This window comes from Ochlerotatus camptorhynchus, unplaced genomic scaffold, assembly GCF_037179485.1.
Source record: "Ochlerotatus camptorhynchus isolate MF236.1 unplaced genomic scaffold, CSIRO-AGI_Acam_v1.1 ptg000176l, whole genome shotgun sequence".
Classification (NCBI taxonomy): domain Eukaryota; kingdom Metazoa; phylum Arthropoda; class Insecta; order Diptera; family Culicidae; genus Ochlerotatus; species Ochlerotatus camptorhynchus.
In genome coordinates, this window is record NW_027040666.1 from 4,560,955 (window position 1) to 4,705,133 (window position 144,179).

Genomic DNA, 144,179 nt, shown 5'->3' on the forward strand with positions numbered 1-144,179 from the left:
GCATTGCCGTTGGAATCCACCAGGCTGCCAGTACCTGGTCCACGTTCGAACCGATGGACCCCCGTCCAAAATTGATCGTTCGATCCCCAAGGTAAAGATCGAGAAGGAAGACAGCCACGATGTCAACATCATCGCTATTAGCCTCGAAAACGACTAATAATTATAATTTATTATATATTTTGGAAACAAAAGAAATATATGTGTGACCTTTCAATCAAATTATAAAAACTTTAAATGTAATATTTATTTTAATTTAAAATAAAAAAAAAGTTATTATGTTGAAAATGCTTGGTTTTAAATTGAAAATATATTTTTCAGCTTAAAATGGCACATGTTATTTTAACTATGCAGAATTTTCTCGTAAAACCTATGTTTTTAATTAAACATAATCCACTTTTAATTTCTGCACTACCAAACTTTTTATTTGACAGTACTACAATTCTTTTTAAAAGAAAGTAGCAGGAAACTTTTGAATTGACAGTTGGATTACTTTCATTTTGAAAGCCAAGCGCTTTCTACCAAAAAGAACCAATGCAAACCAACAATCAATACGAAACTAACGATTTTAAATTGGCTCACCACTTTAGTAGCCTATTGGTCCCAAGCAAACGATTAACGTACCCTATTCTAGTTGAAATTCTATTACTACACTATGTTTGTTTTGATTCGCTATGAAAGTTTGACAGATAACATCAGGGGTGTGTGGATTCATGCAGAACATGCAGGGGTGAGTGAAATAGCTTGGGACTGCTTGGGACCGTTGTTCTGGTACTGAGTGAGCCAAAAATAATAATGATTTTCTTCAGGACCCAGTGGTCTTAGAGTTACCTCTATGTGCAAACTTTTAATTCCACGAATGGTTTTTTTTAATTTTATTAGCGATTATTTTTTGTGTGTACTTATTATCCCACAAGATAAGCGATTCTGGATGTATTGAAAAAAAAAAATGATTATACTGCGATATTTACTTTTAAGCTAAGTAAATACGTTAAGTAGACGGACAACTCACAAAGTTTTATTGAAATCTGAGAGGGTGCTGCCAACCACTGGTCGAGCTGGCGTGAAATTCGTCAACTGTAAAAAAGCGGTTAAGGAGCTATCACCATAATGATTTTCACGTCCGCTACTACCATAGAGGTAACTCTAAGACTAGAAGGTCCCGAAATAACGTGCTCAACTTTTTGGCTCAGCTCTGGTACTATCTTCGGTCCCAAGCTAATCGATTAACCCCTCGAAACATAGGAAAAACCAATAACCCCTCATTTTATCTGTCAAACTTTCATAGCGAATCAAAACAAACATTGCGTAGTACTAGAATTTCGAATAGAATGGGGTACGTTAATCGTCTGCTTGGGACCAATAGGCTAGTCAAGTAGTGAGCCAATTTAAAATCGTTAGTTTCGTATTGATTGTTGCTACTACCATAGAGGTAACTCTAAAGGCCGGCGCACAATAGATACGTTTTCAGGTTTTTTGACAGCTAGCCCATGCATTATCTGTCAAAAAACCTGAAAACGCATGCATTGTGCGCCGGCCTTAAGACTAGTAGGTCCCGAAGAAACGTGCTCAACTTTTTAGCTCAGCTCTGGTACTATCTTCGGTCCCAAGCTAATCGATTCACCCCTACTACTGGATTGTACAAGCATTTTCACCAAATGTACTAGAATGTTTTATCAATATCGCAACATTCAGGTAGCTAACTGCGCGTTCGCATTAGTTGCGGTGCTGAAGATGTGCCGAGAAAATGTGATCCGTGATGCCGTCACTGAATACGCAGCTGCCTACACGTCGTCATCATCTTCCAAAGGCTTTAAGTCTGTACTACCATCGGTCCTTTTCAGGGCCACCAACATTTTGCAAAAGAGTTAATTTTCTGAACATGTCCCAACTAAAATTCATAGCAAAAGGTTCTTTTCAGGGCAATCATAGTCATACTAAAGAGTTTAAACAGAGAAAACCCCGCTAAAATTCCTATTCCTACACAAAACACAAGCTCCTGTTGCAGTTAACAAAAATATTTATTATATTGTCGTTCAAGTTGGACATCGGAAAATCCCACACGCGACATTCGATTTTACCCTCGTTCTATACGTTAAACATAACGTCGGACATAGTGCGCTGAATAGCGCATCATTGTGTGAATACAGCGCACTATGTCCGACGTTATGTTTAACGTACAGAACGAGAGTAAATTCAATTGGCGCGTGTGGGATTTTCCGGTTTTCTACTGAAACGATAATATCATACCACGTAGTCCTACGTCATCATTGCGTACAACCCCATTGGGCTGTCCCTTGCGAGGTCTCTTGTAGTTTTTTTGGGTTGTTCGTGGCAAAATGGCCTTACAAGGTTTGTTTACAAAATGAAGTTGAGGCATTTTCAATTGTTGCTCTTGAGTTGTTCGATGAAAGAAGAGCCATGGAGAATTCCAGCATTGTGAATGCTCTATCCAGAGAGCCGCCGCTTGTAAAAGTTTCTCGAAGAATATGTTGTGCTGCTTTTTAGCGAAATCGAATAATCGAATGTTGCGGTGTTGAGGTTTCTCATGAGAGTCCTTCGACGAAATTGCGCCAGTAACCGCGTTTTATTGCTTTGACTAATTGTTTAAACTTTGTCTCAAGCTATTCCTCGAAGTATGTGGAGGTTTCGTGTCTACGAAAAGTTTTGAAAGCAGCCGATTTTTACATACAATCTTGTGTATTCTTCGTTCCATCATGATCTCCTTTTGAAGGGTGCACTTGGAACTTTTCTTTGTTGTGCTTCCAGTTTCCAATTGTGCATTGGGATCATTGATAAGCTTCCACACACTGGGGAAATTAGAATAACGATTTTCATAATATGTTTCGTATGAAGAAACATTTTGAGCTCAAGAAATAGTTTCATACCTACGACACGTATGGTATTCATAGCATGCTTATGAAAATTACATGACTCAAAAATGATTCCCATACATACAAAATGCGTCTAAATTTCATACGAGGCTGCAATGAACTTTATGAGTTGATCTTGTGTGAAATGCTCGTACGATTTGTTCAAAACAAAACAATATGGCGTACGAGCCGAAATTACTAGCGTATGTCAAAGTTTCGGTGGAAAATTTGGCTGTATTGGGAGGTAAAAACGCTGAATTCTATATAATATTCCGGATCCTCCCTACAGTTTTAAAACTATAGAGTGTATGGCTATAATAACAAGCAATATCGCGTACTGGTAGATCCGGAAGAGCTATTTGATTTAGACGTGAATTACGGAATAGCTAGAACAAAACGTAAGAAGGTAATAGGGGAAATGTCTCTAATGTTGGCCTATGGATCTAATATTGGACCCATCGTTACAAATGTTAAAATCGTGAAAGTTGAGTTCTTTATTGGAAGAAAGCCATGTTTCACAGAGAGCAAATGTATTACAATCAGAATTGTGAAGTAAAAATTTGAACGAGTCTAGTTTAGCCATATCATATCATACTATATCTTCGACCTAGTTTGATGAATTATCGATCGAACGATATGAGGCCATGACACAGTCAATTGCTTAAGATATGATTCAAATGTTAGAAGCAAGGTAGTCCAGCATCAAAATGACAGCAAATTGAAATCAAGTTTTGATATCAACACCAAACTGAAATCATAATTTGATTTCAGTTTACGCAATTGAAAAATTTGATATCTAATTTTGTTTTCATGTTGCTGTACATTTGCTCTTCAAAAATATGTTGTTGCGGGTTTGTTTTCATTGACTTAGCATAACATCAAATTGATTACGTGTTTTGTTATCAACAGGAAAAATTGATATCAAATTGAGTTTTCAGTTTGCTCTTACTGATAGCAGAAATAGTTTTCAATGTTATGTCACAGGAAGATTTTTTTGCTCTCAATTTTGATATTTAACAACCAAAACGACAGGAACCTGAGTAATCATTATCTGTGAAATCACAACATCAAATTTAGATTTCAATTTGTTCTCACACTTTGCTCGGGAAGCAACACACATTTTTCACATACGACACCAAAACTGAACGTCTGTTCAAGGTTGTCTTGAAAGATCTACCCAATGGCGAATCTCAGGATCAGATCAAAGATGAATTGACAAAGTTACTTGGAGTTGAGCCAGTCCAAGTAATCAAAATCAAATCCCTTCCTGGCGATTCGCGCAACGGGATTTCTAATGATTTTTATTTAGTTCACTTCAAGTCTAGTGAACTAAACAACCTTAAGGCCTTAGAAAAAGCTAGCCTTATGATCCATGTCCGAGTGAGTTGAAACACTCAATTTCTAGACACACTGGTGGTGTTACTATTTATTTTTTTATGTCAAAGAATCGGTTCTATTCAACCTTTGTACCAACGTACCAACGAATTTATTGATGGCAACTGGTTCTTGGGCATTACAGTTGTGCGTGGCATGAAGATGGGTAATTATGGTGTTTGGTGTCATTCTTCCAGTTCTAGTAACCAACGTTTTGTTGAAATTGTAGAGAACTGGCTCGAGAAATTCCTTGATTCTAGTAAATTAAATATATTGGCTGGTGTGACAATATAATTCTAATCATTTCAAGAGTTTAGTTGATTTTTTTTTCAATTTGGAACAAACGGCAGATGAATATACGCATATTTCCAGGCACAGTAGAGTAGAGTAGAGTTACCTCTATGGTAGAACTTTAATAGGCTATGTTTATTCCAATTTTGATTCCATTTGTTCAGTTACGGATACTGATTTGAAAATAACTAATCTTGAGATCTTAGTGATTAATGATGATGATGATGGTCCCACCTCTTACCCCTACAAAGGTTTGAGCTGGACGATGTATCTTTAAGATAATTAAATATAACAATTTAACCAGGTTTGCAAACAAAATCGAACTGGTTACAGTTACAGAAATAAATTCTCTGAGACCCTGGAAGAAGTGGAAATGCTGACGGCCGAAATTATAGATACGATTGGTAACTGGATGCAAGGAGCGAAGCGGCAGATAGCCCACCACAACACAGAAGTGATGTTGGTCAGTAACTGTAAAGCAGTGCAGAACGGTGTCGATGGCAGCAGGAGTGGGATGCAGCAGAGAACGGTAGATGAACACACAGACTATTCCCAATTCTTTCAACCTGGGTGAACAGGAAACATGGATAAGTCAACTTCCACTTGACGCAGTTCTTGTCTGGTTATAGCTGCTTCAGGAAGTACCTGCATCGGTTCGGACACACAACGTCACCCTTCTGACCGGAGTGTGGGAATGTGGAAGAATCACCAGAGCACGTGGTCTTCGAATGTCCTGGATTTGATGCTGTGCGAGAGGAGATGCTCTCCCTTAGCGCGGAGAATGTCGTCAAAGAAATGTGTCGAGAGTAGGGCACCTTTAACGCCGTCAGCAGAACAGTAGCGCAGATCATGTCAGCGCTTCAGTGAAAACAGCGAGAATACCAGCTAGAAAGTAGTAACAACCGGTGGAAACTAACGATTTTAAATTGGCTCATTGCTTGAATAGCCTATTGGTCCCAAGCAGATCACCCAAGTGCGAAGTGAAAGACGAAGCCGGGAGAACTCTCCGTCGGAGTAAACTGAATCCACCGCCGGGAGTTAGCCGAGTAGAACGCGACACTGGGAGCTAAATGGCTCACAAATTGAAGCGACGATCAGCGAAGTGGAAGCGCCAGTAAGCTGAGGTAAAGTGAAGTGCGTAATGCGCAGCCCCCTCCGAAGTAATACAAGTGGTTCCGGTGGAAAAGGGCAAGGCGTCCAAGGAGGTTTTAGTGCGGTAATAATCCCACACACCGTGTCACCATGTCACCGTGATCGTGACAAACGCCAGGAGAGGAAGAGGAGTTGAAAAAAGTCAAGAACGACAAGGAAGACAACAAGGAGGAAGGATGGCGTACCGTCGAGAAGCCGAAGGAAAAAACGGAAGGAAAAAGAAGTGAAGAATAAAGAAGAACAGAAGAAGGAGAAACCCAGGCCTCGTCGAGAGCGAAGTAAGGGCGATGCTCTGATCGTCGAAGCAAAAGACAAAACGTCGTATACAGCACTCCTCCAGAAGCTTCGAGAGGATTCAAGCAACTAGGGGAGAACGTGGTGAAAACCAGGCGAACCCAGAAAGGCGAGATGCTCTTTGAGCTGAAGAAAGATCCTGCGATCAAGAGCTCAGCCTTCAAGGAGCTAGTCGAAAAGTCTCTAGGAGAAGGGGCGAGCGTAAGAGCTCTATCCCAGGAGTCAGTGGTCGAGTGCAGAGATCTGGACAAGATCACGACAGAAGAGGAGCTGATAAGTGCGTTGAGAGTGCACTGCGATCTGGGAGATGTTGCGATGTCAATCCGGATGAAGAAGGCGTACAGCGGCATGCAAACGGCGGTGATACGGCTTTCGAAAGTTGAAGCGAATAAGCTGTTGGAGACTTGCAAGTTCAAGATTGGATGGTCAGTGTGCTACCCCCTTAGAGCGTGACATAATATATGCATCAACCCTTATCAGGCGAGGAACTGCAATGGTCCTGGTAGATCTGATCTGTGCAGGAAATGCGGGGAGAAAGGTCATATTGCAAGAGGCTGCACGAAGCAACCGAGGTTTATGCTCTGCAAACCTGGCGATACAATGACGCAACTCCACCCTTTACCCCACATTGCTTAGATAAACGAAATTCAACGAACCGATAGGCGGTTATTTCGGTTCGATTATGCAAAAATGCATATCTCTCCAATGCACTATACCAATAGCTTCTTTTGCCTCTGTACTCAGACTGGAATAATTGGATACAAATATACGAGCACAAATGTCTGTTATTTATGACATTATTCTAAACGTAGGAGCATGAAACATGGATGGATTCTAGTTGGATTGCCGATACCCAACATACTTACACATAATTCTTTCATTTGTGCTTGCTAGTCCAGTAGGATTCACCTGTGTATGATATCATTGTTGTCCGTCACGCTTACACCATCCATTCTTCAAACACGTTCTCGGTATATATGTACGTGTAGTACAGGTTGTTATATCTTTGTTTCTTTTCTCCAGCGGACTTAGCTGTATATTGTATATGTGTATAGGTATGTAGTTTGATTCATAAAAATGTTCATTCCATTCTCTGTCTAGGAGAGTTTCTGCTCTCGTCGTGATGAGTTTTTATGCTCGGTTTATTCCGCAAGTAAGTGTCAGATATCAAACAGGTATGCGACTCTCCACGTATACAAATTAAATCCAATTAACATTCAAAACTAATTTCCAACTCGTCGCAGGTGGACAGACAGACGTGAAGAAAACTTAAGTGCCTTGCAAATCCGATACGCTGGATTTAAATGAGAAATCTACATTCCGCCTGATACTTCAGTACGTTCGGATAAGCGTTTGAGTTTAAAGTGATGAGTTCGAATAGGGGCACAGATGAAACTGACCGCAGTGCGGTGACTAATGGTGACCAACAGCAAAACAATGCCGCAATACCATCGATGGAATCCGAAAATAAGCCAGCCTCCATTCAAGAGACTTCACTGTCTGTGACGAACAACTTAAGCGGGACAGCAGATAAGGAAACACCTAAAACAACCAATTGGGTTAAGTTTGAAGATGAAGATAATGGCGGTAAAAAGGTAAACATTATTTACTTTTTCTCGGGAGTGTTTTACGGTAATATTTGTGCAAATCAGTATAGACTTTGTGTGAAAAAAAGAAAATTATCAATCGTAGATTGATCTAAATAACTCTAGTTGTCGATCGATCTATAATGTTTGAACTCCGGTCTAACACAACGCTGTACGTGTTCAAAATAAATACGAAAACATACATCCAAAATCCGAGGCCAATGGAATTTTTATAGCTGTATTTGTTGTTGCACCTAATCGCCTATACAGCACGGTTAGAGATTGAGGTGCATTTGCATACACTGATGACTGACTAACGACGAGCAAATTGTTTTGTCGTCACGTGTTACTATTTTTCCGGTTCATTTAGTTTCATCAATGAATCAAATGGACAGCAGCCGCCTTAGCATGTTAGCGTTTGCTGTAACTAACCACGGTTGCTTAAGTTTTACAAGGCGTGCACTTATAGTGATAGTTGCGAAAAATCGGTAGGACTACAATATGCAAATATAGGTCAATTGGAGACATGTTTAACAATGTCAAATGACATCAGAGACTAACCAGTCTTTGGGCCAAAATCTCTGCAACAATAATAAAAAGCTTAGCGAAAAACATTTATTGACTATGCAGAAATTCGAAGTGATGAGTTTGATTCATATGAACTAAATTTGATATCAGACTTTGATACAGATCTTTGAATTTGATTCCAATACCTAATCCTTCAATTTATTTGTGCAAATTTTTATATTTATTATTTTAGATCGTTTTTAAACATTGTTATGTATTATGGTTGAAAGCCACTTAAAAGTATTTTTTTTTTTTTTTCAATTTAATGGGTGGCAACATTTAGTTTACCATTGACTAATATTTTTATCATTTTAAGCTAAGCTAATTTTAACATAAGATCGAGAAAATGTAGCATACATACTGCGTTGTTAAGGATGCTATTTTTTGGGACAACTGCAGATGTTGTCTTATGGCATCTGCAGATGTAGATGTTCAAATTTATATTGATAAAATAGTGTTGTCAAAATATATGATTACGAGAGTTTCGATGTTGACTGGCGAGCTTAAATGGTAACTTTTAACAACAGAAAAGATCAGAAACTATCATTTGAACTCACCAAAATCACTGCATAGGGGCCATGCATTAATTATGTCACGCTAAATTGAGGAAAAATGTAACCCATCCAGCCTTTCGTCACGTTTTTCCTATACCTAATTCGTAACTTGTCACAAAATCTTACACCCCCCGTCTTCCCTTAGAGCGTGACATAACATCACCAGCTAAAACGTTCACCGGTCGCAAACAATCAATCAATAATCAAAACCTTATCAATAGATATATTGAAGGGCTCAAAAGCATATATTTCTAAACAAATTCAATGGCGTTAGTTGATCAGTGAAAGGCAAAGCGAAAGAGATTTTGCCCGTATGACAATTAATTTATGTAAAAGTCCCTACGTGCAAACCCACGGAGACAAATTTGCGATCACGACGACACACAGCCCGAGCAAAGTCTGAGATCAAATTGAAATCTAAATTTGATGTTGTGGTTTCGCTGATAATGATTACTCAGGTTGTTGTCGTTTTGGTCGTTTTAACGGTTAAAATATCAAAATTGAGAGCAAACATATCTTCCTGTGACATCACATTGAAAACTATTTCTGCTATCAGTGAGAGCAAACTGAAAACCAAATTTGCTATCAATTTTTTCTGTTGATAACAAAACAAGTATTCAATTTGATGTTATGCTAAGGCAATTAAAACAAACCCGTAACAACATATTTTTAAAGAGCAAATGTACAGGAAAATGAAAACAAAATTTGGTATCAAATTTGTCAATGTGTAAACTGTGTTGATATCAAAACTTGATTTCAATTTGCTGTCATTTTGATGCTGGACTTTGCTCGGGTGGCTAACGAAACTTGAATAAAATTGCATTATTTTGACCAGAAAATAATTCTTCCCATAATCTGAAAGAAGCTTCAAGGGTTGGTCTATAATGCTATGCTTGAAGAACAATTATACAACATTGGTAAATCTCGAAAAAAGTTCAAAAGATAACTTCAAATTATCTGGAAATTATTTCTACTCAAAGGGCAAGATGCCCGAGCAAAATGACAGCAAATCGAAATCAAATTTTGATAGCAATATCAAACTGAAATCATAACTTGATTTCAGTCTACATGATTGACAAATTTGATAACAAATTTCGTTTTAATTTTGCTATACATTTGCTCTTCAAAACTATGTTGCTACAGATTGGTTTTCATTGCTTTAGCAGAATATCAAATTTAATAGGCGTTTTGTTATCAACAAGAAAAAGGTACATCAAATTGAGCTTCAAATTGCTCTCATTGATAGCAGAAATAGTTTTCAATGTGATGTCACAGGAACATTTTTTTGCTCTCAATTTTGATATTTTAACCGTTAAAACGACCAAAATGACAGCAACGTGAGTAATCATTGTCAGCAACATTAAATTTAGTTTTCAATTTGATCTCAGACTTTGCTTGGGTGGTTAGTCCTATGAGGCAAACACTTTTGGAGACATAAATATTTTTACTGTCGAAAGTTCGTTAACTATGGTACAGTATAATCCCGATTGGAACAGTTATTTTTTTTTTCAAGATACACTTCGTTTTTTTTTAATTGACACCTATGCTGCCCATAATCGCATATCAGTCCCATATGGATAGGAAATCAAGCAAAGATGGGACTGATATGTGATTATGGGTAGTATGGGTGAATATCGTGTGGTCCTGGCGACATACAAGGTTGCTGCCTTGGGCAAAGTTATTCAGGGGGTAAAGACCATTCAGTAGGTGGACATATTAGTTCAGAATTAAATCTCACTACTAGGTGCTAATGTGCATGTGAACTTCCCCTATACTATGCATCTTGAACTCATCGAGAATGTTGGCGTCTATAGCAAAGTTCTTCAGGAGGTCAATATTGGTAAATGCATGTAGATACCGGAAATCAATTCCTGGAATTCACAATGATTTTCGGTTTCCGAAAATGATGTATTGAGGTCAAAAATCGTATACTCAATTACATTTTCTAATCGCAAAACTCAGTCATGACATGGCTATGATCAGGCTTGCAATTGCTCATTACAGCTAAAATGCTATTTTTCGTTATTATGAAACAATGGGATACTATAATGATAATTTGTATTTGTAAGATGCAAGAAGAGGTGGTAAAGGTTGTATATGACATATAAAATTTGTCAATTTTGCTTTCAGAAATTATCGCCGACTTCGGTAATTTTTACCGAAATCTGAACAGCTGAACTTTTCGGTAAAATTAATGCAATTCAATTCAATTGCTTTTAAGCTACTTTGAAAGTGAAGATTTACACTGAAAATGACAAGATTTGGTCATTTAAACAAGGTTGAACATGTTTTAATATTATTTTCAAATTCAATAGCCTTTAAAATGAAGGTCAAAGTTTTACCGAACGGAAACAAAATCTTAGTGTGTATGCCTCACTCCAGCCGAATGTGATATATGTATTTCACCAACACAGTAGGCCGGGTGATTGCAGTACTTAGATAGGGTTTTTTTTTATCTAATTTCCGTCCTACTAAGCACAACCCGCGCTTTAGCTCTCTTTTCTGAACGAGTTAAAACAAAGAATGGAACATTTCTGTCAAAAATTACTTCTAAATTTATTCACCTTTCCATACGTACCGTTAGATTTGCAAAAGAGTCTTGTGACTTGTGTAGAGATATTGTTTAAAATGTAATACTGCTTCTTGATTCTAATTTCGTTCTACGAGTTTCAATTCCGTCCTAATGCATTGAAACGCCATTAGATTTTCTTCGTCCTACGAATAAACGTAGAAAAAAGGGATTCCCTAGGAGCGCTTCTTTTGTTTTCAAAACAATGAGCGTAAATATTCATACAATGCGCTCTAACAGGATTTATGTTACATCTAATGAACTAACGCATCGGAATAAACTTATTATTGATTTGTGCACGCAGGGTTACTTCCACTCACTTGCTATAAAAAAATGTTTTTCAGAATTATGAAATCATGAGATGGTACAGTGATAATTAGAACTTGTAAGTTACAAGATGAGGACGTAAAGCATGTGTTTGACACATAAAATCTGTCAATATTGCTTTCAGTGCGTCACAATCAGCGATTTTACGACTCGTGAGTGCTCACTCTGAGTGAACGCTCACGAATCATAAGATCGCTTATTGTGACGCTCTGAAAGCAAAATTGACAGGTTTTATGAGTCAAACACATTCTTTAAACTCTCTTCTCGTTACTTACAAGTACAACATAATCATTTTATCATCTAATGATTGCATAATTCCGAAAAATATGTTTTTATAGCAAGTGAGTGGAAGCAACCCTGTGAGCACGGCAATGTGCAATCATTGATATAATTGATGATTTCTGATCGATAGAACGGAAATAGGCGATTACGACGAAGTAGTGCTCTACCCTACGAATGTTTTTTTAATCGTTATCAGCCCAAAACTTGTTACACTAACAACCTATGATGTAACTAGTCCCGGACTGATTCTTTATAAACTGTTGGTACCCTCTTCTTTCAGTTGCAATTATATTAACATACCCTATAAGCCTATCATCACTCCCAACTATGGTCGTGATATCTTGAAAAGGTGAACGGCAAGGTGAGGAGAGATGAATTTGATATGTCCTTTACCAGCTGTCATGTTGTGGTAGTTGTACCCAGTTGTAGTCATGTTCTGGTAGTTTCTAAATCATGGCACCATGGTTTTCGGATCTACACACTTAATTTTTTTCCCCGAAATTCCAACAGCCGAATAGTTCTGAAATTTATTTTGCTGAGATTCAGTATAACAATTGCCGAGACTCAGCTAACAAATAACATTTTACTGAAGTATCACTCTAACAAACAGATATTTTGCAAAGATATAAGCAAAAGTAAATGCCGAGGTAATCGGCTGTTGGAGATTTTACCGAGCTAGAATAAGTGTGCGGTTCTTGGGGTTATGTCCTACACACGCTATTTTAAAACTACCCAAATTTGGGTAGAATCCACCCAGATCAGTCAACATTGAACCTACCCAAAAATGGGTAAACTATGTCGGTAAGGTTCATAGATGTATTTATAACATCCATCAACTTTATGTGGAATATATAGCGAATTGGTTGCCTGTTAATTACTGATTACCAATTCGCGATATATTCTACGTAAAGTTGAACGATAATACAAAACCATTAATTACCTCTCTGGCTACCATAACCCTTTCCATTAAAGTTCTCAAACCATAAGTAAAAAGGTTCTAATATAGTCTTCTTTCCGAAAATGTATGGAGAAAACAACTATTTTGAATGGTATACCCCGAGTTAGCCGGCGTCGGTGGTGTAGTGGTAAGCGTGACTGCTTTCTCACACCCCGATGGGTCTGGGTTCAACCCCAGCCGAGGTCGGTGGGATTTTTCTGAGGCATAAAAATCTCTGGTCACGTCTTCCTTCGGAAGGGAAGTAAAGCCGTTGGTCCCGGCCCATGTGTGTTGAATAGGTGCGATATCTTACGCAGGTGTGGAAGCTGCCTTCCTGCACATTCGATTGCTGTCAATGGATGGCGATCGATATCCGTCGGTGATTGGCACTAGATTGCGGAACAGAGACCGATGTTAAATAAAGGAAAAAATGGTACCCTGAGCAAAGTCCAGCATCAAAATGACAGCAAATTGAAATCAAGTTTTGATATCAACATCAAACTGAAAACCAAATTTTGTTTTCATTTTGCTGTACATTTGCTCTTCAAAAATATGTTGTTGCGGATTTGTTTTCATTGCCATTACCATCAACAACTATGCACAAACTATACAAGTGTGATCTTGGATGTGCTGATAATTTATTATAAAAATAATACTCATGCTGATAGCTTGTCATCTAAGTGAATCCGCGGCATAACTTCTGTTTTTCCGTCATCACCCCAATGTTTTTTTGGTGTTTTGTGTGTATAACCTTAAGTTCGAAAAAGATGTTCCAACTACAACTAGTTCAAGACCAACAATTGAAATGGCCTTAACTCCATTTTGTAAACAAACCTTGTAAGGCCATTTTCTCGCGAACCGAAGTCCGCACAGGCAAACCAACAAACCAACATAAGGTAGGGGAAATTCTTCTCTACCCGGTTGTGGTTTAGGTTTGCGAATGAAGGTTTCGGTTCGCGAGAAAATGGCCTTACAAGGTTTGTTTACAAAATGGAGTTAAGGTCATTTCAATTGTTGGTCTTGAGTTAGTAGATAGGAAATCCACAGGACGTAAGACTGGTATGCAAATACCGGTAGTATATAGGTAGCTTTAATCTTATTTTCTTATTTATATTTCAACAGAGTCCCAATCCATTGGCACCACCCCGAACCTCTAAATCAACAGGTCCTGTGGCACCGACGCCGTCGCAGAAAGACATAACACCTGCGGTACTGACGACAGAGACTGTTCACGTCAATGTAGATTCAAGGTTACCGAGCATACCAAAACAAGGCAGTCAAGCTAATAATGCTGGCGCTTTGTCCCAATCATCTATCTCAGCAGGCAACGTTAACAAGACATCACAACCTGCGGTGATCGACATTCCAAAGCAATCCGTCAATGTTGTTCAACCGATTCAGTCAATGCGCACAATTGAACTTTCAACCGGTCGTGTTCGTGAGGGCTTTGGTAAGCATTTTTTCAGCAAAGTGTAATTATAAATAGAATAATTTTAAATATTTTGATCCCAGCAAACGGTGATGTGATTGTTACACTATTGCCAACAAATACACGTTGGCCCTGGATAACTCCTGCTGTATTCCGCCCAGAACTTGTTCCAGAAGAATTAATGGCACAAGGATTAACGGTGAGCTCAGTAATCAAAACTTGTCATAAAACATAAAACCATAAATAGACAAACATACACACTTAGATTTGTTTTTGCCGAGATGGGCACCACCGAGCAGCTTGTATCACGGCAAGTTTTTCACTGAGATCCAGCAAAATAAAATGCCAAGCTGCTCGGTGGTCCCCACTTCGCCAAAAAATCTTAGTGTGTAGCTTTTCGATTAAAAAATCACCATGGAAGGCATAAACGATATCTCACGCAGTAGCCGAAGTGGCGAATTAAACAACTTTCATGCACCTCGTTTTTTTAGGGTGCTTGCACACCAATTTCGGGACCTCCTTTTGTCTTTAGCACTTCTTAAAAAAATAAGAATAGTTTTTAAGAATTGCATAGAATTTCGAATTGTTTATAAAACATCACGGAACAGTAAATAAACGAAATTCTTAAAAGTTCGAAAAGCTTCATAGAAGAGGAGTTAATTTATGGTAGTTCAGCAATCTTGTAAAAGTTGAGCGAATTCAATAAAAAAACGAGAAACTTCGTAAATCTTCTTTGAAGAGCAAGGAATTATGTAGAAGTTAAGGGAACTTCATAGAAGCTCGGCCAGGTTTTCGAGAATTTCGTGTAATTCAGGGAGTTTTGTTGATGGGAATATTGTAGAAATCCATCATGATGTTCTGAGATCCTGAACCTCCGGGAACAGTGAATGATACATTGGAAATATATACAAGTAAGCTTGGTAAAAAATTAGTTGTAGTTTTGTCAACCTATACACCTATCGTATAAGTTCAGAAAACTTCGTAGAAGTGGACGCAACTTTCCAACAATTTGCAGAGCTTTCCACAAATTTAGGGAACGTCATAAATAGAGGCTCAGGGATAAGTTGAAAGGATTGGGAAGAAGTTTAGGAAGCGTTATTCGTATTATTATTATTATTATTATTATTATTATTATTATTCTGAAGATCAGAAACACTTCTTTTTTTTCCCTGATTTGTTTTCCGTCGATCTTGTTTTCCATACCAATGTTACCGACGGCAGGGAGGCAGCTCTCACACCTGGACCCTACCTCTCGACCCATCAACTCAATGACCGGGGACCAACGTATTTAACCTCTTTCCGAAGAAAGGCGTGATCAGAGATATTATGCCTCAGAAAATCCCAACAGCGCCAACTGGGATTGAACCCAGGCCTTTTGGAGTGAGTGGCAGTCACGCTTACCATTACACCACCGGCGCTGGAAACACTTCTTCACAGAATTTCAAATGTTCTTAAAATTAAGACATCTTCAAATCTAATGAGACATTCAACCTTTAAATGAGACGTTTGCGTGTAGCAACAAAGTGAATAGAAGATGAAGGTTTAATTTAACATAACATTTGCAATGCAAAATTATACGAGTTATCTATTATACGAGAGAAACGTGATTTCATGCATCACTGGGTAATACACACTAAGATTATTTCATCGAAATCTGTGAAATTTTACCGAAATCTCAACAACTGAACGCTCGGTAAACAGTTCGGTGATTTTTCACAGATTTCCTGTAATTTTTCACCGAATATCTGTGAAAAATTACAGGACATCTGTGAAAAATCACCGAACTGTTTACCGAGCGTTCAGTTGTTGAGATTTCGGTAAAATTTCACAGATTTCGGTAACATAATCTAAGTGTGTAAGATTACCCATGGAAACTTAACTGTCAAACAGTGAAAAAAATTTTTAATATTATATCCAAGAGGATGCACTTCAGTAATGTCGAAAATCTCATGTAATTTTAATGGCCACAAAAATAAACAAATGCAGAAAAAGCAGCGTAATGTCAGTTCATGTACTGTATTAATAATAATTTTGCCCAGCTTGGCTAGTAATATTACACCATATTTTTGACACGATTGAAGTGCATCCACTTTGATGTGATATCAAAATTAATTTTTTGCTGTGCATAATACCGAGCCTGCAAAATGCGTGTCGATGCTGTGACACAACACGCTTGTATGGAGGCGAACCAGCTCCAGGCTGAAAGCCTCCTTAATAAAGAAAACTTAACTTAACACGCTTGTTCCGTTGTCCAGCAGGGAGTTTGTTCTCAGTACACTGAAGTCTTTTTTCACACGGTTTTTTTACGCGGTTTTTTTACAGTGTTTTTTTTTTACACGGTTTTTCGCGATTTACACGGTACGTATTTAACGATTTCTCGATAACGATACAACCTATCGACTTGATTCCAATCACATTATCCGTTTCAAGCTAAAGGTAATCGAATGGCATATTTAAAAAAAACACAATTTTTGGTGTAAATACAGAAATTTTTAAAATATGTCTATATGGACCATAGCATGCTATAATTACAAATGGCATCAAAATCCGATTTTTTAAAACATTTTAACATGAGAAAAATCAAAATCTCGTAGGGTTTTTTTTACGCATGAGTTAAGATATAATTTAGTAGCTAAACTAGCTAGCCGTATATGGGGCCAAACAGAAAAATACACTTTTCCCATGCGTATGATTGAAAAACTGTGAACAGCAAAGTTTGAGGAAATTAATTGGGCTTTTTGTTAAAAATACTTTCAAGATTGAACACTCACGAATAACATCTCAAAAGAGTGAAAATTGCTCAAATTATGCGACAAGTGAACTTTAACCTACGAGTATCTCGAAAATAACAACTTTGGGCAATTTAAGCATTATGAGCTTTTTTGTTGTAAATTTAATGTGTTTTAATATTAACACTATTTTAAAGATATTCGATAACTGTAGGTGGTATTTTGGAAAATACTAATTTCTTCAATTATTCATAACTTTTTTGTTTATGATTTTCGCAGCAAATGCACAGTGTCAGTAGGTATTACTTTATCTGAACTACAAAATAAATATAAAAAATAATTTAAAAAAAATGCAATTTGAGTAATTTTTTTTTTTTTTTTTGATAATTTTGATTTTTTTTTTGTAAAAAAAATTATATTTTTTTTACAGTGTATATTTTTTCTTGAAAGGCACAATACTTGTCCGCAACTTCTTCGAAGACACCATCTCGATCAAACAAATTGTTCACGAGATATATATTTTTCTATTGATGCGTATCATTTTTGCATAAGCCCTTTTCAAGTGTTAATCGTGTGCAAAACTAGGGAACCATATATGTAAAATTGCATGTTGGGCAATAACAAACAACTGTGCAAAGTTTCAACATAATCGTAGAAGGTCGATCAAAAAATTTAAAAAAAATTCGTCATGTGAAATGGAACTGCTGTGAACAAAAATTGCATTTAAATTCGAACAGCAATGTACCAGAAGTCGCGAGATTAGTTTGAAGGACACAAATAGTAAATATCCACCGCCGGAGTTCTCAATATTGAAACCCGACTGTCGACATCAATTTGAGGCCCTGTTTTTGCGAAATCAACATTTGCTAATAAGGTTTGGCACCGTCGGGATTAACCACTATCGGATGAAGGTTCAGTTTACGTGGACTTAGTTTTTTTCTTTTGGGTAAATTTTCTCAATCTCGATGAAAATCACACTTTTGTAATGTCCATGAGCAAAATCCTATCACCACGCATTTTCTCAGCATTTTTCAAATTAAAATTAGGAATTTTTAAAATTATTTTCTTTTGAAAAAATTCTATGTGCTTGTAAACAGTACCACTGAACTGTCCAAAAATTGATCAATCGTGACGTCAGGTTACAGAACCTTATTGCGAATTCGCATTTGATGGAACCACAATCATAAAATAAATCACATAACCAGTGAAGAATATCCATGTGAATTTCACATAACTTTCATGTGATCCCATAATTGGACATTGCACCACTAAATCACATAAACGTTATGTTTTCAATGAAATTTATATGATTACTCACATAGAATTTCTTATGTTATGTGATATTCAGATAAAAATCATTATTTTTATTATTGGAAAAAATATTATGTGAGTTCCAAATAGAAATTAAGTGTAAACTTTTTCCATTGCAGTTCACAGTGCGAAACCGAACTTTTTGTCAGTGCGAACCTCAACCTGAGGTACAGTTGTGTTCGATAAAATAGCAGCGCAAGCCGATTTTCATACAAAATGATCAACTTTGACATGATGTAACTTTGTTAACTTATGATAAATTGAGCTGAAACGTTTGCCAAAGAACTTCCCTCCCTTTGGCTAGTTTTTGCACCTTGCTGTTGGTGGGCGAGCTTAATTTCATGCTTTATAGTGGAGTGTTGGAGACGGTAGGTTTATGACCGGCGTTGCTGGCTCATGCCGCGATAGAATGGCGGCATGGGCAGGCAATGGGGATTACTAGGCTTCCCCTCTCTGATAAACCACTGCATGAGAGAACCAAAGATCTAGTCTAGCAGTGATAGTATCACACTTGTTACTCCTTTAATTGAGAGCCGCGTCGTAGTACGCTTACATATAGGCACTGACGTTGGGTGTGATACTGGCGGGTTTTGCCGCAAATCACTCTTATTTTATTTATTTTTACGCAGATAGATTTATTTGGGTTTGCAAGGGAATTATACTATTGAAATATTTCAGAAAGTGCTCCTTCTATTTGCGTGACAAGCTTTCATTGTTGTTTTCATTGAAGTATTACTCAGGAAACAATGTTAAACATCATTTTTGTACATGGTATTGTAACTAATCTTATATGTGCTTCATTTTGATTTGGGATAAGTGTTTGAACTATGGCTCGAGATTTCCACTGTGGTGTGCTTCTATTGTAACATACCCATATGTATTTTTGTGGTGCGACATAGTGGAAACGTGAGAGCGTAATTGGAGCATATACCCTATATAATTTAAAAATCAGCTAGGAAACTAACTTCAAAATGAAGCATTTTAGTCACATGAAGGTGTTACCTGGGTTAAACTAAGATATAATAAATAAGTATAGGTCAAAATCAAAAGTACTTGAAACACGTTTAATTTTAGATTACAAGAACAAGTGCAGGTACTTAATAAAGCATGGGTTATGCTTGATTAGGTGAATTAGAGCTTTTAATAATTTATTAAATTAGACTAATGAGATATCATAATCATCAAATGAACTTAAATAAGAAACTTCAGAAAGTCTAATGACATTAAGTAGATAAACAAAAGAATTAGGATGTGGGGGGTCCGCTTAGGGAGGCAACTAACCTTTAAAGTTGTAGAATAAATCTTCTTATTTAGTCTTGAACTTTAAAAAGAAAACGCAGGCAGACCAATAGCATTTAGCAGATTAACAAGGAGAGGAATAGTTTAGGAAATAAGTTAAAGTAGAGGTATGTGACAATTAATAGCTTTTAAACTTTTGGAGGTATTGTATTCCCCTGAGTTTGTTGTACTCGATTACTATATAATTCTCTCAATACGCGAAATCTCTTATATATGCGGTTAAAGCATTTGAGTTAACTTATTTCTTAGTGTTCAAGTACTTACATTTGTAAACAGCAGTCAATGTTAATCTATGAACTAAACCATACGTAAAATCGATCTTTCCTTATGTGGTATTGATGCATGTTTAACTTTTGAGCTTCTGTATTTGTTCGGTACGGTCGCGAAATCTTGAAATGATTGATACGTGCGGTAAAATAAGTAAATTGAAACAAAGCTCAACAGTAAAATAAGTAGAATATTTAGGGAGGAAACCAAAATTAATCAACTTGCCAACATAGGCTATCACATTTATTTTGGTGGCACTCTTTTAACGATAATAAGCCTTTTTTCTTGCTTCGGTTCTCGCACGGCTTTCAGAATTCGCGCGGTTTTCGTAACTTACATAATTTAGATATTTCGTTCGAAACGGATTTACTTATTCAATCGGTTTACTACGCGGATGTATCTACGCGCACACGTCACAGCATTTTTTCTATAACTATCTTGAAACAATACATACGGAATCCAGTGTTCAAGCGGCCAACATAGTCTAGTCCTGATGCTGTATTGTCAAAGATAGAAGCAAAATTGGGTCAAGTCTTGAAAATTAAGCTGCTCTAGCTTAATACCAAAAAAAAAAAAAAAAGAAGCGTTTGCCAAAGAACTACAATTATGTTCAATTTTACGATTACAATGTTTGGAAGTACCTGCCGGAAAGTGAGACACCAGGTAAAATTGTTCAAAATAATAGCAGAGTAAACAATGTAAACAAACCACTACAAGATGCCAATAAAAGTTAGGTTAACTTGACGATGCAGTTCCCTATAAGGTTTTGTACCGGCGGGGTTAACCTCAATCGGATGACAGTTTAGTGGTACTGTTTACGTGGACTTCGTCGATTTTTTCTTGGGTAGATTTTCTCGATAATTTTTTAGACTGCAGTGAGATGTAAACCACACTTCTGCAATGTCCACTAACAACATCCTTTAACGCGCATTTTCTCAATAATTTTCAAATTAAAATTCAAATAGGGTAGAGCGCTACTTTGTCGTATTCGCCTATTTCCGTTCTATCGATCAGAAAAGTTCAATAATATCAATGATTTCACGGTGCACAAATCGTTGGTTCATTGGTCGATGCGTTGGTTCATTAGCTACAACAAAAACTCTATTAGAACGCATTGTATGAATATTAACGCTCATTGTTCTCATAACAAAAGATGCGCTCCTAGCGATTCCCCTTTTTCTACGTTTATCTGTAGGACGAAGCAAATCTAATGGCGTTTCAATGCGTTAGGGCGAATTTCGAATCAAGAAGCAGTATTAGATTTTGAACAATGTCTCAACAATTTGTGACTATTTATCAAATCCAACGGTACTTATGGAAAGGTGAATAAATTCAGAAGTCATCTTTGACACAAATGTTTAATTTTTTGTTCAGACCCGTCAAAAAAAAAATTAGATCAAAAATCCTTGCCAAATTGCTTTTTTTTCAAAAAAAAATTAACTGCTTGTAAACAGTACCACTGAACTATCAAAAAGTTCATCCGATTAACACTGAGTTCATTCGAGACGTTACGCTGCAAAACCTAATACTGCTGTGAGAAATATTTAGTACGGTTAAGGATCCCACACCATTCATCAAATGAACGAATCCAACATTAATTTGGATTATTCATTATTTTGAACACTCCGTTCTATTGGCCAGACGCTGGCTATAAACCAAGACTTAAAAAAAATAATCATTAATTTTTTTATGCTTTTCAGCTAACCGTTGAAGAGTATGTTCACGCCATGGAAACTCTTGTTAATGACTACCGATTCACCATGTATAACATATGCTACAAACGCGTATTGGTCGTGTGGATTCTGTTTGCGTTCGTAGTGCTATTAGGTCTGCTGTTTTCAGGCCTATATGGAATCACGCTATTTTCGCTTGGCGTTGGTTGGCTTTTCCTTAACGCAGCAGCGATCTTCTTATGCATGTGGGTGAAGTTGCGGCTTGCCCGTGGACTCGAACGCTGCATGGCTCGCGTAAATAAGCAGTTGATACGTCATAAAATCTTGCTGGCGTTAGATGACCGAGGGCACATTTCGTGTCACAAGGTAAATCTTTGCTTCATGTACTTTGAACCATCGCAATGCATTAGCTACTTGAATGAGTTTATCGAACGAAGTGAACAAAATGGGAACACTATTGAGCCTGGTTGGGAGAGTCGGCTGGATGTCACTACCAATGATATTGTCATTCAAGGAGCCAACACTACTCGACTATCAAGAAAGCAGGTAGGTGGCAGTAGCTTTTTTACATACCAAATTTATGTGATAAGGGTTTTAAAAATTTTTTGTGATTGAATCTAATGCCTAAATTCCACGTAATGTAATATAAACTCTAGGGTAGAGCAGAAGAAATTTTCCTACGCTATCTACAGCGTTGGGGTAAGGATTACCTCCGGAGGCGACTGGACTGGACCATTGAAGAAAATGGAATCGTTTCCTCACCAAGGCATATTCCTACTGCATATTGCCCTTGCCAGTACGCAGAGGAAGTTCTTTTGCATAAAAAACCAAAAGATGACCCACGAGTTTGTTGTGCATCACTTCGGCAGCGAATACAAAGATTAGGATTTCAAATCTGATCATTACTACAAAAGAAATAACAGTCAATAAGCGCCAAACAGATCGAACGTTAAAAGTGATAAACTAGAGTGAAGCATACTGTATCATTAGAAAACTCTACTAACAATTAGTACAAAAGTGTTAACATATTGTGCCTCTGACGAATATTTTAGTACTTTAAGAATATCGGAATTTGGTGGCGGGTGACACATATGTGTATATCACAAGATAACTGACCAAAATCTACTTAAAGTAGAATTACCTTAATTTATCATCACAAAATTTACATACTGAAACCCTCAATAAATAAATGATTTTACGGAAAAAAGACATTAACGTGCTTTGTTACAGGAACGAGGACTGCTTCTGTTGCTGCGATACGCCTCTAGATGGGGTAATGAATCGATGCGTGGATTGCTTGATGTGTCCTCTGTTGAACCCGCTCGCCACTGTCGCCAGTTTCAGTGTCCTTGTCAGTATATTGAATACCACCTCAAATGCAAACCTCAAGGCAAGTTGAACTGTGCTAGTGTTTTCGCTGGGTGATGGTTGTGTTGTAGTTAGTTTGAAGTTGTATGTTTTGTGGTTGAGGGTTTATTGTGATTAATACGTAATCATGCACACAGGGTTCATGGTGAAAAGTGCCTTGATGACGGTTTCCTAAGAATACTGTTGTTATCTGCCAAAATCTTAACCTATTGTTTTAGTGAACTGAAATTACTTATATTTGGAACAATTGGAAATAACTCGATCGATTACCCTGAAGCTTGGTTCTTCAAAGTGCATACGATGCCCATCATTATTTTAAATTTAGAATAACATTAACAAGTAAGACTTTCTTTCTACTAAAACACCTACGGATATGAAACATCACGCCTTTAACAAAATTTGAATGTACTTAAAAAGAGACGTTTGTACCTTAACTGAATAGTAATTTAAGAACAGTACGCTTCACTATCACTCACGACGGTGTACTTAAAATTTGTTGACTAATGCTTTGAAACGAACTACTTGTTTCAGTAATGTTATCCGATCTGCGATTTTAAATTACCAACTAGTGTATCTTCTTGAAGTACTTAGTAAGAAATAATTCCGTCCACGATAAGCTACTTTTAAATATCTTTTCCATATGTATTTGCTCATTTTAAAGTTAATATGTTATTTTGTGAAATGTACTCGGATTAGAAGGGTTTGATAATGTGAATAGTTAGTATACAGTATTAGCAGTTGCATCGGAAAAATTTGTTAAAACGTCATACCCAATAAAAAGTAGATAAAAAAGGCAAAAACGGTGGCTAATAAAACCTTCATGTTCAATATAAAATCACGTGTACAATTAATTCCGAAATCGCACATCCTTCTATCATCAGCACCATCTAAAGCAAATAATGATCAATTTTTCTAGGCTTAGTCGGTCAACTTTTCTTCGTTTAACCAATCTATCGCTAGAATGTGTTTGTTTTGTCTTTAATTAACCTTATTTTCAACGCAAGACACCGTGTATTTATTTGGTTCAACTAACATCAACTGTAGCTGTACAAAGCACCACTATCGCTTTTTTTTATTATTATTTAGTCACGTTAGTACTTCTGGGCAGGAGTTAACGTCTACAATGTAAATTTCTAATGAAGACGTTAAGGGAAAGCTCTGTAACAAATAATTACGTTTTGATTTTTCAAAAAATATTGGGAAAATATGTAAAAAATAAAAATAAACCAGTTTTTATTTTTATTTTTCTAAAGACAACTAAAAACCCAGTAAAATTTTACCGATTTCGGTAATCTAAACTCTGTGTGTAGACAGAACACGAAATAAAAAAAGATAAAAAATCATTGCTCAATCAAGCTCCCGCGATAGGCCTTTTTAAATACATGAATTGAAAAAAATGTAGTATAATGTAATGTAGACATAAAACTAGTGATGCACCAAATATTCGGCCGTTATCAAGTTCAGTCAATGGCTCCTTTAGCTATAAGTCGGTAAAGGCGCACTACAAAACAAGACCATGCTGGAGGTGGCTGGGTTCGCTTCCCGGTCCAATATAGGAATTTTTCGGGTTGGAAAATTTCTCGACTTCCCTGAACATAGAGTATGATTTTACTTGCCACACAATTCAAGAGCCACATGTGAAAAGAGCATACAAGCTTTTTCTAAACAAACCTTTGTAGGCCCTCTTCTCAACAACCGAGGGTCGCCCACGCAAACTAACAACATCATTGAGAAGGGGAAAGCTTCCCCTATCAGGTGATGTTAATGGTTTGCGTTGGTGTCATATGGGTGGCGAGAAAAGGTCATAAGAAGGTTTGTTTACAAAAAGCTTGTATGCCCTTTTCACATGTTGTTCTTGAATTGTTCTAATGCAAAAATAGTACAGGCATCGAAAGCTCTCAATTAATAACTGTGGAAGTGCATCTAGAACACTAAGTTGCGAGCACGCAATAAGTTAATATGTGATAAGTAATAAGCTTGAAATGCGAAGAAGAAGAAGAAAAGGAATATAAAGCTTTTCAATTTCTAAATTTCGCTCAAACACCTTGTCGGCCACTTGTTAGGTAGTAAAAGGCCGAAAATCAGGAAACATTTTGGTGTGAACCCCGAATACCTGATCGAATACCACATATACTACGAAAAAGACATGTAAATGTCGGTTCCCTGAGACCGACACATGCAAGCGGCAAGGTTGCAAATACTCATTTCAGCTAAAATAATGTTTTTCGGAATAATAAAACCAAAAGATGGTATGATGGCATGTTTTACTTGTAACTTACAAGAAAAGGTTACAAAGTATGCGTTTGAAACATAAAACCTGTAAATTTTGCTTTCTATGAGTCACAATCAGCGATTTGCTGATCGCTGAGTGAGTGAGTGAGTGAGTGAGTGAGTGAGTGAGTGAGTGTGTGAAAAATCGCTGATTGTGACCCTCATAAAGTGAAATAAACAGGTTTAATATGTCAAACACATTCTTTGCAACCTCTTCTTGTATCCTACCAATTCAAAATATGATCATGGCATCTAATTATTTCATAATTAAAAAAAAAACATTGTTTTAGCTGAAATGAGTATTTGCAACCTTGGCAAGCAGCTCTAATGACATAAGAATCAGAAGAGAGGAGAAAATCAATTTAATACCTTGTACAGACATACATTCAATGTTGTACCATAGAGGTAACTCTAAGACAAGTATATCCCGAAGAAACGTGCTCAACTTTTTGGCTCACCTCTGGTACTATCTTCGGTCCCAAGCTTGTCGAATCACCCCTCGAAACATAGGAAAAACCAATAACCCCTCATTTTATCTGTCAAACTTTCATAGCGAATCAAAACAAACATTGCGTAGTACTAGAATTTCAACTAGAATAGGGTACGTTAATTGTTTGCTTGGGACCAATAGCACAAACGAAGTGACAGACGACTTACTGGCGAAGAAATCAATTAAAATAATGTGGTTCACTGTAATAGAATTTTCTTGGAAGCTTGTGCCATCATCCACCAGATGGGTTAGTTTTTTTGTTTTGATTTGAACAAAGTTGATTTTGTGTACAATGATTCTTTGACAGTGTGCAAAGAGTGCGTATCATTTTGTCATTTTTTTATGCATTTCAGTTTTGAGTAGAGTGAAAGAGATAGAACCAAAACATTCTAGTACATTCGGTTAAAATGCTAGTTCATGCTAGAACATGCAGGGGTGAGTGAAATAGCTTGGGACTGCTTGGGACCGTTGTTCTGGTACTGAGTGAGCCAAAAATAATAATGATTTTCTTCGGGACCCAGTGGTCTTAGAGTTACCTCTATGGTTGTACTGCTTTAATCTAGTACCACAAATTGTACTTTTTGATGTACTAGATTAAAGGAGTACAGCGGTACTAATTTGTTTGTCTGTCTGTGGTATAATCAAACACACTTTTCGTCGTTTTGCGTATGCTTCGGTTTAGGAACACTTAATTTTACATGAAATCTGTGTTTACGTTCTATGATTTACATCAAAGATGAATTACGCCACGTGTAAAAATATTTATTTCTATATGTGTGAAATCCGAGCACGGAAGTGGAAGTGGAGAGTCGGACATATACTACACAGAAAAAAAAATCTGAATTTTAACTGTCGCGTAAAATCTCCTCTCGATTATTTTGAGCTATGCTAGCATAAACAACGAAATTGCTTACAAGCTTGTATACTATACTGCTTATTTTTGCGATATTGCGCTTAAATTTACATGAAATGTTGTGTAAAATTACGCCAAATCTAGCGTTTATAACGTGTGCGCTTTATATCACAGAAATGTACATGAATTTTTCATAAGGTATACGAAGGGATGTACACGATACCTGTAAGCACAAACTTCGTTTGTGCTGTAAGCGTATGCAGCCGCAGCCGAAACAGACCCAGGGACGGTGGAGTCTTATCAAGGAAATCAAGAAAGTCGTCTGGAATTTAACAAGGGCTCACACAGCAAAAAAATCTGAATTATAATTGTGATGTAAACATTCATTCACGTAAACTTGTGTTTCATTTCACGCAAACGAGCAACTTGTAAGCAATGTTGTTTACAAATATGGGCTTTCGTATACAATATTTGCAACATTTCATCAAATGTCTCAGAACTTAACACGATTTATAATGTAAACTTAGATGAGATGTGACGCTCCTTTTATGTGCATCATATTGAACAGAAATTTACACTACTTTTTCGAACCGTGCAAGTTAATGTGAATCTGAAAGGGGGTTTTCAGGTGTAGTTACCACCCTGCAAATTAAAAAAGAAAGTTTCCAACTAATAACTGTCAAGGACAGGCGTCCCAGACAATCAGAAGTCGTATGTACAATTCTGTTTGTAATATATTTGTACAGATTTAGTACAAATTGCATATAAGAATGAATTTCATCACATGATGTTTATGATTCATGGTGTATGATGCAAACTTTTGACCTTTATACGATTTATCATTTCTATTAGTACAAGAGTAGAAAATTCTACTAGAAATTAAATCACGTAAGACTTGCCAAACTGAATTGTTTATAACAGATTAAGTTGTATATGATGATGAATCGCTTACAAAGTAGGTTTATATTTGCACGTGTATGATCTCCTTTTTGTGTAGACACAAGCAATATTTTGGCTGGCATTCGATTTGTTTGCGGATATATACAGATATAAAAAACAACTTTGAAATACAAAAAAAAAACAACTTTGAAATGCAGTCTGGTTGACAGGGGTACATTTTCAGTTGGGCTGTAACTGCGAAGAATATTTTGGGGATTGTAATATTTTTGTTATTATTAAACCTATCAAAAATAGTCAAACCATTTGTTGCCAAGCAAATAAATTTGAGGATCATAACAATTAATTTGGCAAATCAAAGTTGGCACTCGTGGAGAATAGAAGAAGTATGAGTGTGATCTTAAAAAATGCTTATTTTGCAAATGAAGCATTTTATTTTAATCTGGTTAATGCTACGTTAGTAGAAAACTAAAAGCATACTCAATAGACATATAATATATAAAAAATAATATATTTTCAGATTTGTAGGTGTATTCATAGATTTCAGCTTTTCTACCACTGTAGCAGCAACCCTCCCTTAGCTCAGTTGGTAAAGGCGCAGCTACAAAGCAAGACCATGTCTAGGAATTTTTCGGGTTGGAAAATTTCTCGACTTCCCTGGGCATAGAAGTATGATTGGACTTGCCACACAATTATACCAATGCAAAAATGGTACAGGCATCGAAAGCTCTCAATTAATAACTGTGGAAGTGCATCTAGAACACTAAGTTGAGAGCACGCAATAAGCTAATATGCGATATGCAATAAGCTTGAAATGCGAAGAAGAAGAGAAGCAGCAACCAGAATTAAATAAAATGCACCATTTGCAAAATAAAATCATTTTAAGATTGCATTCGTATACCTCCCCGTGAAAAATTTTGAAACAATCATCACTGTCATAGTTCTTATATTCTCCACGAGTGCCAACTTTGATTTGCCAATATGGTAGTAAAAATCTTTGTTTTTTTTTTTCTTGAAAAATAAAGTATTTAGTAACATTAGCATTGAGCCTTGTGTAGCAAGCCTAAAACTTCCGCTTATGATGCAAACGATGCTGCGTGCAGTGGAATTGATTCCTGATCAGTAGATATTTTCTGTTGAAATTCTCTCGATTTCCTTTAGTAGCTATTATTGAGCAATAATAGCTCAATAAATATTATAGCATTATTATTGAGCTTGCCATACAATGGTAGGTTAAGAAAACTTTCATTCAATTATGAATTTGTTTAAAGGCGTTAAAAATATCCATAGTAGATGTGGTGTTTTATTTTGCACAAACATGAACCTTTCTAACTATAACTAAATCAAAAATTAACAATTAATCTTTTAAAATTATGATACTAAGATGTTACTGGAAGACACGTAAGGGCTTAAAGAGCGAGTATTATCAATTTAATTCTACGTTATTAATTTTGTATTAACCCAAGAGTAGTCACTTCAAATCACCAAAAAATAAGCGGTGTTTTTGCAAGCGAATAAAAAAGAAATCTTAACTCTAATTGATTCGGGATTCAATTGTATTTCAGGATGAATTCTTACTCGTTCTAGTGATGTATATATATTATTTTAATATCCAATAATTTTTTTGTTAAAAATCATTTTTTAATAGTGTGTTTTTTACGCGTGCACTCAATGCGCTGGTGCACGATTGCTGGCAGGTTAATGACAGATATTGCCACTATTTGCAAACAGGATTAACACGACAAACAGACATAACTCTCGAACGTTGTTCATTGAACAGAGTCGATGCTCTAATAAGAGTCCCGCCACAAATGAAGTGACAGACGACTAACTGGCGAAGAAATCCATTAAAATAATGTGGTTCACTGTAATAAAATTTTTTAAAAGCTTGTGCCATCATCCACCAGATGGGCTAGTATTTTTGTATTGATTTGAACAAAGTTGATTTTGTGTGCAATGAAAATTCAGTGTGCAAAGAGTGTATCATTTTGTCATTTTTTATGCATTTCAGTTTTGAGTAGAGTGAAAAAGATATAACCAAAACATTCTAGTACATTTAGTGTTGCCATGTGGTACAATCGTAGAGGTAACTCTAAGACTAGAAGGTCCCGAAATAACGTGCTCAACTTTTTGGCTTAGCTCTGGTACTCTCATCGGACCAAAGCTAATCGATTCACCCCTCGAAACATAGGAAAAACCAATAACCCCTCATTTTATCTGTCAAACTTTCATAGCGAATCAAAACAAACATTGCGTAGTACTAGAATTTCGACTAGAATGGGGTACGTTAATCGTTTGCTTGGGACCAATAGGCTAGTCAAGTAGTGAACCAATTTAAAATCGTTAGTTTCGTATTGATTGTTGGTACAATCCAGTAGCAGTGTTGCCATGTGGTACACTGAAAAATTGCAAAAGCAGGTTCGTTACCAAAGTTTTCGAGCCACTCCGTCTGTCACTTCGTTTGTGGTCCCGCCAAGATAAAATGTTGCGAACAAGCAGCACTGTTTGTGATTTATTTTTCGTCAGAGTAAACGGCAACCAGATTTTTTGCGTTAGCATCGGATGACTTTCATTCAGAAGTGAAAAATTTCATGTCGGTAACGGAGCTTCTGGGAGACAAAAACAATTATAGAACCTGAAAAATGTTCAAACAAGTACTTGGTATAACTTATAAATACCACAATGTACTAAATAAAGCGAAGAAAAGTTTTTCATCTAAAATTACTAAAATATTGTCAGTAATGAATGCAATACTTGTAGTTCACTGGCTGTGGGAACAATAATGTTTATTTACTTTGCTTGTTTGGTCCCCGCTTGTCAGTTCGATTGGTACTTCTGGCTTCACTCTTGGCGGGACTCTTATTACCGTGGATCCCCGCTAATCTGAACGACACCTCATTCATATTAACGGGGTCCATTTTTAATTTGAACTTCTAGTAACCCTATCAGCGTGTTTCTGGTTGCCTTATTTGCTGTTTTGTTTTGATTCTGCGTTCCGTTTTGCAATGTTCCATTTCGCTTTACTCCGTTCCATGTGCAAAATTACGTTTAGGCAATTTTTAGTTTGCACGCCGTGCAGATAAGCGGGGTTCAAATTAAAAAGTGTTCAGATTAAAACCGGTCATATTACCGGGGGTCCACGGTATAACCACAAACGAAGTGACAGACGGAGTGGCTCGAAAACTAAACTAACCACATGGCAACACCACTACTACTGGATTGTACCACATGGCAACACTACTAATAGATTGTACCATAGAGGTAACTCTAAGACTAGAAGGTCCCGAAATAACGTGCTCAACTTTTTGGCTCAGCTCTGGTACTCTCTTCGGTCCCAAGCTAATCGATTCACCCCTCGAAACATAGGAAAAACCAATAACCCCTTATTTTATCTGTCAAACTTTCATAGCGAATCAAAACAAACATTGCGTAGTACTAGAATTTCGACTAGAATGGGATACGTTAACCGTTTGCTTGGGACCAATAGGCTAGTCAAGTAGTGAGCCAATTTAAAATCGTTAGTTTCGTATTGATTGTTGATTGTACCACATGGCAACACTAAATGTACTAGAATGTTTTGGTTCTATCTCTTTCACTCTACTCTAAACTGATATGCATAAAAAAAATGACAAAATGATACACTCTTTGCACACTGTCAAAGATCATATTGCACACAAAATCAACTATGTTCAAATCAAAACAAAAATACTAGCCCATCTGGTGGCTGATGGCACAAGCTTCTAAGAAAATTCTATTACAGCGAACCACATTATTTTAATTGATTTCTTCGACAGTTAGTCGTCTGTCACTTCGTTTGTGGTATAACATTGACTTTGGTTGGTAGTACCGCCAACTGTGGCGCGCATAATCAATTCCCTTGCGTTTGATGTTTTCACACTACCGCCATCTGTTGAGCGTACTACCCGTCATAGTGTACTCAACAGATGGCATTAGTGTTTTAGCTAAGATGTTTTACAGTGTGAAATATTTCATGTGTTATGTATGTATGTCTGTGGGATTAAAAATTTTACAGGACATGGGGCTGTTATGTGAATAGCGGTTGACGGAATTAAATATGAAATACTCGTTCTGTTAATTAATCTCTGTTATACCCCGTTCACATTACAGCGTATATCACGTGATGTAGGCTGTCTTGCAATAAGCACACAAACATCTAGTTTTCACTGTAAATCCTATGTATAAGTGCTCATTGCAAGACAGCCTATATTACGTGATATAGGCTGTAATGTGAACGGGGTATTAAACATCATCCTCTAAAAGTATTGTAACATGTTTTTGTAGGATTTCAACGCAGCAAAACATTTGGAGGTTCCACTCCCGGACTACATTCCTCTTATTGAATGCTAAATAAAAATGTTGATTCAGATGTACACCCCTTTTCTCAGAGAATCTTAAACTGAAATTCCTTTACATTTATGTTGCCGATACGATCCACTTGTAAATACCAGCATTATATAAGTAGGATACTTTTGAGCAAAGATATAAAATCACACATAATCCGAACGTGTAAACACAAAATCATTCCAAAATTTTAAATCAACAATCAGGTTCAATGAGTCATTTTCATATGAATATGAACTGCCATCTGCTTCATTATTCACTGCCTTGTGAGAGTCTGAATTATCACGAATTATCAGTCAGCACGTTTTTCTTCCGTGATGGCACCCAATCCTTGTTTTGAATGACTGAGTGTATATTCTCTATGGAAAAATGCCTGAATTAAATGCTGTGTGAGCGATGGCAAGCGGTGCGTTTCGCCTGTTCGTGAGTGACTGAATGTTTTTGTTGGCTCTTTCAAGGCTCACTCATGAAAATTAATGACACCAACAGGCAGAGTAATGTTTCATCTAAAAACTAGCATTGTTGATGAATTGAATAGTGCAGTGCTTTCACACTCAGCCTAAGAAGTCAATAATTGTACGCTCTGGTTCCCATAAAAATTATATTAGAAGTCATGGTTTAAATTTGTTACTTTTGACCTAATGAAAATTTTCTCGAGAATTGTTTGCATTAAATTGGTCTCATAATCATTAATCATTTAAAAAATATATATTGAAAAATTGTGTCCTGTGATCTTCAGTAAATTTTCAGTTTTCACTCGGCTGTCGACAAAAGCAGGCCACTCTCGATGTGTGCCACGCGATCGTCTTTTTTCTCAGCAGCAACCATTGTGTGGTCCTCCTCATTGTTCTTCATCAGAAGTTCTTTCCAGTGCTGTTAATTTTCATACCATTCGATTGAAGATGAACCAATACAACCATTCCATCAATTCTGTGAAAACGAATTCTCACATGACCATAATTTGAAGCACAAACGAAGTGACAGACGGAGCGGCTCGAAAACTTTGGTGACGCACCTGCTATTGCAATTTTTCAGTGTACCACATGGCAACACCACTACTACTGGATTGTACCAACAATCAATACGAAACTAACGATTTTAAATTGGCTCACTACTTGACTAGCCTATTGGTCCCAAGCAAACGATTAACGTGCACCATTCCAGTCGAAATTCTACTACTACACAATGTTTGTTTTGATTCGCTATGAAAGTTTGACAGATAAAATGAGGGGTTAGTGAATTTTCCAATATTTCGAGGGGTGAATCGATTAGCTTGGGACCGAAGAGAGTACCAGAGCTGAGCCAAAAAGTTGAGCACGATATTTCGGGACTTTCTAGTCTCTATGATTGTACCACATGGCAACACTAAATGTACTAGAATGTTTTGGTTCTATCTCTTTCACTCTACTCTAAACTGAAATGCATAAAAAAAAATGACAAAATGATACACTCTTTGCACACTGTCAAAGATCATATTGCACACAAAATCAACTATGTTCAAATCAAAACAAAAATACTAGCCCATCTGGTGGCTGATGGCACAAGCTTCTAAGAAAATTCTATTACAGCGAACCACATTATTTTAATTGATTTCTTCGCTAGTTAGTCGTCTGTCACTTCGTTTGTGATTTGAAGAGCCCCTTTCTCATTCGAAGCTCATTTTCATTGTTAATTGAGTCACTCGTTATCATTTGATATACGACAGTGGAGTAGGGAAGAAACCCAGGATTTATCCATCGATTTTCGCGAAAAAAAGGCACATTCATGAAAATTAATGACACCAACAGGCAGAGTAATGTTTCATCTAAAAACTAGCATTGTTGATTTTATTTATTTATTTATTTGTTTCGCATTTATTTGCGAGATATCGACGGCTAAAGCCATTGTTTACATAAGCAATTACGCCTCTTTGAAATGTTGACACTGAAATGTCACTTTTGCTGAGATCTCAGTGAAACTTATTCAAGCTGCTGGTAAACCTTACCGGCTGATTATATCCAGAGTCTGGCCATTGAAATAGCATCCTAAATAGCCATTTTTCCACTCTTCTTCAGTTGAGCTTTGATGATACCCCAATACATTTCGATTGGGCGGAAACCCGGGCAGTTTGGGGGGTTCATCATTTTCTCAATGACATCTACTCCATTATCGCCCCTTATAAACGGGTACCATACACAAACGATAGCATAGATGGTGCGACCATACCACATATAGTTGGGATGATATTCTGAATTGGTGGTTAGGTGCTTCTTATGGTTATCGTTTATGCAGGGCGAAACCACTGTTGCGTATTCTTACTGTAGTGGCAACTCGCCGATTCTTGACGGGGCCGATGGGGCCGTAATGAACAGCAATATACGTTTTTTCAGGCATTCGTTGATGTATATCTGTCCGTTCATATTGTTGGCTGTGATAAAAATCGGAGTCTTCTGGCCACAGCTGCAGGTTCTCTGCCAGATCATCAGCTTACCGGCAAACATGTCCGCAAAAACAAATTTATATTTCTTGGAAACATCTCCGCAACCCCTGTCAACACAAAAGTTCTATTCCGGAAGTATCTTCCACAAGGATGCTTCCGTTGAATTTGGTCAGCACCTGGTCATACAGCTTTTGGGCCCGCGTTTTGGTCGTAATGTTTTGCTTGGTTTGGTTGCTTAGTACCCCGATTCTTGAAGAAACCTTCCCGAATGCGTATATTCCGAACTGTACTGCCAACAGCACCGAGTGTGTTGGCTACATCCACGTCCGAAAGTCCTGGATTCGCTTTGAAAGCCGTCATGACATTCTGACGCAGTTTCCGGTCCACTGTACCGCTTCGACGCCTTGGTTGCACCTTCCGGGAAACAGACAAACGTTTCAGCACTGCAAAGACGATGGTTTTGGCCATTTTCAACTCATTTGCGATCCTAGTACCCGACCATGTCGGGTTTTCATATCTAGGGTGCATAATTAAGTCTCTTCTTTTTTGTTCCATCACGTAGCAATTCAAGAAAACATAAACTTTCTTTTTTTTAATTTTTGCACAGGATTGTAAACAAAAAGAAGCGTACTGATTCTAAATTGGCAGGGCTTTAGATCATATTTCCGATGGGCAGTTCACCTAAAAGTTTTTTTTTTATACTTAGATTCTTTATAAAATCATGGGTGGGACATTGTTTTTACCATCTAAAAATAAAAATATTGTTCAACATTGGCTGAACCAAAACTGATTGACGAAAAATAGTAAAAGTATTCATTTGAACGAATTTACCATATCATCGTGAAAATGTACCGCTTTTCATAAAGTTTTACGTTCTACAACTTTGACAGTAAACCCAACCGGTGGAAACTAACGATTTTAAATTGGCTCCCTTTTTGACTAGCCTATTGGTTCCAAGCAAATCGATTAACGTACCCCATTCTAGTCGAAATTCTAGTACTGCACTATGTTTGTTTTGATTCGCTATGAAAGTTTGACAGATAAAATGAGGGGTTAGTGGATTTTCCTATGTTTCGAGGGGTGCATCGATTAGCTTGGGACTGAAGATAGTACCAGAGCTGAGCCAAAAAGTTGAGCACGTTTCTTCAGGACCTTCTTGTCTTAGAGTTACCTCTATGGTAAACCTCTAGCATGCGGCATAAAAAAGTTGGTATTGCTGCGCCATCTTTTTGCAAAAACATGAACTATTTTTATCCACCAAAACATAGTCCTAACTAACGCAAGACAATTTGCAGAAGACGTTAACTCAATTGGATGTAATCCCTGAGCGTTATGATTTGTTCCTGCTAGATTTAATTTCTGGTCCACTGTGCACTGACCGGACTTGGAAAAATAACTAATTTAAAGAGTTCCAAGAGCACACTGAGTCAACCACGGGTCAGGAGGAAATGCTGACTATGAAAAACAAACTATACTTTTTTTTCGATTTTTTCACATATTTTATTGAAAATTTATGTGTCTTGTCTAAATTAAACGAAAACAATAAATGGACATTGAGCGGTTAACGGGCACATTGAATATTGAAATGAGATTATACGGTTGATTGGTAAGTACGTGAAGGTAGGTGAAGGTGGATAACGAATGCAGGTTTTGTTCATTATTGCTTGGGGCTGTTCATAAACTACGTAGACAGATTAGGGGGGGGGGGGGGAGGGTGTTTGGCAATCATCTACGGCCTATACAAATTTAATTTTTTTTGTATGGACAATTGTCTACGCAGGCCCCCCCCCCTTTGTCCCCCCATTCAACAATCTAAAAAAATTGTCTACTTAGTTAATGAACAGCCCCTTGTGTTTTTATCCTATCTAGTTCATTCTTGTATCTCAAATTCTATTCTAAAAGCATAATCATGTAAAGACCATAAACACTTGTTTTCTGTTGGCTTATTTTATAGGCTATCCATGCAGTTGTTGTGCGACTTTAACCGATCCACACTTTCAATACGCGTACTGACAAGGCTTTTGGATGCATCCATTCTTCAAAGTGTATGATAACATCAAAAACAGTGTGCTTTAAAAAATTACGTGTGATGTCTAATAAAAATAGAAAAAGGCAAAGTTATTAGCTTTCAACCAAGACATTGAAGTACTTATAAGAGAAAATGTATCTAAGTAATGACTATGATACTATGAAACTTCCCAAATACTCAGGAAATAAGAAATGTTCATTTAATGATTTTAACTATTTCCAAAGAAGTTGGAACAAGAAACCTAAAAACTATACAATACTATAATGCGTTTCCGTAAACAAAAATAATATGTTGTGATATATGTTTACTATCGGACAACAAAATCGGACATTTCACGCTACCGTGAGATGATACAATGACGTAAACCATGGTAAATTTTCACTATTCACCCTAAATACAAACACTTCTATCTTGAAAATAATAATAAAAAAAATGTTTTGCAAACATGGTTGTGGACACATTTTTTCGGAGGGAAACTGAAAAAATTTCAATATTTTTCCGCAAAAGTGACATCCGTCATATAATAGTGTTCGACAAATAAAAGCTATGATCATGTTAAACACGTTAGCAAATTTCCTTAATGATTGCGCTGCTGGTGGATCTATAACTGTCCTATGTGCAGGCTCCAAGGACCTCGCGCGATACATTTCGTCACGGTTCACAGAAATTAATATTTTATTCATGAATCCGATGTTTAATCAACCATATAAGTTTAAGAACTAATTTGCCGTAGAAATTAGAACTATTTACACGAACTATGCCTAAAAACTGTGGTGTGCCGAAAATACGGCGCGGGTTCACCAAGTTTTTTTAAAACACGATGTAAGTTAAATGTTGTAATTTCTTCCCCATGCTGGTTCTTGAACATTTATCAGTCGAATAAACATCGGATTTATGAAAAAATCACACATTTAACTGAACCGCGATGAAAACTGTCCGGTGAAACCTCGGTTCTCTACCCAAGTCATCCAATATGTATAGTCCATAAACTACGTCGACATTGTAGGGGGGGTTGGGAATTATCCACGACGTATACAAATTAAAAAAAAAATGTATGGAAATTGTCTACGCAGGGGGAGGGGGGGGGGGGTCAAGAATCCCAAAAAACTGTCTACGTAGTTAATGAACATAGCACATGGGACAATTATGCGTCCACCGGGTTACGCAAAAATGTCTTTTTCTGATCAATTCACTTTGTCATCTCGCGGCAGCACGATCCAGTGGACATAACGGTAGACGCGATTTTCTCTATATCACGATATATTATTGAGTTCAGCTTTTTTAAATCCCGTAACTGCAACTTAATTGCTCGAAACAAAGATATTTCTAGAAAAAGTTACCCACATCGAACTTGGTTACTGCTGACTTTTTCGGAGATGCACAAACAAAACATTAGTCATAGTTATGTACTAATCTTCAGGTGAACGGAAAAGAATCACGATACATCGTAGATTTGAACTTTCATTACTAAAAAATACAAACACGTCTGCCTGCACTGATGCTTTTATATCAATAATTTAGTTTGATATTGTGTGTTATTATTTACGTTTCCAAAAAAGTTCAAAATTATTTAAATTTTGCAGGCTACCCGTTTAAATGGCTAGCGCCAATCGTAGGTCATGTTTATCCTTATAATTAGCAATGAAACCAACATGTTTTCGAGGAGCATCAAATATATTTACAAAGTATCTATGTTACCATTACCATTACATTTTAAACAATATGAGAAAGAATATAAAACCTGTAACAATAAACACTGAGGGAAAATTAAACATTATGTACAATAAACAATTAAATCCGAAATATGGTCCTTATAATGATTCTCAGCTTTTTATGGTAAGTTTTATTTTCTCCAAATCTTCATCGATCTGTCTCTGAATGCTGTCTCTGGCTGCTTGAAGTTCGTTTTGAGTAGCAAGTAGTTTCTTCTTGAGATTTTCAATGTCAATCTTCATGTTGTGAAACTGTTCATGATCTTCCAGGTAGGTTTCAAATACTTTCCACCAATCTTCGATATCGGGTTCTTCGGCGTTGCTGGTGTCAAATGAACGTATTTTCTCAAGTGGTTTATGCTCCACGCAGAACGTTTCCAAATCTTCCATTATCTGCTCAACCGATGGGGGCACAGGCTGCGGCGAAAGCTTGTTGGATTTTTTGAACATATTTCTGTTTAAAATTGAGATTATGAATATTATTTATGGGAAGAAAATGATATTACTGCCTAATGTTTTGCAAAAGCAGAATGACAATTGAAAACTGCAAATGCACTGCGTGATGATGCCATTAAAACGTCATGTGAGTTGTGACAAAAACTACCCATTGAAATATCGAAAATTTCACCCCCACAAACCAGGGTGACGGTTCTATAATGGCGGTATGCTGTAAGCAGAATTTAATTTTATTATCGATTCAACATATAGAAGATTTTACGAACCCTTAACTAAAACCACAAACGAAGTGACAGACGACTAACTGGCGAAGAAATCAATTAAAATAATGTGGTTCGCTGTAATAGAATTTTCTTAGAAGCTTGTGCCATCAGCCACCAGATGGGCTAGTATTTTGGTTTTGATTTGAACATAGTTGATTTTGTGTGCAATATGATCTTTGACAGTGTGCAAAGAGTGTATCATTTTGACAATTTTTTTTATGCATATCAGTTTAGAGTAGAGTGAAAGAGATAGAACCAAAACATTCTAGTACATTTAGTGTTGCCATGTGGTACAATCACAAACGAAGTGACAGACGGAGCGGCTCGAAAACTTTGGTGACTAACCTTCTATTGCAATTTTTCAGTGTACTACATGGCAACACCACTACTACTGGATTGTACCACATGGCAACACTACTATTGGATTGAACTAGCATTTTCCCCAAATGTACTAGAATGTTTTGGTTCTATCTCTTTCACTCTACTCAAAACTGAAATGCATAAAAAAATGACAAAATGATACGCACTCTTTGCACACTGTCAAAGAATCATTGTACACAAAATCAACTTTGTTCAAATCAAAACAAAAAAACTAACCCATCTGGTGGATGATGGCACAAGCTTCCAAGAAAAATCTATTACAGTGAACCACATTATTTAAATGGATTTCTTCGCCAGTTAGTCGTCTGTCACTTCGTTTGTGACATTATTTTAATTGATTTCTTCGCCAGTTAGTCGTCTGTCACTTCGTTTGTGCTTTTAGCATCTGAAAAATTATTCATGAAATGGTGACGATCGCTATCGATTTTTCTTCTGAATGGCGATCTTCAACGATGTATATATATTCTATAGAAAATTAAAGAGGGGGATATTCTCAAATTTGAGTCAAACATGGGAGATGAGTGAAAAGAACTTAATTTTGGGTAATTTTTCGGTTCCGTGAACATTTTGGGTACTTTTTTCTTACCGTGCACGGAGATGAAAAACTACCCAAAATTAAGTACTTTTCCCTTGAATAACCACTTCATTCGAGCAGATAAAATGACGTTTACTACCACTCGAACTTTGAAATGAAACATTATTTTGAGATTTTTTCTTCTAGAACCTCGAGAAAAGTAGCCAACATTTGTGCGTTTCATAAAAAAACAGAAATTGGTTGGTCCAGTTTTGTGAAATCGCTGGTAGAAAGTCACGCCAAAACTGCTTGACAAAGTGGTCAATTCCGGGGTTCAGCCCAATAACTCAAATTTGAGTAAATCGCATATAGTAGTTTCCATTTAACACCAGCAAAAAAATTACCTACTCTTATGTATATTTTACCCAAAATTAAGTTTAATTCACGTAAATTTGAGAATATGCAATTTACTCAAAAGTAACTTATTGAGATTTTCACGTCCGGTTGTATTGGTGCGAATGTGAGAGCGTGTTAGTGAATATCCGAGGAAAATGCATAGCAAATCGATGTCAAACTCATTTTGACAGGTCTACTTTCATACATTTTTTATGTTAGCCAGAGGAAAATAATAAACAACTTTACACGGCGTTGCAACGATGCCAGATATACAGACTTTTGTACACGATAAAGGTGGACACTATCTTTTTTGAACCCTTGTAACTTTAATTATATTAACGATTTTTCTAATCCCATTACATACACAGCAAAAAAAAATGTAATATCGATCAACGTAATTCAAGCTGATGTATGAAATAATGATGTAATAGCAAAAAGCAGATACAATATTACATCAATGGATGTAATTTTGTTCGCAAAATCGATGTACATCGTACAATGTGATATTACACAACCGATGGATTGACCTGGTTGCAGCAGTTTCGATGTAATATTCAACAACTTTTTTTGCTGTGTAGATATAAAAATAGTTACATATATTAACTAGTAATTGCATTAACTGTAGCTTCACAAAATACTTCATTTGATATTTTTTGGATAAAATTAAAAAGCGGTGACCACTTTTTTCGTGTACAGAAGTCTGTATATATGGCATCGTTGCGGCGTTACTTCCGCTGTGTGCGTGCGTTAAACGTCACTAATCTCTATTGGGCTGAACTATATCGTTGGGTCGAATCTCTCGTTCCTTTTTTGACAACAATAAAGCCTGGTACGCAGCTGAAAAGTAATGACGTTTTTACGTGCTACGGGATAGGACACGGAACCCTAATAAAAATTGTATGGTTAATTTGCTTAACGACGTGTTCTGGGTATCATCCAAACCATTTATGGAATAGTTCAATGATTTGGGTTATCGTTCGTTTATGGTTATTTTTTATTAGGGAATGCAAAAGAAATTACTTTTCCTCAGCATTTCTTGACCCAGTAACCATAACCATGTTCTCAAACCATAAGTAGAAACGTTCTAATATAGTTCTCTTTCCGAAAATGTATGGAGAAAACAAGAATTTGGAATGGTAATGGTTCTTAACAACCCATTATTTGTAAGGTCCGCTTCCAAAAAACTATAATACATAAGGTTAAAACTTTATCACACAAACGTTCATGTAAAGTTCCATAACCATTTCAGTTGAAGTTTAGCAGAGATTATAAACAATTTATAACCATTATCGGTAAGGTCATGTGATGGTTCGCGTTTATGCGGGTACGCAGTTCAAAAGAAATCGGTAAAGGAAAGATCGATAACATTAGTATCGTGATCGACATGAAGGTGGCGCATTCTGAATGCTATTTCACTTTCCTTGCGGAATAATGGTCTGATCAATTATTCCGTTAGGTAATGTTGGCGTTTATTGCAAAACTGATGTTTTGGATGCATTTAAACAACATAAACACTAATAAGTGTTGATTTAACAATTTGACGACATCTCCCTATAATCTCAAAATTTAGCAGCCTATTGGCAAATCAAAGTTGGCACTCGTGGAGAATAGAAGAACTATGAAAGTGATGATGGTTTCAAAATTTTGCACGGGGAAGTATACGAGTGCAATCTTAAAATGCTTTTATTTTGAAAATGGAGCATTTTTTTTAATCTGGTTACTGCTACAGTGGTAGAAAAGCGGAAGTCTATGTTTACACCTAAAAATCTGAAAAGAAATTAAGTTTTCTGTATTATATGTCTATTGAGTAGTCCTGAAGTTTTCTACTAACGTAGCACTAACCAGATTTAAATAAAATGCTCCATTCACAAAATAAAAGCATTTTAAGATTGCACTCGTATACTTCCCCGTGGAAAATTTTGAAACCATCATCACTTTCATAGTTCTTCTATTCTCCACGCGTGCCAACTTTGATTTGCCAATAGCTGTCAAATTTTCTTTTGGGAAAAATCCTCAAAAATTACTTTTCCGTTTTCTTTTCAGCTGCGTACCAGGCTTAGAGCAACCGTAACGGTCGTTGTCATTTGCGCGACTATTTTAACAGCGCACAGCGTTCTCATTTTAGTTTAGTCACTCTTCTCCACACCGGTCGCTGCTATCGCGGTTATCAATTTACTCACTGTAGTCCGTACCGGTAGTGAGTATTTTGACATTTCTGTGAATAGCAACCTTTCTCCCGCGCTGCTATCGCGCTGCTATCAACAATCAATACTAAACTAACGATTTTAAATTGGCTCACCACTTTAGTAGCCTATTGGTCCCAAGCAAACGATTAACGTACCCTATTCTAGTTGAAATTCTATTACTACACTATGTTTGTTTTGATTCGCTATGAAAGTTTGACAGATAACATCAGGGGTGTGTGGATTCATGCAGAACATGCAGGGGTGAGTGAAATAGCTTGGGACTGCTTGGGACCGTTGTTCTGGTACTGAGTGAGCCAAAAATAATAATGATTTTCTTCGGGACCCAGTGGTCTTAGAGTTACCTCTATGCTGCTATCGCGCTGCTAAATTTGGTAACGCGCTTCTCACCGAGAAGCCGACTGCTATTTTAGTTACTCGTATGGCAACCCCCGATACGGTAGCTGCGCTATGATGAAGGCTGCTAAAATGAGTTTAGCAGCGTACCGTTACGGTTGCTCTTAACGAGTGGAAGTGAGAGGCTGAAGTCAATATTAAGTAAAAAGAACTCAAATTTCGGGTAGTATTTTTTCTCCGTGTAACATATCACGTGGTCTAAAATGAAATGTCATCATATTGGAAAGTGACAGATCGAAGCTGTTCTTCACCCAATGCAAGAGCACAAATCGATAAAAGTTAAGTTAACTTATTAATCCATTGCAGAATCGTAAAATTGTTTAAAATAACTATATCAAGTTTAAGTATTCATCAACGGTATAATTTCTAGTGGCTGTTGTTGAGTAAAACCCTCGAGGTAACGTACAATATCGCGTTAAGCACTTCTAACCTTCAGAGCACATTTATATCACTAATCAGTCCCAAATAAGGGCCAATTCGAATTTGAATTATAATACTTTTACCATATTTACAGGGTTTTACAGCACCGAAAAAATGCGGCTGCATATTGCATTCTTAGTAGCGGCATCATTGTGCCTGCTACAGAAACCATTTGCAGCAGCTGAAAACTTTGAAGAAAATGATTTTGCTGAGTTCGAAGATTTCGATGAAGATGAGTTTATCGTGGGAAACACAGCCAGTGACGGTCAACAACCAGGTAGTGTTGATTCGAATTCTAATTCAGGGAAAGCCAACATCAATGCCAACACAGCTCAGGACAATGATAATGATTTTGCCGAAATTGATGATAACGATGAAGATGAAGCCGTAGTTGAAGATGAAGAGAACGAGTTCGAACACTTCCAAGATGAAGAGGAATTTGAAGGTTTCCCTGCTACGATGGGTGATCAGGATGAAGTTAAATTGGCAGATACAAAGAAATCAGAGCCCAAGTTGACGATGGCCAAGGTACCAATGCACTTTAGGACCCATTGGGATTCTTACTGGTTGGAAATGTTGATGCTTGCCGGTTTGTTGGCATATTTTGCAAATTACTTGTACGGCAACAAGAAAAATTCAACTATCGCCAGCTTGTGGCTTTCAACCCATAAAAGCTTACTGGAGGATAACTTTGTGCTCGTCGGCGACGATGGTAAGAAAGAAACCGAAGCCTCTACATTCAGCTTCATCAAGGAAAGCGAAAGCATTTATACACTATGGTGCAGTGGACGCACTTGCTGTGAAGGTATGTTGGTAGAGCTAAAAATGATTAAACGACAAGACCTCGTTTCATTGATTGCCGGAATAATGAAGCCCGTTCACGATCAGTTACATATCAAAGTTGAAATGTCGCCCGATTCAATGGATAATTTTGTATTTTGCGTCGCTAATAAGAAGCAGGCTACAAAAATGTTCAAAGAAATGAATGATTTGGTAAGTTGTTGAATTGCAAATATACTTTTAAAAGCAGTTGATCTGTTTTTTTTAATTTATTTATTTATTTTTTTCAGAGCAAATTTTGCACGCTAGTCAACAAAGCTGATGAAAAGTACAACATGCCTGGTTACTCATTGTTATCGGAAGTTGCCGAAGCATCTTCTAGTTTGTTAGATAGTAGACTGATAGCAGCTTTGAATAAGTATTCACACCTAATTGAGTATATTCACGTTTCGGATCAGTTTAGTGGACCAGTTCAACAAGACGATCCCAACACCCTGAAACAACCCGAAGTCAAACGCATCTTGCATTGCGGTTTCAACATGCCCGCTAAAATTGATATGGAAGAGATGAAGCCACTGCTGATTCTTGTGCTTTATCTCATGGAACGTATCAAGCGCTTTCGTTTATCCAAAGAGGTAGAAATAATTAGTTACTAATATTCAAAACTGTTTATTATACGTAGTTTCTATTTTTATTTCATCCGCTATCAGGGTAAATCAAAGTCTGACAAAAACCGCGCCCGAGTAGAGGAGGAATTTATGAAAAATACCCATGCAGCCCGTGCCGAAGCTGCAGCCCAACGTCGCGAGGAGAAGCGTAAAGCCGAAAAGGAAAAGGTATTGGCCATTGATGATCCGGACAAGCAAAGACGCTGGGAAGAGAAGGAAAGAAAACGTCTCGAGAAGAAGCGTCCTAAAATGAAGCAACTCTCGATTAAGGCACTTTAAGACGATCAAATGTAGAGAAACTGTTCACAGTTTTCTGTGGACATTTCACAACCTCATGGTTAAGATAGTAGGTAAAATCATTCATATTAGATAAATCCACTGTCATTTTCTTGTGGTTAGTAGCGAACTGTGTAGTAACGGTAATATAAAATAAAGAATTATTGATTGCCACGTTCATCAGTTGTTTTCATTTAGTAATCGGTGTGTTATGGCGCTTTCTTATCGGATACACGTACTGTAAAATGTCTTAAACCAAATAGTTTTAGACAAATAGCATTCGTCGATAATAAGGCCGACAGTCCAGCTACACTTGTAAGTGCCGCCCTAATAAACAAATACCATAAACGAATGATAATCCAAATTGTAGAACTATTCCACAAATGGTTTGGATGATACCCCCGGACAACAACCATCGACTTCTCATTGTTTCAAAGTTTGCTGAAAAGGTTCACAACATGAGTTTGTCTAACCGACTATTACGCTCATTTAATATTCCTGCTGATCATATTTAACCATCTACATTATTATTTCTCTGATTATTGATGAAAAAGATGGTGTTCTTTGTTTGGTGGGTGAATCTCGATCGAGGGTTTAATTTACTGCTTAGACTAAAATAAGCAAAGGGAAGTTCAACACAAAACAAATCTGGCACGTTTTGATTATTATAAAAATTTTGGAAAAAAATATTTAAAAACTTTATAAAAATTCCTGAGAAAACATAGGGAAGAGCGCTACTTCGTCGTAACCGCCCATTTCCGTTCTATCGAGCTGAAATCATCAATAATATCAATACACCATGCACATAACAATAATACGTTTGTTTTGATCCGTTAGTTTATAAGCCACACCATGAAGCCTACTACAACGCATTGTATGAATATTTACACTCATTGTTCTTAAAACAAAAGAAGCGCTCCTACAGAATCCACTTTTTCTACCATCATCCGTAGGACGAAGAAAATTTAATGTCGTTTCAATGCGTTAGGACGGAACCCGTAGGACGAATTTAAAATCAAGAAGCAGTGTTAGATTTAAATCCAACGATACATACGTAAGGAAAGGTGAATCAATTTAGAAGTTATCTTTGATGAAAACATTCCATGTTTTGTTCAAACCCTTTCAAAAACTAGAGGTAAAGTGCGGGATGTACTTAGTAGGACGGAAATTAGATCAAAAACCCTACATGAACTATATTTTTCTATCTCATCATTAAAAAAAAAGTTGAACTCTAAACAAAACCGAAAGGTTTTTTTTTTATTATTATAGTCACTTTAACGCTCTTGGGTCATTCGTGACTTGTCCGGGAGTGAGATTTGAACTCGTGACTTTGGCGTGAGAGGTATGGATGCGTATGAATCAGATCGTATTTTTTTTCGGGGCTTCCCATTGAAATATACATTAGATTGCAACCAACCAATTAAAGAATGCGCTCACACCAAAAATGTATCATGGGAAAAATCGTTTAAAAAAAAGCACATTTAAATTTGTATTGCTATCTCTTATACTCTCAAGGAAATATTACTCAGCTATCATAGAAACTGGGGTTACTCATAGCTCTGAGTAACCTCAGTTTTTATGAAAACTGATTATTGCTGATTGCATCTGAAACTGGACTGTCCCAAAAATGCAAAAAGTGTGATAAAAGTGCACGTTTCCGTCAAATCGTTTTTATGTCTTCGGAGCACTTATTGCTTGCATCATAAGGAATAAGTGCATCGAAGACACCAAGACGATTAGACGTAAACTTGCAGTTTTATCACACTTTTTAATAAGTGAAAACGCGTTTATTAGTCCAATTTGGTGTGAAACGCGCAATAATATTTCCGTGAGCAAAACAGAGATAGCAACACAAATTTACTCAAACACTGGGTAAGATTGAAGGCCCGTGCAGCAGGTTCATACAAAAAAAGGTGTACCTGCTAATATATCGATGGATATCATGTTGACAACATATTCCCAGTGGTGCTTGGACTTTAATCTGGATCTATCCGTAATCCGGATATCCGACGGTATCCGGATACACCCAACCATTTTTTGCGCGGGTACATTTTTCCAATATTTTTTTTTCTGGTGAAGTCAGAAAATTTCTGTAGGTAGGGGAAATGGATGTAATGTCGGCCTAAATACACCTAATTTGGCCACATACATAAATTCAGCAATCGACTAAATTTTCAATAGCGACCAAACATATCCTTTGGTACCGTCCCAATGACGCATTCATCTAGATGAAATTGATAAAAAGCATATTTTTAGCGATGAGCCCAATCTTAGATCCATTAGAGCCATTTTTCCTGCCATATTTTTTCTATGATTTTATTTTTATTTTTGATGCATCAAAAATGTAGTGGTAAGCGTGATTGCATCTCACACCAAAGGGTCTGGGTTTGATCTCAGTCGACGCCGCCGGGATTTTCTGAGGCATAAAATCTCGGAACACGCCTTCTTTCGGAAGTGAAGTAAAGCCGTTCGTCCCGGTCCATGAGTTGATGGGTCGATAGGTAGGGTCCAGATTTGGGAGCTGCCTCCCTGGCGTCGGTAGCATTGGTACTCAGTACGGAAAACAAATCAAGGAAAAAAAAACATTTTCTATCACATTGGTGTTAGGCTTTGAATGATTTGGAACCGACTTATTTCCTCTCGGAGGATGTTCGATACCATAGGAACCAGTTTAACGATACCGATACAAAAATGTTCGAGAGGCCGAATACGTTCCACTGTAGCAGTTGATCGCACAGTTCTCCCGTTTAGTCGAGTTCGAGTCAAACATCTTCGAAAAGGTTGAAAAATCAGTGGCGTTTAAATCTCTACCAATAGCTACGAAGTCTTTGAGCTCCATCAAAGCCTTAAGAAAATCGTACGATAAGTTAGTTTTGAGTACTTCGACTTTTTGGCATCCACCATGGGATAGCTCATGGCTTGGGAGAGCTTGTTAATTTGGAGATAATATTGTTAAAAAATCTCTCCTCTTTGTTGACAAGATCTGAATGTTTGAACTCTTGGTGTACCAGCCAACACTGTGCCCTCAAAGAGGTGGATTGCCGAATCGAATAAATCAGCGTCGGTAGCATGTTCTGGCATGGGACACAAAATCATTGAGCCCCAACCCCTGATCCGTGCCGGAATACTTTCTAATTTTCAATTGCGACACTGGCGTCAATTTACGCTGTGGTACGATAGGTGGCAATACCGGTAAAACAGGCTGTTGATGTGGAACATTGGGAGCATTATTGTTGGGATTTGGACATTGGTTGTCGTCCATTGAACTAATGGAACTCAAAATTCCCGTTGAAACTGGGTCTTGGAACCGGAGAGACTGTGGGAGGTTTTCTAATACTCGCCTTAAAGCATTGACCTGAGTAGCCAGCGATTTTATAAGACTACCGACGTCAGTAACCGCTTTGCTGAAAACAGCTTTCGTCACAAATTGATATATATTTGGTTGTTTAGGCCGAGTGTGGGGCGACGCGGTTACTGGAATATCTTCTGCCACTTCGTCTAATAATCTACCCGATTCTGAATCAGTTTCACCGGCTGTGGAAAAGAAGTTATCTTCTGACCAAAAGTATTCCGAAAATAACCGTAGGGTTTTACAAAATTCTTCGTTGCTCTGGGTTTTCAGCTCAACATTTTTAATAACCGCCAGTCGGTGACCTAGATACAATAAACGCGCTTTGCAAAAATCTGTTTCTTCTTCTTCTTCTTCTTTCCTTTATTTAACGTCGGTCTCTGTTCCGCAATCTAGTGACGGACATCGATTGCCATCCATTGACGGCAATCGAATGTGCAGGAAGGCAGCTTCCACACCTGCGTAGGATATCGCACCCATTCACAACACACATGGGCCGGGACCAACGGCTTTACTTCCCTTCCGAAGGAAGACGTGACCAGAGATTTTTATGCCTCAGAAAAATCCCACCGACCTCGGCTGGGATTGAACCCAGACCCATTGGGGTGTTAGAAAGCAGTCACCCTTACCACAACACCACCGGCGCCGGCAAAAATCTGTTTGACCTCGAGGTGTGAAAGTGATGATTTGCCGGAGTTCTACGAAAATCTCTCTGCACATTCCTAAATCCATTTTCGGGTCTAAGTGAATCATAAACTCATGGCCCTCCTCTCGTTCGTCTTTCAGGATCTGTTTCAACCTGCGTCGACGTTAACACCGTCACTCATCGTCATCGTTCGAAATCATAAATAATTAATTATATGATTTGAGTAGTAGCTTTACTGAAGATCCGAGAGATGTCGCCCCTTCAGTGGTAGGAAAATCATTTTTGCAGTATGGAGAATATCAGAGAATCCACGATGTGTGACTAAACATGCTTTCACAGAAGGAAACAAATAAACAAGTGTTTACCTTGTCACTATACTAATGTACTTGTCCATTTTTGTGTATCTAAAACTGCCCATAAAGACGACAATGAATAAAAACTGAAAAAAATTTCCTACCATTCCCATACATTCGAAGTGACTGGCCCTCTGGATGTGGATAATGTCAAAAACAACAAAACATGATTAATTGCTGTTTTGGCTCGAGTGACACTTGCCTTTGAATAAAAGAACACGTCTGCTGGGCCGATCGCAATGCTGTTGTATTTTATAAGGACTGTTTCAATTTGAAACTAGAACAGAAACGCACCTCTCGCAATGCTGAGTTGCAGTTTCATTATTCGAGCACTATTTTGCACCAGATTTGCAACTCGACTATTGATGAATCTACGCGAAACTGCACCAGTGCATACGACACCTAGGTTTGAAATCCAAAACCACAAAAGTGAGGATGTACTAAAAAATATTCCATACGATTTGACAGCTAGCAAAACGTCATTATCATTTTCACATCATTTCCATCTGCTGGCCGACCGTAAAGGGCCACCCACAATAGTCCGTCACCGTCACCGTCACCGTCAGCGTCAACGCATCCGTCATGTACTAAAATTCTCACGGACGCATTGACGCAGCGCTTGCGTACAATCATGCGTCACGCGTTGCGTTTTGACAGTAGCATAATCTCGTTTTAATCATTTGTTTTGGTAGAAGATTTAGTATTTAAAAAAAAAAGTCTGTACATTTTGAATTTGGGAGGCGATTGGTGAATGGCGAGTTGGATTTACCAGCACCGGGCAAGTTGCCAGGCTCAAATGAAGTGATGCTGTATTTCATTGTTGGGGATGCAGCATTTCCTCTTAAGAATAACTTGCTCCGGTCATACCTCCAATTCAAGACATCTTCAATCAACGACTGTGCAGAGCCAGGAGGACCATCGAAAACAGCTTTGGAATTCTAGTGGCGAGGTGGAGGACTTTGAAGAACACGGCTCGGTTGACAAAACTGTGAAAGCTTGTGTCATTTTGCACAACTTTGTAAAGAGGAATTCAGCGAATGATTACTGCCCTGAGATGTATTAACTCTGCGGCCCTTCAGAGAGGCAACAATGCGACACGATCTGCAAACGCTAACCGAAATGTGTTGACCAAACATGTATTCACACAATATTGTTAAAGAATATATAAAACATTGCAATAGTTTAAATTGTCTACAAAGCTATTTCACTAGTTGAATTTAATTGAAAAATTTCACTGAAGTTTGTTTGGGAATTGGGGTTGGCCCTTATTACACACTTCTATTATACACAAAATACACTTCTGATTACGCTGATGTGAAGAAAAAGCAACATGACGCTGCGTTAATTTTGAAAATTTTCAAAATTTAGCACAGCGTCAGCGTTTTAGTACTGGCGCGCAGTGAGCGCAACGCATCTTTGTGGGTTGCTAAACTGAATATCGTTGGCTCAAACCAAGCTGTCAGTTGACGCTGACGGTGACGGTGACGGTGACGGACTATTGTGGGTGGCCCTTAACGTAGATTCATCAATTCTGTTTTATTTCTGAGCGAGTTTGAAACACGAATGGAACTTTGTTTCAAATTTCATTGGATGTGCTTAAAGATGTTTCGAAGAGCTTCACAAACAAAAAACGGAGAACTTCATAAAGAACAGTAAAGTTTATGGAACTTGATTATTACAAACATCTTTTAGAACTGTGCGTTGCGCTGATCGTGTTGCAGTTTTATTTTTGACAGTTTCAAATTATAGAATTGTCAAGTAGTTTATAACAATTTGAAATTCAACATTGCGAACGGCCTGAGAATTCATATTTCTAAAAAAATCATCTATCAATGAAACAGTCATCGGTCGTCATTGAAAAGCAATGCAACTATGTTCTGTTAATCTAATTAATTATATGATTTGAGTAGTAGCTATACTGAAGATCCGAGAGATGTCGCCCCTTCAGTGGTAGGAAACTCATTTTTGTAGTATGGAGAATAACAAATAAACGAGTGTTTACCTTATCATCATAGTAATGTACTCGTGCAATTTTTGTGCATCTAAAGCTGCTCATAAAGACGATAATAAATAAAAACTGAAAATTTTCATGCATTTCCAAATGGTTTCCTACCATTGCCATACATTCGAAAGTGACTGGCCCTCTAGATGTGGATGATGTCAAAAACAACAAAACATGATTAATTGAAACTTTTATTGGATCTGTTGTCTTGTGAATTTTAGCTATAACGGCCTCTTTTCTGATTTTTATCTCTCAATCTATGGAATCTACACGAAAACTATGTTTGAACGAAATTTCTAGAACAGTATAAGGAACCTTATGCCGTAAATTAGGCATTTTTATATCATATGGGTGGAAATTTAGTAGAACAAATACTTTAAAATTCTTCACTTTTTGAGATATCTTCGAGCATGAAACTACGTCAAATTTCATTAAAATCCCTTTGAATAGTCAACCTTTATTCGCAAAGTTGGTAGATAACTCACTGAGCTTTGCTATGAAAGTTGTTACAGCAGTTTTTGTTGTTTCAGTCTCGAGGTACAAATATTATAAACCGTAAATTACCTTAAAAAGATAAAATTACATAAATTGAAGCACCTCTAAATCATCACCGATTTTGCTAAAAATTTGCACAGAAGTTTAAACTAACATGACGAACAGTAATCACGGTTGACCCGGTGCATCCAGAACATTTCTGTTAAAATGAACAGGTCTATTGTATACCTTATAGTCACTATATTCATGGTCTGGCGGATATAAAATCCGGCATACTGGCAACTTTGGTTTTTGCTATAAAAATCTGGCACCCCATTTTCATGCTCAGGCTGCTTGTTTCTGTGCAATATCAATATAGATTTGCGCAATGATATACAATTTTACATGGAAAAAGAGGAAATGATTCAAAAGAATGTCAGTCAAATTACACTTTCCAATGCATACCTGTAATGTATTTACCAAGATAACATTCTATCCGCATAAAAAGCTATCAAAAAGTATATTGCTTTTTGTCTGTTCTCCATATAAATGCAAACATAGTGCATTCAAGAGACATCGATGAATATATACAAAAAAAAAAAAAAGTAATTTTTGCTTGATTAACTATCGCAATTATCACAATACTTCCACCCTATTGATCCAAAAAGAAACAGTCATGCTCAATTGGCTCCCAAAAGTGACAGGTCTAATTGGCTCCCGTCATTGTCTTCACCAGACTATGAATATAAGGGTGACCACAGACAAACAGACATAACACATTGAATATTTATCACTGTAATACATCGTCGCTAAAACATTACCGCGATCTGTTGAGCACACTGTGGTGGGCAGTACGCTGAACAGACGGTGGTAGTGTGTAAACGTCAAACCCAAGGGAATTGACTATGCGCGCCACAGGTGGCGATACTACCAACTACAATACTTTTAAATTGTCCTTTAAATGCTTGTTCGATGAACAATTTGCGAGTGTTATTCATGTTCATGTTAACGTGTTCATGTTTAATTCATGTTACGGGTGTCACTACACGGTGATAAGAAAGTGATACTCAGAATAAGAGCCGTGATTGCCGTACAAATCAAATGGGAATCACTTCACCGTGACGACAAGTGACAAGTTTTCACCGTGAAGTGACATCCGTAATAAGCCCCTATATGTCTGTAGTGGGTGGCGCCAGGTAATACAAAAACGTCTACTAGCAATGTTGCTCAAAGACTCATACTTGCATTTTACGGAAACCCATAAAGATGTTAACATTAGCTTTAGCTTACGGCCAAAAAATTGTAATCTTTTTAGTAAATCAGGACCGCATAATGTTTGTATATGTACGATTCACGAAAATGTAATCTGGAACAACATCTTCGCGATTTACAATCTAGAATAGACTTTTGCCATCTTTGAACGTGCATGAATTCTTACGATACGTCATTATCCGAAACAAAATTATTAGAAAAGTTGGAAGAGAAACAAATATTAGAAATGTCATTTGAACAGTGAACTACGAATCATAGGTGTAACACAGACAAACAGACATAACACATTGAATATTGATCAATATGAAACATCGTCGCTAAAACACTACCGCCATCTGTTGAGTATACTGTGATGGGTAGTACACTGAACAGATGAAGGTAGTGTGTAAACGTCAAACACAAGGGTTATTGACTATGCGCGCCACAGGTGGCGGTACTACTAACTAAAAACATTTAAATTGACCGTTAAATGCGTATTCGATGAACAAATTGCCAGTGTTATGTATGTTTGTCGTGGGTGTAATATTTAGTTTAAAACTTTGACACAGTAGTCGTTCAGTTGTTTATTCAAAATTATAATATTTTTTTGAATTTGCAATTATGTCAGATGGAGTAGCATCGCAATACAAAAACGTAAAAAGTTTTTCTAGGCTTTGTGGATTTAAAGATATGCATAATGTAGAAATTGAATGGCATTTTTTTTTTGCTAAACACGGCAATGTGATGCGATTGGAGGAACCCTTAAGAGAATGGCAACCAGAGCAAGTTTAGCTAAGCAACACGAGCACCCTATAACGAACCCTAAACTGGGCAAATAGTCATAAAGATGATCTTCAAACAAAAATGACATTTTGTTATGTTTCTACGAAAAAATACAAAAAGGCTGACAAGGAATTTGATCCGATTTTTAAGAAAGTGAAACCAATTCCTGAAACTCGAAAATATCAAACAACCACATTGCAGTAAAAATATTCTCTAATTCTAACGATCCTCATTCAATGTATTCAAATAATTTAAGTTTTAAAAACATAAATAAAAATAAATACTGTACAAATCTTTAATTTGACAACATCAACGTGTTTCTCTTCTACCAAATAGAAACGGCTAAGTCTGACAGCTACCATATATGAGAATGTATTGTTTGTATTTTAATATACATTCATGGATAAAAACATCGTTGCTGGATATCACACTAACATTTTAAATTCTTGAGTTTTCGTGATAAAAAAAAATATATATATTGGGGGGCTGTTTTGTGATAATCAAAGTTTTACGTTTTTTTAATATTAATTTACTAAGTTTTTTTTACAGTGTATTTTTTCATGTTATGATTTTTTTTTTGAAAAAATGCAATCCATATTTTTAATACGCCCTTTTAAAAAGTTACTGTGAAAAAAAAATCATATATTTTCATTTTCATTTTCATTTTATGATGTACAAAGGGGGTCAGGGGCCATGTCACCGATGTGAATATTCACACCATCCATAATACACCAGAGAAGGGGAGAGGAGTGAGCAACACAGCATCTTTACCCATGGGGGTTAAAAAAGTTCTGCGAGGTATACTTATGGTAAACCAGCTGCTCAGGGATTGTAGAAAGGAAAGGGTTGGGTAGGTTTTGTGTGAAAAGCGTATAAGTTATTATCGTATCGTTGAAAAATGGCCCCATTTGGTTTGCGCTCTCGTCACATAGCGCATCGATTACATCACACCGTCAATGAAAAAGAAATTAAAAGCGATTGAAAGAGATTATTAGTGATTTTTAAACTGTGTTTTAACCTATTAGTAATACATTTGTAAAATTATCTCCGTGTACTGAACAGCCATCTCTCTCGCCCTCCCGTCGCCTAAACGTCTGAAGGAGTGTGACGTCAAACTCCGTCATCCATTCAATCAGCCGGAGAACGAAAGAGCGTGCAATGAGCGTCAGCGACCCTAATAAAAAGTGGGGGGAACACCATACATGAACGATACCACAAATCGTGCTACCGTACCACATATTTTTGGGATGATAACACGAATAGGTTGTTAGGCACTCCTTATGGTTATCGTTCATGCGGGTGTTTCAAAGCAATTTACATCTAATCAACCCTCTGTGCGACCCAACCCGTGCAATGTATTTAATGTTGAGAGCCTTGTGTGCTTTATCATGAGTGGTCACGGGTCTGGCAATCTTCACATGACTATGCGTCCCGGTGACGACGACTACGATCTAGCCGGTTTACAAAAGGTTTTATACAAGAGTACTAGAATAGATCGGAGTATACTTACAGTTTTCGACGTTCCCATGTACTCCTTGTTTACGTTCAATACTACTTCCTTCTCTTGTTGTATTGTGTTTCTGGATATGCCACTTCCATCATCCCTCTGACACAGGATAATGGATCCTCGCTCCGGAATGTCTTCAAAACTGGTGGGATTAAAATTGCTCCTCGTGCACAACCCTTCCAGATGACCGAAAGAGCGCTCGGTCCGATTGGTTTCACCCGATATTCTTGAAATACTTGACATTTTGAATGAAACATTGCCATTTCCAGACTTGGTGTTGTTAGTTTTCTTGAAGGTCTTGTGCTTAATGCTTGATTTGTCTTTCGCTTCGTATTTCTAAGAATTGACTCTATAAATAGATAAAAAAAAAAAAACAAGCAACGCTTCCCGCTCACAAGCTGTAGACCCAGTGCAGAATCTTTGTGATGATACTTTCCAAACGTGCATACCTAAAAAATAAATCCAATTCAATAAAGGATGGATTAAAAAACAAATGATTTCCACTGCGATTAAATCCAGCATTCCTACTAAAATATCAAATGCTGTGCTTAATCATTCATTATTAGTACAGAGCAATAAACAATGTACGGTGATGATTAATCTGTTAATATGCTTTTATAAGCGGGTTCAAATGCACTTTTGGTAAGCATCAACACTGATCTGGCAACACTAGTGTGCATCTTTCCAATGTGGTAAAGACCTGGTAGCTTAATTAAACTACCTCAAGCTTTTGCCAAAGCCCAGGGGTGCAGAAAAAAACATATATAAATGAAAATTGCAACCATTGGAAGTAGCGAACATATGAGCAATGTTTTCATTCAAATCGGAAGGGGTCGAGACAAAATTGACATTTTTGCGTTATGGGATCAATTCACTTGCCTTGTCTAAACCCAGCTTCATGGAAATAGGAATGTTGGCGTCCGGGGAAGTGACATTCGGGATAATGTAGCACTGTTAAAATAAGGCATTATTTGGTTGGTAATGTAATACCTACATGTTTACTGTGTTGCAAATTCAGCAAACCAATTAATTTCTTTCATTAACGGCTTTCGGTAGTTTTAGATCTATACAAAAATACAAGTCAATTTAATATGTATCTTGATTTCACCAAATATATCCAAAGTTCCTAGCTTCAACGACGAAAATCACAATTATTTAACATCAAATTTCATCACAAATGTGTATTTTTGTTTTGTACGACCACAACGTTTATAAATTCTGTTATATAAATATTATCTACCGTCTATTTCTTGAGAACAGTCTGATTGCATTTGATTGTGTGCTGATTGTGATTCATCTATGTGTTACATCCTATATAAATGATCTATGATTCTGTTCTAATATTCCTGTTTTAACTTTCAACACTTTAAAATTTTAATATCACTTTAAAACTGTACGGTAAAACATATTTCAGTGTAATTTCTACGTGCCCTTGAGTAAACCGTAACTTAGAAAGTATGTATAGCGATTTCTGGACGGGAGAATATGAAAGACAATACTTATTGTATAGTAATAGTTATGCTATAGTTTGTTTACGTTAGAGTTATAATAATAAAGTTCAGCATGATAAGTTTATGTTACGGAGAATGGATTATTTTGGATATTAATAAATAAATATATAAATTAGTCAAGATAAATTTCTACATTAGATTTAGTTTAAGCGTTGTAAGCAGTTTGTAAGCTTCGTAGATTCAGTGGAAAATGGGAAGGGCTGCGTCTGTTTACGCTCCATAAAAATAATCAATAATCCAAAAAAGGTGTGCATGACTGCAATCGAAGAGAAAAAGAATTCATAATCTACGTTTCTACTGTCTACGTGGTTTATGAATCTCGTATAATACCTTGAATGATAAAACTGTGCAACCCGGCTCTCTAGGACAGACAATTTGTATCATAGTTTACTTTCTCATGGTCTTTGAAGTTAAAGCTACAACTCTTTTTATGAGGTTGTATCATTCTACAGACGTGTATGAGATCAGCGAGCTTGCAACACGGAGGAACTTCACGTTCTGAAAAAACACCGTCAAAGTGTTAGAAGTACTGAAGGGTGAAACATCGATATAGCGTTTTCAAATCTTCTAGGCAACTGTTCCTTGAATTATTTTCTGCAAATGGTGCTTGCACAACAATAATGCCACATGCTAGGTTGGCAGTAAATGGCCAAAACCGTGAATAATATCTTACTTCAAAAAGGGAGCGTACCTAAAAAACGTGACGTGTTGCTTTCCTAGAAAAAATCCAGTTTGTCGCAGTGTAGTTACAGTCAACTCTTCGCAACTCGATACAGAATGGAGCATATAAAAAATGAAGCTAATGAACTTGATTTGATGCTGGTACTTCGTGTTTGATATGAAGCAACCAAATTGTGTAGGGATCATAACTCAACATGCACTTATCGAGTTGTGGAAAGTCAAGGCTATACTGTAATATCAGCAGGCTGCGGACAGACTGGTGGGATCTGGTCCATCCGGTCCCCGCTATACCAGGGACGTACCCCTCCTAGACGTCAGGCGTTGGGTTACCAATACTATCATGGAAGCCTGGCAGCAGGAATGGTTCCAGTCGCGGACCACCTCCCTGAAAAAAATCAAGAAAACCATACGACCCTGGCTGGATAGCCACAAGTACAAGGACCAGCGGATCATTTCAAGATTCCGGACTGGCCATGCGAGGATTTCCTTCAATTTCAGTGGGACACCTTTCCGCAAGGTTTGTCCAATTTGCAGCATCCTAGCCTCGCACAGTGGTCTAGAACTGTTAAAAGACGGTCAAAAGTCATCATCTCATGAATCTTACATTTTAGACTACTGGTGTCTTCAGGAAAGTTTCTTTTAACATTGACAAATCAATGATTAATTCTCCTAGAAGTGAGATTCAAAATTTATTTTTCCAAAAATTCCATATTCCGGTTCGGTGTCTTCTGCAAAGTGTTAGAAAATATCAAAACAAGAAAGTTTGCTGAAGGTGGCTATTTTTTCATCTCATTGAAATATGGATCGTTTTTGGTGGATTTTTCCTAATAAAAGTTTCTACTTAATAATTAATTTCTTTAAACTTCTTCTGGTTTGAAACGTTCTACAAAATTATTCAAAACATTAACACACATAAGTTTGATGACTATCATAGCACACTAGATCACTAAATAGGCAAGTTATTATTGGTTTGGCTCCAAAAATATAATTTTTAGCCACATAATTACGATTTACTACCATTTCCCACCACATCCCACGACAAAACCAATAGAAATAGAAGTATTTAAGTGTGTTTTCTTCAAAAAATTCAAAATTTCTTGCAGAAACATGAATTTTATGTGAAATACTGCATGATTTGGGATGTTTTTTTCAATGGAAAACCCCTTAAAAGTGATTTTTCATTCTTTGAACCTCTATTGCTTCGAAGTAGGGTCCAAAATTGATCAAAACATCAGTATACATACCACAAACGAAGTGACAGACGGAGCGGCTCGAAAACTTTGGTGACTAACCTGCTATTTAAATTTTTCAGTGTACCACATGGCAACACCACTACTACTGGATTGTACCACATGGCAACACTACTACTGGATTGCACTAGCAATTTCACCAAATCTAGATAGAGCTGGAATTAGGGCGTAACAGCTTTTGTAAACAATGACTTCTATCGATGATTTCTAGGAATTCAAGGCACGTTCACGCAGACCAACCTAACCATCGGATAGGGGAAGTCGTTCCCTATCCGATGAGGATGTTGGTTTGCGTAGGCGAGCCTTGAATTTCTAGAAAGCATCAAGAGAACTCATTGTTTACTAAAGCTGTTAGGCCCTAATTCCAGCTCTATCTAGAAATGTATTAGAATGTTTTGGTTCTATCTCTTTCACTCTACTCAAAACTGAAATGCATAAAAAAAATGACAAAATGATACACTCTTTGCACACTGTCAAAGAATCATTGTACACAAAATCAACTTTGTTCAAATCAAAACAAAAAAACTAACCCATCTGGTGGATGATGGCACAAGCTTCCAAGAAAATTCTATTACAGTGAACCACATTATTTTAATGGATTTCTTCGCCAGTTAGTCGTCTGTCACTTCGTTTGTGATACATACATTTTCTGCATCGAAAATAGTTTTCATGTAGCTTCCATCGGAAACGCACATGATTTTCATCCATAATCAAAATTAATGGAATTCATCTGAATTTCACATAACATTTATGCGATCACATTTATTTTATATGATTTTTCATATGAATTTCATGGACCTCATAAGATTCATGTGATTTTGTGGTGGGATTTGCTGCTATGTGATCACAGGAAAGCTATGTGAAAATCACATGGATTTCATCCATTAGATATGTGATATATGTGTGATTATACACTGCACCGCACTTTAAAATAGGCAAGTAATTCTTGATTTCAATAGATATTTTTTGGTTTTTTTTTTAACATAGATTTGATTTTGTTTAATATTTGTAATACTTTATTTTTTGTACCCACGACAAAAACTATTCCTATTGGTTTTGTCGTGGGATGTGGTTAGAAATGGTAGTAAATCGTAATTATGTGGCTAAAAATTATATTTTTGGAGCAAAACCAATAATAACTTACCTATTTAGCGATCTAGTGTGCTATGATATTCATCAAACTTATGTGTATTAATGTTTTGAATAATTTTGTAGAACATTTCAAACCAGTAGAAGTTTAAAGAAATTAATTATTAAGTAGATACTTTTATTATGAGGTTTTCCACCAAAAACGTTCCATATTTCTATGAGATGAAGAAATAGCCACCTAGTGTCTTCAGCAAACTTTCTTGTTTCGATATTTTCTAACACGTTGTCGAAGACACCGAACCGGCATATGGAAGTTTTGGAAAAAATAATTTTGAATCTCTCTTATAGGAGGATTAATCATTGGTTTGTCATTGTCAAAAAAAGGGCATTTTATATCCAGAAACTTTCCAGAAGACATTACTAGTCTAAAATGCAAGATTCATGAGATAATGACTTTTGACCGTTTTTTCAAAGTTCTAGACCACTGTGCCTCGGTGGAACACGTACTCTACCCATAATCGCATATCAGTCCCATATGGATAGGAAATGAAGAAAAAATGGGACTGATATGCGATTATGGGTTGTACTGTACTCACCTGTACAACCAAATCTAGTCCTCTAGTCTTTGGCTGCGCCGATCGTGTTCTCTTCACCTTTGTACTTTTTTTGCCGTCGGAGTGTCTCTGCCGGACGGATGCACTGTCTCCTACGGTGGAGATCCACCCATTCCTTACCACAGTTCCGTTGTAATTCTCATTTTACATTAAGTTTTTAAAATGTTGTCTGTCTCTTTCGGTGGGTAATTAGAGCCAGTTGTATGTTACGTTAATGTCAAATTGAAACCTCTCTTTCGATGCAGCTTCTAAGCCTAACCTTCTGCTATCAAACGTGATGAACTAGCCTACGGCTAAAATCACAATAAAAAAATACAAATTTAACGGACTCGAGAAAGTAATCCATTTTAACAATTCTTAATTATTCTATTTTTTAACTATCTTAGGTATTTATGCTCATGCACATGAAAGCCGAACGAACAGAATGACTTCTCACTTTTTTTTTCCTTAATTTGTTTTCCGTCGATCTTGTTTTCCGTACTGAGTACCAATGCTACCGACGCCAGGAAGGCAGCTCCCACACCTGGACCTTACCTATCGACCCGTCACAACTCATGGACCGGGGACCAACGGCTTTACTTCCTTTCCGAAGGAAGGCTTGATCAGAGATTTCAGAGATTAGGATTGAACCCAGGCCCTTTGGAGTGAGAGGCAGTCACGTTAACTATTACACCACCGGCGCCGCTTTGAAGGTTGTTGACGTAATAAAAAAAAAGTAAACCAATTAAAGACATGACGCCTGCTCTCTCAACTGTGATGAAAATTTAATGTAGGTAGTCAAATATTAATGTTTAAATACATTAAAAAAAAACTTCTTTTTTGACTTTTACGACCCAACCGGCATATTACCAACAATCATTACGAAACTATCGATTTTAAATTGGCTCACTACTTGACTAGCCCATTGGTCCCAAGCAAATCGATTAACGTACCCCATTCTAGTCGAAATTCTAGTACTACACAATGTTTGTTTTGATATGCTATGAAAATTTGACAGATAAAATGAGGGGTTCGTGGATTTTCCTATATTTCGAGGGGTGCATCGATTAGCTTGGGACCGAAGATAGTACCAGAGCGAGCCAAAAAGTTGAGCACGTTTCTTCGGGACCTACTAGTCTTAGAGTTACCTCTATGACATTACGTCTGGAGCACTTCCGCAGTTTGTGATGAACTAGCCCTCAACTAGAAATCACTTTAATAAAGTTAAAAAAAAAACTTCTGCAGTTGCAGTAATCATTTTTGCATTCGTCCGTATATATTCGGTCTAGGGAAGTATAGAAATGTCTTTAGCCGAAACATTAATAAACCGGGTCGAGAATACAAATAGTAGCCTTTATCTTAACCGATTGAGCTAAAAGGGAAGCCCCCCTAAGTACACAAATACAAAAGATATAAGTAGGAAATCAAATCATTCTGCATGTATCAAAAATGGTGTAATAAAAAATTTCTCAGCAAATTTCAATCCGAAGCTCAATGAGAATGCATCAAATCATTCGAGCAATTTAAAATTACGTATTTTACCACTCGAACTTTGCCGTGGAACAATATTTTGAAATATTTTCTTCCGGAACCTCGAGAAAATAGTGTCAAATTTAGGCTAAGCTTGTTTTAATCTGGAAACTATTGCTTAATTTTTTTTTCAAATCGCTGGTAGAAGGTCGTTCCAAAACTGTTATAATAACATTTAATTAAAAGTTTGAAATTGTAGCACCGCAAGTAGCAAATTTGGTCATTGAAGGCCTAATTAAAACCCGTTTAAATCTTGAAAAAAAGAACTTGTTTTAAAATCACAATAAATCATGTATACAAAAAATCATGTATACAACTCAGATTTTGAGTAACAGTTTCGTACAGAATTATAGAAGTAATGCTCGCTATTTCCCATTTCGATCCAAATGGATCTCCGATAACCTTTTTTTTTAATGTAAAATCAGTTTTGATCGAAATAGGAAATATGGATGAATAACAAGGTTTTGAGTTTCACGTAGTTTTAAACTACCTACCAAATCATAGCTCTGACTTCTCAATATTGTTCTAATTAATGAAGAGTTGTCCTAAACGCGGGTTAGCGGTTGCGATTTAGATATGCAACAATGACGGATAAGGTGTAAATTTGTGGAGTCCTTTTTCTTATGACACTTTGCCATTTCCAGAGCACAGATCTAAATACTCAAACACCTTATAGATCTATATATTTCAGACATTGTTCACATTCGATTCTAGTTTCAGTTACGTTACATTTACTTTTTTTTTTTTTTTTTTATTGGTATCAAGCTGGAGCTGCGTGACAGCTTAATTTTCAAGACTTGACCCATTTGAATAAATTTTGCTTCTATCTTTGACAATACAGCAGAAGGACTAGCCTATGTTGACCGCTTGAACGCTGGATTCCGTATGTATTGTTTCAAGATAGTTATAGAAAAAATGCTGTGACGTGTGCGCGTAGATACATCCGCGTAGTAAACCGATTGAATAAGTAAATCCGTTTCGAACGAAATATCTAAATTATGTAAGTTACGAAAACCGCGCGAATTCCGAAAGCCGTGCGAGACAACCGAAGCGAGAAAAAAAAGGCTTATTATCATTTAAAGAGTGCCACCAAAATAAATGTGATAGCCTATGTTGGCAAGTTGATTAATTTTGGTTTCCTCCTTAGATATTCTACTTATTTACTACTGAGCTTTGTATCAAATTAGTTAATTTAAAGAACGTATCAATCATTTCAAGATTTCGCGACCGCACCGAACAAATTCTATAAGCTCAAAAGCGTTTGACAAGCTCTACCGAATTGCGTATCACTTCTGCGTAAGCTCCGTAGACGTAGGCGCGTTGAATCCGACAGTCGGCAAAGGTTTAACCTGTACCAACACCGCTTAAGGAACGACCTCGAGTCAGTGAAACCGTTTATAGTTAAACATCTAAATTACGTAAGATACGAAAATCGCGCAAATTGTGAACGCCACGCGAAACAACCGTAGAGAAAAAAAAACAACTTATTATCACTTAAAGAGTGCCACCAAAATAAATGTGATAGCCTATGTTGGCAAGTTGATAAATTTTGGTTTCCTCCCTAAATATTCTACTTATTTTACTGTTGAGCTTTGTTTCAATTTAGTTATTTTACCGCACGTATCAATCATTTCAAGATTTCGCGACCGTACCGAACAAATTCTATACTACAGAAGCTCAAAAAAAAAAAAAAAAAACTTTTGGTGAGCTCTACCGCATTGCAAATCACTTCTGCGTAAGCTCCGTAGACGTAGGCGCGTTGATTCCGAAAGCCGCGAAAAGTTAAACATGCATCAATACCACATAAGGAAAGATCGATTTTACGTATGGTTTAGTTCATAGATTAACATTGATTGCTGTTTACAAATGTAAGTACTTGAACACTAAGAAATAAGTTAACTCAAATGCTTTAATCGCATATATAAGAGATTTCGCGTATTGAGAGAATTATATAGTAATCGAGTACAACAAACTCAGGGGAATACAATACCTCCAAAAGTTTAAAAGCTAATAACTGTCACATAACTCTACTTTTACTTTTTTCCTAAACTATTCCTTTCCTTGTTAATCTGCTAAATGCTATTGGTCTGCCTGCGTTTTCTTTTTTTTTTAAATTCAATACTAAATAAGAAGATTTATTCTACAACTATAAAGGTTAGTTGCCTCCCTAAGCGGACCACCCGCCTCCTAATTCTTTTGTTAATCTACTTAATGTCATTAAACTTTCTGAAGTTTATTATTTAAATTCATTTGATGGTTATGATATCTCATTAGTCTAAATTAATAAATTATTAAAAGCTCTAAGTCACCTAATCAATCATAACCCATGCTTTATTAAGTACCTGCACTTGTGCTTGTAATCTAAAATTAAACGTGTTTCAAGTACTTTTGATTTTGACCTATACCTATTTATTATATCTTAGTTCGACCCAGGTGACACCCTCAAGTGACTAAAATGCTTCATTTTGAAGTTAGTTTCCTAGCTGATTTTAAATTATATAGGGTATATGCTCCAACTACGCTCACACGTTTCCACTATGTCGTCCCACAAAATTACGTATGGATATATCACAATAGAAGCACGCAACAGTGGAAATCCCGAGCCATAGTTCAAACATTTATCCCAAATCAAAATGAAGCACATATAAGATTAGTTACAATACCATGTACAAAAATGATGTTTAAAGTTGTTCCCTGAGTAATACTTCAATGAAAACAACAATGAAAGCTTGTCACGCAAGTAGAAGGAGTACCGTTGGGCACTTTCTGAAATATTTCAATAGTATAATTCCCTTGCAAACCCAAATAAATCTATCTGCGTAAAAATAAATAAAATAAGAGTGATTTGCGGCAAAACCCGCCAGTATCACACCCAACGTCAGTGCCTATACGTAAGCGTACCACGACGCGGCTCTCAATAAAAGGAGTAACAAGTGTGATACTATCACTGCTGGACTAGATCTTTTGTTCTCTCATGCAGTGGTTTATCAGAGAGGGGAAGCTCAGTAATCCTCATTGCCTGCCCATGGCGCCATTCTATCGCGGCATGAGCCAGCAACGTCGGCCACAAACCCACCGTCTCCAACACTCCACTAGCATGAAATTAAGCCCGCCCACCAACAGCAAGGTGCAAAAACTAGCCAAGGGGAGGGAAAGTTTCAGTTACGTTACATTTACAAACCCTTATTTTTTGGCTTGAAAGAATTGCGAAACAGTACTCTGCAAAGATTCACCTTGTGGTTAACCATTACGTACTCAACCCTTTTCTTCAAAACAAAATTGTGTTGCTTACATTTAACCAGTTCTTAACCGATTTTGATGAGACTGATTCCAATTGATCATGAGATTTATTTTAACATACAAGAGGCCAACTAACCAGGAGGCTTAAAGCTTCTATAGTAAAAATTTACTGACAAACTAATTTTTCATTTATTAAAATATGTAGTGTTTAAAAAAACGATTAAAAAAATGTGATGATCCTATGACTTATTTAAATATTTTAAAAATTATGGTGCAATTATAGTTTAGCAACTAGTACGCATTTAAAATCCAGCGTAACTTCAAGATCGATTGGAACTTTTTTTTTATCAAAAATGAGTTGACGAAATATGGAGCAGTATTTAAATGTTATGATAAAAAATGGGCAAGTTAATAGGAAAATAAATAAAGAGAAGGGAAACCTTTATGATTTTTTTTTTCTAAACAGGGTAGCTGAGCCAGCAATAGTGGAACTAAGTAATTTTAGTGCCGTCCAATTTTTGGCAACACGACTTCATCAGTTGTTTTCAGTTTTGTACCAATGTTTTCTGCATAATTTTCATTAAATTATCGGCTCTCTCTCTCTCTTTCTCTCCGAACCATAGAGAACGTTCTAGCTACTTCTTCTTCTTCTTCTTCTTTTTCGCATTTCAAGCTTATTGCTTAGTGCATATTAGGTTATTGTGTGCTCTCAACTTAGGCTGTGTTCCATTTGGTGAATTTTTACTTAAATTTGACAGATTACGTTTTACAGTTTACGTTGATTTTTTTGGATTACTAATACAATCATATTTCACGATCTGCTTCACCTCTCTCTGTACCTCATTAATTCCAGCAGACTTATTTCTGACAGACAAGGAATCAATTTTGACAAACGCTTTCTCGGATATCGGCCGATCAACAACAGAGGGATTTTCGAACATCTTAATTTATTTTCGAAGTGTCAAATCTAAGAGAAAATTTTCCAAATGGAACACAGCCTTATGTCGTTTTCGTTTTTGCGGTGTAGCTACACCGCTGCTACACTGCCGTACACCGAAGTAATTTAGGCTGTGAACCATTTGCCGAGTTAAATTTAACTCGTGGTTAAAAATGACATTTCGAAAGTTATTTCTTATGTTTGAAAATCCCCGTACTGTCGTCAAAATTTAACTTCTTGTCTATCAGAAATAACCATGCTCGGATAGCAGGGTTAATCGATAACTTTTCATTTGTCAAATTTTAACCAAGAGTTAAAAAAAATCGCCAAATGGTTCAGAGCCTTAAGATGTAGATATAGGCTGTGAACCATTTGCCGAGCTAAATTTAACTCGTGGTTAAAAGTGACATTTCGAAAGTTATTTCTTATGTTCGAAAATGCCCGTGCTGTCGATCGACCGGTTTTCGAGCCACGGTCGTCAAAATTTAACTTCTTGTCTGTCATAAATAACCATGCTGGGATAGCAGGGTTAATCGATAACTTTCCATCTGTCAAATTTTAACCAAAAGTAATAAAAATCGCCAAATGGTTCAGAGCCTTAGGCTGTGAACCATTTGCCGAGTTAAATTTAACTCGTGGTTAAAAGTGACATTTCGAAAGTTATTTCTTATGTTCGAAAACCCCCGTGCTGCCGATCGACCGGTTTTCGAGCCACGGTCGTCAAAATTTAACTTCTTGTCTGTCAGAAGTAACCACGCTCGGATAGCAGGGTTAATCAATAACTTTTCATCTGTCAAATTTTAACCAAAAATTAAAATAATCCACCAAATGGTTCAGAGCCTTAGTGTTCTAAATGCACTTCCACAGTTATTAATTTAGAGCTTTCGATGCCAATACCAATGCACGAATTTGTATATTGTGTGGCAAGCACAATGATACTCTATGCCCAGGGAAGTCGAGAAAATTTCCAACCCGAAAAATTCCCTCGACCGGACCAGGAATCGAACCCGCCTCCGGCTTGATAATACCGTGCCTTTAATGACTAGGTTATGAGGCCCATTCTAGTTACTAATGACTAGTTTTTAATCATCATTTCGGTAAAATGACCTTATCATACCATAACAATTATAAAAAAAAAACACCATTACTGGAACACATATTCTGTAACATAAAAGAGATAAGCCACAGAAGCCAACTTCAGAACAAACAACCTCTTTCGTGATAAGTAATAGAATATGAACTTACACATCATGTAACATTACGCGCATAGAAACATGCCCATATGACATTACCCTAGTTATACCAACTATCAATAGTAGTAAAGTTTATCGAAGTAGAAATTCCTATCTAGGTCAGTTCAATGTTGCTCAGTAGTGACTGCAGTTTGGTTTATTTATAGACGTAACATTAGACAACATTCGATTGTCTTTGAGTTGTTTAGTTGCTTAGTACCTAGTTTCTCGTTTAGTCGCTTGTCTTAGATGGAGAGCTTTGTGCACTACTATTTTGGTCTAGTATCTTCTTATTTAAACTTACAACAATTTTACAAAAGTTACTGTTTTGAATATCAATGAAGTCTGCCAGAAACACATTTGACTTAGGTTTATCATCTACACTGAATGGACCAGGAGTTTGCGATTTTATCCAATCTGACAATTTTCTGTCCACCTCCTTGGCACATGTCGATCGAAGTGACGACATAAATCTGGGAACTATGTACCGAGTACTGGGCGTAAGGACGCACTGTGAAACGAAACCGGTTTCTGGATTGCGTTGACTCAACTTCTCATCGAGATACTGGCGTAACTGTTTCACCTTGATTTCATTTGGCCATGGAGTAGGCCAATCTTGACTCAACCAGAAGCGGTCGTTGACGCACGCATCGCTTCGATACACAATTAGCACCTGTTGGCCATTGCCCGTTGCTAATTCCAGTGTACAATCCTTGAGTTGATTCACGTTACGCGAGTAGATTTTTTTCTCAAAAATCCTGTTCAATTCCGCCGAAAGAACACAGTGATCCGTTGGGTTGAAAAGGTAGAAGTGCTGACAATCTAGTACGACAAATTCACGCGGGTGAGTCCGAAGAAAATCTTTTAACTGTTCCATAGGTTCCGTTATTTCCTCGCTAAACAAGCCATGCACGAAATAAAACTTGTTCTCGGGTCGTTTCATGCAAATCCTCAGATCGAAATATCTATTGGCAATAGTATAAACATAGGTACAATTATGTTGGGTTCACAAATGGTAATGACAGGAGGGGTATGACGAAATAAACTTATGTAAAACAAAACTAAATTTATCAGGGAATTTATCAATGTATCTTTAACAAGATCAAACCAGTCTTACTCCTTTATAAACAATGAATGAAGCAGCAGACTTGTCACTGAAGTGCAAGTACGAGGCATGCGTAGCATGCGAACCGATCATCGTGAAAATTTGTATACAGGGGCCGGGAAAGGTTCTTATGATGGTTCGAGGGGGGCTCCCACATAAATGAAACAGGAAAATATAGCATGCTTTTTAGAATCTGCGCATAAATTCAAGCTAATATTGAATCCCAAGCAAGGACGAGCACACTCAGGTAATATTAAAAAAAAGACGTCCGTTGCAGAATTATCAAATAAGCTGACCGTCTGCCTCACCCTGGAAGATTAGTAAACTGTCTAAACATGGATTATTTTTCCCATGAAAACGGTCAACTTCAATTTCATGTGTACCTATAAATACTTCCACGCAAATTCTAAAATTTTGAGTTTCGAATATCCAAAATTATATCAAAAGCATTCTGTGAAGCTTTCAGTATCGAAAAAAAGCAGCATTTTATAGCATTTGACATCATTGATGCAAATATGCACAGTAACTGTTCTAATTTTAGATGATGTCTTCCTGGTGGTAATAAATAATAGTAATGCTCAAATATTTAACATTCAAGATTAAATTTGAGTACTCACCGGATGCCACTTTTCAGTTGATCCACAACATTGTAGCGCTGCGTGACGGCCCAACGTCTCACTACGCATGGAATGAACTTATTCAGTGATTCAACGATCGGTTCCGCGTCGGGTGCGACTGGTGATTTGCTTTTAATCCCGTATGACATGGTGTCATGGGAACCCGGAATAGCTAGATTGATAATTGGGACAGCTCTTAACTCTGGTGGAAGCTTTCCCATCCAATTCTCCAGATCTTCAGTGAAATCAGCCATTCTGTATGTACGTTAATAAAGTTTGGTCCCGAATGCGTACGGTATATATCACCGGTTTGCTTGTATCTAATATCTGTAATAATAAAAATGAAATACACACTAAGCTAAAATGTTCAGTTCAATAGAAAGACAATGAAACAAATGGCGGTGATCTTGTAAACAAAAGAAAACCACTGAATCAGTTTGTTTGAAACAGTTTATTGACTTCAATTGTGAATTGATAAGGCCTTTAGACACGCGAGCCATATCTTTCATTCTGCAAAAACGTGAGCTGATTACGGAGTGATTGTATCTGAATTTGGGCGTCATTCAAGCTACCCGATAGCACCCCTATCTGACATTGCATTTCACGCAAAGCTTCTTCGCGGTTATTGATAGTCACGGAGGCAGCAGCGCGGCACTTAGCTAATTCCATTTCAAGGCCATGAATTCTCGCTTGGTCCGTTTTTCGATCTTCCTGGGATCGGTCGTTAGCTCGAGCGATAATTTTAGCTGTCTCTGTTCTAACTTCTTCCATTTCTTTCTGCGCAGCGACCAGCTGGTCTTGCAGTTTTTCTCTCGTTACTTCCTCGGTTTGCAAAGTTTCCTTCACCTGTTTCAACTCGACTTTGAGCAGATTGTGAGCTTTCTCCAATGCAACGTTCTGTGAAGCGTGTGCAGTGTGCAGACGGTACTCTAACGACTTGATTTCCATTGCTGACTTTTTCAGTTCTGCCAAAAGCTTTTGATTTGATGTCTTCAAATTTTTCACCTTCTGCTCTTCGGCTTCCAGCAGCTTAGGGAAAGGCGTTAGTTGCCTAAGCTTGTATTGAAATTTGGATTTGATTCTTTGGACTTCCATGTTTATTTGCTCCTCGATTTGCCGATTCGTTACGTCCATTTTATCCATTTGCAGTTTTTGCTCTTCAACTTGCTGCTGTGCTGCTATATATTTTCCACGGTACTCCTCAAGTTGATCACCTTGCTCTTTGATAAGAATCTTAAACTCTTCTTGCTCGTCCAACAGTTCCGAACATCGGTTTTTTAGGACATCTCCTTCCAGTTGCTCCGGAGATTCACTTCGGCAGGAACATGCTTTAGCTAAACGATCTGTTAATTTTTTGCACTCGTTCGACTTTTTAGCAAACTTTTTCATAAGGCTGTTGTACTGATCGTCACCTTGCTTGGACATAGCGGACGATTTCGCTTCTTCCCCATTTGTTTTACCGCTGTCCCATGACGTAATCAACGTGCTACATCCGATTGGATCTTGGAATTCCCCAGGCAAGGTGGTGCCCAACTCCGACCGTATCACATCCAACGCTGCTCCCATTTGTTGTAAGTTCTTTTCTAATGCGTCTGTATTTTCTTTGTAAAACCGCAACCGATTAAATATGTCCGCGTCGCAGAATTTGGTTTGCCTAGGAGTTTTGTCCAAAATAGCTTCATTATCCTTCTTTACGTTCAGGACATCCGCGGTGAGTGCCTCAACACGAGCTTGCAAAATATCAATAACTCGATCCCGATTCATCAGTTCTTTCTTCAGCCTATTTTTCGTATCCTCATCCAGGTAATTCGATTCGCCACCAACCTGAGCTTTGGAACTCAACGATGATAGAGTAGAATCGAAGGAGAAACATTGGTCAAATATTGGTACATTTCCCAGCATCCACGGATTACGAGAAAAATCGTCCAAAGGTTCGCTGCAAAGCCGAATCTGCTCCCAGACTGGACTATCGGATTGCTTCTGTTCTCCGATAAGTTTACTTAACAAGTTGTTCAGCAGCTCATTTTCTTTATCCAGGCGGCTTCTCAGGAAGGCAAGCTTCTCTCGGTCCGAGATGGATTTGGGTGTCATCGCTTCCAAGAGACGGATATTCTTTTTCAGCTCATTGATGAAGTTATTCTGTTTGGCCACCTGTTGTTTTATCTTCAGAATACGTCGATTGTCCATTCTACCCTGTGGCTCGTCTCGCGTTTTGGCCATATTATTTAAAGATTCCACCCTGTACTCTCTTTCGCAGCCAGTTGTATTTCCCGGGATGGTTTTGACCAGACTTTCAACGAAGCCGAACACAGTGGCTTGAGCAGAACTTGAGCAGGAAATTTGGGAAGCCATATTCCGAACAATTTAGTTGATTCTGCTTCGAAAAAGCGAAAATGAATAATGACGTGCAGGATATCGAGTATTGTCAAGGCTTGCTAGAGTATTGAAGATAACTCATTTCAGACGCAGAAGCTTCTATCCTTTTATCCTTGAAAGTAAATTTACCCATCTATTTATCCATTTTCTTGTTAAAAAAAATAATCAGAGATAAACACAATATGCCTAATTTGGAAGCTTTTTTTGATTTTAACCTAGTGATAACAAAAATCGACTCTTTGGAACAAAGCGGCAATAAAGTACCCATAGTAGATATTTACGTACCGAAATACAAAATACCAATAGAATAAATATGTAGGTACGTACCAAAATAAATAAAAGGATTCACTCGGTAATTTGATTTTTAGCATCCGAAAGAGGGCGAAGACTAACCCCCGAAAAGCTCCTCTTTGCCACAACCCTGTTATCAAAACGACTAATATTTTACGCGATATAAACATACTCTTACCTTCGCTATGGTACCTTACAATTTCACGACACGATTGCACTATTGTACAGCCCACGTAACTTGGAATAGTAATTAATACTATTTTTACATAAAATACTGATATTAAATTAATGCTATTTAACGAATGCAGAAATTTTCACGACACTTTGTTCCTTTGTCCCTTGTCAAAGTTTCGCGAATCACGCATAGAGATTGCTAAAAAAAATACCAACTATCACTTGATACGCCTGGCTAATTAGGTTCTGCAGCGTGACGTCACAAATGAACTCAGTGTTAGCCGGCTGAACCTTTTTGACAGTTCAGTGGTACTGTTTACAAGCACTTAGTCGTTTTTTCGAAAAAAAAATTTCTAAAATTTCCGAATTTTAACTTGAAAATTGTCGAGGAACAGTGCGATTAAAGGATGTTGCTCGTGGACACTGCAGAAGTGTGGTTTGCATCTCACTGCAGTCTGAAAAATTATCGAGAAAATCCACCCAAGAAAAAAACGACTAAGTCCACGTAAACAGTACCACTGAACTGTCATCAGATTGAGGTTAGCCCCGACGGTGCAAAACCTAATATGGACCAACAGGTCTGTGCCATAAAAAGGGAGAAAAAAGAAAAAAAAAAAGAGATTGCTAAACTGTGTACGGTGAATGAGGACGTTCCACATTTAAGTTTAGTTTACTCATAAACGCCAAAAGTGCAGGAACTCAGCAATTTGGAAATTTGCCTCATGTTTTTCCGAGTGTTTTTCTGTGGAAAAACTCAAAAATCTGCCGGAAAATGAAGAAATTCGACGGAAATTCTAGGAGTACTCCTAAGAGTATAGGAGTAGTATTTAACCATAGACTGAGTGAATCCCGAGGTGAATCAAATTTTAATTTTTCTCATATTCGGAGATTTGTTCCTGGAAAAACATAAGGAAAATTTACTCATCGCTGAGTTTCTGCACTTTATGATAAATATTTATGATTTCAATTTGTGTGTTCTCATCGAGGTACTAGCTGCTAAACTGCGGTAGAAAATCCAAATAAAATAAAAAATTAAAATAGAAAAAAATATTTTTCATTCCTGGCATCATTGGTCAACTCCGTAAGGTAAAACACCACGAACAATTTTCCGAAGGACATTCTTCAAAACACTAAGAACACACAGAAATTTTTTTTTAACGCAATAATATTTGACGTAAAATTAATAAGAATTTCATTGCAAAAATAAATCATTATTATTTCAACAATCCAGTATCTTTTTTTCTTAAAACCTATGGATTGTTAAATCAAAAAGAAAATCTTTTCAAATTTACAAGGGCTTTCATGGTTTTGACGTAAGCTGTCAAATTTGGCAGCTGGGTCAACAAAAAAATATGGTTTTTTAAAGAGATTCTTGATTCAATCATATTTATTTTATTAAGCCTGAAACTATACGCAGTGCAAATAAAAATATGTTCATTGATTCAATAATGTTTTATTCAAAGTGTTTTTATGTTACTTCATACGCGAAGTTAACGATTTTCAGAGTTGGTTGGAAATGCTAACATGAAGCTTTAGTGTGATGATTTATTAGCTAGAGAATGATCTTTAGAAGAGGGTAGGTGGATAGTTCCGTTAGAGTACGGCAGTATGAAAATTGAATAGAAGTTGAAAATGAGCGAAGGGCCATTAATGCGACAGTTTTTCAAGATAGACGCACATTTTTGCCTAACCCGTACGATGTACGCGTTGGGTAATGTTTTGTTTTCTTTTAGTAACAAACAGAATTGAAATTGAATTTAAAAAAACCTTTCTGAGGCATAAAATCTCTCCGGTTCATGAGTTGATGGGTCGATAGGTAGGGTCTTTTATATCCATTAGTTTTTAATAATTCTTTTAACTATTATTTACAGGAATTTTATAACATGAGTCGGAGGAATCAAAAACAGTTGTTGTTTGCTCTGCAGTCAACAGAATCTGACCTCGAGTGCCAGCTCGCTGTGTTATTTATTGTTTCCCATCATTGCATTCATTTCAATAATACATATACAAACATTCATTATTTGAGTGCTACACATAATCGTTAGCTTATCGTTTTAAGGGAGGTATACACCATAGTTCCATAGAGGTAACTCTAAGACTAGAAGGTCCCGAAATAACGTGCTCAACTTTTTGGCTCAGCTCTGGTACTATCTTTGGTCCCAAGCTAATCGATTCACCCCTCGAAACATAGGAAAAACCAATAACCCCTCATTTTATCTGTCAAACTTTCATAGCGAATCAAAACAAACATTGCGTAGTACTAGAATTTCGACTAGAATGGGGTACGTTAATCATCAGTCAAGTAGTGAGCCAATTTAAAATCGTTAGTTTCGTATTGATTGTTGATAGTTCTTCTCCCTTAAAATTATCTATTACTTCAAAATACTAATATTTGAACGTGGACTACGTATATTAATTTTCGCGTTTAATAAATGAGCTCAATAAGGAGAACTTCAAAAATCAAAGGCAACTTGATTATTTCTGAAATAACAAATCACAGTGAAAACATCACATTTACGGAATTCCGATAACTTTCATTTAAACACAAACCTTACCAGTAAGTAAATTTACGGTTCTATTCGGTCCATTGGCGTTTACAAAAAACCCTTTCAATACTGACATTATTCTCGTCTAATAGGGCAACCCCGTCTAATAGGGCAACGAACTGCTTGGTGTCCATATACGGATGTTTCCGTCCAGCACCGCTTCGAAGCATCCTCCATATTCATCAAGCGGGAAAATGATTCACCTTAGCCACAATGCACCATTGCATCACACATGTATATCCAGCTGGATCAAAACAATCAGCCACTTGGCCGATGTGGAATTCCACACATGCAAACCTAAACAAAAGAAACCCATTCTTATTTTTATTGTCTTGAACTTCTTCAAACTTTGCCCTATAGAATACTGTCGTTTGTCCATTTTTGTATTAACAATTCCTCCTTTCATTCTTTATGTCTTATCGTCCATAATACATCACTACCAAAAAGAAAATGGTGCTTTAAGCACATTTATGCTGCAGTCATTGCGGTCGTCACTTTTTATAAGACATAGAACATTAACTTTCTCGCAAATAGTCTTTTTACTCACCCACCCTGATGATATCTTACCCTTGGTCTTCCCAACAAACAATCGTCTATTGAAGAAACGACTTGTTGGCCATTTTATTCAACTGCATGCTTAATAGTACTTGTACTATTTTTAATAATAACTTCTGTTCAGGCTTTGTTCACACAAATCTGGAGAATTTATTCAACCACAACATTGAACCCCTTGGTGTTGTATAAGGTATGTCGAGAAGCTTTTATTCGACTTATATGAGTTGTAACAGAGTTTATACGATAAACGTTTATTAGACATCACCTGCTTCCTTAAAACAGGGATGCTCTGTATACGCTTGATTCTCATGTGAAGTAACGTTTAATTAGACATTGTTATACATTTATTAAACGATTTTTCAACTGTGGGAAAATTAATCCGAAAATAAGAGGGACGGGACAGGGAAGGGTGTGGTGTTTTTTAAGTGTATTGTATTTTATTATTTCTGACTTGGCTTGCACCACACAGATATTAGAAAATTTATTAAATACTTTATACATGTCGTTGTATGGGTTTCGAACAACGTACCTTCCGATCACCAGCCACTTGCCTTGTAATCTGAGCTATCCTAGAATTCATCATATGGGCAACTCAATAATCAATAAAAGCTTGCATGAAAGTTAATACCTATCAGCACTCCCGATCGCAACTCTAGCTCCTTAAAGGCCCTGTGGGAATGATTAATTCATTCATTGTTGTTTTAAATGAGACCAATGTTGCCTCTTCACATCTCCAAGTCGAAAGAAAGGATGCTCGGTTATACTTTAAACTGGATCAATGCATTCATTATCGTGAGTCATGTGATCGATGATTACTATTTAAATTAATTATGTTCTACACAAATAAAAAAAGGGTTGACCTTGGGATTGAACTCACGACCTTTGAATTGGAAAGCGGAAACGATAACCACTACTCTACTGATTTCGCCTTGTTGTAAGACTGAATCAGTGTTGTGGAATAATGAATTTAATACGTCGTTTATAAAGCATTTACAAAGCATGCAATTAAAACATGGACGCATAGTGGTATAAGAGTTATTATGCCGACTGTATTCACCTTTATTCAGCAATATAGTAAAGTAATGCAACGAAATCTAATAAAGGAGTTGGAGAACATTTATAAGACGTTTAATAGAGCATTTTATTCAATCAATTGAAAACAGTCGATTTAAAGCGACAATGTATGTGCAAATTACACTTATTCAGATTAGATCAAACTTCTGTTTCTGAATAAGGAAGACAGTCAACTTTTATAAAGCTTTTAATAAGGAAATTAATCATATCAGAGCAAACGGCGGAATAAAGGCGCAACTATTGATCTCAATGAGTTTTTTTCAGCACATAATTCGACATCGTGTTTTATTCAGCATTGTACACTGTTCTACAGCATTTATTCAATTTGTATGCTTATTTGTGACTTTGAATTGTTTGTTGGGTTATCAAAACAACAAACAAATAATAACTTATTGGCTTACTTCAAGCCAGGGCTGATGGAATTTCGTCTCAATCTTCCGTACAATGTTGCAATCTGGTAATTCTCCCACTCGTTTTCACTTAGCAGCCAGTTGGCTTTAAACGGATAGTTCCAGTCGCCGATGCAACTCCGCAGCCATACCGTAGATTTCTCGATGAACATTTAAAATGGTCCTATCTGCTTTGATCGATTCTCTTAATCGACTTTCTCTTTTCATAAACACTGCTATGCAAACAGATTTCGCGTTAATTCTACCACATATTTTGATAAAGGAGGTTCTTATCTAGCGTCCAAAATGTCAAATACAACAGGGAAAGGTTTTGCAGCTGAGTTATTGACGAAAGAGAAAGTCGATGAAGAGAATCGATCAATGCAGATAGGACCATTTGAAATGTTCAACGAGATTTCAGCCAGTCGGTAGACGAAGTAAAGCTTCTTCAGCACTAATGCACATAGAAATCTTTTTACACGCCTCCAAAATTTCACTCTCGTCGCCACTTTTATATCCATTAGTTTTTAATAATTCTTTTAACTATTATTTACAGGAATTTTATAACATGAGTCGGAGGAATCAAAAACAGTTGTTGTTTGTTCTGCAGTCAACAGAATGTGACCTCGAGTGCCAGCTCGCTGTGTTATTTATTGTTTACCATCTTTGCGTTCAGTTCAATAATACATATAGAGCATTTCTAGCTCAAATCGTTAAAAAAAATGTCAATTTTGTCTCGACCCCTTCTGATTTGAATGAAACATTACTCGCGTGTTCGCTGCTACTAATGGTTGCATTTTTCATTTAAATATGATTTTTTCCTCCAGAGTAACTTTTGAAAAGGGCGTATAAAAAAATGGATTATTTTTTTTTCAAAAAATCATAACTTGAAAACTATTGATCTGATTAAAACGGCATATGAGAAGAAGTTTTAGGTAATTAAATTATCTTTGCGTAAAAAATACACTGAAAGAAAAAACTTCGTAAATTAGTATTTAAAAAACGTAAAACGATGATTATCTCAAAACACCCCCCCTTCGATATTTATAATTTTTTTTTTCAAAAAAACTGAAATAATGCCCTAATATTTGGTGAAAAGTGTATGCTGGTAACTTTCTTAAAAAGAAAGCTATAATTTTTTAAATTTTTGTTGATTTTTACAAATTGATAAAAATGCATATTTTTTTTATAAAATAATAATTTATTTGGATTCTACGCATAAATTTCGATAACTTTGCATTTAAAAACTTTTTTCCTAAGTCCAGCCGTTCTCAAGTTAATGCGAATTAAAAAAATATAATTATAACAATTTTCAACATATTAGGCCATTTTCAAATGTTCGTCGAGATGTCCAGCAACGAGATTTTATTTCATGATTGTATATTAAAAACCAAACAATTCATTCTCAGATATGGTAGCTGTCAGACTTACCCGTTTCTATCTAGAGGCAGCGGAAGTGAAGCACGTTGATTTGGTCAAATGAAAGATTTGTTGAGATAAGAAACAGTATATATTTATTAATTTAATTTACAACTCATATTATTTGAATACATTGAATAATTTGGGTGTATCGTTTGAATTAGAGAATATTTTTACTGCAATTTGGTTGTTTGAAACTGGAATATAGCAATGATATTTTCGAGTTCCAGGAATTGGTTTCACTTTCTTAAAAATTGGATCAAATTCCGTGTCAGCCTTTTTGTATTCTTCCGTAGAAACATAACAAAATGACATTTTTGTTTGAAGATCTTCTTTACGACTATTTGCCCAGTCGTACAGTTGTTTAGGGTTCGTTATAGGGTGCTCGTGTTGCTTAGCTAAACTTGCTCTGGTTGCCATTCTCTTAAGGGTACCGCCAATCGCATCACAAGGACCTTTGCCGTGTGAAGTTGCAAAAAAATGCCATTCAATTTCTACATTATGCTTATCTTTAAATCCACAAATGCTAGCAAATTTTTTTATGTTTTTGTATTGTGATGCTGCTCTATCTAACATAAAAATACACTTTTGGACTGTTATTTGCGACTTTAAAAATTCTAATAATTTTGAGATAAACAACTGAACTGCTACTGTGTCATGCTTTGAAATTGATTTAGGTAGAGGTTTACAACACTTGAAATTGTTATCCATCGTAAAAAACTACTTGCTTTTTAACTTGAAACGCTAAGAGAGATGAACTGAATGGAACAGGTGAAGAACTTGACTTAAATGATCTTTATTTCTTGTATTGTGTGGTTTACATGTATACCTTATCAAGTGACACAGATGCGTCTTTTCAGCTTTAGTTCCTTTTCAATTAAAATTATTATTAATTACAGTTCCTAGTCCTATCAGGCCTGTTTTAAGAATGACCACCTTGGTGGGATTGGTTTGTTTAAAATTTGAAAAAAGGAGACTACTTATAACTACTTTTTACAACTACAACTAACCTACAACTACTATATACATGTTCTGATAAAATACATTTTTGTGCAAATTTAGTCTTAATTTCGTTAATTCGGGAATCTATTTTGGCAATGCCTGCCTCTTCATGTAAATTTGTTATTCTAGTGTCGAAAGGACGATCAAGAACCATCCTCAGCACTCTATTCTGAGTGATTTGGATTTTGTTCCTGTGAGTCTGTGCACATGATTCCCACAGGGGAGCTGCATAGAGGATCGCAGGTGCTATGATTTGTTTGTAGACAGCCAGTTTGTTCACCCTTGAGAGGCGGGATCTGCGGCAAATCAGCGGATACAGAACAGGTGAAGAACGTCCCAATATATATATATATATATATATGTAGCAGAATAATTACAATGTTGACATTATACCTATCTTCATTAGGTACAATTGATTATAGCAAACTTTTTTAAGTGTGAGTGTAAGAAGCCTCCACGGGGTGCCTTTTTATGTAGTTGTGATATCGCAGGATGAGCTCTTAAGGCACAATATGGTATAAGTCAGAGAAGTACCTAGAGAATTTATCTCAATTACAGGTTTAATAACATATTTGTTTACCTGTTAATGTTTTGAGCCTCTGTTATGACATACACAATTCTATCCAGGTATACAACTAATTGGCGTTGACGGCGACTCTGTAGCTCTTTACTCCTATGAGAAAATCCATAAGCAAACGTCAGACTGTGCGTGAAATATGGTGGACTTTGTACTATCCTTTCACTCCACCGAAAATTCCCATAAGAAACTGTCTAAATTTTCTGGAAGAGCAAATTTTTCGACGGTGCCGTCAACGCCAATAGAGGACAGAAAAAAGGCACATGAGTGGGTTTGTTGATTATTTGGGTATATTTGAGAGTATTTACTTATAAACTTGTTTCTTTTCTGCTGCGTCTAAATAGAAACGGGTAAGTCTGACAGCTACCATATTTGAGAATGAATTGTTTGTTTTTTTTTAAATATATATTCATGGAAAATCATCTCGTTGCTGGACATCACGACTAACATTTGAAAATGGCCCAAAATGTAGAAAATTATTATAATAATTTTTTTTAAATTGCATTAACTTGAGAACGGCTGGACTTAGGAAAAAAAAAAATTTATATGCAAAGTTTTTGAAAATTATGCGTAGAATCCAAATAAATTACTATTTTACTAAAAAATATGCAATTTCACCAACTTGTAAAAACCAACAAAAATTTCAAAAATTATAGATTTTTTTTTAAGAAAGTTACCAGCATACACTTTTCACCAAATATTAGGGCATTTGTTCAGTTTTCTTGAAAAAAAAAAATTATGAAGATCGAAGGGAGGGTGTTTTGAGATAACCACCGTTTTACGTTTTTTAAATACTAATTTACTAAGTTTTTCTTTCAGTGTTTTTTTTTTCGCAAAGATAATTTAACTACCTAAAACTTCTTCTGATATGTCATTTTGATCAGATCAATAGTTTTCAAGTTATGATTTTTTGAAAAAAAAAATAATCCATTTTTTTATACGCCCTTTTCAAAAGTTACTCTGGAGGAAAAAATCATATTTAAATTAAAAATGCAACCATTAGTAGCAGCGAACACGTGAGAAATGTTTCATTCAAATCGGAAACACTCATGACCAACCGGTTTGCGTTTTGGGCTGGAAATGCTCTAATACAAACATTCATTATTTGAGTGCTACACATAATCGTTAGCTTATCGTTTTAAGGGTGGTATACACCATAGGGTCCAGGCGATGGAGCTGCCTTCCTGGCGTCGGGAGCATTGGTACTCAGTATGGAAAACAAGATCGACGGAAAAAAATCAAGGAAAAAATAAAGAAAAACTGTTTATATTAAGCAACTGCAGCAAACTTACATTCCTCAAGTCTTATTTCCCGAAATTCACTGTTAAGGCAAAGATGAATACTAAGATGAAACTGTCGGAAGAAAAACTTTCTATTTTAGTGTCTTCTTTCACGGTCCCTTTCATCCAATGAGAACCCCCCGTATTCAAGGTAATTTTGTGGTTTTGCTGCTCCCTCGGAAGAGATGAAATTTTGCGCTCATTTTTATCAAAACAATCACACCAAAATTAGAGATGTCCCATTTTTTAATTACTCGATTAACAACTAATCGATTATTTTTTGTTCGCTGTGCTGCCATTTTTCCACCAATGAGAGTGCAGCACAAGTTTGAAACGATCGGTGATGATCCTGTGGAGATGTTTATGCTTACACACAAAAAATTATCGTTAATAAAATTAAAAAAACCATTGATAGAATTAAAAGTTTGCGTTGGTTCTTTTTGGTAGAAAGTCTTTTGCATTCAAAACAAAAGTCGGCCAAATGTCAATTCAAAAGTAGCTCATTCTTTAATTTTAAAAGTTGAAACTTTCAATACGAATTGTAGAACTGTCAATCTAATAGCCTATGGTTTTTAAATTTACTCATTAAAGGTTTTAATTTAAAAGATGGGCATTTTTATCGCAATGGTGTACGTTTTCATCTCAAATATTATTTATTGCTTGAGAAAAATGAAACACATACATATTTTATTTAATTCATTTGAGTTTATTAAAATTTTCAGTCATCACTGAAAGGCCACTGCATTATGGAATCTTCCATTGGAAGTATTTTACACTAATGGTACAATTGATATCTGAATAATTACTTCCTGATGGGCTCGGTGTGGAGACGTGCTTGAAGAAAAGTTCCTGCTTAATGGTGATGGTTGATGGGAGTAGCTTTCCTTTCCGGCAAGACTGACGAGGCTGCTGAAGATCAAAACACATCAATTAGTCAAATCGGAAGCAAGATCGAAAGTCTTCAAAAATTTCATCAACTTACCTCCAAATCCGGCAACTGGAGTATCCTTCCACTCGGTAGTGTCCCCGCGGGTGCCTCCATATTATTATTCGTATCGTAAAGAAGGGAAACTATCGTGCCGGCGGATGAAATATATGAAAAAATAGAATACACTGCTGCTACTCCTGCAAGTTCTCACAGCTGGTTTTGTTTTATTTTTTATTTCCCATGTCAAATTTAGCGGGAAACGGAAGTCCAGTACTGTCAAAAACTACGCAATGAAGAGGTATTTTGACAGTTTTACAACTTTTATTTAAAAAAAATCACTTTTAAAATTACAAGTCGAAAGTGAAAGAAACATTTTTAAACCAAAAATATAAGTTTAATTTTGAAAACTTTCATAGTTGAAACTACGAATTTTGGGAAACTTTTAATTTGATTATGCATTATTTTTATAGCAACAATTTTTGTTCTTTGTGTGTATATCGGCATGATCTAACCGATTATAAATAGTTTACTTTTCGGTTCGTTAATCGATTAAACTAAAGAGCCTGAATTTATAAAGAGACGACATGTCAAAATTGGAACAATCGATTATCTGTCAAAGTCATAAGAAAAGTCATTCCAATCGAGCAGAAGATCTGTCAAATGGATAAGATGTCACCTCTTTATAAATTCAGGCTCTTTAGATTAAACGATTATTCGAATGAAAATCGGACATCACTAGATGAATGTGAAACGTCATTTCAAATATAAGGTCGTTTATAAATAATGATACAATTTGAAAGGGACCGGGGCTAATCACAAATTACGTCTCCATGGTAACTGAAATAAACACGAGTGTTCACCGGTTGGTTAAGGCCTGTATAGAGATCGAAGCGAAGCGAAAATCTCATACAAAATACTACATTTTTCACGAGGGGGCGACACAGCTAAATTTCAAGTCTAGATGCTCAACAAATCTCACACTAGCAAATCTCACATCTTCGAAAAATCATCTTTCATTTCTCGCATCTACTTGCATCGCGAATCATCTTTTTGCAGGAAATCTTCAGAATCGTCATCAATCTTCTTTCTATCTACTCAGCGTGCGCGCAGCTAGCCACAGCAAAACACAATCTTTCCTGCATCGTAGATAGAGTCGTCCCCCTCGATTTTTCACCGGCGTGAAAAACGCAATTGGCAAATATTTCGCTTCGCTTTGAACTGTAAACAGATAGGATCCAGCGAAATCTAATTTTGTGGATCGTATCTTTTTCGCTTTAGAATTTTCTGTCCATGCATAAGAAGTCGTCGACACAATGTTTTAATTACATTTTGGTTGTACATCTTTTCCTTTATCTTTTAACAAAATTGATTTTAATACCATTTTAATTTTTGGTATTTTATCAATATCAAATCAATTTATTCCTCATTTTGAAAAACGATAAATTTTACATGGACTGAGTAATACTTACTCAGATATGCTTTTTTACCGCAAATCAGAACTGAGCACCAGTTAGTCTGATTGTGACAAATCTAGATAAACATTTCAAATGGTCCTATCTGCTTTGATCGATTCTCTTCATCGACTTTCTCTTTCGTCAATAACTCAACTGCAAAACCTTTCCCTGTTGTGTTTGACGTTTCGGACGCTAGATATGAACCTCCTTTATCAAACTATGTGGTAGAATTAGCGCGAAACCTGTTTGCATAGCAGTGGTTATGAAAAGAGAAAGTCGATGAAGAGAATCGATCAAAGCAGATAGGACCATTTGAAATGTTCATCGAGAAATGTTAGCATTACTCAAAAATGAGTAACTACAGGTTTACTCACTTCACTGATAAATTAAACTATTCCCATTTTGCTTGAAATTTAATCATTTTGACATTAAACCGAGGGGGACGACTCTATCTACGATGCAGAAAAGATTGTGTTTTGCTGTGGCTAGCTGCGCACACGCTGAGTAGATAGAAAGAAGATTGATAACGATTCTGAAGATTTCCTGCAAAAAGATGATGAGCGATGCAAGTAGATGCGACAAATGAAAGAAGATTTTTCGAAGATTGATTCGCTAGTGTGAGATTTGTTGAGCATCCAAACTTGAGATTTAGATGTGTCGCCCCCTCGCATTAAACTCAGTTTAATCATATCGAAAGATAAAAAATTAATACTCTCTTTCTAAACACTAAGCATCTGATATTAATCCCAGTTTAATAATGGTTGATTAGATTGAAGATTATCTCTTTTGAATAAATTTTAATCATTTTTGATTCTATTTTAATAATTTTTGATTAAATTTTAATCCTTTTTGATTATATATCAGTATGGAAAAAGAATAATATTTAATACTGGAAAGATTATTTCGAATACACGAAATGAAAATCAATTATTTCATTCATGTGTTTCACTTATACATATTTGCCAAAACATCAGCCTTATACATTCCATAAGACAACCCACATAGGTCCTATAAGAATGCATTAAAGGTATGTGTGACCGCTTATACATTTCATTTGACACATGAGCTTCATTAACTTTTTGCAAGGCGTCTGCTTATTAGTTGACTTATACATTTTATGAATAATCAGCAATAGAAATTTGCCAAAAGGTATAAGGAGATTTCTATTCGTGTATAATCATGCATGACTATACTGCCGAAGTAATCATGGCTCGGACTCAATAAGGTGAAGCGGGAATCTGCATAGTTTTTAAGCTTTTTTGATTTAATTTATCTCTGAGTGTTTAGAGTAGTAGTTCCATAGAGGTAAGTCTAATGGCTGTAAGCTCCAATCGGTATTATCCTCGGATTATATCCCGATCAAGAATGGCCGGCTGCTTTGATGTCGACATCAGAGTTATTCAACTCGATGCTATGCAAACAATTCGCAGATCATCCAAACAGGGACGGTATTAAAAGTTAATCCGAGTTGGAGCTTACCGCCATAAGACAAGTAGGTCCCGAAGAAACGTGCTCAACTTTTTGGCTCACCTATGGATCTTCGGTCCCAAGCTTGTCGAATCCCCCCTCGAAACATAGGAAAAACCAATAACCCCTCATTTTATCTGTCAAACTTTCATAGCGAATCAAAACAAACATTGCGTAGTACTAGAATTTCGACTAGAATAGGGTACGTTAATCGTTTGCTTGGGACCAATAGGCTAATAAAGTGGTGAGCCAATTTAAAATCGTTAGTTTCGTATTGATTGTTGGTAGTTCCTCTTTTACCGAAAGAGAGTATATTTTTACTCACTTTGAGGAACATTGAAGGAGCGTGTATAGTGTAAACAGGGGCTCCCACCTTTTTCGGGAACAAAAATCAGGATATGGCATCGCTGCTAATGTGCCTGACAGCTGTTTCACCCGTTTAACCGTGACTACTGTGAGATTTTTCACTTTTGATGGTTTCAAAGGTCGTACGCAGATGTAATATTTCGAGGTTTTAGTTTCAATATAAGCTGATTTTCGTTCTTAAAAGTGTTTTATTTATTGCATAAAGTGGCCGTGCCAAGTCTAAATATAGAGTTTTATAGTTCTGTGAAATGTGAGTACCAAAATTCGTCTTTTTTCTAGGCTGGAAAATTTTCTTTTGTTGGCTTTCTTTTCCGCTGCAGCAACAATAACAAGGTCGGAGTTGCTAACACGCACACATATGCAAAATATTATTGTTTTTGTTATTGCTTGCGTAGTTGGTTTGATCAGTTTAGTAAACAAAACATTCTACGTGTTTTCTTCTCCAACATAAATTTCAGCAGTATACAAGCCATGCAATAGAAGTCTTTAGTAGTAACAAGGGTGTTGTACGTTTTGAAAATCGTAGATTATTAGCTAGAGTTTCGAGGTCACAATGGATCCCAAACAGATAACTGCGTTGGCAAAGCTCCTCAAGGAAAGTGGCGATAAAGTGTTGAACTGCGAGTATAAGTTGTCTTTATCAGGTAATTATCGCGTATGTATTATAATAGTATAAAGTTACGCTTAAGCGTTTAATGGTTTTCTTTCTAGGATCTTTGCTGCGTGCATTGAATGACGCATTCAGTTTGATAGTGGATAAAAATGAGATTCTTCCGCCGCAAAGCTTTCAGGTCGTAAAACCTCACAATGCCAAATCGGACGTGTTTCGGGACATTCAGTTTATCTATGATTTTGTACAGAAAACGATAATTTTAAGCCTGAATCAATTTATCAACGATGATCCATACGAATTCGATGTTGACATTAGCAAGTTTCGAAGTCTTAGAAAATTGGAGATACAGAAGATTCCAATTAGCCAGATAATGGGGATTCAACAGATGAGGTCCCAGCTCAGTGAAGTCATATGCATCCGAAGTATATCACATGTGAAAGAAATAATAACATCTTGCGGTGGTGACAATAGCAATGGATTTACGTGGAACGAGCTTAAAGCTGCCAATTTTTCTTACAACATGCTGGACCATATCGATAGCTCTCTAGAATTTACACCCTGGCTAGAAAGTTTAAATTTGAGTCATAATCAAATTATAAGTGTATCGGCGATTAAGTGGCTTCCGAATTTGCGAGTGTTAAAGTTAAGCTACAATCGGTTGACTCATATTCCGTCGTTTCACGTTGATGCGATGAAAAAGATTCAAGTGTTTTATATATCTAACAATTTCATAGAAGATCTTTCTGGTGTTTCCCGTTTGTTGTGTCTGAGTGAGTTAGATGTTTCCGGCAATTGCATCGTAGATCACACGGCTTTGTTGCCTGTTAGCACACTATCATCGTTATGTTTTCTGAACCTAAGAGACAATCCACTCGCATGCCACCCAAAACATAGGCAAGCAACTGCCAGATATCTGAATAAAAACACTTCCAGCTCCAAATTTGTGCTCGATGATGAACCATTATCTAAATACGAGAAAACGCTTACCGGTAACTACGACAGCTATCATGCTATATTGGCACCGAGACTTCCGGGTAGTGTCTCTTCCAGTGGTCTTAACACTCCTACCAGGAAAAGTGCTATAAATACACCAACTGGAAGCTTATCGTCAAAAAGCAGTTTCCGTTTCGATTCGAGAGGTATCGATCGTTACTGTATGCCGACTGTAGGTTCCTGAGCATGTACTTAATATCGAACATGGCTTTTTTTCAGATGAAATGAGCAGTTCAACCATGAGTCAGAAGAAAATCAAGGTGCGTCGTGCAATCATTTGCGAAGACGATTCAAACGAAAAAAGTCAGCCACAGGTTCCCAAGGGGGAAACTAGTGCTTCGGAAAATAGCTTAGGTGAGTTTGAAAAGTTTTTACAACAATTACACGCCCATGTGGTTTTCAACGTTAGACTTTTATCCTTCATTGATTCTTTGAAGAAAAAAGCAACCTGGCTGTAGTTGTGGAAATTTCGTTTTTTTTTTTTTTTTTTATTGTGGTTTTGGATTTTGGTTTATGTGTTTTTTTTTAAATTTCACTCCGCAGAGACCAGTCGTGACCATTTAGAAACGAAAAAGCAGATCGAAAGTCTGCGTCGCCAGTACGGTAGCGAGTGGCTGCAGAGCCAATCTGGTGACATGCTGAAGAATGTCATCGGAATCGATCCTTCTACGGACAAAGAATACGAAAGTGTACTACATTACGAAAGTGATAGTAAGAAGGGAAATGTGTCTACTGAATTCGCATCGTCCATCCCGAAAACGGCTCCGATAGAAGCAGGAGTGACCAGCAAGCTAGACAACAGCAACGATGATAGCATGATGACGTCGACACCGGTAGATCGAGAGTGTTCAAAACTGATGGAAACATGCGAATCACCCATCAAGTTTCAAACGGGTCGTCGTTCTGATGGAGTTGCGAGCGATACAGAATTCAAAAGTGTCATTCCCGACGAGGACTCCAACTATCAATCGGTGTCCGATGTGACGGTTGGAAATACAACGAACTCATTGAATTTGAACGATATCTATCCAAATGTTGTGCAAGAAGAGTCAGGTAATTAGCCGTGATGATTTAGGACATTTGATTCTTTAACTGTGACAACACTTCGCTTACAGAATCAGACGAGGAGGAAAATGAAACAAGTTATGTTGTTAACCGAAGGGGAAATTCAAAGGAGATCTGCCTCGTAGTTTCGGAAGCTAGCATTCGGGAAAAAGATGGTGAGAAGTAAGTATTTAAAGAAAATTAGGAAATTTATATAAATTTCTATGAGCTCTTAATTTTAATGAACTCTTACCACGAAAATGATCGTAGTTTGGACCTCTGCTTCGTGAGCACTCACGACAGGGCTCCACTATTTTCCTCGGCTCCTTGTGCATTAACTAAGGTAGTTCCACATCACCCTCCTCTAATTGTCACTGTTGAGCTTGAGCTTGATTGACCGCCCACGGTTGCTACTCTGTTACTGTCAGATCAGCTGTAATTACACAGAGAACCAATAGACGATGCTTGGGACTAGCAATCATCCTCAATGTGTAAAAACTGGTGATCTGAAATTAGGCAATACTAGCGCCGGCCGCGCCCGAACACAGGTCAAGAAAGGAATGGGAAGGATTGTGTTGACATGACACTCGCTTTGATGGAAGCCGAGAACACCTCTGCACTTCCACGAGGAATCACTGGGATGTTGGATAAGAGGGTTGGGTTTGCAGCAGGGTTCGTTTTGGTAAACGATAAGCTGAATTGATGTCCTAACGATCATATAACGCGAAGGAGCTTGGGACTAAACCCACGGTCTTCTGCTCAGTAAGCAAAAACGTTTGCCACTAGGCAGACGAGCACCTTTTTAATCACCGAGTTGCTGTTATTACCATGTAGTCATATTAACAAATAAAACGATTGACGAATCTTGAATGTGGATGGGCCTGAGATTAGACTCATGATGTTCTGCTCAGTAAGCAAAAACGGTTGCTCTAAGGCCACCGAGCCCCTCATATCACATAATACCGTTGCTCAAATTTGTGTATCCATTCAAACCCTGAACCAACGACAACAACGAGTTACACGATACACAAGCGATTTTACCATAAATCTCTTTGATATGTAAGGACCTGGGACAGCGTTTTTCTGCTCAGTAAGCAGGCCACTGTAACCGACGATCTTTCAAATCCGAAAACTAAAAACTACGAAAAAGTACTTAGGCCTTCATTAAGTTCCACTTTCACGCGACGTTCAATGACAGGGTCCTATCCAGGATTACATCTGAAAAATCCAAATCTGGCCAACGCCCACCTAAACCTGTTCTAATCCACCTGAAATGACTAACGAATGGAAGACTTTGACTACCCAGCCATGCAATAGTCTCATTCCGTGCCTTATGGCAACTTGATGATTCTATTGCGCTCATCTTTTGGCACCACCCAGGGGAGACTTGGTCCTGTACCCAATGCTTAACTTATCTCCATTCCACTCAGCTACTCGCAATTTCTGGTGATATAGTGGGCGGAATATTATTATATGAGACAATTTAATGCAGACGTCTTTCCAAATTTGGCAGATCGACAGGTAATCGGTGAGTTACCACGATAGTTGCTATTCAACAACTCGATAACGTCCCATCGTCAACGCTTGCTATTAGAATTTCCCATTGCAGACGTCAACGAAATGACGTCATCGAGCTATCGATCAACTACCCTGGTTATCGCCTGGTACCTTATAGCACGATGCTAGGAGGCGAACCGGAAGAATCGATGAACTACCTCTCCGCCCCTCCTCTAATTGTCACTGTTGAGGACAAAGTCGTGCGTTATTTCGACGATTATCCTGCTATGGTTTCTAATGACTTCCGTAAAACTGATCACCGTAGGATCATAGAAGTATTGTCTAGCATGGTATGGGAGAACATCATTGATCCATATGACGTTGAGACTGCAGCGCAAACCTTTTCACATGTCTTGGCATATGTCATTGACAGACACGTCCCGACAAGAACTCACCACAAAGTTTCTCACCCTCTCTGGCAGACGAGAGAGCTACGTAGGTTGAAGTCAATCAAGAGAGCAGCATTGAGAAGATTTACGAAGTATCGCACGCTTCCTCTGAAACTACATTATGCGAGGCTGAATCACATGTACCAGCGAGTCTGTCGTGAATGCTTTCCAACGAGGCATCCGGCGCAAACAGCTACACCCGAAATCCTGTTGGAACTACGTGAACGAGCAACGCTGGGAATCCGGCCTCCCATCGTCTATGGAATTCAATGGAGAATTTGCTGCCAACGTTCAGGATATATGGCCCCTTTTTTCCGACAAGTTTGCCAGTGTATTCACTAATGTGATACTAACTGACTACCATATTACCCTGGCTGCCAGGAACGTTATAGTAAATGATCAAACGCTGGGTGCAATTGATGTTAATGTTGAGATGATTTCCAAGGCCGCGACTCTGGTCAAGTCATCCTTCAATCCTGGACCTGATGGAGTTCCATCTGTATTTTTGAAGAGACATATTGCTAGCTTGTTAATTCCGCTTCATCGCCTGTTCCGCATGTCTCTCTCCAGTGGCATATTTCCATCCTGCTAGAAATTTGCGTACATGTTTGCCGTCCACAAAAACGGAAGGAAACGAGCTGTGGATAACTATCGAGGAATTACATCGTTAAGTGCCGTTTCGAAGCTATTCGAGCTAGTGATTATGGAACCGTTGGTTTCCCATTGCAAGCAGTATTTGAGTGCTGATCAACATGGGTTTACTGTCGGCCGCTCTACAACCACCAATCTGCTGTGTCTCACATCGTATATAACCGAAAGCATGTCGGATCGGGTTCAAACGGACGTTATTTATTCAGACCTATCCACAGCATTCGACAAGTTGAACCGTGCTATTGCGATTGCTAAACTCGGCACTTACCGGTCGTCAACTAAAGGTTGCCATAGGAAATTACAGATCAGCTATCTTCTTCGCCACATCAGGTATACCTCAGGGAAGTCACATGGGACCGTTGATTTTTATACTGTACTTCAACGACGTGCATCTGGTCATCAAAGCTCCTCGGTTATCATATGCAGATGACCTCAAAATCTCCCTACGAATCCGCTCCATTGCTGACTGCCACTTTCTTCAACATCAGCTGAATGTATTTGCTAGTTGGTGCAGTTTAAACAGAATGGTAGTGAACCCAAATGCCAAATGCTCCGCAAAAACCGATAATATTTAGCTATGCCAGGATGTCACGAAGTAGTATTGCAGACAAAACACCTACACCACCATAACTGTCTTCATCGAGATGATGTTCCACGCTGCTACCGATGCCATTCCAAGAACAAGCGCGACACCAGGTAAGACAGCCTTGCACTGGTGGTCTCCCAGTACTAAAGCGGCCACCAAAGCCAGTATCCGGTTGAAATCGTCGACACCATCTTGAACTACTTTGCTTCGCTTTCATCGATCGACAGTTACGACGAGGAGTTTTGTCGAAAAAACCACCCGACCATCAACTCGATCGGGGACATTGAAATCCCCGGATACATTTTCCAAAAACCTTCACGCAGAACTGGTCACTCTCGACCTATCCAAAGCATACAACCGGGCATGGATGCCGGGAGTGCTTGACCAGCTGAAGAAATGGGGACTCAAGGGACACATCCTAAAATTTATCCAGAACTTTTTGTGCAAACGTACCTTCCTTGGAAACTGCCGATCCAAAACATTCGAGGAGGAAACGGGGTACCACAGGGTTCCGTGATCGCCGTTACCCTTTTCCTTATTCGGATGAACGATGTCTTCAGGCGGTTACCAGTTGGAATCTTCACGACATCGTCCTAATGGCTGTCAAGAAAACGGTGAAGGCACTGCGAAGAAAGCTTATTCAGGCCATCACCTACGTATCGGCATGGACCTCGTCGGCCGGCTTCTACTAAGAGCGGATTCACCCACATCTGTCCGATAAAACACCAAGTCCTCAGCACCAAAGTCTGCATAAAAGAAGACCCAATTCCGTTTCGGAAAACGATCCGAATCCTCGGGGTCTGCTTTGACCGACATCTCCCCTTCGACACACACTTCAACGATGTCAAAAACGGATGCAAACAGCGTATGAACCTGCTCAAAACTCTAGCGGGACGACATCCAAATGCCAATCGAAGATCCCGACTGAACGGGGCGAAAGCCATCATCAACTCACGCCTAACCTACGGAATCGAAGCTACGTTCCTTGCCAAGTCCCGATTGATCGAGAAGTTAGCGCCGGTCTATCAACAATCTTTCCGCATCTGTTCGGGTCTATTGCCAGGTACCCCCGGAATAGCTGCTTGCATCGAAGGAGGACTGCTCCCCTTTGATCGCTCAAAACTATCTGCCAACGAACCATCGGACTTTACCAGCAGACATCAGGAGACGACAAGGAAGATTCCCTCCTCACGGAGGCGAACAATTCACTCAGGGAAGCATCCAACCCGACTCTCCCCCCAATATCCAAGGTTTACTGGGTCGGAGCGAGGGGTTGGAACAAGCCGAAGATTCTGACCGACCCCCAATCAAACACCAATTCAGAGCTGGTGCCAATCCATCAGCGGTGGCACAAGCGGTACTCGAACTCCAGAACCGGAAATACGGAGGATACACCTTTCGGTACTCGGATGGCTCGGTAGCCCAGGGAAAGGTAGGAATCGGGATTTTCGGTCCAAACCTCGCGGAATGCCATAGGCTCCCGGATCAGTGCTCCATTTTCTCTGCGGAAGCCATTGCCGCCTTCATTTCAGCCACCATTCCCGACGACCGACCAATAGCCATTATCACCGACTCCGCTAGTGTGGAAGCCGCACTGGAATCCGATACGAGCAAACACCCTTGGATCCAGGCTATACAGGAACACGCGCCCAACAACACAGTCTAACCTGGACACTGCGGGGTCCATGGTAACGTAAAAGCGGACCAACTAGCCAACTCAGGTCGTTGTATGGCCAAGTACACGCGAATTGTACCTGTCCGGACCTCAAAAAATGGGTATAAAAAATCACCAACGAAGGTTGGGCTCGCGATTGGGCGGCCAGTGAAACCCCTGCCATCAGAAAAATTAAAAGAGACATCTCCAGGTGGGCGGACCCACCGATACATCGAGAACAGATCATAGTATCCCGACTTCGAACACATCATACAAACATCTCCCACAACTACAAAGGAGACGGACCTTTCCATAGGATTTGTGATCTATGCCGAATTCCACAAACGGTGGATCACATTATCTGCCACTGTCCGAAATACGAAGCACCAAGAACCCGCTACGACATTCCGGGAAGCATCAGCGATGCCCTCGGTAACGATCCTACCAGAATTACAGCCCTTCTACATTTCCTGCGGGAAGCTGAGCTGTTCGATCTAATCTGATCATCTAACTCACCATCATCATCATCACCACCATAACAGATCACACTCGGAACCTGAATCTCACAACTAACCACCCACATCAGCAACTATACAGACTAACGCAACGAAAACGGTATTCTCCAACAAAATGACAGTATTAAGACAGCCACTAAGCAACTAAGGGACCCCTTTCGGAGCCCCACCCTCGGAGGTTCCCTTCCAGGGCCACCAAATTAAAAACTCCGTAGCTAAAAACTCTGTTTCTGGGGCCCCACGCCCTTTTTCGGAAATCCCCTCTGGGATCCAAACTATGTTGTTAGGGTAATTTCCCTCTGGAATTCCCACCCCCCTCAAATAGGGGATTCCCCATCTGGGATTCCCAGAGACGAACCAGCCCAAGGCTGAAAGTCTCTTTAATAAAGAAAAAAAAAAAATTTAGCTATGACCTGCTTTGCTAGACAATCGAACGCGTGATTCACGTGAAAGACTTGGGTGTGATCTTGGATTCGCAGCTATCATTCAAGCAACACATTGCATATACTGTCGATAAAGCGTCAAGAACTTTAGTGTTCATTTTTAGGATAGCTAAAAACTTCAGTCTAAAATCTCTTTATTGTACGCTTGTTCGATCGACGCTTGAGTATTGTTCAGCGGTTTGGAACCTAAACTACAACAACGGTGCCGAGAGAATTGAATCTGTTCAACGTCGCTTTCTTCGTTTTGCATTGCGTAGATTGCCTTGGAATGATCCGTTTCGATTACCAAGTTACGAAAGTCGTTGTCAACATATCGAACTAGAACCTAGAACTTCTCCGGACTAGAAGAGACACAAGCAGAGCCCTAACCGTGGCAGATATCCTGCGAGGAAGCACAGATTGTGAGGCTATCCTGAGGCAAATTCACCCCCGACCGCTTCGTAATAACCTTATGCTAAGACTGCCTCTACGTCGCACAAATTATGGAGCATACGGTGCGATTTGCGAACTGCAGAGAGTATTCGACAGAGTTGCATCTGTTTTCGACTTCTCCCGTGATGCACTTCGTCGAAAGTTTTCTTCTGTTTTTCGCCGGCAGGAGTAACTGACTATAAGATATATGTTTTTTAAATGTTTTTTTTTATGTTAAGATCATGCTTGAATGTATTTTCTTTTACTATAGTTGATAAGGTTAACATCATTAGGGCTTAATCCGCCTGTTGATGTAAAACAACAACAAACAATAAACAGTAAACAATAAACCACAATGCAATGATCAATGAGATACAAAAAACTAAACTTTTTTATAGAACCAAAACGCGATGGGGCATCACAACACTCGAGGCTTGCGAGCGCCCGACATCTTCTAGTATCACCCTGTTGTTCGATACTATCAAAAAGGACAAGAAAACGCGGACCTACGAAATAGATGAACAAAGCTGTCAGGAGTTGGAGCAGTTCTTGCGTGGTATTCTCTCCAAACGGCCACTGTCGGAGATGAACCAAAAGCTGTTTGATTGTGTAGTTTGCAAGGCAAGGTTTTCTAGGGAAGTGACTTTCTCCAAAACCATTGATAGTAAGTATATACATTTATGTAACCTTTATCAATTAACCACTTCATTCGAGCAGTTAAAATGACGTTTACTACCACTCGAACTTTGAAATAAAACATTATTTTGAGATTTTTTCTTCTAGAACCACGAGAAAAGTAGCCAACATTTGTGCGTTTCATAAAAAATAGAATTGGTCCTTTTTTGTGAAATCGCTGGTAGTAAGTCACGCCAAAACTGCTTGACAAAGTGGTCAATTAATCACATCATTCGAGCAATTTAAACCAACACTCCCTACTTTTTGAAGTTTGCGCAATAAAACCACTGAAAAAGAGCAAGGGTTTCGAGAAAGAGTATAGCCCGCTCCTTCCCATGGTCCACAACTTTTCGGTCCGTCTCATGTATGTGAAACTACCATTAAATAGTCAGCACTTAGTTAAATGTGCTCATTATTTTCGTCTATATGTATTCTTGAGAATTCAACTGAGGAACTTTTGAAAAACAAAATTTTATTGCTTTTAAACAAAAACATTTTTTGATGGATTCGATAATTTTAGTTTACACGGAAATGAAAAACTACCCAAAATTAAGTACTTTTCCCTCAATTCCGGGGTTCAGCCCAATAACCCAAATTTGAGTATATCGCATATAGTAGTTTTCATTTAACACCAGCAAAAAAATTACCTACACTGTATATTCTACCCAAAATTGAGTTTAATTCACGTAAATTTGAGAATATGCAATTTACTCAAAAGTAACTTATTGGGCTGAACTATATCGTTGGGTCGAATCTCTCGTTCCTTTTTTGACAACAATAACGAGTGCAAGTGAGAGGCTGAAGCCAAAATTAAGTAAAAAGAACTCAAATTTTGGGTAGTATTTTTTCTCCGTGTAGACAGTAGACACTGACAACGAAACTAACTCAAAGAGTGAGTCAATTTTACTCATTCGTATGAAGAAATTTCTCAGCACAAGAGTAACTTACTTACTTCAAGTGATGCATAGGGCCAACGTGAAAGATTCTATCCTGGGCGGCTGGGTCAAGATCAGATTCCTGTCGACTTCCTTTATTTCCTTGTTGAGGCTCCCCCGCCATGAGCCCCTCGGTCTGCCTCTGCTGCGATGTCCTGCCGGGTTTCAATCCAGTGCTTGCTTGCAGATTCCGGTTACCCACCTCTATTTATGTTCTCGAATTTCTGTTGATATCGGTTTCTGATGACATCGACGATAGAGCTTAGCATTTGAGGCCCAGTTGTGAGGCCACCAGGCACGAATTATATCCTGCAGACATCGGTTGATAAAGACCTGTAGCTTTTGAGTGTCGCTGGCGTATAACAATACAAATTTCACGTTTGAATTGAAAATTCGTGTTTTGTTGCATTGGCTTATCTGGTTAGATCTGATGGCCGTGGATTTTTCAGAGATGATTCTAAATATAATCTAGATTACTTAATACTCTAGTAACCGCAAGACCGTGCTCTAATCTAATCTAATCGAACACAAGCGCAGCTAGTTCGAAAAAGCATCCTGGAAATTGATTGATGCGTGGACATACCTTATCAAACTCTCCAATTGGGTTCTTTAATTTTGAAAAATATATCGGTTTTTATATATCATCTGAAAGAGCGTGCACAGCGATTTTTTTCGAACCCACACACTTTCATCTCGATTTTTAAATCAAAAATAATAACTTCACTGTTTGACACTATAAAGTATTTGGCTAAACTTAAGATAAGACTTCTTTCTTTTGTTTGTTAAATGTAAAGATGGAAATTCGGCTTACACTTCCAGAACACAACTATCAGTTGCTTCTGAGTTTAATCCCTTTTTATATGTACAATACTGTTTGTTTGTGTGTAAAAAACCCGAACGATTGATGATCGTATGTCGAATGGGTTCAGCCCATTTACCGAGTACGTTACTCATTTTAATTGAATCGCGGTACGCTACAGTCCTTCCTCCTTAAGAACCTAGCTAGTATAATTAGTTATCGAAATTAATCTAATTCAAAAGTTCTTTTTAAGTACACGAAATACATTTCAATTCAACAACAATTAATTCATAATCTTCGATAGCACTTTGTGCTTTACTGTTAGATGACTCTGAAACTAGTCGGATTACGATGCTTCTGCTTAAATTTGATTTCGAGCGCGACTCCTAGTCATGACTAGGCTATCGCTCAGATTGCGTCTTTTGATTCTGAATGAATCTGGATCCAAATCATCTTCCGAGAAACCCAGGAATGGCCCTTTTTCAGCCTCTGACCAGCCTCGGAATTGTATCTTGTCCGGCTCCGTTCTACCACGCTTCCGTTGGGTGAAGTCTGGCAGCGACAGTTTCGAATCCCGGACCTTTGTATGGGCCAACTTCAATTGGTTCCGGTGGGCCATAATCGTCGAACTGTGAAGGGAGATTTGAAAAATATTTTTAGAAATTTGTCTAACAAATCTCGCCTCAATCCATCTCTGGGGATCAGTTTTCTTAAAATTTTTATAGTAAATGGTATCCCCTACCACCAGCTTTAAAAATGGATCAGGTTTAGGTGGAGTTACTACAGGGATATCGTGCGTGTCAGGTTTTCTTAAAAATTGTTTGTATTGTTTGTTAGGATGAATTAAGTCAAGTAGAATTTTGGGTCTATAGGATAACACTTTATGTGCAGGTGGGACTCCTTCTTTTGTGGCAATTTGATTGCGATAATTAATCAAAAAGTAGTTGATTTTACGTGTTAAATCCAGCTGCCGTAGTTCTGGATCAAGAAGGTACTTTTTGAAAACATCCTTGACTACCCTGACTAGACGTTCCGCTTGACCGTTGCTGCTTGGATTGTAAGGAGGGCTTTTCATTACCTTCACTCCATGTTTCTCCAAGAACAAAGAGAATTCCTTCGAGTTAAAAGGTGGACCTCCATCTGTAACCATCACATCAGGAAGGCCGAACCTAGCAAATAGAGTAACTAGCGAAATAATTACTCGTTTTGCGTCTGTTCCATGTAACATGACCTCTACTTCCACCCACTTCGAGTGACTATCTACGATGAGTAGAAAAGTTTTCCCTTCAAAATGGAAGAAATCAGCATGTAAGCGGCTGAAAGGCCTCGAAGTTGGTATCCACTTGTTATGATTGGGTTTTGCAGGAACTGTACCCATCTTGATGCATGCCTCACACGTCTTTACGAAGTTTTCAATATCGTTGCTTATTCCTGGCCAAAAAACCGTTTGACGCGCTAGCTGTTTCATCTTCACGATGCCAATGTGGTTAGCATGCAGCAATTTGAGTATCTTTTCTCTCAATGTTATTGGTATGATTACTCTCTCTTGATAGAGAAGGCAGTCCTGAACCACTTCAAGGTCCGTCCGCAGCGAAAACAAATCCTTCAATGAGCTTTTAACGTTGGTAGGCCACTCATCTCCAATAAACCGCATTACTTCTGCCAAACAAGAATCTTTACGAGATTCTCTAGCAATCAAAGTATAATCTAGAGGCACTCCTTCGGAAAAGTTTAAACTGTTTATATACCCTATGTCCAGGTTTTTCGGAACCGATTGCTCCAGCGGAAACCGCGAACAGAAATCAGCGTTTCCCATGTGTTTTGATGGTCTGTACGCAATCTCAAAGTCGTAGATCGACAATTCCATAGTGTACCTTTGGATTCTAGTCACATATAACGAATTATTACCGGATTTGCCGAATATACCTACCAAAGGTTTATGGTCAGTATATACCTTAAACTTTTGGCCAAAAAGAAATTTGTGAAATTTCTTCACGGTGCAAACTAACGCCAATGCTTCTAAATGAAGTATAGGGTATCGTTTTTGAGCTGGATTCAGCGAAAACGATGTAAAACATATGGATCTTTCTAATCCATTGACCTCATGGGCTAAAACACCTCCTAATCCGTAAGAACTTGCATCCGAGACTACTATGAGCGGTTTGTTTGGATCGTAGTATTCAAGCAATTCTGCATTCAACAAGGCATTCTTGCTGAACTGAAAAGCTTCCTCGCATTCATTAGTCCAAACGAATGTTGCATCATTAGCTAGCAGAGCGTACAAACTCCTTAGCTTGAGGGAAAGATTAGGAACAAATTTATTGTAAAAATTTATCAAACCAAGAAATGCTCTTAGTTCTGTAGTATTTGCAGGTGCTTTGGCTTGACTAATCGTTGAAACTTTTTCAGGAGATGGTTGAAGTCCCTTGTCAGTAATAAGATGTCCTAAATAAGGTAGCTTTGTTACGAAAAACTTGCATTTCTTGAAGTTAACTTTGACATTTGCTTGTGATAGTCGGTCAAAAACCAAATCTAAAGTTTTGGCACACTTTTCTAAAGTTTCTCCAGCAATAAGGACATCGTCCAGATAACAGCTAACATACTCCAGTCCATGCAGGACCTGGTCCATAATTTGTTGAAAGATTGCTGCAGAACTAGAAGCACCTTGTGGAAGTCGATTGTAAGTAAATAATCCTTTCATTGTGTTAATGACAGCGATTTTTTTGGACCGCTCAGACAGAGGAACTTGCGTATACGCCCCAGCCAAATCTAGACAACAGAATACCCTACAGCCTGCTAGAGATGCAAATATATCCTGTGCTAGTGGTAGTGGATACGTGTTAGGTATAATTGCTTTATTTATAGATACTTTACAATCTATCACCATACGAATGTCTTGATCTTTTTTAACTACCACTATCACAGGCGATGCCCATTCACTAGCCTTTATGGGTGTTATTACCTTCTGTTGCTCCAGCATCAGCAAATGTTGTACAAGCTTCTCCTTCAATTTGTACGGTACTGTATACGCCTTTTTGAAGACAGGCTGATCGTTCTTCATGATCAGTTCCCCCTCATAGCCTACGATAGGTTCTGAAAAATCTTTGTCAAAAATTTTCTTAAATTTCAGTTTTAAACTGTCTATAATGCCATTAATACCATTTGTCTCGTTCAGATTATTCACCAACAACGCATTCGTGAACCCAGATCTCCATCCAGGGAAGAAACGATCAAGCCATGATCTCCCAATCAAAGGAACAAAATTGCTATTTCCTTGCAGTACGACAAGTTTTTCTTGGTTTGCTAGACCATTCAACTTTACCTGCACAGAAATTTCTCCTAGAACCTTCAAACGAGCACCATCAACAACAACAAGGTGCCTACTAGTGTTAGCCATTGGAATTCTATGGAAAAATTTCCTACAATCAGTCTCACTGATTACTGAAACAGCTGAACCTGAATCAATTTCCATTTGCAACACACAATTCTGCACATTTGCTTTTATCATGCATGGTTCATTTATGCTTTTAACCGCTGAGATCATCATGCACTCCATTCCGTCCGTTTCTTCACCTGAACTATCATGTCCACCAGACCTCTTGAAATCGTAACTCGTGTCCTTTTCATCCTTATCACCTAAATATCTCACAGAATTTCGGTTCTTGAAGCTGTAGCAGTCTCTTCTCAGATGACCTCTCTTCTTGCAATAATTGCAAATTGCATTTGCGTAAGCACCCCTGTTCTTGTTACCAGATGGCGATCTTCCACGGAAACTAACTTTCTTATCATTCCTGTTAAGATCCCTACCTCTGTATGGTTTGTCGTACCTACCATAGTCTCGGTTACTCTCATCAACTTTTTTCCCTAGTCTACTCTTTACTGAATGCACTTCGTCAGTTCTACGCTCACTAGTCATAGCCTTTGTTTGCTTGTTAGCCACCTCACTGCTGAGTAATTTCTTCTCAATCACCTCAAGTGTCAGTGTCTCTGACATCAATAAAGATTTTTGCAGCTCTCGATCATGCATCCCCATAATTAAACGATCCCTGATTGCAGTCTCTTTGAATTGTAGAAAATTGCACAACTCTGCCTGCAGCTTCACTGACAAAATGAAGCTCTCAGCAGATTCATCTACTCTTTGAAAACGATTATAGAAATAAAACCTTTGCATCATATCAGGGTCTACTTTGTCGAACCGTTCCTTTAACTTTTTTACCATATCATCATAATTTAATGTTTTAAGTTCCACCGTAGGAAACATGAGCTTCAATTCCTCATACACCACCCCAGTAAGGGCAATCAAAACTGATTTTTTTATTTTCTTCATTCCAGCCGTTAAAAGAACTGAGATGTTCCAGTCGCTCCATGTAGTTAGTGAAGGACGTACCCTTCACGTAATGGTCTAATGTACCAAACGATGGCATAGTATAGGTGCTATAGCAAGCAGAAAATAAAAATAAAAAATGACTTACTTGATGCACTTTTGCCTTACTGACGCTGAAATACACAACAGAACGAATGCAGTTGTATACTCACAATGTTTACGTTTGTGAGTGAGACACAGCAGACAGCCTTTCTCTTCTCACAACTCACTTGCTCACTGTCTCTCAGTTTGTCTCTTGTCGCAATGGAACTCACTCTCAGCTTTACCACTTGACTCAATCGTTCTCACTGTTTACAGTTGATATTTTCTCACACTTTTCTCTCGGATACTCCGGAGAATTTGAGATGGCACAATGGAACCAGCAACAATGTCCGTAAGAGAATAAAAAGTTCTTCAATCTATAGATAAATAAAATGGTCAAAACCAATCAGAAAAACGTTCAAAATGGCACTTTTCACAACTTCAATATGAACTGTTCCTGCCGGTTTTCGCACCATATACAACGCGTGCAACACTATTAACCGTTCTTTTCAACCGTGACTCTAATCTGTTCAATGCGTTTTTAGCTCAACGAGGTGAAAACGCATAACAGATGACAAGCACACAGTCTTTTCTCTGCTCAAGTTTTCTCAAGCTCACTGCACTCTTCACAAAAACTCTGCAATAGGTAGAAACTCGGTTTCTTCTAAAAATTCCCTGCAACAGAAAAATCCGTCTGAGACTAAACACTTTTTCCTCGTCGCCAGTTATAAAGTATTTGGCTAAACTTAAGATAAGACTTCTTTCTTTTGTTTGTTAAATGTAAAGATGGAAATTCGGCTTACACTTCCAGAACACAACTATCAGTTGCTTCTGAGTTTAATCCCTTTTTATATGTACAATACTGTTTGTTTGTGTGTAAAAAACTCGAACGATTGATGATCGTATGTCGAATGGGTTCAGCCCATTTACCGAGTACGTTACTCATTTTAATTGAATCGCGGTACGCTACAGACACTAAACTGACAAACCGACAGCTCGCTCCCATACAAAGTGACACCGAGGGTTCTTTTCACTCATCTCCCATGTTCCGTTCAATAGGCTAATTTTCAGTAAACCGCTTTACACTGATAAATTAATCTATTCCTATTTGGCTTGAAATTTAACCAATTTGACATTAAACTCAGTTTAATCATATCGAATAATTAAAAATTATAACATCTCTTTCTAAAAAATAATCATCTGATATTAAACCAAGTTTAATCATGGTTGATTAGATTGAAAATTATCTCTTTTGAATAAATTTTAATCATTTTTGGTTCTATTTAAAAAAATTTTGATTGAATTTTATTTTTTTTTTGATTATACAGGGTGTTTGGTTCCGGGTTTTACATATTTTCAGGGTAGATAGGGCTCCTAAAGTTATGAAAAAATCCCCATGAAACATAGGGTCGGAAAGGACTGCTAAGTGAGTTATTCAACATTTTATGTTTTTTTGTATTGCCAACTTTGGTTAGCTATATTTTTTTAATCTTAATGTGGTTTTCTGATTTCAACATACCAAATTAAAGTCTTAGCTATCAATGCTCTTTGAAAAAGAACTCGATTAAAGTAAATTATCATACATTAAAATTGAAAAGTATGTTGAAAGTACCAAAAAAAAATGGTGAAATTTCATACATTTTAGTGTTTTTAAGTTGAAAATTTTCATTTCTGTTTTTTTAGTTGTTCTACAAAACATTTTCCATACAGTTCCCTAGATTTGTGCGTTTGGTAGTAACCTTGTAGGCTTTATGGTTTTTTCGTAATTATTGATTTAAAACAGCCATCAAAACTTGTGACGTTTTCATAAAATGCGCTATAGTCACCCTATTCGTTCGTACGTTCGGCTGTTGCAGTGGATTTGTGGATGCTTAACCATACCACCTTAAGAACTCAGTATGCCTTAAGAACTCAGTCACAGTAATTAATTGAAAGCTTTCTATGCCAACCAATGTATGAATCTGTATTATTACAAGCACAGTGATGCTCAATGCCCAGGGAAGTTGAGAAAATTTCCAACCTGGAAATGGAACATACTGAGTTCTTAAGGTGATACGATCCAGCGTCCACAGGCACTTTCACTGCCACTTCGAGTTTTCTAGGGAGTTAATCTCGGGCACTATTGCGATTTGAGGCACTAAATTATCATCACAGTTAAGATTAAAAAAATATAGCTAACCAAAGTTGGCAATACAAAAAAACATAAAATGTTGAATAACTCACTTAGCAGTAATTTCCGACCCTATGTTTCATGGGGATTTTTTCATAACTTTAGGAGCCCTATCTACCCTGAAAATATGTAAAACCCGGAACCAAACACCCTGTAAATTAATATTCAAAAAGAATAAAATTTAATACTGGAAAAATTAATTCGAATTTAATCATGCATGACTACTGCCGAAGTAATCATGGCTCGGACTCAATAAGGTGAAGCGGGAATCTGAATACTTTTTAAGCTATTTTGATTTAATTTATCTACGGCAAAAATAATAACTTCTAATGGGGCCTCATAGCCTAGTCAGTAAAGGCACGGTATTACCAAGCCGGAGGCGGCGGGTTCGATTCCCGGTCCGGTCGAGAGAATCTTTCGGGTTGGAAATTTTCTCGACTTCCCTGGGATAGAGTATCATATCAAGCACTGCCACACTATATACAAATTCATGCATTGGTAATTGGCATCGAAAACTCTCAATATAACATAGGAAGTGCATTTAGAACACTAAGTTGAGAGCACGCAATATGCACTAAGCAATAAGCTTGAAATGCTAATAAGAAGAAGAAAAATAATAACTTACTCGTGAGTATTTTCTACCCAAAATTAAGTTGAATTGACTCAAATTTGAGAATATCTCATATACTCACTACACTGATAAAATGAACTATTCCCATTTTGCTTGAAATTTAATCAAGTTTAACCAGTTTAATCAGTTTAATCATATCGAATGATTAAAAATTCATCCTCTCTTTCTAAAAAATAAGCATCTGATATTAATCCCAGTTTAATCATGGTTGATTAGATTGTAGATTATCTTTTTTTGAATAAATTTTAATCGGAACTATGTTAGACGCTCGTCCCAAGTTGTGGGTTCGCCATTTAGTATTCCTAATTAGATGTTTCAAATATGTAAATCCACTATAATGTTAGAGATTTATCGATGAAACCTGACCTTTATCCTGGCCAAAAGTCCACAGACATACAACACTAATCAACAAATTAATATGCAACCATTTCAGATTTGCAATGCCCCGAGTGCAGTAAAGGATTTTGCGTTGAAATAACGGAATCACCAGCGAAATGGATCCCAGCAGACAATAGTAGGCGTGGCGGCATAAAAACCGAATATACAGATGCAACCGCGTCGGAATTGGAAGGGCCAATGCCAGGTCCATCCGGAATGGGCACTGTGTTGAAACAGAGCGGCTCTAAAACCAGTATCGGTAAAAGTATCTTGTTTTAAGTGTTTGGTTATTTGAGTGAGATATCTAGAGATTGTTTAGTCATAACCGATGAATAACTGTTTGTTTTACAGCATAGTTTGGTTTGCAGGCTTGGATTATTGTTTGGATACCTATAGTGTGAATAAGGCTTTTGAAATTGTCTCTTAACAAAAGGGTAATTGTGCCAGTTTTTTGCTAGGTTAGAACATATATTGTGCCATACATATATCTTCGCAGATAAAATCGTAAATAAATATTTCAAATTATATTTAGGCCCTAGGGGTAAAACAACTATTGTCAAAATTGGCACACTTACCCTATGTGCTTTTAAATTATTAGTCGTTGCTCACTCATGGCGGCTGATTGCATCATGAATACTTTTTATTTTTATTGAAGTGCAGCGGAACGGACTAACCTGTTCATGCACTTTCGAACAGTGGGGTTACCTCTAACAAAACCCAAGCAAAATTCTGAAAGAATGAGCATCATTTTAAACTTTGCCAATTAGTACTCGGATGTTCAAAAAAGTACCCAAACTCAGGGTGGTCACTGAACCGAGAAAATCGGGAGAATCTGGAATTAACAGGAAATCGAAAGCAACCGGGATTTTTTTTTGTTATCTTCACTTTAACACTCTTGGATCATTAGTCACTTATCCGGAATGAGATTTGAACTCGTGATTATGGCTCGAGAGGTATGTACGTTGACCACTACGCCACAGTGGTTTAAAAGTCCATTTTGATGCTCTTAATTAACAGCACCGTGGAGAGTAGATTTAGAGTAATGACGCCTTCAGCAAAGTTGATGGGTATGGCATGCTGCATCTTTGGAAGATATGAATTTTGTGATAAATCCCCATAAAAGTGAGATTAAAAAATTATTTTTTCACAATGTCTTCAGCAAATTTATAGCAAAAATTGTTACAAACAACTTTGCTAAAGACATGAAAATCGTATATTTAACCTAAATCGAGAGGGAGCGGCACCGGTGGTGAGTGGTAAGCAAGGGTTCAATCCCAGTCGGCGCCGCCGGGATGTTCTGAGGCATAACATCTCTGATCACGTCTTCCTTCGGAAGGGAAGTAAAGCTGTTGGTCCAGGTGTGGGAGCTGCCTCCCTGGCGTCGGTAGCATTGGTGCTACCTTCACTATGTTCTACGAAGGGGCTGTTCATAAACTACGTAGACCGGTTTTTAGAGGTTATAGACACCCCCCCCCCTCCCCCACGTAGACAATCGTCCATACAATTTTTGGAAATTTGTATGGACCGTAGACAATTGAGGGGGTTAGCAGGAAAGGGATGTAAGTGACGTTGATCGATTCTCTTCATCGACTTTCTCTTTCGTTAATAATTTAGCTGCAAACACATTTCTTGATTCGTGTGCCATTCTGGATGCTAAATGAGAACCTCCTTTATCAAACTATGTGGTAGAAATAGCGCAAAATCTGTTTATAAAGCTGTGGCTATCAAAAGAGAAAATCGATGAACAGGATCGATCAAAGTCACTTACACCCACTTTCTTCTAACCCCCTCAATTGTTTGATATATTTTAATGAAAACGAATTCATCAATGAAAATTAATTCAAGATAAATTAGTATGATGTTTCAGATTCAGGTGAACAAATTCAGATTTTATGTTTATTTTAAAAGTGAGCGTTGCAGTTTTTTCTAGATTGTTTATTTGATAGGCTCAAACCTCTAAAAGGCCGGGGGATTAATAATACATCATAATTAAGTTCTTGAATAGTTTTTCTTAAGAAGGTGATATAGCTGGTTTTTTATCTTTAATTTTAACTTCGTCGGTGTTCTAACTGATTCTGTGACACTACCCCGAATGTCACTACCCCGAACGCCATAACCCCGAACGCCATTACCCCGAATGTCCTACTACCCCGAATGGCCATTACCCCGAATGCCCTACTACCCCGAATGGCCATTACCCCGAAATTAAGACAAATGAAAGAACAGCAAGGGGTCAAAAGAAGGGTACATTTTTAGAAGGAAATTTCGTTTTGGAATTTATATATATATTTGTATATATTTATATTATTAAATGATAATTTTTTATTGGAATTTTGAAGCTTGCAAGCGAGCAAGCTTGTTTTACGCGAGAAGCCCGAGAGATGTCGTTACTGAGGTCCTATGTTTTGAGATACTATGTTTTCAAGAAAAACTTTTTCAAAGTGTTATGTCTGTTGTCTATGATTAAACTCTCTGATTAGTTTCACTTTACTAAATTGATGATACACTACGTTTACTTTTATGGAACTATGTATTTATCAATTCCAAACCATTTTAAAGCTCTTTAGAAAATGACAACCTTCAAGTTTTCGAGCACTTCGTTCACCATTTAAAAAGTCAAAGGGTCTAATATGCAATCCAATTCAATATGCAATACCAGTCGGAAACTGTTAAACCTTATCAAAGAATTGTTCGACCTGAGTCTAGACCTGAGTTGAAGAATTTCTCGTTATGGATTGAAAAATCGGTGCATGGAACGTTGAACTATCGATTACAAATTTATAACATTATTCCACACGTTATTATCCCAAATGGTCATTACCCCGAATCCCTTGCCAAAAGCTATTGATTACATATTTTCCTTATATATTAAAAGAAGGGAATATTCCCTTCCCTTCTTTATCATACATCCAAAGAATAGATTATTTTCTTTTTATATATTCAAAGAAAGGAATATTCCCTTCTTCATCGTTCATCCAATAATTAATTATTTCCTTTTGTTATATTTTCAAAGAAGGGAATATTCCCTTCTTTATCATATATTTAACGAATTGATTATTTTCTCTTTTATATATTAAAAGAAGGGAATATTCCCTTCTTTATCGTATATCCAAAGAATTAATTATTTCCTATTGTTATATTTTCAAAGATGGGAAACTCCCTTGAGCCATTAAGGGGCTGTTCATTAACTACCTAGACAGTTTTTTTTTTGGGATTCTTGACCCCCTCCCTTCCCCTGCGTAGACAATTTTCCATACAAAATTTTTAAAATTTGTATGGACCGTGCACAATTGCAAAAAATATGTTTATGTGGGGACGACCCCGGTTTGGTAATTAACATCGATACCTTTCACGCCAAAGTCACTAGTTCTCATCGTCGGACAAGTCTTGAATGGCCCAATAGTGTTGAATTGACTATAATAATAATAATAATAATAATAATAATAATAATAATAATAACAATAATAATAATAATAATAATAATAATAATAATAATAATAATAATAATAATAATAATAATAATGTTTATGTGTCCTATCCTAAGCCTGGAAAAGCTCTTTCTTCTGTGACTAAGTAACGGTCCAGCCCAGGAAGTGTCCTTATATATGTCCTTATATATTAAAAGAAGGGAATATTCCCTTCCCTTCTTTATCATACATCCAAAGAATAGATTATTTTCTTTTTATATATTCAAAGAAAGGAATATTCCCTTCTTCATCGTTCATCCAATAATTAATTATTTCCTTTTGTTATATTTTCAAAGAAGGGAATATTCCCTTCTTTATCATATATTTAACGAATTGATTATTTTCTCTTTTATATATTAAAAGAAGGGAATATTCCCTTCTTTATCGTATATCCAAAGAATTAATTATTTCCTATTGTTATATTTTCAAAGATGGGAAACTCCCTTGAGCCATTAAGGGGCTGTTCATTAACTACCTAGACAGTTTTTTTTTTGGGATTCTTGACCCCCTCCCTTCCCCTGCGTAGACAATTTTCCATACAAAATTTTTAAAATTTGTATGGACCGTGCACAATTGCAAAAAATATGTTTATGTGGGGACGACCCCGGTTTGGTAATTAACATCGATACCTTTCACGCCAAAGTCACTAGTTCTCATCGTCGGACAAGTCTTGAATGGCCCAATAGTGTTGAATTGACTATAATAATAATAATAATAATAATAATAATAATAATAATAACAATAATAATAATAATAATAATAATAATAATAATAATAATAATAATAATAATAATAATAATAATGTTTATGTGTCCTATCCTAAGCCTGGAAAAGCTCTTTCTTCTGTGACTAAGTAACGGTCCAGCCCAGGAAGTGTTCATTTTTCGTGGATTTGTGGAAATTTTAAATTCTGTACCATTCGTTTAGGGGGCCTCATAGCCTAGTCAGTAAAGGCACGATATTACCAAGCCGGAGGCGGCGGGTTCGATTTCCGGTCCGGTCGAGGGAATTTTTCGGGTTGGAAATTTTCTCGACTTCCCTGGGGATAGAGTATAATCAACAATCAATACGAAACTAACGATTTTAAATTGGCTCACCACTTTAGTAGCCTATTGGTCCCAAGCAAACGATTAACTTACCCTATTCTAGTTGAAATTCTATTACTACACTATGTTTGTTTTGATTCGCTATGAAAGTTTGACAGATAACATCAGGGGTGTGTGGATTCATGCAGAACATGCAGGGGTGAGTGAAATAGCTTGGGACTGCTTGGGACCGTTGTTCTGGTACTGAGTGAGCCAAAAAAAAATAATGATTTTCTTCGGGACCCAGTGGTCTTAGAGTTACCTCTATGGTATAATGGTGCTTGCCACACAATTATACAAATTCATGCATTGGTATTGGCATCGAAAGCTCTCAATTAATAACTGTGGAAAGTGCATTTAGAACACTAAGTTGAGAGCACGTAATAAGCTAATATGCGCTAAGCAATAAGCTTGAAATGCGAACAAGAAGAAGAAGACCATTCATTTTCCCATTGCAGTCGAGTTATATTCTTAGGGTTGCACAATACATCTTTTCATGTTATTTGGATGTCCATAATATCTTAAGTTGTTCTTCGTTTAGCTTAATTTTCAGCTCTGGTATTTCCAGCAATGCCTTCATGGTATCCTACATAGTGTCACGGTTTTCTTTTCTGATAGCAAGTCATTTCCCGGAATTAAATTTCTCCGAAAATTATTTTCTGGAATGTATCATTCCCAGGAAGATCATTTCCCAGGACGTACTGTTTCCCGGAAACTAAATATTCTATTATTTCACAAATAATTGACATAATAAAACCTAGCTTCAGAGTAATCTAAGACTCTAAGACCAGAAGGTCCCGAAGAAACGTGCTCAATTTTTTGGCTAATCGATGCACCTCTCGAAATCGAAACTGAGGAAAATCCCTCATTTTATCTTTCAAACTTTCATAGCTAATCAAATCAAACAAATCAGTACTCAAATTTTGACTAGAATGGGTTACGATAATCGATGTACTTGGGATCAATAGGTTAGTCAAGTAGTGAGGCAATTTAAAATCGTTAGTTTCCACCGGTTGGTAATACAGGTCGGTCTCGACTCTCGGACTCTCGACCATACTCTGTCCTACATTTCTGAATATTCTGTTGTTGATACCAAGTGAGCTGGGTTTTGAGTTTTTAACACAGATTTTCATCCAAAGTAATTTGTGATTAATTACTACCTCTTAGATAAAGGATGTGTCTCCCTCCAACAGACCAGAGCTGTCCTGGCCACGTCCTTGCATCTGGTGGGAAAGGGGACACTTACTTAGAAGGATGCAGAGAACTCTACGACCCCTCATAATTTTCACGGGAAGGGTGGATTTTTATTAGTAGGGAGGGTAAGCCATAGGATACGCCCAGCCAGCAAAATCGTTATATCAAGCATTTAATAAATAGAAGTTGTAAGTAGTTTATCTGTCCGTTGTTGAATTAGATGGATATTTCCTATCGAAGACAGAGGAACGAAAAGGTAAATAAACTTAGCTGAGCGTAACTACGCGTAGGTTAGAACAGTCGGCACCACATGCAACGGATAAGAATTTGAAAATTTTTCACTTAATGCACTTTTTAAAAATGAAATTGTAAATTTATAACATTTTCACTAGAACAAAAATCAACACATACATCGGTGTGTTTGCACGTCCAAGATAAAGAGACGTGCAATAAGCTTGTGCTAATGAGAGTACCGTAAAATGATGTATGAAGCTTTTGTAGCTTTTGATATTAACTTCAACTTTAGTTAATAATCAAAATCTGAATCTCTTATACATGACGAACAAGAGCTGGCAGAACATGCCATTGTTTTTCAATGAATGCAATTTACATTCACTGAAAAACAATGGTGGGTTCTTATCGTTCTGATTCATCATGCATAAGAGATAATGATTTGAGTTGTTTACAAAAGATGTAGCTAATATCAAAGCCTACAAAAGTTTTAAACACTATTGTTCGGAATTCTGTTGATGAAAAAAGTAAGAGGCAAATGAATGTAAATGAATGCACGAAATGAATGTAAATGATTTTCCATCCCTGTGCGTCACTAGTGGCGGGAAATAGTACTAGTCGATGGTGATAAATTTATGACAGCCGGTTCAAATTCTAGAGTTTGAATGATAAATTATTGAAAATAAAATTCAAAATAGTGAGATACGATAATTTTTATGAATGATACATGTGGGAAATTTGTCGAATAATGCAATGTTATGTGAAGTTTCATTGCACTGTGATTGAAAGTTAATGAAAATGCGTTTTTAAATGCACCGATATTATTTAGGTTATGTTTTGTATGACTGCAGATTCCCATCCCGAAATTGACGTCCACGTCTGCTGGATATACTGGATTATGTTGGGACTCCCTGCGACATATACGGGAACGACTAGCGGTTTTAGAGCCCCAGCATATTGTGTGCCTGGGCTACACTAGTAGAATGGGTTTGTGCTGCAAAGTTCCCATCCCGGAGAGTGGCCACATCAAATTAATCTCAAATTACCCCACGACAGCAAACTTTGGAGCTTATATTCAACAAAGTCTGCTTCAAACAAATGATGGAGCATATTCGCTCTGTCCCTGTAAACAGTGGCAACCTTTCTCCACTGCGCAAATTTGTTGCTCCCCGACTTCGGAATCCGAAAAAGTTGAAATTTGTTATCGTTGCATCCCGGGATAATGCAACGATCTTGCAGCAGCAATGAAAATGTGAACCGTTGGAGCTTAACGTTTTATAAAAATAAACTATTTTCCTGATTGCAAGCAGTGACATCATTGAAGTCATTTGCCATTTTGAAGAAGGCTACTTTTCCTACAATTTTACAAACAATGCAAATATCCAATTTAAAAAGTGAAAATTCTGATATGACTCACGTTTGACAGATATTTAACATTTTTATCACCGTTACCACAGCAGCGCCACTGGTGGCCGGTGATTGTTTGGATTTAACTATACGTTTGACAGTGGGCAACATCACGGGCCTTATTTAAATTAAAGCCCTACAGTAAAAGTATGGACGTCTGTCAAAAGTTGTTCCAATCGAACCGTCAAAATGCACCGCTTTGCTCGATTGGAACAGCTTTTTTCAGTTTTGTGGTGACAGTCGTCCATACTTTTACTGTACACGAAACGAAAATCAATTATTTAATTCATGTGTTTCACTTATACGTTTTTGCCAAAGCATCAGCCTTATACATTCCATAAGACAAACCACATAGGTCCTATTAGAATGCATATAAGGTATGTGTGACCGCTTATACATTTCATTTGACACATGATCTTTATTAACTTTTTGCAAGGCGTTTGCTTATTAGTTGACTTATACATTTTATGAATAATCAGCAATGGAAATTTGCCAAAAAGTATAAGGAGATTTCTATCCGTGTAGGGCTTTAATTTAAATACGGCCCGCCTGACGCATACTTGGTGGAAAGGGACGGAAAAAACGTGTTATAAGCCAGGTTATAAGCATGAAAAACAAGAGCAGAGGATAGCATCATAAACATGAAAGCCAGTCAGGCCCCTGGTTTTACCTGAGTGGTACGGCGTAGATCATTTTGTTACTTTCTGCCAGTTTTTTGATGAGGATATAGAAAATTCCATCATCACCTGCTTTCATGTTTTGAAACTTTTTAGTTATAGTTTTTACTTCGTCCAAATCAATTCACCAGCAATAATCCCGGGAGGAAATATTCAGAAAATCCCGAGCAGCCTTATTCGCAATAAAACTATTAAGACCCAAACTAAAATTATTGCTTTTTCCGCATTTCTGAATAAAATTTTACCACCTTCCTGGAGCATATTCTTCAAAAACCTCAAAACGAACTTTTGCCTCACCTTAGTCTAAACTGTATGACTTTGCTTATGTCGCTGAATTCTGGAATAGCAGATTCAAGTTGTAATAGTAAGGTTGAATATTAATGAAATATTTTCCTACATTAACTAATAAGCCATAATACTACAATGATGCCATTTTGATTGAACGAACAGCTAATCAGTCTATGATGTCATAAACATTTGTGTTATGGTGGTATGCTTAAAGATGGAGTTGATGGGTCGATAGGTACCCGAGCAAAGCAAGAGATCACATTGAAATCAAAATTTGCTGTTATGATGTAACTTATTTTGAATACTCCAGTTAATTTAATTTTGGTTGACTTAACGGTTAACACAGCAACAATTAGAGAAATTTGTTTGACTTAACGGTTAACACAGCAAAAATTAGAGCAAAACACTGTTGAATCAAACGGAAAACTAATCCTGCTTTCAATTAAATCAACTGGGTTGGTCATTAAATTTTAATACTTCTAGAAGAATCACCATAATATATTGTAAGTTGAATTAAATATGTGACCTTAAAAGCAAACAGACAAAGTAGGATATCGATCAATTTTCTTTTATTAACTACTAGCTGAACCCCGTGCGAGCGTCGCTACGATTCGATTAAATGAACGAAAATTAAATAGAATAGTTATGGGAGGGGTCTCGAACGATCATAAGAACCTATCCTGGCCCCAAAAACCCCTGCATACAAATTTTCACGCCGTTCGGTTCAGTAGTTTCCGAGCCATAAGGGTCAGAAAGACAAACAGAATTTAATTTTTATATATAGAGAGTCACTTTTACACTCTTGGGTCATTCTTGATTTGTCCGGGCATGAGATTTGAACTCGTTAATTTGGTTTAATAGTTATGCCGTCCCTAATCAACCTATCAATTTAAATTTTATTCTGACGTATTTTCCTGTAATCGTCAACATCAATCACAAGCAACGCCTCACACGCATTATTAAATTCAACGGGGGAAATGAAGTTCAGCTGAATCGAAAGCAATCTATGAATAAATATATAAATTTCCCGGGAAATTCAGGAATCCTGAAAAACGAAAATTTTGTTCCCGCGAATCGGAATTCCGGGAATTCTAATTTTCCGAGAAATCATTAACGGGATTGGAAACCCTAGTTATATACAGTCGTTTTGTTGCGTGATTTACCAGGAAAATATAAATAATCAAATAAGCCAGTAGTACTGTGACCTATCCTAATTCCGCGCTGCGCCGTGGATTTGACAATAAACTTGAATATTTTGCATTTATATTGATTTTTTTTAAAATAATATTCGCATGTGTATCTCAAATTGATCGTACAGCAGTAAAGGGTGATACGGTCAAAATTTGGTCAAGGGAAAACGCGTGTAAATCGGTGAAATCGTTTATTTAAAAAATCAAATTAAATTTCTTTTTCAAGTTCAATTAGTATAAAATTCAGGAAAAATATTCAGTTAGGCTTCCGCTTTTCCAAATCCGAATTGCCGGGCCTTACGCTTGACCCCTGCCATCAGATTTTGTACAGCCACCTTGTCCACCTTCTTCGCCGCAGAAAGCCAGTTTGCCTTGAACTGCTGCTCGCCCTTAGCAGTTTTTTTGGTCTTCTTTAGGTTCCGCTTGACAATAGCCCAGTATTTCTCAATTGGGCGGAGCTCTGGCGTGTTGGGAGGGTTCTTGTCCTTGGGAACCACCTGCACGTTGTTGGCGGCGTACCACTCCATGGCCTTTGTACCGTAATGGCAAGATGTCAAATCCGGCCAAAACAGTACGGAACAACCGTGTTTCTTCAGGAAAGGCAGCAGACGTTTATTCAAACACTCTTTCACGTAAATTTCTTGGTTGATAGTCCCGGAAGCTATGAAAATGCTGCTTTTCAAGCCACAGGTACAGATGGCTTGCCAAACCAGATATTTCTTTGCGAACTTTGACAGTTTCATGTGCTTGAAAACATCTGCTACCTTTCCCCTTCCTTTTGCCGTATAAAACTCCTGTCCCGGAAACTGCTTGTAGTCGGCTTTGACGTAGGTTTCGTCGTCCATTACCACGCAGTCAAACTTCGTCAGCATCGTCGTGTACAGCCTCCGGGATCGCGCTTTGGCCGTCGTATTTTGTTTATCATCGCGATTTGGAGTCACTACCTTCTTGTAAGTCGATAGTCCGGCTCGTTTTTTGGCTCGATGCACGGTTGTAGACGATACACCCAGCTTATTTGCGGCATCTCGGAGAGAGAGGTTAGGGTTTCGCTTGAAACTACCGGCAACTCTCTTTGTCGTCTCAGCGGCTTCCGGTTTTCGATTTCCCCCCGATCCAGACTTCCTGGCTGTCGACAAACGTTCCCCAAACACTTTAATTACATTTGTAACGGTTGATTTGGCAACTTTTAGCGATTTTGCCAACTTTGCGTGCGAGTAGCTCGGATTTTCGCGATGCGCGAGCAAAATTTTGATACGCTGCTCTTCTTGCTTGGACGGCATTTTGACAACTGAAGAGTGAATTCCAAAATCAAAATAGGAGCAACATTCTACACACACACACCTTCAAAATGAGGGGTGTTCAGGTTTTTTAAATGCAAAATTGAAAGAAATACGTCAAGTTGATATTGACCAAATTTTGATCGTATCACCCTTTACTTAAATTTTAGAAAAACGGCTCTAAAAGCACAATTTAAAAAGATACGTCTCTGAATTTTTGGTAGTAATCGTTGGCTCAGTGTTGGGCATATTTGGTTGAGTTTACAAAAAGTTAGAGCAGTTTAAGGAAAACGCATTTTTCTTGAAAAATCTTATTTTCTTGAAATAAAATGAACATAACTTCTTGAAATTTTGCTCGTTTTTAGTCGTGTAAAGATCATTCATTTGCCACTAATTTGACTAAAATTCGTCCACTAGTTAAAACTTGAAAATCGAGCGTTTTACTAAAATAAATCTAACTTCATACAGGTGCATCCAATAAAGACCAAAATTATAGCAATAAATCAATAAACAATTAAAAAATAAGAAGTTTATTCACCATGTTTAAAAAAAAATGTTCTAAGTACGATCCATTTTGAGATACACTGTATGTAAAAAAACAAAATACTGATAGAATAAAAACCACGGGTTTAGGGCACCGCTGTACTTTTTACTGCCTAATACCGTGTTTTGTTTGCAGCAGCAACATTTCTTAATAAAACGTATGGTTTACATTCTGGATCGATTGAACAAGGCTCTGTGTAACGTTAGAAACAGAAGTTCTATACATGATGATGCACCTCGTTTGTTTAATATAAGTGTCATTCTTCAAGTGCGTGGTATTAAGCGCAATCGTATGCTTAAACACTTTTTTTTTTAATTTTTAGGTAATTTTATGATTAATCACTAACACTTTGTTTTCATGATACTGCATGAATCTACCTCCAAAGACCCCCGCTCACATCACTTACGTTACGTGATACTTTGCGCCATAATGATAGCCAAAGCTATTGTCTAAATCCACGCAAACGCAAAGTATCCATTGTGCGTGGCTCTTAACTGTCAGATTTACTGCAACGTATCACTAACGGGCTCAATATGGGTGGGCCTTAAAATACCAATCAGATTGCCATGAATGAGAAAACGAATGGATCACGCTAGGCTTTTTGTTCTAGCCACCTCGCATTTTCTAAGGTCTTATTCCATTACCGAGTTTTTTTTTTCTTTTGAATTACTGTGACAAATATTTTGGAATAATTCATATTGTGAAACGATAATGTTTTACTATTCAATTGCTTGCATAAAAAATATCATGTTTAAAAAAATCGAATAGGAGAGGATATTTATTTCTTTGTCCTTTTATTCGTGTGACTTTCACATGCATAATAAATTTACACTTTATCTATAAAACACGTTTTCAACAAGTTAACTAATCTACACTGATGATATTCAAATTTGATCATTTTTAGTATGATTATGCACACAAATTTTAAAATATGCTCATAACCTCCCTTATAGATCTTCCAAAATTATAATAACAAGTTACAAGGAGTCTATAATCCCATATCAGCCTCATATGGAAAAAGTAGGCATTGAAAAAATGGCAGTTGAAGTTACGGCGTACTTCCCATGTAAATATATTAAAAATCATATTAATTTACTAACTCTGTTATTATGGAGACTCCCTTCTGGAGCTCCCACCCATCTCCTAACTCCGTATCCTCGGGGTTCTCCTCTGGAACCTCACATCCCCTTCCTATTAGCTCTGTAATTAGGGGGACTCCCGTCTGAAGTCCCCACCCCTCGTCTTTAAGAGATGAACCAGCCCAAGGCTGAAAATCTCTCTAATAAAGCAAAAAAAAAAAAAAAAAAAAATATTAATTTACTAAATATGTCTATCAAGTTAAAATCAGTTGCAAAGAAGTCTGCATGATTTGTTATATTAGCAGAGAACTTTAACTTGACTTCTAGACGATTGAATTTCAGGATGGGACTGACAAACTGTTTTGATGTTGTTTCACATTTTTCATAATCAAAGTCCGTAGTTTTATCACTTGATATGAAAGTAGATGTCAATTTATAATGGATAGCGTTATTATCTTAAAATTGACGAATATCCATATGAGACTGATATGTATATATGTATTAAACATGAAATCCATCCGGTCATGGTGTTCCAATAGATTTGTCACTGTATTGTATACATATCGGTCTAGTAGAAGTAGTTTAAGTTGTGGAAATAGGTATTATACCTAGATACACCATTGGATGATGTCTACTAATATTACTAATTATTGTCGATATATTAGATGCTTAGTTATTCGTGAATTTGAATAGTATTGAACTAAACATTAATAAATCAACAGCTTTGCCGGATGCATGGAAGTCACCGGTGAAAAATAAACCGAGTAAGCTGCTTGATTAATATTTTTTGTGTAGAGTAAGAATTATATAGATTGGTTTCAAAAAAAAAAAAAAAAAACGTTGAGAATAAAGAATCGGTAAATCGGCAAAATTGAATGGATATTTTCTGCTTCCTGTTTGTGTTGGTGTGATCGTTTGCTTTGGGACTAGCTGTTCATTCATGTACTTCCGGTGGACGCATTATTGCTGAGACCTGATGTATGGCGTAAACAGCTAATTTCAATGTTGCACTATAATGGTACGCTGCATCGTGTTTTGAAGTATTGAGGCAAACAGCATTTACTTACTTGCCGATGGTTTCAGGATCAACTGGTTCACTGAATGATTCTTCATCATGTTCTCGGATTTCACAGCCGAGCAGTTCATGTGACTCAAACCGAAGTGTAGCAGGCAGTACCAATTCTGAAAGAGATCGGGATGTGGATTTGCTTGGTAATGAAAGCGACATAGAAGTTCTCAGCAATCCTAGTCAAAGCAGTATCGAGGTACTGGATCGAGGGTAAGTAATTAGAATTACTTTCTTTTAAGCTCTCTTTCTTCTAAAAAGGTAATTAATTTAATTTATGCTTTTCAGTTTCCATCCAAGTAGGAAACACTCAGAAGAAAGGAAAAATCTCCAATTACCGGGTCTCGAAGCTTTAAACGACGATAGTCTCAACAACATATCAGTTACGCTTACCAACCAAGAGACCTCAACTCATGATCTCATAGCAAAAGTAGCTGATAGTTTTAATAAAATCATAAAATTTGAAGATGCATCTTCTACCGACAAAGAAAACAGTTCATCTCAAAAACCGAATCCAGCGTTACTTTCCCATAAAAAATCGTTCCTTACCGCAGCCAATCTTACCGAGAGCAGCTCTTCGGGCTCAGTGACGGACAGCGTTTGCACTGCTTACGAATCGATTCAAGGTAAGTCAATTCGCTTAATTTCACTTTGTTTCTGGTATTAGAGCTATTCCCCCCTATTCTGCGAGTCACGTGACTCTCTCTCACCGGTGAGGTGACAATAGTCACCTCGTGTGAGGTGACTCTCCATTTGATTTGCATGGAGAGTCACCTCACACGAGGTGACAATTGTCACCTCACCGGTGAGAGAGAGTCACGTGACTCGCAGAATAAGGGGGATTGTTTTAACGGGACTGTACTTAAATAAATGTTATAAAACGCTACCTTATCGGACTACTGGTTTCGGACATATGATCTAAACCTGGGAGTTGGTTCGACTGCACTGCCCATAACCGCAAGTTATTCCCATTTGTAAAAAACGAGAAATCGGCATTGAAAGATTTTACAAGTTTTCTCATCTAACACTTATTTTGGATAGTTTTGAAAACAAATATGCAATGTGATAGAATGCATCTATGTACTAAACATATTGGTTAACATTTCGTGAAATTTTTATTTTATAACTAAAATCAAAGTGGGACTGACTTACAATTAACGTCAATGTGAAAAATAACCGCAAGTCAGTCACAATGCCATGCCGACGGTGCATTATTTTAGCATAGTATTGAACAGTAGAAAGATACCATGGTCTCATAGAACATTATTTAATGTTTTTGGAATCGTTCCGCTGGTGCCAAATCCACCATGCGATAAATCAATTCACATTAGAATTTTAAAAGAAGATAAATAAGTGTCATGCTGAGTATCCAGCAGTTGGTCACATCCAAACATGTTCCGGGTATCCCTGGAGAAGTGATAAAACCTTTTTAATCAAAATCCATCATATGCGATACATCAAATCACATGAAAATTCAGAGGCATAACCATTGGCGGTCATACTGAGGATCGTAAGAACTATATTGGCCACATCCGGATATGTTCCGGATACCCTGTCTTGAGTCAAATCTCATGATGCTATATTTTGTCTAACATTCTTTATTCAATAGAAGCAAGCCTAAACACATAGATGTGACGTTGTTTTATAGTTTATTTAATGAAATTTTTTTTCCTAATGGGACTGACTTGCGGTTACTTTTCGCTATGGGACAATTTGACTTGGTATTGTTTTTCATTTTCCTTGGATAAACCACCTTTTTTCAATAGCACAGCTCAAAAAACGTAGAAAGATAAACTAAATAATGCTGCTAACTCAAAATTGCTGAAAATACAGAAAAGACTGACTTGCGGCTACCGGCAGTGCAGCTATTAAAATTCGGTGCCACCATAAATACCGTTCCGTTAAGATCGCCAAACGTGAAAGCAACATAACAAACTCACTATACTTACAGATCCAAAACAAAGCAGCGCTTCAGATGAAACCATTGAAAGTGACAAATCAAAGCAGAAATCACAACTGACACAACCAGGAGTTGATTCACCGGCATCGAAGTCCGAAAACTCCGTTATTAGCACTGTGCTTGGTGGACTCTTCCAATCGACCAACATGTTGATGTCCAAAGCGCCCAAACCGAGTAAATCGGATTCAACGCCCAAATTAGCTTTCGAATCTATTAAATACTCATACACGGACTATGCCAAAGTTGATCACAGGTTAAAACTTTACCTCTACCAGAATCTCTTTGAAGATGCGAATGAAACATTGAAGTGGCTTGTTTCTTGTGTTATCTTTGACGAAAATCAACTGGATAAGTGGCCCACTGGGTTTGATGGTTTGTTCATCATGTCAACTACCAAATTCTATGTGATGAAGAAGATTGCTGCTGAAAAGTATGTCTAGTAGGGTGCTTAATGTTGGCCTAAGGTTTCTAATATTGGGCCCATATATAAATTTCAATAGAAAACATTTGTTGTCCATTGTTTTACGAGAAAAAAAAAACAGAACATTTTTATCGATTGGCCATTATCATTAGATCCATAGGCCAACATTAGAGCCATTTCCCCTATTGCAGTTAAAAATTGGCAGGTTTTAATACTCGGTATGATTTTTTTGTTATAGCGATGAACCATCAACATGGATGAAGAAACATCTTTCCGGTACGATAGATCGTGTTGGAATAGCTCAAGTGCTTCCATGGAAAATTGGAATGAAATTCGTAATCAGTGCAGTAGGGGGAATTCACATTATTCTGCAGGACATCTTAAGAACTGATTGCCTTATTCTATTTTTTGCAGGTATTAATTGTCAATGCTCAGGAGGTTTGTATGAGTTGAAAAATAATCAGTTTATATGTTTTCACAGATAATCCTCTACCGGAGTACTGCACAGTTGATTATCAACCATCGGAACTACTCACAAACAAGCTCAGCAAGGCGACTGGAGGCGAAATCGTCAAAATTCTGATGGTCATAAACTTTTGCGACGTGCTATCAGATGACGTGCTACAAAGTGTACAGTTGTGCACCTTATTGTTAACAGATAGTCATCTCTATCTAGCAGCGGATATCAAATGGCTCAATGAAAATAGCAAATATCAAATCGAAGCAAAATTTACGCAGCTCATGACAAATCTAGTCGAGCTGGAAGACATCCACAGTCTTTCCTGTCGTTTCAATTTTATGGATGAACAGGAGGATAAGTACGAAACATGGCGAATCGATTTTGCCACAGTCACCGCCAAAGAAAGCGCCGTCTCGACAATATGTAACTCGTGGGAAAAAATCTTTGGAGTGCCTTTGATTAATAGTACGAATAATAGCAACAGCAATAATATTAATAATAACGATAGTAGTTTGGCATCTAATAGCAGTCGCTTTAATGATAGCAAAATCATCAACAATTACAACAATTGATGTAAGAATTCACCGTCCTTGCTCTGTTTCACATCAATTGAAGTCATCTTTCGTTGGATAAGTTTTGGGAATCAATTGTAGAATAATTTGCGTGTTTATAGTTTGTCACATGTGTTTAAACATATAGAAAGTGATATTAGGTCTATTAAAAAAAGTGTTTTACCAATTATTTGATTAGTGTTATCGATTGTGTAGTAAGATATTTATACCAATTTTACTTCAACCCAATAATGTACTGTATAAAAGAAGAAATGTGATCGTAATAGACAGTCTCAATATATTTAAAAATGTATTCATTGGCTACCTGACCCGAATAAATTTTAATATCGATGAAACGCGTGTTTTTTGTTAACATTGATAGGTAATTTGACAATCTAACCGATACTTCCCCATATTGCTTAATCTTTTGTCCTTAGTTGGGTTCAAGTCTTACGTATTTTCTTTACGAAAATAAAATGCATAATAATTACAATATTCGTTAAAAATTAGTATATTGGGAAATAAAAATCGATTACTATTGTTTCCATATCATTTATTCATTGTCACCCATATTCTTGTTTTCGTTCGAAACGTATATTTCATACATTTTTTTGTATGAAGTAACGGTTCGAATCCGAGAATATGGGTGTTTATCTTTGTTGATGTATCAAGCGGAAATTTCAGTTTAATTTTCGGAAATAAATTCGCGACGAACTTTTTTGGGTTCCATACCTATCTTGTTTGGGGTTTTTATTTGCAACTGACAAAAACAAAGGAACATAATGTGCGGGAATTTACTAGCGTGAGGGAGTGGTTGGTTGATGTACTCTAAAACAATTTGCTCTAAACAAACTCCCCATCTTGAGGCAGGAGCCTCAATATCTTAAGCTTTCAGGCAGAATTAAGGCAGGCTTCTACTTGTGTGAGAATAGTATGCAGCTGTTCGAAGGTTTGCTGTCCACGACTGAGCACCTTGTATAAGTGCGTTTTGACGCTCTTCACTGCCGCCTCCAACAAACCACCCATGTGGGGTCCACTTGATGGATACGTTCGAAGAAAAGCGGCTTGCTTGAGCTCTAAATTCATCGGATTGGAAAAACTCCTGCATCTGGCGATCAGCACCGATGAAATTTGTCCCATTGTCGGACCAAATCTCTACATAAACCACGAGGAGCGATAAACCTCTTGAGCGCTTCAATGAATACGGCGGTCGACAAATCATTGGCAGCCTCTAGGTGCATAGATTTAGTGGAACTGCAGCATTTAACTCAAAACGTGGTAATTTAATTTGCTTGATGTGTAACTCGTTCAACCGAACGGCCATAGACTACTGCGGCATATGCGGACTCTGATGCGTCTGAGAACCCAACAAGCTGCGTTCTTCCTTCGTGATTAACAATCCAACGTGGTATACGGAACCTTTTCCACCAGATGAATCTTGTTTTTAACGCCAACCCACTCTTCCTCAATTGCTGCGGGAAGTGCACACTTTTTTTGCCGATATTGGCACCACCGAGCAGAGCAGGCTCGGCATTTATTTTTACTGAGATCTCAGCAAAATTTATGTGTGTTAGTCGAGATCTCGGCAAAATCCGCGTTTGTTAACTGAATCTCGGCAATTTTTTCACTGAGATCCAGCAAAATAGATTGCTGAGCTGCTCGGTGATGCCCATCTCGGCAAAAAAGTGTGCACTTCCCACCCCAGTGATAGCAAACTTTGCCTTGCTTCAGTTGAGTCCGAGACGCGTCATCCAAGCTCCACTGATCAGCGACGCGGTGGAGCAGGAATCGATCATGGCTCTCTCTATCTGAAAAGAACCACTCTTACCTCGAATCTTAATGAGTGCCGTAGGTAGCACCGCAACATTGGTAGGCGGCTGTGTCAGAAGTACATCCGCTTTGAAGCTCGAGACCTAATTCGTAGAGCAAACTTCCTGTACCGCTGGCTCTGAGGCCGGTGAGCTGAATGCCAATTGGATTGACGGCGCTTGCACTAAACGCGCTGCCTGGCTATCACCCTGTTAATAGAGGAGCATGTAATGTTGCTGATTGCAGGTATTGATCCTACCCGTAGACTTCGATGAACAATTCTTCACTGAGTGCGACGGCCTGAGGCAGTTGAAGCACAGTCTTGACTTCTGCACTAAAGGCTGGCGCACAATGCATAAGTTTCTGGGTTTTTTGACAGAGCAGCATGGGATAACTGTAAAAAAAACCAGAAAACTTATCCACTTATGAGAACGTGTTCCCTTTTCGATTTTTTCCAAAAGGAAGTGAATGAGCCACAGGTAACGCGATTCGTTCTGGTCACCCATAGCTCTCAGTTGTCTAATAACTTCGTCGCATGTCGTTACTAGTTTCCGAAGGCTGCTCGGGTGCGTAGATGACACTACTGGCTGTTCAAGGAATTCCTTCACTAGCGAGAAAACGGTGTACTTATGTTGATCATATCGTTCCACTAACTTGTCCCACACTTGGTTGTAATTCGCATTCGTGATCGCAAACGAGCTCACCAATGCCTTAGCTTCACCGTCAAGGTATGAAAGGAGATACTGCAGCTTTTGTGAGTCACGTAACTGTGGTGGATAGAGTTGATGTGGAATGATAATGATAAATGAATAATAACTTTATTTGAAGGCACAACAATTTGATAATTAAATCAAGGAATTAAGGAATTGAACATTCAATATTTGTAGAATCTAGTTAGCGTGAAAGATGTTAGAAGTGAAAGAAAAGAAGAGAGTATGAAAACAAAATATTACTTTGTGACGGGAAATCCCAACACAGCGGTCAGCGCTGAGTGAAGCAAGAGAAATTATATAGGGTGTAAATACGGCAAACCTAAGCTCGCTGAATCATTCTTGTGACGAATTTTAAAGGCGACGGACAAGCAGCAGCAGCAGCAGCAGGAAAAACAGCACAGGACCGCAGCAGCAGCAGAAAAAGCAACACAGGAACACAGTAGCAGCAGTCAGCAGAAGCAGCAGCAGTCGAAGCAGAACAGCCGAGATTCGTGTAGTCGTGACCGAGGCTGGAAACCTCGGTCCAGTCTCGATAATTCCCACTAAAGATTTGTCAGAGGTCTGTCAGGATCACGGGTGTAGGAGAAGGACTGCACTGTGTGGAGTCGGAGCCTTCCTAACTAAGAAGAACATTTGATTCCACTTAAATAATTTTGGTATCCTTGACATGAAATAAGTGGAATTAAATGGAAGATAACCCTTTTTGCTTTTTTATTAAGCATTCCGCCAATTTCATTACATCATTATGATGGCTACCAAGCCTATGGGATTTTTTCCTTATTAGAGATTGAATAGATTTTTCACCTTTAATAAAACCTTTGGTTATTGTTGGTTGGGTGGGTTCCGATTCTGCACATTGTGGTTTCGTTTTTGTACCTGTGATCTTGACATTTTTGCCTAGGGGGTTGGATTTTTTATGGGTCTTTAGTGGGAATGCCACTGATGAAGACTGTACATTGTAGTCGAAATACGTATCTGTCATGGATACCAAATTATTTAAGTGGTATTAAATGATAACCCTTTTTGCTGTTTTATTTTTTTGCAACTTCACAAACAGTTTGGTGATTCACCGAACTGTTTTCCAAACGTTCAGCTGTTGAAATTTCAGTAAAATTTCACCGAAATCTGTGAAATATTCTAAGTGTACAGCTATCAAAATTTGTGTGGATACATATGAAGAAATGTAAGAAAAATATGAACAAAAAGATTGCTTTTCCCATATAATCTTCAAATCGTTTGTGCAAAGTCATTTTTCAACTAAATGAGTTCAAATTTTGGGACGATGATCAGGACTCAATTTGGAACCGTTTAAGAACTGTGTTTCATGCTCGAAAATATCTTAAAAGGTGAAGAATTTTAAAGTATTTGTTCTACGAACTTTTCACGCATATGATATAAAAATGTGTAGTGAACATAATGTTCCTCATACTGTTCTAGAAATTTAGTTCATACATAGTTTTCGTGTAGATTCCATAGATTGAGAGATAAAAATCAGAAAAGAGGCCGTTATAGCTAAAATTCACAAGACAACAGAGCTAATAAAAGTTTCAATTAGATGGACAGAACATAGTTGCATTGCTTTTCAATGACGACCGATGACTGTTTCATTGATAGATGACATTTTTTAGAAATATGAATCCTCAGTAGACGTGTTTTTTTTTTATCAAAGGCTAGTTAACTCGAGCCATAACAGCAATTTATAAAATAACGAACATTTTGGATGGCTCGAGTTTACTTGTTGATTGGAGCGAGGGGGACGACTCTATCTACGATGCAAAAAAGATTGTGTTTTGCTGTGGCTAGCTGCGCGCACGCTGAGTAGATAGAAAGAAGATTGATGGCGATTCTGAAGATTTCCCGCAAAAAGATGATGAGCGATGCAAGTAGATGCGACAAATGAAAAAAGATTTTTCGAAGATTGATTCGCTACTATGAGATTTGTTGAGCATCTAAACTTGAGATTTAGATGTGTCGCCCCCCTCGGATTGGAGGGTGTCGTACGTTGAGCATTGGTTCAGCTGCAGTGGCACAAAGTGATGCTTGTCGAAAGTCCCCTAGCTGGGCAGTTAACGCACTCGTTTGGCTTGAAACTGCAGCTTGGTTTGACAGGAGCAACCGTTGTGTTTCCAGCAGTGCCGAAACTGCATACCGGAGTATTTCTTTAAAAAAAGAGGGGGCGACCCCGGCGTAGTCGTTAGCATCCATACCTCTCACGCCAAAGTCACGAGTTCAAATCTCAAGAGCGTTAAAGTGACTATATATAAAAAAAAGATTCAGAAGCGAAAACATTTTTGGAAACAATTTTAATGAATTTTGGCACCACAGGAATTTTCAACTCTGTAAGAAAAAGTCTCCTGGTGGAGTGCTCATTGCCATCTATGCTGTCTTTACTTCTGAAGAAATCATAATAAATAAGCACAAAGAATTCGAAAATGTCTGGGTCAAAGCACTTATTGCAGGTGAAACACACATTTTTTTCTTCGGTGTATTTTCCACCTGAACATGCCCACAAGCAGTCTTTTGAACTATTTTTTGCAAATTGTTGAAAATATAATGTCAAATATGGAACCAGAAGTAAAACGTAATTTGATGTAAAAATAAAATTGTTCCCTACTGCAGGTTCCCCGGGGATACTTTGGTGGTTTCTGAAGTGGCTAATGTGGTCAATGATCCATTCAAAGTCTATAAAAAGCCTATTGATGAAAAACCTTAAAGAAAGAGGTGATGCATGGCATGTTTTGAGTGAATAAATGAACTGACCGCACTCAGAACCATATCTCAGTTAATTTTGGGCCACTTTGGTGCGTCATTCGCTTTGAAGATGGTTATATTTTTGGCGTATGAACAAAAACAGAGCTTAGTAACGGACACCCTGAGAAAAACTCATCACAAAATTTAGCAATTTAGACATGCCCTCCGGAATCCCAGAATATCTCCGGTATCCGGTAACCATGGTCACAGGTGTTCATTACTCGGGCATCGTTCCGAAAGCTAACAGGCAACTCGGGTTCATTTTCAAGATCGCTGACGAGTTTCGCGATCCTGCCTGTCTAAAAGCTCTATAGTGCTCTCTAGTGCGATCGATCTTGGAATTCAGCTCGGTAGTATCACAAACGAAGTGACAGACGGAGCGGCTCGAAAACTTTGGTGACCAGAGCTGCCAGGTGGTTTTATAAAAAAATCTGTATCCACTCTATTAAAAAATCTGTATTTTCTGTATTGACGATTTTTTTTCTTAATTATTCATGTTTTGTTGTTTTACAAATACAGTGCATACAAAATAACCATAAAAAGTGCTTAACCACCTATTCGGGCTATCGTACTAACCATACGGGATATAATTGCGCCATTTGTTATATCGTCCGTACTTATTTATAAGAGTGATATGAAGCCGTTTGAAAATGTATGGAGATTTTAGTTTCTATTCATTATCTTCCTGATAAGCAGTTTTAAATGCAAAAAAGTGCACGAGTTCATTACTATTTGATATTTTTAATATAGATGAATACGATTAATTACATCATTTGTGTGGTAGTTACACCGAAAAGTCGAGAGATGTCGCCCCGCCAGTGCTGGTAAAATCATTTTTGCAGTATGGAGAATATCAGAACATCCGCAATTTCTTACGAAATACATTTTCAATGCAAGTAAAATGTTTACGAGTACTTGTATTTGTACCATTTTAATGTGCTCGGGCACTTTTCTTGTATTTAACTACATGCTTATATTGGAAATATTCAATTAATACTGTAAATCCCCATACAATCTCAAATCGTTTACTACCAGCTCCATATGCATCCGAAAGCGGTTGGTCCTCTGTCCTCTTAATTTTGGAGAGAAGGGGGTACGCTGATAAAACCGAGCAAGTTATTTTGTTTTTATAAATTTGGATTTTTTTTTCTCAAGCATTTTATAAAAATCTGTATAAATCTGTATTGTAATTTAAAAATCTGTGATAAATCTGTATTCTGTATCGGGTCTGTATTAAGATTAAAAAATCTGTATTATACAGATAAATCTGTATAAATGGCAGCGCTGTTGGTGACTAACCTGCTATTTCAATTTTTCAGTGTACTACATGGCAACACCACTACTACTGGATTGTACCACATGGCAACACTACTACTGGATTGTACTAGCATTTTCACCAAATGTATTAGAATGTTTTGGTTCTATCTCTTTCACTCTATTCAAAACTGAAATGCATAAAAAAAATGACAAAATGATACGCAGTCTTTGCACACTGTCAAATAATCATTGTACACAAAATCAACTTTGTTCAAATCAAAACAAAAAAACTAACCCATCTGGTGGATGATGGCACAAGCTTCCAAGAAAATTCTATTACAGTGAACCACATTATTTAAATGGATTTCTTCGCCAGTTAGTCGTCTGTCACTTCGTTTGTGGTAGTATGGTGCCCGTATCAAGCAGTTTGGATAGCGAGGATTGAATCTGTTCAAAGGAAATTTGTTCGGTATGCCTTTCTTCACCTTCCTTGGAATGACCCTGTGAACCTTCCGCCGTACGAAGATCGTTGTCAACTCCTGGGTCTTGAAACACTAGAACATAGGTGGACGATTAGTCAGACCGTGTTCGCAGCGAAAGTACTTATTGGTGATATCGACTCTCCAGGAATCATCTTGGCTGAATTCGAAATCTACGCACCCGAACGAGTTCTTCGGTCGAGGAGTTTCCTGCATCTTGGACCTCGTGCTGCGAACTACAACTTGCATGACCCAATACGGTTCATATCTGGGCGTTTCAACGAGTTTTACGAGTTTTTCGACTTTAACCAACCGGTGAACACTCGTGTTTATTTCAGTTACCATGGAGACGTAATTTATGATTAGCCCCGGTCGCTTTCAAATTGTATCATTATTTTATGTACGGCCTTATATTTGAAATGACGTTTCACATTCATCTAGTGATGTCCAATTTTCATTCGAATAATCGTTTAATCGATTAACGAACCGAAAAGTAAACTATTTATAATCGGTTAGATCATGCCGATATAAGCATTAACATCTCCACAGGATCATCACCGATCGTTTCAAACATGTACTGCACTCTCATTGGTGGAAAAATGGCAGCACAGCGAACAAAAAATAATCGATTAGTTGTTAATCGAATAATTAAAAAATGGGACATCTCTGATTTTGGTGTGATTGTTTTGATAAAAATGAGCGCAAAATTTCATCTCTTCCGAGGGGGCAGCAAAACCACAAAATTACCTTGAATACGGGTGGTTCTCATTGGATGAAAGGGACCGTGAAAGAAGACACTAAAATAGAAAGTTTTTCTTCCGACAGTTTCATCTTAGTATTCATCTTTGGTTGAACCGGAAACAGAAAATAAACAGGTAGCATCGAATTTTTTGTTCGCTGTGCTGCCATTTTTCCACCAATGAGAGTGCAGCACATGTTTGAAACGATCGGTGATGATCCTGTGGAGATGTTAATGCTTATATCGGCATGATCTAACCGATTATAAATAGTTTACTTTTCGGTTCGTTAATCGATTAAACGATTATTCGAATGAAAATCGGACATCACTAGATGAATGTGAAACGTCATTTCAAATATAAGGCCGTTCATAAATTATTATACAATTTGAAAGGGACCGGGGCTAATCACAAATTACGTCTCCATGGTAACTGAAATAAACACGAGTGTTCACCGGTTGGTTCAACTGCATGACGAGGGCTTCTACCTGATTCACGGACAACTCTATGCCATAGGAGGATAACTTTTTTTATGCTATAGACTCGATTAATGTTCGTTGTAATTGTATTGTGTTATTGTGATTCATGTATTTCGAAAAGATATGGGGTTTTTACGCCTTTTCTAGGCTTTTCCCCATCAGGCTTCATTTAGACACGTTAAGTCCGATGAAGAAAAACTAATTAAACAAATAAAAAAATAAATAAATAGAGACATTCTGCTCAATATTGGGTGTTCAGATCACCCTTTGGCAGGAATCGCTGCCGTTATGATAATTGATTGAGTTGAAGCTAAATGTTAAGCACCGACAAACCGACATGAATGATCGTACAAATTACCATGAAATTTCTGATCAAAGCACAAAACGGACATCTGCCGCCGTGTTCGAGGAAAATATTTATCCTAGCCAAGAACACGAGTACAAAATTTATGAGTTGGTTCGTGTCTAATCTATTTCGGACAAATTATTTTTATCTAGATAAAACATTTCTCGATGAACATTTCAAATGGTCCTATCTGCATTGATCGATTCTCTTCGTCGACTTTCTTTTTCGTCAATAACTCAGCTGCAAAACCTTTCCCTGTTGTATTTGACATTTTGGACGCTAGATAAGAACCTCCTTTATCAAAATATGTGGTAGAATTGACGCGAAATCTGTTTGCATAGCAGTGGTTATGAAAAGAGAAAGTCGATTAAGAGAATCGATCAAAGCAGATAGGACCATTTGAAATGTTCATCGAGATTTCTATGGTTTTGACAGATGGGATCACTGCACATTTGAATCGGCCGTTATGAATTTTCGATCAAGAATTAAGTTTAAGTTTCATGTCGGTTTGTCGGTGGGTTAAGGTCTACTTAATGTGATAGCTCCAAGATCTGCCCCTGTCTCTATGTGGCTTCTTTGGAAATGAGTTATAGAGTTTTTTGTAAGCTTCTTCGACATCGTTCACAAAAAACTCTGCGCCTGTGGTAAGGTTGTGTTACGTTTAGGTTAGATTATGGTAGTAATTCGTACTTTATGTTGAGTGTGCAAACTTAACGATCAACAAACAGCTTAAACCTACGCGAGCGTATACAAACAAGATTGGCCAGAACATTGCAACACGAGGATGTCGACACGAGCCTCGACACGAGCAGCAAGCAGTGTGTTAACCATCAAAAGAAGAACGTCGTCGTGGAGAGTGCGGTGCGGTTTTTTTTTCGCATCATCGACAGTGCAGCTCAGCGAACTTCGGCGGGATTTACCACTTCCGGTGAGATTCCGGCACCACAGTGAAGGACTGGCGGACGTGCCGTACAGCATAGGGTAGACCTAGGAGCGTATTTTCCTTGCTGCGTCACGGCATCGCAGAGCCAGGTATTGGCCATTTGGCGCTGAAAAAGTCTTTCCAAGGAAGGCTTTTTTTCTCTTAATTGCAGCTTTATTACAAATCATATTAAAAGCAATGTGATATGCTTTGAAACTTAGATGAAATATATATAAATTTCAAGTGAATTTCATGTAAGATAATTCCACTTAGATTCTACATGAATTTATAGCGTGATAATTTCTGAGTGATGATGGCAGAAACAAAACCTAAAATGGCGTCCGAACGGTGCATTGCTGATGACTTTTTGCTAGATTTACAAATACCGTTGGATTTGCTGACAGGTAAGTTGTTTTATTTTCGTCATCATACACCATTTACCAATCGACGAATTTGACTTGCTAACCATCTCACCCGGAAGATTGGCAGAGGAAGTCCAGCTGGCCGGGGGCGGCTGGAATACACAAGAAATTTATACTCAGCTTTCTGCCTGGAGAACTCGTAATGTAGGTGGTAAACAGTTTTTCGATGACGGCCCTAAATACAACTTCTTTGTTTAAATTTCAGAAATTGGCAGTCCTAGCAAAGATGAATACTATTGTAGGTTTTGTCGCCGTCCTAAGGAACTCAGAGTGACACAGGAATCAGTGACTTAAAATTTACCGTGTTTAATGATTTGCCATCTTTCCACGCAGTCGAGAATAAAAGTGTAGATGCCACGCACGACTTATACAGCACAGGGATTTGTAAATACGGATTGTCAGAAGTTTTGAATTACTGTATTTATATAAAACATTACTTCACCTTGAACGAACTTAACACTCGTATAAAAAATATTGCTAATACTTGCCTAGCTACAGCTCTAAAGCGAATGCCTGATATTACAGAAGCTTATAACAGCAAAGCGTACTATTACAGACCTTTGTTTGCGAAATGAATTTTCACAAACTATTATGGTTCAGCTGCGTTGTCTGATCGATGTTCACCATAGCATGTATATAGAACTGTTCCACCAAAATATCAAATCGAAGCACCATTTTGTACTTCATTACCCAACTGTCATTTTGAGTTCAGGGCCTATAGTGAAAATGATGTGCTTTAAACGCTGTCCAGACTGGAGAGTTATAACATGTTATAACGGTTGTCAACTAATTGCAACACAGAAACCACCATCAAGATAGCGCTATAACATGTTATAACTCTGTAGAAAGAACTATAACATTTATGTTGCTTTCTAGTGGATTGGGGAAAGTTTTTTTTCACTTTGAGTAATTTTCACTTAGATGTTACATGAAAATAAAGTGAAATTTACTTCAAAAGCCTATACTACCTATTACAGTTTTCTGTGGATTGAAATTAAAACTTCGCACCGATCTACATATGAAAAACGTAAAATTTACGTGAAAAACTAGATGGAAAAAATCTATATATGTTTTCATGTAACATCTAAGTGAAAAATTTTCTGAGTGTACATTGAATTGGACTGCATTCCCATTACCATCTTATGAAGCGCGCTGCATGCTCATCAGTATACAAACACTTAAGGAGCGCCGCCAATTGGCAATGGTTTTCTTCATCAACGACATTATTTCACTGCGCACAAATTCGGTAGAAATTCTCGCACAATTAAACTTTTACACACCTTCTCGACATCATAGAACACGGAAGAATCGAATGATGCACCTGTATAATTTGCATTGTGGAACTATTGACATAACTATTTTCAAGAAGCAAATAAAAACTAAGATAGACTTGCCTGGACAGTTATAACAACCGGTGTTCACTCGTGTTTATTTCAGTTACCGTGGGGACGTAATTTGTGATTAGCCCCGGTCCCTTTCAAATTGTATCATTATTTATGTACGGCCTTAAATTTGAAATGACGTTTCACATTCATCTAGTGATGGCTGATTTTCATTCGAATAATAGATTAATCGATTATCGAACCGAAAAGTAAAATATTTGTAATCGGTTATATCATGCCGGTATAAGCATTAACATCTCCAGAGGATCATCACCGATCGTTTCAAACATGTGCTGCACTCTCATTGGTGGAAAAATTGCAGCAAAGCGAATAAAAAATAATCGATTAGTTGTTAATCGAATAATTAAAAAATGGTACATCTCTGATGGGTAATCCAACTCATTGTTCTGAACGTACTATAGACGAGTGCACATATGTGTTCATTTTTAGTAAACAAGGCCCCGCTGTTGTGTCACTTTTTGTCGAGTGAGTGAACTCAAATCCATCCGTGCACTCGTCTATACGCAAACAGAACAAAAAACAAACGCAATAAATAAAAGCTTTCATGAATGCTACTTTTGAAATGTTACACATCATTTTTTACGCTTTAATACAACGTGCCTAGCGCCTACGCTACACTACAGGCTGGTCTACACTTTAATAGGAAGTTGAATTAGTGTTTATAAACACGTGTCTAGAAAAAAATAAATGTCCCATAACATCAGCTTTTTGGTGTTTCACAATGGACTAGCGAACAAAACAACAAATGAGAAAAAAGTTGTGACACTACCAGGAAGAAAACACTTCAAAGGATTCAGAACACAGTTCTGAAGATGATGTTGAAGCTGTCTGCCTGGTACAGTACCACCGAGGTACATAGAGTTTCGAATGTTGTGACTTTGGAACAAACTTCGAACAAAATAATTAATAATTTCAGTCGAAAATCATTGCAATTAATAATTTCAGTTGAAAATCATTGCATTTACAACGATCAATACTCTTTTAAGGTGAACGTTAATGCTTTTTCGTTGATATTGACTCCACACCCGTTCGAACCAATAAGCATTTCAAATTAGCAAAATTAAGTATTGACATTTTGACCATATTGGTAAATACAGTATTATTGAATAATTTTTTTTTTTTTTTATATTAATTTATTTGTACAGGCTCAATCGAATAAACTTTACAGAGCCGAGCTATCATTTGCATTATACATGAATGATGTCTTAAATCTAGAGTTAAAGGAATTGAACCGATTACTCGCGGTCGTCTCGAGGTTAGTGGAGATTTACAATTTTTTGGATGGGGAAAGGGAGAAGGAGGTTTGAAATATGATTTATTATACAAATATTTAATTAATCCTAAAACATGAACTTATTTCTATTCATCTTGAAAACAAACATTAAAAAAAAACTACACCCACAATACACAAACTAAACACAAGGTTAAACAAACTTACAATCTAAGGTTAGTATTCTTAAAGTAAACATATATGAGTTTCATAAACTCCAGATCACGTCTAGCCAAAATATCCCGAACTGGAACATTAGGTTGTCTACCTCGAGCCCGAAGGGAATCGCACAGCTCAGATCTGACTCCACGATGCTCAGCACAAGACCAAAGGATGTGATCGGCGTCTTGGTAACCTTGTCCACATTCACAGGGATTGCTGTCTCCCAGCCCAACACGAAACAAGTGAGCGTTTAACGAATAGTGATTGGACATGAGGCGAGACATCAGACGAATGAAGTCTCGACCCACATCCAACCCCTTGAACCAAGGACTCTTCGACACCTTAGGGATGATCGAGAATAGCCATCGTCCCAAACTTCCTTCACTCCATTTATTTTGCCAGCTGGCGAGCGACTGTTGACGATAAATGAAGAAAAATTCATTGTAGGCGATTTGTCGATCGTAAATATCGCCTTGCATAGCGCCCACCTTAGCAAGTGAGTCCGCCTTCTCATTGCCCGGAATCGAGCAATGAGATGGGACCCATACAAAGGTGATGACAAAAGATCTTAAAGATAAAGCACTCAGAAGCTCTCGTATTTTCATGAGAAAATACGAGGAGTGCTTTACCGGCCTCATGGATCGAATAGCCTCGACAGAACTGAGACTATCCGTAAAAATAAAATAGTGATCTGGTGCAAGTGAGGCGATCGTTTCTAGCGTATAGTGTATTGCCGCCAGTTCAGCAACATATACGGAACAAGGAGCTTGAAGCATTCGAGAGGCGCTATGAAATTCGTTAAAAATACCAAAACCAGCGGACGACTCTATTAGTGATCCATCTGTGAAGAACGATCTTGCGGAATCAACTTGGCCAAACTTTGCAGCGTAAATTGACGGAACAATCATGGAACGATAATGTTCTGGGATTCCACGAATCTCCCGCGTCATAGATAAATCAAAACAAACTGAATTGCCGAAGTCGGAGAAGCATACACGATGGGGATTATGCTGTGAAGGGCTGACATCCTGAGTTATGTACACGTAGTACAATGACATACAACGAGTTTGAGGGTTTAGCTCAAGAAGCTTCTCAAAGTTTTCGATTACCAGTGGGTTCATAACTTCACAACGGGTGAGGAGCCTGAGGGACAATTCCGAAAACCGATCCGATAGTGGCAACATGCCCGCCAACACTTCGAGACTCATCGTATGAGTCGAGTGCATGCATCCTAACGCGATACGAAGACAACGATACTGGATACGTTCCAGTTTGATGATGTGAGTTTTAGCCGCCGACTGGAAGCAAAAACTACCGTACTCTAAAACCGATAAAATCGTTGTCCGGTACAACGTTAGAAGATCTTGCGGATGAGCTCCCCACCACGTTCCGGTAATTGTTCGGAGAAAATTGATCCTTTGTTGCCATTTTCGTCTCAGATACTCAATGTGGGATCTCCAGGTGCATTTGGAATCGAACCAGACCCCAAGATATTTGAAAGACATGGAATGAGTGATCGGCTTACCCAAAAGTTGAAGCTTCGGTTGTGCTGGACTATGCTTCCTAGAAAAAACGACCAACTCAGTTTTCTCCGTGGAGAATTCGATACCTAGCTGGATAGCCCAAGTAGACAAATTGTCTAAGGTATCCTGTAAGGGTCCTTGCAGGTTGACCCCTGTGGGCCCTGTCATAGACACTACGCCATCATCTGCAAGTTGTCTCAACGTGCAGTTGTCACTTAGACAATTGTCAATTTCTCTGACATAGAAATTGTACAAAAGGGGGCTTAAACATGAGCCCTGGGGGAGACCCATGTAACTAAATCGAGAAGCTGTAGAGTTTCCATGAGAAAAGCTCATATGTTTCTCTGACAGCAAATTGTACAAAAAGTTATTAATTAATGGGGAAAGGCCACAAGCGTGGAGTTTGTCTGAAAGGACTTCAACCGATACTGAATCAAAAGCCCCCTTAATATCCAAGAACACAGAAGCCATTTGCTCTTTTTTAGCAAAAGCCAACTGGATTTCTGTGGAAAGCAACGCGAGACAGTCGTTCGTTCCCTTACCCATACGGAAACCAAATTGAGTATCTGAGAGTAGGTGGTTCGTCTCAACCCATTTGTCGAGGCGAAAAAGGATCATTTTCTCCAACAATTTTCGAATGCACGATAACATCGCGATGGGACGATACGAGTTATGATCTGACGCGGGTTTTCCAGGCTTTTTAATGGCTATAACTCTCACTCGCCTCCAATCATCTGGAACAATATTGAACTCCAGGAACTGACAAAACAAGTTCAACATGCGCCTCTTAGCGACGTCTGGGAGGTTCTTCAACAAGTCGAACTTGATCCTATCAGCCCCCGGAGCCGAATTGCGACACGAAAGGAGCGCGAGTGAGAGCTCCAGCATTGAAAAAGGCTGGCTGATCTCGTCTACCGAATTCGTCGTTTCGCGAGGAATCATCTGTGCCGGCACGGAATCAGGACATACTTTTCGCGCGAACTTGAGAATCCACCGATCCGAGTACTCCTCGCTCTCGTTGTTTGAAGACCGGTTACGCATCCTTCGCGCCGTGTTCCAAAGCGTATTCATCGACGTTTCGCGCGATAAACCGTCCACGAATTGCCGCCAGTATCCGCGTTTCTTGGCTTTGATGAGGCTCTTGAGTTCGTGTTCAAGAGTCGAGTACGCTTCGAAATACTCGGGTGTTCCGCGTTTCCGGAAAAGCTTAAACGCGTCGGACTTTTTACGATAAACCTCAGTGCATTGCTGGTCCCACCAAGGGGTAGGAGGTTTCCTACGAAAAGACGTTCCTGGAACCGGCCGAGTTTGAGCTCGAAGCGCGCTGTCCAAGATCAGATTGGAGAGGAAGTTATATTCCTCCAACGGTGGAAGCTCTTCTACCGACGACACGGCTTCATCTATCGCGGTCTTGAACGTTGTCCAATCGATATTACGGGTGAGGTCGTACGCGACGTTAACGGATACCGATGAATTGAACCCACTGGCAATCGAAATGCCGATCGGCAAGTGATCACTACCGTGGGGATCCTGGATCACATTCCACATGCAATCCAACGATATTGAATTAGAGCAAAGTGTGAGGTCTAATCTACTTCCATTTGAGGATGGACCAGCCAGACGTGTTACTTCTCCATTGTTAAGAATTGTCATATTGAAGTTATCACAGAGGTCATATATCAAAGTAGAACGATTGTCATCATACAGTTCCCCCCAGCCTGTACCGTGGGAATTAAAATCTCCCATAATCAACCGTGGAGTAGGAAGAACTGAACAGATATCTGAAAGTTGGTTTTGACTAATCGAAACTCGGGGAGGAATATACACAGAAGCAATACAAAGGCTCTTGCCTTTAACAAAAGCCTGACATGCGACAACTTCAATACCTGGAAATTGTGGAAGATTCACTCTATAGAAGGAATGGCACTTTTTGATCCCCAAAAGTACTCCTCCTCCACGCGAATCCTCACGATCCAGTCGAATAATGTTAAAATCATGAAAAGGAAGATCGATATCTGAAGAGAGCCAAGTTTCACACAGAGCAAATGCATCACAATCATTATTGTGAACCAAATTCTATCTTAGGAATAAGACTTCGACAATTCCACTGTAGAACAGTGATCAAATCCCCGACCTCGTTTGGAAAGTTATCCATCGAAGGAGATGATTGCTGCAAGGAGGGGCCACTTTAATGTCAACTGCTTCAAGAGGGTTTTCACATTAGGAAGCATTGCCAGAACAATGCTTTTCAGAGGATCAGAAATATCGAGGTAATTGAGGATACTGTCCACAATGTTATCAAATGAGAACAACCCAGATGAAGAAGGGGCTTGTGTTCTGAAAATTGGGGCATCGGGGGTTTTGGATGTCCCCGGGAGAGGTGGAAAATCCTGGGTATAATCAGTTCTGCGGAATCCAGGAGGAGTAGAAGTCTCCTTTTTTCCACCACTCCTTGATTTGGGCAAGCTGATTTGGGGTTCTTGATCTGCAACTTTCCGCGAACGGATGCGTTTTCGTTTCCGGACAGAACCTTCCGGAAAACTGAAAGAAACTCCCTCCTCAGCCAAGTCAGAGCCAGACTCGTCATCTGACAAAAGAGCGAAGGGATTTGTTTCGTTGGTCGATGGCTTGGCTGTCTTAAGCATTTCTGCAAAAGACCGCCTGGAACGTTCTCTAAGAGAGCGCTCTAGTTTTTCCCCGCGTTGTTTGTACACCGGACACGACGAGAGACCATGAGGAGGAGATCCTTTGCAGTACACGCATTTTGGTGCCGTGACTGTGCAGGCGCCATCCTCGTGATTCTCCCCGCATTTGGAACAGCGTGCCTTGCTGCCACAGTGGGACGCCGTATGTCCCAACTGCTTACAGTTTTGGCAGTTCATGACCCGGGGAACGAACAAGCGCACAGGTAGTCGAAGTTTTCCCAGCTCGATATACTGAGGAAGGGCTGAACCAGAAAAGGTCACGCGAAACGAGTCTGTGGGGGTAAAACTCTTTTTACCTTCGCTGACAGATACTGAGCCCAGTTTTTGGACATCCAGTATCTTCACCGGGGGGAGCAAGGGGTTCTTGAAACGGCCAACCGCCTGCTTCTCCAAGATCTCGGGGGTCAGACTCGCTTCGGTGACCACACCTTCGATCTCCACATCACGAGCTGGTATGTAAACCCTGTACTCAATCGTAAAGAGCTGGGAGGCAGCAATCTCGTTAGCCTGCTTCAGGTTAGAAACGACAACACGAAGTTTATTATGCCTAACCTTCGTGATTTCGGTCACGGCCGAGTATCGCTTCGTCAGATCAGTGGAAATTTGCATCAAGTTCAAAGGTTTGTTTTTGGGCTGAAAGTAGACAACCCATGGCCCAGTCGAGTCATCTGGATAGGCTCGCGATCGGGGGCTTTTCTGAGACGAACCATGAATGACAGGACGTTTTCGTCTTTTCTTGCCATCGAGTGGCAAACTGGTGTCATCTTCCGACAAAATGTCCATATCGTCTTCTGACGAGACGTCCATTTTGCCGTACTAGTGGGAGCGGTAAACGCTCTACCACTGAAACGATGCTTAAAACCACACAGACACAATAAACAGAAAAAAACTACAAACACAGAAACACAAAATTAAATTTAACTGATGGGCGAGAGAAAGAAACAGGAAAAAAAACTTATCTGCTATACTACTACCACCGAGTGATTACACAGCAGCAGCGGAGCGACGCGCAGCGTGGGTGACCTTCGATGCGCGTGTGCGGGCGATCTTTGTAGTGGTGTGCTTGTATTAGGCTCGGCACTCAGCTGGACACACGATGATGGATGACCGGTATAAATGCGGAGGCAGATGCTGACACTCGATGACGATGATCTGTGTGCAGGTATGCGTGATCACGCACCGATGGCAAAATGGTTGGCGAATTGGCAATCGCAAAAACAATTTTCCTTCCGATGATGCCGAAAACACACTTTCTTCTCAGAAAAAAACTCACTTTCAGATAATTGTTTAGCCGGGTACTATGCCAGTAATCACTAAGCGAGAAAAAACTGATAATTTAAACCAACCGAATACCGAGAAAACTTCCGAAATACCGGAGCGCGAAACAAGTCGACTGTACTTCTTGCTAGGTCGCAGTGGGATGAATATTGAATAATTATAATAGGGGAAATGGCTCTAATGTTGGCCTATGAATCTAAGATTGAGCCCATCACTGTACTGTACTAATGGATATTTTTGGTCGCTATTAAAAATTTGTTCGATTGCTGAATTTATGCATGGGCCGAAATTAGGGGCAAAGGTGGGTGATTTCTAAAATAGTTCAATTTATCTAATTATCCTTAAAAATATCCAGATATATTATAAAAGTTTCATCAAATAGGCTGAAACTTTCACAGAATACCCACAAATACTTGTGAAATAAGTTGTGAAAATTGGGTATCAATTTGGGTTAAAAAATATTTTATTTATCAATGGCAAAGATGGATGATTCCTACAATAGTTGAAGATATAGTATAGTTAAATTTATCTAATTATCTTTAAAAATACCCAGATATATCAGAAAACCTTCATCAAAAGGGCTGAATTTTTTTTCTGAATATCCTCGAATACTTTTGAAACAACCTGTGAAAATTGAGGATCAATTTGGTTTAAAAAATATTTCCTCTAGCAAAGGCAAAGGTGGCTGATTTCTTAAATAATTAAATTTATCAAAAAAAAATATTTTAAATATTTTAAATATATTTTTTTTTAATATCCAGATATTTCAGAATACCTCCATCAAATAGTCGTTGGTTTGCTCTATCCTGGAGTATGGTCACCGACAAACCGACATGAATGATCATACAAAGTATCATCAAATTTCTGATCAAAGCACAAAACTGACATCTGCCGTCATGTTCGCGAAAAATGTGTATCCTAGCCACGAACACACATACTAAACGTTTGAATTCTGCTGGTGCCGGTGGTGTAGTGGTGACTGCATCTTGTTGGACGTCTGTCATAGGATGAGATTATTCCTTTCCGTACGTCATATACTTTCTCAACAATTCAGTGCCAACATTTCAAAGCGGCGTAATTGCATTTGTAAACAATGGCTTTAGCCGACGATTTCTCGCGAATAAAAGCTCACTCATGAAAAATAATGACACCAGCAGGTAGAGGAATGTTTCCTCTACCAGCTTGCATTGTAATTTTAAAAAGATAAAATTTCATTCGCGAGAAATTGACGGCTAAAGTCATTGTTTACAAAAGCAATTACGCCCCTGTTGGCACTGAATTGTAGTTATCAAAACCGTGAACAATTCACAAAAATTGATCAGGTCATAATAATGGTATTTGACGTTTTAAATGTCCCTGATTTCTAGAACAAGTAGGGGTAATGATGGCTTCGGCATGACAGACTATTATCGGCAACCCGAATTGAAACGCTAATTTAACTGAATTTTCTTACGAAAACACTTCGCTGAATGCATTCGAACGATTTTTCAGGCTTTCGGCTTCAATTTATATTTTTACCACTTAGAAAAAGCAATCCAGCAGGGTTTTCTTGAAAACACACGCACTACAAAATGCTGCCCATTTCGAGTTGCTGATTAAAGCACAGCTGTTTAACACGCAGCTCAAATAGAAAGGTTGCCGAATAAAAAGATGTTGCCCACAATAGTCACTCTCACTAGTGAAGATTGGAGCTTTTAAAAGCGTTTCAAAACAGTTTTCGACAATTTGGTTATTTAATTTTGAAAAATATGTCAGTTTTCATACATCATCTGAAAGGGCGTCATTTTCTGAGCACAACGATATTTTTTTCGATCTTATTTACTTCCATCTCAATTTTTAAATCAAGATTTAGAGGAAAATAATCACTTCACTGTTTGACACAAAACTAACAAACTGACAGCTTGTTCCCATACGAAGTACCATCGAGGGCCGCTAAGATGGTGATGCTAATGTAAGCACACTTACTTAAAATAGTTGCAGTGCTCCAAAATTGATGAAATTTTGGATTTCGATTCCATTTGTAATGCAGATTACGAATATGCAATTACCTCAATACCCATAAAGAACCCAATTATTTCGACTGAAATTGATAGAGCAGCTGGCAGCAAAAGATTGTAAACAAACCAATACTGCATATGTGTGTGTTCCTTAGAGAAATAGACTATACAAAATAAATATGGTCGCTGCTTACCCGAAAAAAAATAACAACAAAAATACAATAAAAAACAATGTAACAATAAGACGAAAATTATTGTCTTAACAATGATTTATATTGTTACGTCTACAATAAATTTACCTTGATTTATGTTGTACAAAACAGTAAATTTCATGGTAAATGGAAAATTTACAATAAAAAAGGGGTGTTGTTCAGTATCTTAACAATGAAATTTTCGTGATTTCCCCATACAATTTTTTTTCAATAACATTATATATTATTGTTATTTTACTGTTGGTTGGCGAATTTATTGATTAAAAAAATCACAGTGTACTTTAGAGTGTATGTGTTGGCTAGACAGATCTACTTTATCGACTTAAAAAAAATCGAAAAAATAAAACATCGCCCCGGGAAGGGAAGGGGGTGTGGTATGTATGTTACGGGTGAGTCCTTTTTTTACTGGTTATGGATTGAGATTCGATCCTGGAATTGTGAGAAATGAAAGCCAACTCCCCTGCACTCGATCTCTCTAGGTCACGTCTCCTTGGTGGTTGAGCGTCGTTGATAAGTTAATGCATTCAACTGGAGAGAATCGCCCATGAAATATGCTTCCACCTGAGAGTTATTTCCTGACATCTTCAAGTGGTGGATTTTTTATTATTATTGTATGATTATTGATTGCACGGAAAAGGTCTGCATTAAGCGGGATTTAGATGAGGCAGGAGAGTTGAGTGCAACTCAAACCGATCTGGTCGTAGGCGTTCAATTGACTTGGCAACGAATAGAGCCAAACGAACGAGCAGCGCCTATCTTGATTACATTTGCAGTGTTGCTGACCCTCTCATAGTCTGCATGCTTCAATCAGATTTATTTTTATTGTTCGTGAAGTAACCCACAATGAAAACACACCAATATTTAATGTAACAACAATTTTTTTGTAATAGAGTTGTTCATTATTGTTCGTGATCGAATCATGTTAACAATAAAATAAATGAAAAATGCAATAAAAATCATTGTAATAACATTTTATTATGTACATTCATTGTACGGATAGGTAGCAGTTTTGCCGTTTTCGGAAGGGTACAACATTATAACAATCATTTTTATTGTCGATAATAAATATTAATGTCAGAGCATTGTTTCCACTGAAAATTACACTGTAATTTTTTTTCGGGTAGGTTGCCGAGAATACGTAAATTCGACCGTGAGCATGCATAAGGGCCTATACGCGATGATCGATTCTCTTCGTCGATTTTCTCTTTTGTTAATAACTCGCTAGATTTAACGTTTCTCGGTGCGTTTGCTGTTGCTTTTGATTGGCGTTGACGGCTCCTTCGAAAAAACGTCTCTTCTAGAAAAGATTGACAGTTTCTAAAGGGATTTTTCGGTGGAGTGAAAGGATAGTACAAAGTCCGCCATATTTCACGCACAGTCTGACGTTTGCTTATGGATTTTACCATAGGAGTAAAGAGCTACAGAGTCGCCGTCAACGCCAATAGCCAATACAACCTGTTACTACTCTGCATTGAACAAATTCTAGAAAATTGTTTCGCTTAGCTGTACACTGAAACAAATCAACATGTACCGTTTATTGGATCCATCTTATAACATAGCAATGTCAGCAGATTTATTCATTCTATGTGATGATTGATAGATTCCATCGGATTATCACTTAAAAACTATGACTGCGATATGGAATGATTTCTATCGTAATTTCACATACTTAGTACTTGATAAAACTTTGCTTCGAATGTGGTTAGCGATAGGTAAGATGTATATGAATATTGTCTGATATATTTCATGGTGAATAACTGTTGATATGTCATGGGTGGGAACAGACATCTAGAAACTAATGGATAATCATATAAGTTTGCACTATGAGAAAATTCAGTAAAATATACCTGTTTTCATGATGAATATTGCTCACTAAAAGATATATCTTATAAGATAATCATGTATATTTTATTGGAGTTGCTTTTAACAATTTTTGACGTTTGTTGATACAACACGTGTAAACAGACATTTAGAAACTATTGGACTGTCATTTAACTTTGCAGTATAGGAAAACATGTATATCTCATTGGAATAGCTTCCTTTGATTTTTGAGGTTTAAAGATTGTAAAAAGATCTATCCCAGTCATATAGATTTGCCTTTCAAGAAATCCAACAGCAAACATTTGTTTTGGCATGGTTTCCCGGTATGAATACGGCTCCCAATATAGAACATCTTACATGATAGTTCTTTAAAAATTATTGAAACAATTTTCAATGATGTTATCGTACACTCATTAAAATAATTAGTCGAACTAAATATTGCTAACAACAATGATACCAACACTCAATACGAAACTAACGACTTTAAATTGGCTCACCACTTTAGTAGCCTATTGGTCCCAAGCAAACGATTAACGTACCCTATTCTAGTTGAAATTCTATTACTACACTATGTTTGTTTTGATTCGCTATGAAAGTTTGACAGATAACATCAGGGGTGTGTGGATTCATGCAGAACATGCAGGGGTGAGTGAAATAGCTTGGGACTGCTTGGGACCGTTGTTCTGGTACTGAGTGAGCCAAAAATAATAATGATTTTCTTCGGGACCCAGTAGTCTTAGAGTTACCTCTATGATGATACTGTATTGAATAATCTTTATTTGTTATTGTTCCATAATATAAGGGGTTCCGAAAAAGAATGTATTGAGATTGAAAAAAAAAAATGATTCTACTGCAATATTTACTTTGCTAAGATTCTAATTGTAAGTCTTCTACACGGCTAATTCAGGTTCCAGCACTAGTAATCGAACTTCATGAACTCATATAATATAGTCGTTGTTTTATTGCACAAAGGAGCATTAAGAAAGATTTGAATACACGACACCACTGAAACGGAGCATAAATTTGTCAGTGCTGTTTTTCTTCACTCTAGCAAAACGAGCATAACGTTGCACTACATTCCATGTCGGGAGAGCTGTTCTTACTTCATGCTGATTGAACGAGCTCAATCTTGAAGTCAGCCGTGTCCCAGTGGAATCGAGCACAGACACCGAAAGCATCACACCTCAACAGTTCTGGATCGAATCCCAAATCAGCTACAATAAAAAAGACACAACTGCGAAAGCTCCCACTACTTCCTGATGTTTATTTTTCGATTTATTTTTAGAAATCGATTAAATATATGTGTCAAAAGAAGAAGTAAATTTCATGTGATTTTCACCTAAACTTTACTTCGATTGATTTATGACACATATATTATATTGTGGTGAAAAGTAAAGCTTATGCTTATGTGTTTCAAATCCATTCCAGTTAAT

General features: G+C 37.7%; 6 protein-coding genes across 12 annotated transcripts; 3 read left to right on the forward strand and 3 right to left on the reverse strand.

Moving 5' to 3' along the window:
• The first annotated feature begins 7,021 nt into the window (after positions 1–7,021).
• Positions 7,022–38,025, forward strand: LOC135701757 (uncharacterized). Of its 5 annotated transcripts, none has more exons than XM_065222682.1 (6): positions 7,022–7,134; positions 7,226–7,576; positions 13,926–14,253; positions 14,316–14,431; positions 21,539–22,057; positions 22,168–22,876. In XM_065222682.1, the coding sequence occupies exons 2-6, from the start codon at positions 7,349–7,351 to the stop codon at positions 22,408–22,410; spliced, it is 1,434 nt and encodes a 477-aa protein (XP_065078754.1). In that variant the 5' UTR covers positions 7,022–7,134; positions 7,226–7,348; the 3' UTR covers positions 22,411–22,876. The 5 variants fall into 5 exon arrangements, with proteins under 5 accessions (XP_065078754.1, XP_065078753.1, XP_065078756.1 ...); XM_065222681.1 differs by lacking the exon at positions 7,022–7,134 and adding an exon at positions 7,137–7,156; XM_065222684.1 differs by lacking the exon at positions 7,022–7,134 and adding an exon at positions 37,784–38,025 and having other exon boundaries at positions 7,181–7,576; positions 22,742–22,901.
• Positions 38,026–42,750: 4,725 nt separating this feature from the next.
• Positions 42,751–44,844, forward strand: LOC135701710 (PAT complex subunit CCDC47). Its single transcript, XM_065222566.1, has 4 exons — positions 42,751–42,919; positions 43,037–43,935; positions 44,013–44,357; positions 44,433–44,844. The coding sequence occupies exons 2-4, from the start codon at positions 43,057–43,059 to the stop codon at positions 44,667–44,669; spliced, it is 1,461 nt and encodes a 486-aa protein (XP_065078638.1). The 5' UTR covers positions 42,751–42,919; positions 43,037–43,056; the 3' UTR covers positions 44,670–44,844.
• Positions 44,845–59,051: 14,207 nt separating this feature from the next.
• LOC135701771 (PI-PLC X domain-containing protein 3) lies at positions 59,052–71,825 on the reverse strand. The gene is made up of 3 exons (XM_065222704.1): positions 71,662–71,825; positions 68,817–69,143; positions 59,052–68,059 (listed from the first exon to the last, which is right to left on the reverse strand). The coding sequence occupies exons 2-3, from the start codon at positions 69,068–69,070 to the stop codon at positions 67,327–67,329; spliced, it is 987 nt and encodes a 328-aa protein (XP_065078776.1). The 5' UTR covers positions 69,071–69,143; positions 71,662–71,825; the 3' UTR covers positions 59,052–67,326.
• Positions 69,188–71,630, reverse strand: LOC135701752 (cingulin). The gene is made up of 2 exons (XM_065222669.1): positions 71,322–71,630; positions 69,188–71,190 (listed from the first exon to the last, which is right to left on the reverse strand). The coding sequence occupies exon 2, from the start codon at positions 71,166–71,168 to the stop codon at positions 69,300–69,302; it is 1,869 nt and encodes a 622-aa protein (XP_065078741.1). The 5' UTR covers positions 71,169–71,190; positions 71,322–71,630; the 3' UTR covers positions 69,188–69,299.
• A 12,992-nt stretch (positions 71,826–84,817) lies between the features above and the next one.
• On the forward strand, positions 84,818–120,817 carry LOC135701739 (serine/threonine-protein kinase 11-interacting protein). 3 transcript variants are annotated; one of them, XM_065222630.1, is made up of 14 exons: positions 84,818–84,964; positions 85,173–85,358; positions 85,426–86,466; positions 86,540–86,674; positions 86,864–87,373; positions 87,436–87,547; positions 93,969–94,234; positions 103,619–103,822; positions 116,725–116,766; positions 117,086–117,281; positions 117,357–117,694; positions 119,020–119,458; positions 119,688–119,863; positions 119,931–120,817. In XM_065222630.1, the coding sequence occupies exons 2-14, from the start codon at positions 85,268–85,270 to the stop codon at positions 120,479–120,481; spliced, it is 4,101 nt and encodes a 1,366-aa protein (XP_065078702.1). In that variant the 5' UTR covers positions 84,818–84,964; positions 85,173–85,267; the 3' UTR covers positions 120,482–120,817. The 3 variants fall into 3 exon arrangements, with proteins under 3 accessions (XP_065078702.1, XP_065078703.1, XP_065078704.1); XM_065222631.1 differs by having other exon boundaries at positions 85,176–85,358; XM_065222632.1 differs by lacking the exon at positions 116,725–116,766 and having other exon boundaries at positions 119,931–120,816.
• Positions 95,920–99,710, reverse strand: LOC135701742 (uncharacterized protein K02A2.6-like). The gene is made up of 2 exons (XM_065222648.1): positions 99,139–99,710; positions 95,920–99,081 (listed from the first exon to the last, which is right to left on the reverse strand). Exons 1-2 carry the CDS (start codon positions 99,533–99,535, stop codon positions 96,341–96,343), a joined length of 3,138 nt encoding a protein of 1,045 aa, XP_065078720.1. The 5' UTR covers positions 99,536–99,710; the 3' UTR covers positions 95,920–96,340.
• Positions 120,818–144,179: the final 23,362 nt, after the last annotated feature.

What these genes read in the sequence shown, in the direction of transcription:
- LOC135701757 (XM_065222682.1), top strand. Translation starts at nt 7,349, where the DNA reads ATGAGTTCGAATAGGGGCACAGATGAAACTGACCGCAGTGCGGTGACT. An exon ending in TCGTGTTCGTGAGGGCTTTG is followed by an intron (nt 14,254 to 14,315) that starts GTAAGCATTTTT and finishes TTTTGATCCCAG; the next exon opens with CAAACGGTGATGTGATTGTT. An exon ending in TAATGGCACAAGGATTAACG is followed by an intron (nt 14,432 to 21,538) that starts GTGAGCTCAGTA and finishes TATGCTTTTCAG; the next exon opens with CTAACCGTTGAAGAGTATGT.
- LOC135701710 (XM_065222566.1), top strand. Translation starts at nt 43,057, where the DNA reads ATGCGGCTGCATATTGCATTCTTAGTAGCGGCATCATTGTGCCTGCTA. An exon ending in TCAAAGAAATGAATGATTTG is followed by an intron (nt 43,936 to 44,012) that starts GTAAGTTGTTGA and finishes TATTTTTTTCAG; the next exon opens with AGCAAATTTTGCACGCTAGT. An exon ending in GCTTTCGTTTATCCAAAGAG is followed by an intron (nt 44,358 to 44,432) that starts GTAGAAATAATT and finishes ATCCGCTATCAG; the next exon opens with GGTAAATCAAAGTCTGACAA.
- LOC135701771 (XM_065222704.1), bottom strand. Translation starts at nt 69,070, where the DNA reads ATGGCTGATTTCACTGAAGATCTGGAGAATTGGATGGGAAAGCTTCCA. An exon ending in CAACTGAAAAGTGGCATCCG is followed by an intron (nt 68,060 to 68,816) that starts GTGAGTACTCAA and finishes TATTGCCAATAG; the next exon opens with ATATTTCGATCTGAGGATTT.
- LOC135701752 (XM_065222669.1), bottom strand. Translation starts at nt 71,168, where the DNA reads ATGGCTTCCCAAATTTCCTGCTCAAGTTCTGCTCAAGCCACTGTGTTC.
- LOC135701739 (XM_065222630.1), top strand. Translation starts at nt 85,268, where the DNA reads ATGGATCCCAAACAGATAACTGCGTTGGCAAAGCTCCTCAAGGAAAGT. An exon ending in TTTCCGTTTCGATTCGAGAG is followed by an intron (nt 86,467 to 86,539) that starts GTATCGATCGTT and finishes GCTTTTTTTCAG; the next exon opens with ATGAAATGAGCAGTTCAACC. An exon ending in TTTCTCCAAAACCATTGATA is followed by an intron (nt 94,235 to 103,618) that starts GTAAGTATATAC and finishes CAACCATTTCAG; the next exon opens with ATTTGCAATGCCCCGAGTGC.
- LOC135701742 (XM_065222648.1), bottom strand. Translation starts at nt 99,535, where the DNA reads ATGGAGTGCATGATGATCTCAGCGGTTAAAAGCATAAATGAACCATGC. An exon ending in TAATCTGAACGAGACAAATG is followed by an intron (nt 99,082 to 99,138) that starts GTATTAATGGCA and finishes TTTTTGACAAAG; the next exon opens with ATTTTTCAGAACCTATCGTA.